This window comes from Astatotilapia calliptera, chromosome 4 (assembly GCF_900246225.1).
Source record: "Astatotilapia calliptera chromosome 4, fAstCal1.2, whole genome shotgun sequence".
Lineage (NCBI taxonomy): Eukaryota > Metazoa > Chordata > Actinopteri > Cichliformes > Cichlidae > Astatotilapia > Astatotilapia calliptera.
Genome location: NC_039305.1, coordinates 355409 through 498575, shown reverse-complemented (window position 1 = coordinate 498575; position 143167 = coordinate 355409). Strand labels below are relative to the sequence as shown.

Below are 143167 nucleotides of genomic sequence, written 5' to 3'. Positions count from 1 at the left end.
ACATCAGCTTGACACGGATACATCAAAGGAAACTCTAAGTGCAAATGTTTCAACCTGAACAACTTAAAACTTCTCTGAGATACAATGTAAACAAAGGCAAGAAGAAGAAGAAAAGAAAAAAATATATTTCCATCAATAGTCACTTCTCCTAACCAGGAGACAAGTGAATATATTGTGTAAAGAGTCCTTTTTCTCAGTCCTGGGGTTGTAACACCACAACCTCCTCAGTCCGTAATCAGAGAGTCTATTTGACAATAACCAAAATGTCTTTGGATAGTCTTTGTGAATGCGAAAAACAATAACAACAATGGTGTTAGCTGGCCAGCACAATAAAGAGAGTGTATGGCACTGAGTGCGGGCGTGTGTGTGAGTACTTCGGTCCAAATAATCGAGGTCCAGATGGATGAATGAATGGCAGCCGCCGGTCCTATAATGGCAGCAGCGAGACAGCACAGCAGCGAGGCGTCTGGCAGGAGAATGAACAATAGCCTTTTTTTAAGGCTACTGCAGAAGGAGATATTCCCCGCTAGCTCACCCAAGCTTGCTCTCTGGCACAGCTACAAGCCATGTGAGCTCGTAGCCCCTCCCACTTGGATGTACTACAAAAGTCGACGTAAAGCAGCTGCAAACCAATAGCAATAAAAAAACCTCAAAATCACTGAAGAACATTTTATACCCAATATAGATATATACATATATACTGAATATCACACAATATCAGATAACCAAATTAACACTGGGTTACACTTGGCTCTCCTACCTTTGCTAACGTGATGCTCATAGTCCAGAAGCCGATGCTGCATTCACTTACACTCGGATATCTGAGCATCACTATGAAAACATAATTGTACATTTGATTTCATTGAATTTTATTGTTTTAGCTTTGGGGTGCCACCTGGCCAGTCTGGTTGTGCCCCCCCCAGGCCACCCTGCTGGACGCGCCACTGCAAACAAGGCAAAGTAAATCGTTTTGGTTTTTTTTATATTTCAAATCTCTTTGAAAACCTCTAAACTGTCCTAGCAGTCCTTCACAAACAGGGAACAGTCTGTCTATTCTCTCCATCTGTCAGCTGCTGCTGGCTCTTCCTCCTCCTCTTCCTCACACACTGCTGAGTTTGTCCTGGTGGATCATCAGGGCTGCAAAGCCTCACAGATGATGTGCAGCAGTGGGTCCCTCAGTCTGTCCTCACTCTGGACACTTGCAGTCGTCACACATGGAAATCAAATGTGTGATAAGCTGCAGGATTCAAACACAAGTGTAACTTATAAACACATGTTCATACTTTTATTCCACAATCAGAGAGAAAGAAACAGAGAGAGAGTGCAGGACAGACAGACAGGTGACAGTCTCAGGTGTACACACTGCTACACAACAGCAGCAGAGAAGCAGGATTTAGTGTTTGTGTTACAGGAAAAATGATTCTATGTTTCTTTACCTTCTTTTAAATGTACAAAGATGCCCTTTTGTCTATGGTTAGATTAGTTTAGAATGATCTTTTTAGACTTTCTCAGCAGAGACATACTGTTTTGGGACATATTGTTTTAGATTGTTTTATCTCTCACAGCTTTCTCCTAGCTCTCTGCTGACGAGACTAGTGCCACATATGGAGTTGTTTATTTTATCTGTTTTGTATTTTCTTATCCTGTTCTCACTGTCTTTCCTATAAAAAGTGCCACCCGTGTGCATGTTAAAGCATAAAAAGTGATCTTGTCTCATTGTGTCTTTATTTCTCCTGGGTGTTTTACAGAGTTTTCCCCCAACATTTCTTGGTCCTTTGGAGCCGGAGCGCCTTCATCGTGTCCCATCTCCGTGACCAGTCCACGTTGTTCGTCTGTCGACAGCTCACACACCAGGTGTGTGATAAAAGACCAAGAGCGTTTAAATTCGAGCCTTGGCCAACGTTCTAGAAAGCGACCCACGGTGGTGGGACCCGATCGAGGTGGACCAGACCCGGCGACACTGACCAGGTAGATACAGACACACTGACACAATCTTGCGTAAAAGCGCATTTTGAATTCAGGGAATTTAAAATAGCGGAAGTAGCTCGTCGACTGGTAGCTCTGGGAGCTCGTCGACTCGTAGCTTTGGAGCTCTGGGTAGCTCCCCCAGCTGGGTCTAGACTGGGTCTAGGGAGTAAGTAGCTCTGGGAGCTCCCCTTATCTTAAGGGTTCCGGTCGCGCGCGCGTCGAAGCTGTGAATGTGTGTGTGTGTGTATTGTTTTAATTAATGGAGCAAGCTGAATTTTCACGGTCCAATAAGAGACTGAGCTGCTCCTACTGTGTTTTTCCTTTTACTGCTATTCACTGACGTGCTGGTGAGTTGAGAGAACGGTCGAGTTCCGTCTCGTAAAGTTCACACCGCTTTCGGAAATAGTCCGAAAGTAGAAGGGCGTGTGAGCAACCACTCTCGTCTCTAATACCAGCGAAGGTGATAGCAGCTGTATCGTGTATATATTACTTAATAAACAAAAATAAGTAAATACATAAATAAGATGGGTAATCAAGCAAGTGAAATTAAAACTCACTCCTGCTGACGAGCAGTGGTGAGAAAAGAAAAGTCCAGACGCCGGACAAAAACAGTGTCTGTAAACTGAGAGATTTAAGAAAACAAAATATAAACAGTCAGAAGAACAGAACTCAACTGCCAGTTTAGTAAAACCAGAAGACGAGACACTGTGCAGTGTCCACAATCCTTTTAGTAAACCATCACTCATTCCTGCAGCCGCATGTGCAGCAACACCCATATCAGGAAGAACATAATAATCCCTTAAGTGAAAATAGAGATCAAAGTAGTTTGAGGCAGTTTAAAAGGGTTGAAAACAGACCCCACTGAGTAGATATAAATATAAAGAGTACGAAATAAAGATAAACAAAGGGAAAATTACAGTAGAAATTATCTTTAGAGTATTTGAAATTAATAATAGCAAGGATAACAACCTGTAAAGTGATATTATCAATGAAACACAGTTGGCATGATGACCATGCCCACAATGTATAAAATGAATATAAAGCAAATAATTCACACGAAAATATTTTAATAACATAAATAAAGTATATTAAGGCTGTGTCATTATTCAGCCAAGGACAGTGTGTGAAAAGGTAACTGTCTCCACCCTGGGAAAAGGATGATTCTGCAGGTCATCTGAAGCCCTTGATGGATACAAAATAAAATATAAATAATATATTATAATAGAACTGCCTGGTCCGCCATGCAACAGAGAGAACAAATGTGACCGCAGATTGGATTAATTCTAAATTATCTGTTTGCTGAATAAGATGATCCTAACTATCAAATTGGCTCAGGAGTAGTATAGTGGTACACACTGATAAAATATTATAATATGCTATTGCTGTTATATAAGACAAAGAGGATAATATTAACAATGACATAATATTAATATGAAGAGGCACCTTAATCGGTTATGATGTGAGGTGGATAATTGTTAAGCAGTAGTCTGCATCAAGCTTAAGGTTTGCTGAAACTCAGTGTAATGACATGTGAGATGAAGACAATACAGAGAATAACTACACTAATGAAGTGCATAGAGGCACTTGACCAGCTTGAAACCTATCATCCTAGAATGACACATTGCTGAGATATAGAGCACACCTATAATAACAACCAATAAGCAAAACCCTGTAGACAACAGCTAAAACTACAGGATTGAGAAGCTGAATTAAATATGTAGACACTGCTAAGCTGATGAGCATGTTCCACATTTTCTTTTCTTTTAGAGCAGAAGCTGCTATTCTGCCCAAAGAAAGACTCTAGGTCTGACCAACCGTCTCAGTCGTGGGCAAAAAGATGACAGTCAATAAAATTCTAAAAGATAATTTATTGACGAAAAATATATCAAGAGATAAAAGATAAAATAGTCCAGTGTCCCACTTATGAATTGTATAAAAACACACAGTCCCAAGGCCAGAGCCAGCTATGCCACACGGCCAAGTTGCACCCCACATGTTGCCTTTAACAGGGTTAGAAGTTGTCCTTGGAGACCCACCACCCTGCAAGCATATAGTCAGTGGTCACTCAAGCCTCTGCAACCCAGCTGCCTTTAGGCTGTGGCATATAATAGGCCCTGGACTGCACAGAGAGACAAAACGACACACTTAATATAAAATTCATAGCGCAAAACCAATCCATCCCAATCATATCTGATTTCATCACATTACATACCTGCACAGAGAGACAAAACAAAACAGCAGTGGTTGTAGTGTGGGCTATAAGTAGACCAGTGTATCAGTGCAATCAAGTACACCTGCCTCTAATTAGTCCAACCTCATTCCAGCCATTGGCTCACCAAAAATGTGACACACACAAAACCACTCCCAACCCAGTGCAACTTCACACAATAATATGGAGCTGAATTAACACAGGCACATTAGTCTACCATGTTACAAGCTGCATGCTATTACAAGCCAACATATGCAGACTTCTGCCTTGTTCGGGTGGCAGCATTTTTTCTTTTTTCTTTTGTGTCCTGACACGTTTATGTTTTTTGTTTTTGTTTGATTATTTTGTTGGTTTTGGAAACGAATTTAAACGAACTTGTGACAATACTTGAGAATCACAGTGACACATAGTGATTAGGCATATGATTGAAAAATGCCTAGGTTTAGAGCTGAGCTATGAGCTGTGAGCAATGCAAAGTTAAATATATATATTTGTATAAAATGGGAAACAACCCTAACTTGAAAGTTTGAAATGTGTGAGATCCATGCATTGTTTGAAGAACTAGAAATTATCTAAAAATGCCTTAAGTGAAAATGTAGAGTTGCATCTATTCTCCCAAACCAAGAAAAAAAAAGAAGAAGCATTCTGTAACTTAGAAATAAGGCTGACTGTTGACAATAGATTAAAACACTAATCCGCAGGTGGCTATCAGGAACAGAGAGGCGAGCAAAGTCACAAACACTAAGGCTGCAGACAGCCACGCAGAAACAGCAGATAACATAGAGACAACGCCTGCTAGAACCGTGGAGAGGAAGGTCACTTCCCATGAGATTGTAGGAGGAGGCCACAGAGAAATAATGCAAAACAGTTTTGAGGCAGCCACTTAAACTTACAGTTTTCAAAGGACAAATTAGTTGTAAAGTCAGCTTCAGGCCACACAACTGTACAACAATTAACTGCCCCTTTAGAACTAGTACATACAGTAAGTGGCCGCAGGTGCTTTATTAAATGCATATGACCCGTCGTGTCCAGTAAATGTGCTAGGTAGAGACGCTCTGACAAAACTTAAGATAGCAGTCATGCCATTCTTTTCTGGTATTACACCTGAGTGCCAGAAACCGACCGAGTATCACAACATTCTGAGATTTAAACAAACCCCAGGCCCAGATCCACCTTATGATCAGCAAGTGTGGAAGCTAGGAGAACAGCATTTGACCTTACAGCACAGGCCGAAATTGTGTAGGTTACGCAGTAACCACAGATAGTAAAATAATAGAAGCAAAACCATTTTCTTCTTCATGTCCTGCACAGAGCGCTGAGCTGATAGCTGTGATACGCGAAAGCTAAATACAAAAAAAAGACAAACTAATAAACATACATACAGACAGCCAGTATGTTTCCTCTGCTGTGCATCATTTTGCAAAAAATTTGGCATAAACGGACTCTTTCATTACTACAGGCAACAATTTTGCAGACAGAGCAGCAAAACAGGCGGCACAAAAGACAAACATCACATTGATGGCAGTAAACACACATCAGATTTCACTGGATGTGTTGCAAAATGAACAAAAAGCAGCAAGCACAGCAGAGCAGGCAAAATGGCTAAAACACGGTGCAGTTCTGACAAACGACTTAATGATGTGTTATGGCAAGCCAGTGTTGCCAAAATTCCTCCACGAAATGGCGGCATTAGTGACTCATGGCTGTACGCATTTGTCAACGGGGGGACTGACCAGTATTGTCAACTCTCATTTCTACACTGTAAATTTTGAAACCTCAGCAAAACAATTTGTCAGAACGTGCATGACGTGTCAAAAATATAATGCTCAGGGAAACCTGAGACCACACAATCCATATGGATTTTATTGAGCCAAAGGAATGCCAAGGGTAAAAATACGCCCTAGTGGTTATAGATGTATTCTCAAAGTGGCCAGAAATCTACCCAGTGAAAAAGGCAGATACAATTTCAGTAGCAAAATGTATGTCTAAGTTGTAGGAAAATAAAGAGATGATTGTAAATGACGAAGAATGTAATGATGTCTATCAAGTGTCTTGCAGATCACAGCCCGGTGACTGGGTTCTGATCAAAGTGCTCCAAAGGAAAAACTGGAGCTTGCAAAATAGCGGAACGACCATCCTGCATCCATCAGAGTCACTGCAGGCGAGTAAGTGAAGCCATCTAAACACAGCTGACAGCAGGCGTGCCCACTTGTTGTGATCTCGCCCGGTGGAGGGGTCAGCTTTCCTGGCCGGGGGGAACTATTCGCGACAGGAGGGTGTGTCCCGTCGTCATGCGGTGGTGGCTTTTGATAACTGCAGCGGCCCTGACCGTGGCCGGGCTCCTCATCTTTGCTTCCGTGAGGGACAATAAGTCACGCTATATGAAGAGAAGGCAGACACTGTATGACAAAGGAAAGTACACCAAGTTTCCCCATGGCTATGCCACTAATTTCTGGTGGCAGTTTATGAACACTACAGCTTACTGGAGTAATAAAACTGACTGCTATGCAAATACATATACACTTTCTGCCCACCGAGGAACGAGAGGAAGTGTATGGACTGTTCACTCAACGAAACCTGTGACAGTAACGCGACACTGATGAGCCTCAACTGTCGCTCCAACTACAGCTACCGAATGATACTACAAACAAAGACTCAGTACCAGACAGGATGTGCACGGACGGCACCCAGCAGTAAAGGAACCAGAGTTTCGCATCTGAGGAGGAGTGAAATTCTTACAGAGCTTGATCCCCGGCATTGGAGTTGCCGAGGTGCGGGATCACGTGGAAATCAACCGATATGCTCTGCTACGACGCATCAACTTTGACAAAGACCCTGGGACCGGCTTTAGCAGGAGAACAGAAGGCCATCAGAACGATGGTACTGCAGAACAGACTGACACTGGACCTGCTGACAGCATCACAAGGAGGAGTTTGCAAGCTCATAGGAGAGACATATTGCACTTGTATCCCTGATGGATACAAAGCTGGAGGAGACATTTATGAAGCTTTGCAGAATTTGTCCATTCTGCAGAAATATGTCACTGACCACACACCTGGAGCAGCTACACCGCCATGTCTAAGACTAATTATTTCAAAGATGATAACAACTACAATGACTGCTTATGTTGCCCTGCCTCAAGAAGACCAACATCCCGTTGCAATTCTGTTAGAGGAGAACTTGTAATAACTGCTAATGAATGACGTGGTTCCTGTTAAAAGGGAGTTTTTCCTTCCCACTGTTGCCAAAGTGCTTTCTTATAGGGGGTCATATGATTGTTGGGCTTTTCTCTGTATCTATGAAGCGCCTTGAGGCGACTTTTGTTGTGATTTGGCGCTATATAAATAAAATTGAATTGAATTGAATAAACTCGGCCGTCTGCTCCTTGCTATCTAAAATATATCAGGACACTGGAGTAAACTCTCGACCGTCTCACACTTCTGCTTAATCAGTTTTTTGTTTGACGTTTATTCAGCTGTGTGAAAACCACCCGGGAGATAAATAAAGTTTTATTTTATCTAATATAATCTAATCTAATAACTTTAATCTCAGCCAAACCAATTTACTCACAAACAAATAAAACACTGAAAAAAGCCAAACAACATCATTTTAATGTTGTCTAAGTGACTTATATATTACGTTTAACCTGAGTAGCGCTGTGAAAGTCCGCGCTGTGCCAATGATGATGTGCCGGGAGTTGTGCCGTTCTCTGCGGCTTCAGTGACCCTCGAGCTGCCGGCTAGCTATCGAGCTGGTGGGTAACAGACGTCTCCGAAAACGTCGGAGCACTTTTGCAAATGTGCGACATCTTGATAAACCGAGCAGATATTTGATGTTTACACAGCTACTTTCTGCCTGAAAATATGTTAAAAGTTTATTTTGTGACCCAGAAAGATTAATAAGAGTAATTTTAAAACTTAGTAGCGGCCGCCATTGCCGGAAACTGGAGTTTTGCTGGGCCGCGCTATGAATTCTGGGATATGGTGGGCCACGAAGGACACACCCGACGCATCCTTCAAATTCGGGGAAAAGGAGGACGCATTTGTTGGCTGCATTCACAGGAGTCTACGAATTTGGACAGCCTTTGGCGCGTCGCTATGACGTAATTGTCTACAAATGCGGCCTCACGAGGATGCAGCCCATGAATTTGGACACGACCACTCACCCACTCACCGCGTCCCTCCTGGCTCACAGCTTCTTCTTCTTCTTGGTTGGCAACCAATGTTAAGGTGCATTACCAACCCCTGGCTTACAGCTCAGTGGACATTTAGATGAGAAAATATATATTTGACACATTTAAGGAAAATACTAATAAAATTAAATAAAAATAAATAAATAAATGTACCCCTTAGAATTTTTTTGCTCTTTTTTTCTCTATAAAATTGTTGTTTTCTTTTAGAATCACTCATCTTAGGAGTAGGATTTACATTAACATTGAAACAAATTAAGTTTGAGTTAAAATGTACATTTTTTGCAATCTCTGGTCAACTGACTCAGTGACTGAAATGACTCAAGAAACCGATTCACTTTGGTGAGTGACATTAAAACTCGATTCAGTAAAAAGAATTGAATTTACCATCACTATTCTGGGCGTTCCTGGAAGCCACTGACTGCCGTGTGGTCCGACTGTGCTGCCCAGTGGCGGAGCTGGGCGGGCTTACTGGGCTTAAGCCCGGGGTCTTTTGGAGTGTAATTTTTTCATAGTTAGATGCCTGGCTGACAACTGTATAAAACAAAAACTACACACAATATTTTAAGCACATAGTGCACACTGTGGGAATTTACGACTGCGTGTAAATCCCCCCCTTATATTGGTATGATCCAGCACTAAGCGACTGAGCGAGGGGGCGGGTCAGCTGCTGCCTGCAAGCGCGCTGTTGGAGAAACGGAGCGAGGCAGACAGAGGAGAGCTTAAGTTTGACCAGTTACCAAAGCAAATCATTCGTGCTGTACAAATAATGTAAATATGACGGTGCATCACGAAAGATTGATGTCAAACTGATCACTTGACCCATATTACGTTACTCGTTCGTCAAGTGAATCAACAAATGGTGAAATGAAAAGCCGAACAACAACAATGCTGTTTCTTTAGAGAGTCTTAGCTTACATGTGTGTTTATTTCATATTTTCAGTTGTTTCCCTCCACGGCTAAATAAATCAGTAATGTACTGATATATAAAAAACACCCAGCACGCCCCTGCGGGCGGTTTATCCTTCAAGCTCGGGTCCTCTACCAGAGGCCTGGGAGCTTGAGGGTCCTGCGCAGTATCTTAGCTGTTCCCAGGACTGCGCTCTTCTGGACAGAGATCTCCAATGTTGTTCCCGGGATCTGCTGGAGCCACTCGCCTAGCTTGGGAGTCACCGCACCTAGTGCTCCGATTACCACGGGGACCACCGTTACCTTCACCCTCCACATCCTCTCGAGCTCTTCTCTGAGCCCTTGGTATTTCTCCAGCTTCTCGTGTTCCTTCTTCCTGATATTGCTGTCATTCGGAACCGCTACATCGATCACTACGGCCGTCTGCTTCTGTTTGTCTACCACCACTATGTCCGGTTGGTTAGCCACCACCATTTTGTCCGTCTGTATCTGGAAGTCCCACAGGATCTTAGCTCGGTCATTCTCCACCACCCTTGGGGGCATCTCCCATTTTGACCTCGGGACTTCCAGGTTATACTCCGCACAGATGTTCCTGTACACTATGCCGGCCACTTGGTTATGGCGTTCCATGTATGCCCTGCCTGCTAGCATCTTGCACCCTGCTGTTATGTGCTGGATTGTCTCTGGGGCATCTTTACACAGCCTGCACCTGGGGTCTTGCCTGGTGTGATAGACCCCAGCCTCTATGGATCTTGTACTCAGAGCTTGTTCTTGTGCTGCCATGATTAGTGCCTCTGTGCTGTCTTTCAGTCCAGCTTTGTCCAGCCACTGGTAGGATTTCTGGATATCAGCCACCTCCTCTATCTGCCGGTGGTACATACCGTGCAGGGGCCTGTCCTTCCATGATGGTTCCTCGTCTCCCTCCTCTTTCTTGGGTTTCTGCTGCCTGAGGTATTCACTGAGCACTCGGTCAGTTGGGGCCATCTTCCCAATGTATTCTTGGATGTTCGTTGTCTCATCCTGGACTGTGGTGCTGACACTCACCAGTCCCCGGCCCCCTTCCTTCCGCTTAGCGTACAGCCTCCGGGTGCTGGACTTGGGGTGAAACCCTCCATGCATGGTAAGGAGCTTTCTTGTCTTTATGTCAGTGGCTTCTATCTCCTCCTTTGGCCAGCCTATTACCCCAGCAGGGTACCTGATCACGGGCAGGGCGTACGTGTTGATGGCCCGGATCTTGTTCTTACCATTCAGCTGACTCCTCAGGACTTGCCTGACCCTCTGCAGGTACTTGGTGGTTGCAGCTTTTCTAGCGGCCTCTTCATGGTTCCCATTCGCCTGCGGGATCCCCAGGTACTTGTAACTGTCCTCTATGTCTGCAATGTTGCCTTCTGGTAGTTCAATCCCCTCAGTTCTGACTACCTTCCCTCTCTTTGTTACCATCCGACTACACTTCTCCAGTCCGAACGACATTCCAATGTCATTGCTGTATAGCCTGGTAGTGTGGATCAGTGAATCGATGTCTCGTTCACTCTTGGCATACAGCTTGATGTCATCCATGTACAGGAGGTGGCTGACAACTGCTCCATTCCATAGGCGGTATCCGTAGCCAGTCTTGTTAATGATCTCACTGAGGGGGTTCAGGCCTATGCAGAACAGCAGTGGGGACAGAGCATCTCCTTGGTAGATCCCGCACTTGATGGTGACTTGTGCTATGGGCTTGGAGTTGGCCTCTAGTGTTGTACGCCACATCCCCATTGAGTTCCTGATGAAGGCTCTTAGGGTCCCATTGATCTTGTACAATTCTAGGCATTCCAGTATCCAGCTGTGGGGCATTGAGTCCATAGGCCTTCTTGTAATCAATCCAGGCAGTGCACAGGTTGGTCAGTCTGGTCTTGCAGTCTCGGCTGATTGTTCTGTCTACCAGTAGCTGGTGTTTTGCGCCTCTGGTATTCTTGCCAATTCCTTTCTGTGTCCCGCTCATGTATTGACCCATGTGCCTGTTCATCTTAGCCGATATGATGCCTGACAGGAGCTTCCATGTAGTACTGAGGCAGGTTATTGGTTGGTAGTTGGAGGGGACCGGTCCCTTCTTGGGGTCCTTGGGGATCAGGACCGTCCGACCTTCGGTTAGCCATTCCGGGTGTCTCTCGTTAACTAGCAGCTGGTTCATTTGTGCTGCCAGACGCTCGTGGAGTGCAGTCAGCTTCTTTAGCCAGTAGGCGTGAACCATGTCGGGCCCTGGTGCTGTCCAACTCTTCATACTGGAGACCCTTTCTTGGATATCTGCCACTGTGATGGTTACTGGACCCTGTTCAGGGAGGTCGCTGTGGTCTGCCCTCAGATCCTCTAGCCACTGAGCATTGCCGTTATGGGTTGCATCCTTCTCCCATATGCTCTTCCAGTATTGCTCCGTCTCCAGCCTTGGTGGTGCTGTTCTCTTATTGTTCCCTTGCCACTGAGAGTACACTTTTGCTGGTTCTGTGGAGAACAGCTGGTTTATTCTCCTGCCTTCTATCTCTCTGGTGTACCTCCTCAAGCGGCTGGCCAAGGCTGTGAGTCTTTGCTTGGCAGTTTCCAAGGCCTCAGGTATGGACAGCTTGCTGTATTTCTTAGGCACCTTATTTGTCGCACCTTTCTGCAACTCCGTTAGTTGGCTAACCTCCCTCCGTGCTACTTTGATCTTGCCCTCTAGCCTCCTTCTCCATGGAGGGTACTGCCCCTTGTCGCTGTTCAACTTGTAGCCAAGCATCTCACTGATCACTGCTGCCATATTGTAGATCAGCTTGTTAGTGTCGGTAATCGTGGTTGTATATATGTATATATATATATATATATATATATATATATATATAAAAAAACACCCAGCACGCCCCTGCGGGCGGTTTATCCTTCAAGCTCGGGTCCTCTACCAGAGGCCTGGGAGCTTGAGGGTCCTGCGCAGTATCTTAGCTGTTCCCAGGACTGCGCTCTTCTGGACAGAGATCTCCGATGTTGTTCCCGGGATCTGCTGGAGCCACTCGCCTAGCTTGGGAGTCACCGCACCTAGTGCTCCGATTACCACGGGGACCACCGTTACCTTCACCCTCCACATCCTCTCGAGCTCTTCTCTGAGCCCTTGGTATTTCTCCAGCTTCTCGTGTTCCTTCTTCCTGATATTGCTGTCATTCGGAACCGCTACATCGATCACTACGGCCGTCTTCTTCTGTTTGTCTACCACCACTATGTCCGGTTGGTTAGCCACCACCATTTTGTCCGTCTGTATCTGGAAGTCCCACAGGATCTTAGCTCGGTCATTCTCCACCACCCTTGGGGGCATCTCCCATTTTGACCTCGGGACTTCCAGGTTATACTCCGCACAGATGTTCCTGTACACTATGCCGGCCACTTGGTTATGGCGTTCCATGTATGCCTTGCCTGCTAGCATCTTGCACCCTGCTGTTATGTGCTGGATTGTCTCTGGGGCATCTTTACACAGCCTGCACCTGGGGTCTTGCCTGGTGTGATAGACCCCAGCCTCTATGGATCTTGTGCTCAGAGCTTGTTCTTGTGCTGCCATGATTAGTGCCTCTGTGCTGTCTTTCAGTCCAGCTTTGTCCAGCCACTGGTAGGATTTCTGGATATCAGCCACCTCCTCTATCTGCCGGTGGTACATACCGTGCAGGGGCCTGTCCTTCCATGATGGTTCCTCGTCTCCCTCCTCTTTCTTGGGTTTCTGCTGCCTGAGGTATTCACTGAGCACTCGGTCAGTTGGGGCCATCTTCCCAATGTATTCTTGGATGTTCGTTGTCTCATCCTGGACTGTGGTGCTGACACTCACCAGTCCCCGGCCCCCTTCCTTCCGCTTAGCGTACAGCCTCAGGGTGCTGGACTTGGGGTGAAACCCTCCATGCATGGTAAGGAGCTTTCTTGTCTTTATGTCAGTGGCTTCTATCTCCTCCTTTGGCCAGCCTATTACCCCAGCAGGGTACCTGATCACGGGCAGGGCGTACGTGTTGATGGCCCGGATCTTGTTCTTACCATTCAGCTGACTCCTCAGGACTTGCCTGACCCTCTGCAGGTACTTGGTGGTTGCAGCTTTTCTAGCGGCCTCTTCATGGTTCCCATTCGCCTGCGGGATCCCCAAGTACTTGTAACTGTCCTCTATGTCTGCAATGTTGCCTTCTGGTAGTTCAATCCCCTCAGTTCTGACTACCTTCCCTCTCTTTGTTACCATCCGACTACACTTCTCCAGTCCGAACGACATTCCAATGTCATTGCTGTATAGCCTGGTAGTGTGGATCAGTGAATCGATGTCTCGTTCACTCTTGGCATACAGCTTGATGTCATCCATGTACAGGAGGTGGCTGACAACTGCTCCGTTCCGTAGTCGGTATCCGTAGCCAGTCTTGTTAATGATCGCACTGAGGGGGTTCAGGCCTATGCAGAACAGCAGTGGGGACAGAGCATCTCCTTGGTAGATCCCGCACTTGATGGTGACTTGTGCTATGGGCTTGGAGTTGGCCTCTAGTGTTGTACGCCACATCCCCATTGAGTTCCTGATGAAGGCTCTTAGGGTCCCATTGATCTTGTACAATTCTAGGCATTCCAGTATCCAGCTGTGGGGCATTGAGTCATAGGCCTTCTTGTAATCAATCCAGGCAGTGCACAGGTTGGTCAGTCTGGTCTTGCAGTCTCGGCTGATTGTTCTGTCTACCAGTAGCTGGTGTTTTGCGCCTCTGGTATTCTTGCCAATTCCTTTCTGTGTCCCGCTCATGTATTGACCCATGTGCCTGTTCATCTTAGCCGATATGATGCCTGACAGGAGCTTCCATGTAGTACTGAGGCAGGTTATTGGTCGGTAGTTGGAGGGGACCGGTCCCTTCTTGGGGTCCTTGGGGATCAGGACCGTCCGGCCTTCAGTTAGCCATTCCGGGTGTCTCTCGTTAACTAGCAGCTGGTTCATTTGTGCTGCCAGACGCTCGTGGAGTGCAGTTAGCTTCTTCAGCCAGTAGGCGTGAACCATGTCGGGCCCTGGTGCTGTCCAACTCTTCATACTGGAGACCCTTTCTTGGGTTTCATATATACATATACATATATATACACATATATACATATATATATATATATATATATATATATATATATATATATATATATATATATATATATATATATATATCATCTAGCAGACCTTCTGAGGGCACTTCACGTAATATGGGTCAATACATGAGCGGGACACAGAAAGGAATTGGCAAGAATACCAGAGGCGCAAAACACCAGCTACTGGTAGACAGAACAGTCAGCCGAGACTGCAAGACCAGACTGACCAACCTGTGCCCTGCCTGGATTGATTACAAGAAGATCGGAGATCTCTGTCCAGAAGAGCGCAGTCCTGGGAACAGCTAAGATACTGCACAGGACCCTCAAGCTCCCAGGCCTCTGGTAGAGGACCTGAGCTTGAAGGATAAACTGCCCGCAGGGGCGTGCTGGGTGTTTTTTATATGCTTTGTATGTTCAGTATATTTCTATGCAAAACAAGAGGAACTTCAACACACAGCAGTATATTCACAGTTTACACCAGATATTTACACTTTATGGAAAACACAAAAACATTTTTTTTACTGTTAAACATCAATTTAGAGTAAACTTGTTTTGTTTTGGATAAATAAATATTGAAATATCTTTTGAATTAGTTAAATGTCAGAATAAAGAGAGACAGAGCTTCTGTTTTTATCACTTTCATCAAATTTAGGAGTACATATGCACTAAGTTTATTGTTAATTAATAAGAAACTGCAGACGATTCCATTCTGAGCTGAAGAAGCTTCTGATTGGTTCGTAGAGTCCATGTGAGTAAACTGGTGGCACACCTGTGGATGCATATAAGGCAAAACACAGAGCCTGTTTCTGTGACATGGGAACATCAAGAGATGTCAACCAAACACCAGGAACAGAACTGTGGAGCTCCATAAGTGTGGCTCAGTTTGAATACAATTTGGTGCCATTTACAATTAAGAAATACAGACAGTTTCTCTCTTTACTCTGAAAGTTAACAAATATGTTTTTATATTTATCTAAAAAAAATAAATAATTTGGTCTGATTTGATGTTACGATTAAAAAAGTGTTTTTATCTGAAGAGTAAATATCTGGTTTCAACTGTATATTTGATGATTGTCAGCACAAAGAGGGAGAGAGAGGAACAGAGATGAACAAGAGCAGGTGAGACACACATGTTAGTCAAATGGTTGTTTACCAGAAGTATCACCGTATCACAGGTCCTCATGTATCTCGTACCTAGTGTTTATTTTTAGGTTTGTTATTTTTCAAATTCTGTATTTATTAAGTTATGCAGCTTGTTTGCACAACGAGGATAAATAATTATATAAACTTTTCTCAATCTAAATATTGGACTTTGGTAGAATTAAAAAATAAGTGTAGTGCAGGTCTATGATGATTTTTAGTGCTGCTATCATCTAGTTCTGATTCTGGTTCTGTCTTGGTTAAGTCCTCAGTAGTCCTGATTTTGAACTGTTGTAGTCCTGATTTATTTCCGGATCAGTTCTGGGTCTGGTTGAATCGGGGTTTAGTCCTCGTGTCTTGATACAGCCAGACTTTGTTCTTTCTTGCTGCTTAATTAAAAAACTAGTTTAAGGTGTCCTGCACATGTGATATATATTTTTCCCTATATGAAGTCATTCTTTTTTGAACAAAACTCAAAACAGAGCCAATTAATCTTTCAGTCATTTCAACCCCCCCCCCCCCAAATCCCACATGCATACTGCCCTTTAGGGCTAAGCCCCAGGTGTATCAAATGTCTGCCTCCACCTCTGGTGCTGCCCCCTGCTGGACGCTGTGATACTTTGTATTCTGGGTTTGTGGTTGTTTTTCACCGACTGAAGGAAAATAAATTTTCTTGCATGCATTTTTCTTATATTCTTATTTGTTTTGATGCTTTAACCCTGCATCGTGGCTCCAGCTGTGAATCTCGTCAGAAAGAAAACAAAGCAACGCTGTAAAAGTTTCACAGATTTATTTATTGAAACAAACATTTTAACAGAGACTGTGAGAGGTCAGAAATATCTCCAGAGGTTAAGAATCTGACTCGACCAGCGTCGGGACGTTTGACCCTCTCTGACACAAACGCTTCCACCTGTGTAAAGCGAAGATTCGACGATGTTTTTTTCTGTCAGAGATTCCAGGTGGAAAACAAGCTGTGAGAGGATTGTGGGAAATATCCAAACACCTGTCAGACCTCACACACCTGAACACAGAACCTTTGAGCTAAAGTCATTACAACAAACAGAGAAACCACAAAAACTGTTCACAGAGCAGCACCGACACGCCGCCTCGGGCTGAGACTCCACGGCCCAGAAACAAAACAGAAAACCTGCTGTGACACTCATTTCAGAGAAAAAGCACACCTTGTATAATGTTTGGCTTGCAGAAGAAGAATCACCAGAGGGAATCAGAGCAGCTGCGTGTAGGAACCTGCTGAGTTAATGATCTGTCAGCGTTCCTGCCAGCCGATCACAGATGATGAGTTTAAACATCAAATGGAGGAAAATAGATGAAAACCACTTTGTGGCAAATGAAACACTGTGCCATCATCGCCTGACATATTTCACGGTCTCATAACAGTAAACTTCAGTTTAACTTTTCCAGGCCTGGAGATGTCTTATGATCATGGAATTGCAGCTTTTCCAGGAATTGTTTGTCATGTCAAACCTTCCCTGCGGCAGAAATCCTGTTCTCTTCATCGCACAGCTCTCCTCTCACTGTCCTCTGCCTCCCTCTGGTGGCGGGGCTCAGTTCCTGCGCTGCTCCTGGTCCTTCCGGCGCTGCTTTTCCTTCTGTTTCTCCAGCTTGTCCAGAGCTTTTTTCTCCTTCTCTGCTGCACTTTGAACATCTTTGATGCGGCGCTTCAGCGCGCTGCGATCAGACGAACTGAGCACGCCCAGACCCTGCAGAGGACGGGAGGACAGCTCCAGTTATGGTCTCCAAACAGTTCAGTATTGTAATTGACTTTACGTGTAACCTTTGCAAGCTGTGTCAGTCAGCCTTATCTAAGACTACGGCTATGACAGAGTCTCTCAGGAAGTCCTGTTCTTCCTCCTCATCCTCACCTTCAGTTTGCTGCCGTCCATCTGCAGCAGCTGCTGCCCGTCGATGTCTCTAGCACTGAATTCCGGAACGTACTGCTCCATGTTGAGTCCTCGGAGCCACTGACACACCTGCTGAGTCGTCCAGGACGAGTGGGGTTCATCGCAGGGCTGAGGAAGAGGAGGAGGGAGCACAGTGAGCCACAGGTGAGTAGATGACAACGTTTTGGTGTTTGAGGTGGCGAGTGTGTTACCTCATCGGAGGACTGGGACAGGGTGTGGTAGGGATGGGAGGACCTGGAGGAAGAGGAGTCAATGGGAGGAGAGGTGGAGGAGGAGGTGTGAGGAGGAGAGAACTCCTCACTGAGAGCCGACTCCTGTGGGGAGAACACAGAGACGTTACTTCAGCATTATTTCACTAAAACTACAACCGCAGCTACGAGCACCAGCAGACAGCTGGTCACGTGGTTGGTTGCCTTGGTAACAGTCCCCCTCAGATATTTGGTGTTCTTCATCGAGTGGTTGTTGCCTCCATCGCTCCCCTCAGTATGACCCACCCTCTTCGCATTGCGAGCGATTATCTCACCTTCTGTCCTGTTTCTCAGCTCTCAGAAACACAGCGCTGTGTCCATCTGCAGTCAGCTATATTTGACCACAGACCTCAGCATGTGTGAAAATGTAAAGGAAGAGCACGCACAGACACCACTCTGACTATCTCAGACATAGCATGGAAGGTGGGTTACAAAGCGGCTTGCAGATTACAGCAGCATGATCAGGCTTAAGAGCAGGAAGTTCAACTCGACGACGACTAAGCTGGCCAAAGGAGCTGATGCAAGAACAGGAAGCTCCTGAGCATGCATGGAGGGTTTCACCCCAAGTCCAGCGCCCTGAGGCTGTATGCAAGGGGAAGGAAGGAGGCGCTGGACTGGTGAGTGTCAGCACCACAGTCCGGGATGAGACAACAAACATCCGCGAATACATCAGGAAGATGGCTCCAACCGACCATAGAAGGACAGGCCCTTGCATGGTATGTACCACCGGCAGATAGAGGAGGTGGCTGACATCCAGAAATCCTACCAGTGGCTGGACTAAGCTGGACTGAAGGACAGCACAGAGGCACTAATCATGGCAGCACAAGAACAAGCTCTGAGCACAAGGGCACAGCTGTTAAACAATGACATATAAACCCTGCATCCAGGTCCTACACGGCACCAATGTGACTGAATGCTTTGGTCTGTTTAATTTGAACAATGTCACGTTGTTGGCCTCTCTGATTTTGTCAGCTCTCTTCATCTGCAGCAGTTTAAAGCTCAGTTTTTAAAACCTTACTATGTGACTGCAGCTCAGATCGGGATGGAAAAGAATCACTCGAATCTAAGAAACATTTGAACGGGTGCATGAAGATAGATATCAGGAATTGTGTACTGTGGATGCATTATTTCAGGTGTTTCCCCAACTGAAATTTACAGCATCCTTTTCCTGCTGTGTAAGTGCACCAGGAACCCTCATGTTAACTTTTATTGTGGGGAAAAAAGTTCATCCTCCAGCTTCACTGTGTGAATCTGTTTATGCTATGCTAACATAGCTGTGTCGCTAGCGATTACGTAGCACATCATTATATAGCAGCTAGCCCAACGTCAGTACCCTACAAACATCACTGCTGTTTACTTTTCTGTCTCCATTTGTGTTGGAAGTGATAGCAGAGCTGTACGCTTGAATTTGTTTCAGAAATGTCTCACTCAGACAAGGGTGTATCATTTTTAGATGGAAACTAGCGAGCTAACTTCCTGCTAACCTAATGCCGTTAAACTTCATTAATCCTGGTTTTCATGGATGCCTGGAAGTTAACTCTCAGTTTTTAACTCCCAGTGATGACGCTGTGTTTGTTTGAGTTTAGGAAATGAAGACGAGTTTGGACCAGAAACGACTAAGTGGTCGGCATAGTGTACAGCAGTGGTTCCCTTTTTTTGCTAGGCCCCCCTTTGTTTTACCCCCCCGGCACAAACACATCCTCCAACCACACACGCCCATATTTTGCCCCATTGTGGTTTATTTCACACCTCAAACATTTAGTAAACAATTAAACAAATACAAGTAAACTGCAATAAATTACAGGCAGTAAGGAAATAAACTACTAACTCTTTTACGCTACGTCCGCACCTACACGCAGCTGTTTCGTCCACGTAAACGGCATTTCGAATCACTGAAAACGGAGATTTTTAAAACTCCTTTATTGCGTTTACGTGTGGTCAAGGAATACAGAGTTTGTCACGCAACGCTGTGGCCACGTTATTGTTTACATGAGATGAATTGCAGAATGGCAGATAGAGACAAAATACTGTTAATCTGACTGTCTGCAGGTTTTACACGCTTACGTACACACAGTTACTGTCCCTCCATTTACAAAGGCAGAGGCGTCACGGTGTCATTATTTTACATGTGGTTGTTTTTTCCTGTGTAATAATATTCAACATTGCTGTCAATACATTTTTCAAAAAATGCCTCTCTGTGCAAAATGGGTTTAAAAACATAAACAGCTGTGAGAGACTGTTTGTCTGTGATTTAAACAGCCCAGCGCTGCTCCCGATGAAGGGGAAACCTGCAGGGAGACCTACCTCGGCACCTGTGCAGGTGAAACCAAAGGACAGATTTGCGTCGCCATATTTTCTTTGGCTTAAAATGAAGTTGGTTTGGAAACATGTTCAGCGATGCTTCATCTCCTGCTTTGCGTTTGTGTGGGAGCCCCATTAAAAACCTGTCCATTATGCTAGCAGTGTCCAAGCATTTATTTATTTATTTTTTCCTTTTCATACCGCGCACCCCCTGCAATGGCTCTGCATCCCCCTAGGGGGCGGGCCCCACACTTTGGGAAGCTCTGGTGTACAGAAACATCTGTGCTGAGTATGGCCTGGAAGTCCGGAGGTCAAAATGGGAGACAAATGGGAGGGTGGTGGAGAATGAGCTAAGATCCTGTGGGACTTCCAGATACAGACGGACAAAGCAGTGATCAAGAATGACTAACGGATTTTTTTATTTATTTTTTTACACAGTGCTGTGGTGCATGTTCTCCCAGTGTTTGCATGGGTTGTCTGCGGGTACTCCGGCCTCCACCCACACTCCAAAGACATGCAGATAGGATGCTTAATCATCCAGGTAAGGAAATCCTCAAAAGTTGATTCTGTTCTTCTGGACGGAGAAACATTTCATCATGTGACTTCTTCAGTCTCAGCTGACTGCAGGTTTCCAACCTTATAAACATCTGCACAATGACTTAAACTAGCACCACTGGTGATTGATCATTGATCAACAGTCTTTGATCATTGGTGATATCAAGTTACACACACACACACACACACACACACACACACACACACACACACACACACACACACACACACACACACACACACACACACACAGCCTATCAGAGCCATTAGCAGCTCCTTCCTCTGAGCTGTGATGGTGAGCAGAGAGAGCCTTAACGAGAAAACAGGGATGGAGAACAACTTCCTCCAGGCTGCAGAACATTTATCATCAACCACAGCTGTGTGATCATGTGACTGTCTGTCAGCCAACACGAGTAAAATCAATACTAACACACACACTCACTCTGTAACCTGACACTGTGTGCACAGCTAACACAGCTACAGTCAGATGGAATATGTCACGCGTGTGCTGCTGTGACGTTTTGTGGGAACGTTGTTCATATCCTCTCTCAGAGACTGCTCACATGTTTCACTCTGAAAGTGTTTTTAATGAATAACCCACTAAAACAGCTGACTGACTCCTGTCCTGCTGCCAGCAGAGAACTGAGCCCCTCGTTGTGTTTCAGGGCGACGCCCAGAGACAACGCTGTTGAGGTCGCTTTATTTTATCTTCAGTCTCATCAAATCAAACAGCGACTGAGTGAAGACGCAGCTGCTCTAACAGACGCTGATAGATTTCTTTGATTGTTGATAGCTTGTCCTCGGCTCAGATAATCCCAACCTGACTGCATGAACAACTTTACAACCCAACAGCACTGCAGACTGACTGCAGCAGGCTGAGCCACGATGCTGTTTTCCACCCGTCAGGTGTGATCGAGGTGTGCAGCTGAGGCAGCTCTCACTCTGGACAAACTAAACAGGACCTCGGTCAGCTTCAGGAGGTTCTTGCTCCTCACTCTTTTTCTGAAACAGTCCTGATTGTGTGGCGTCTCTTTAGGAGAGCCTAAGTTCATGTTTAGAGATGTGCACCGTGTGCACCGCTGCCCTCTGTAGAGCGTGGGAGAAACATGCTCACACATGGACCTTACGGGTTGTATGAACACTGCTTGCTTCATGTATGATGAGACAGCAGCTGTAAGGTTGGTGAAAGTGTGTTTATTAAAGGACAAGCGCTGTTGAATTCCCAGTGAGATTGTGACTGTCCTGCAGACAGTTGCTGCTCCTCTCACAGTTCACAGGCTGGAAAATCCTCCTGTGTCCTTCTGACATCAGGCCCAAAGCTGCTGAGGAAACCACTGGTTTATCTGCAGGTTTGAAATCCTTTGCCTCCTCCTCATCATCTTCATCTGCAGAGTTTATAATCAAAACCCTCTAACATCAAAGAAAAGCTCTAACATAAACCTGTAAGCAGCTTAATTGGACATAAAGTATCTGAATTTCCGGAGCGGGACCAAACAGGCTACAAGCTGTTCGTTCTCATTTTCTTGTCCCACCCTTTTTTACTTCGTCACTTCTCATTACTATACAGGAATCAGCCAGGCCCGGGAGCCGCCCCCAGTCCCCTCTGAGGACTTCCCAAACTGCAGCTCACTTCATGTCTAAGCCATTCACCTTTAAAAACGCTGGCAAACCTAAGATGAGGACGTGGACCCAGCGAGTGAAAAAAGCAGAATTTCAGCCGGCTTCTGTGCATGCATGCTTGCATTGTTCATTGATGATGAGTGAAAACAAATCTGAAAAAGAGAAAGGTCACTTACAGCGGTGGCTCTGAGGAGCCTTTTCATGGATAACAAAGAAATCCTTCGTTTTATGGAAAGGGTTGGAACAACATCTCCTGGTTTTGAGTAAACTGAATCCCAGTCCCTGAAACAGGAAGTCTATAAAGACTTTGATGGTTGCAGCATGAAGAGTTTTCTGTCATGGATGACTGGACCCAATTCTTTCCAACTTCAAGGGTTCAAAATCTTTATTTAATGTGACAATATGTTTGAGAGGCTGCTGAAGAACATCATCTCCTCCTCCATCCCAGACACCACAGATCCGCTGCAGTTCGCCTACAGATCCAACAGATCCACAGAGGATGCCATCGCCCACGTCCTACACACCACTCTCAGCCACGTGGACAAGAAACAGGGTAACTATGTGCGAATGCTGTTTGTTGATTACAGTTCAGCGTTTAACACAATAGTGCCCTGCAGACTGTTCACAAAGCTGAGGGATCTGGGACTTAACAGCCGTCTGTGTGCATGGGTGTTGGACTTCCTCACTGGCAGAACTCAGGTGGTGAGGGTGGGCAGGTGCTTCTCCAACAGCATCACCATCAACACAGGAGCACCTCAGGGATGTGTCCTCTCGCCACTGCTCTACTCCCTCTACACTTCAGACTGTGTGGCCACCCATGGCTCCAACACCATTGTGAAGTTTGCTGACGACACAGTGGTGTTGGGTGCCATCTCCAACAACGATGAGGCGGCCTACATGGATGAAGTGAAGAATCTGGCATCGTGGTGCCAGGACAACCACCTCCAGCTGAACGTCAGCAAGACCAAGGAGCTGGTGGTGGACTTCAGAAGGGGTCAGCACAGAGACTACAAGCCCATTATCATCAATGGAGCTCCAGTGGAGAGGGTGCAGTCCTTCAAGTATCTTGGTGTCCACATCTCCTCAGACCTGACATGGGCTGCCCACATTCAGGTCCAGACCAAAAAGGCTAGGCAGCGCCTGTATCACCTACGACAACTGAGGAAGTTCAGGGTCTCTCCAAAGATCCTCAGGATTTTCTATACAGGCGCTGTGGAGAGCATCCTCACACAGAACATGACATCGTGGTTCGGGAACAGCTGTGTGAAGGACCAAAAAGCTCTCCAGAGAGTGATCCGTTTGCGAGGTGCGCCTGCTGCTTGCGGCGCAGAGAGGAGAGGGCGGGGCGGCGGGGGATTCTCTGGCTGGCTGCAGCAGCATCTAATAACCAACTCGCAAAATAAAACAAAATAAAAACAACAAACAAACCAACAACACGAAAACACCAGACATCCTGATACAGATTTATAATAAAGGGATCAATAACAATTTAAAATCTATATTTTATATTTTGTTGATTTAAAGTCTCACACACAACCTGTTTTTAAAGTTTAAAAACAGAGAAAAGAGGAGGAGTGTAGCGACTTCCACAGTCGCTGGAGGCCGGGGATGGAGCCCGCCTATTTGCCTGACGCGCTGTCAACTTTACGCAATAATGCCAGAGGTGGAATTGCTTGCTTGTTTATTAAAATGCTTGAAAAGTTTACAGAGCATGTGATCGGCTCGCGATTCAAACTCTACATCACAGTCTCTAACGCAACAAGGGGAAACTCATTGTGCTGCGGTCAACAAAAACTACGGCTACCCGCCCTCCTCTCTGTCAAAATCAAACCAGTGAGAGACAGACTGACAACGCCCTCTTAGTGTCACCGCTAGCACCCACGTGACTCCTGTTACACATCACCATAGCAACCAAACAAATGAAAACCCAGTGATCATTAAAATTCAATACATTTAATTATGGCTCCTACAAGGAGAAACGAGAAAAAGATGCAGGTAAGCAGATGTGTGATTGGATAATGGCAGCTCATCCTGAAAGATTAAGAATCAGAATACTTTCTTAATCAATAAGGAAATTATGTGGGTTACAGTTGCTCCAAGAAGAAATGGTAAAAATAGTAACAGACTAAACTCCAAACAATATATACAATAATATAATATTAATTAGTCAGGGTCAATTGTTGATTTGTCCTGTTCTCATTGTATGACGAATTATGATGTCTGTTTAGTAGCCGTTTGCACACTATGCATTTCTCTCTCTCTTCATATGTGTGTGTGTGTGTGGGGGGGGGGGGGGGGGGGGGGGGGGCACCAGAGGGAGTGTTCGCCCAGGGCGCCAAACAGGCTAGGACCGCCACTGCATATGAATTTCCTTTGTTAACACTGATGTTACCAGCCCCTTCTCTGTTTCTGTTTGTTGGTTTGTTTTGCACTTTCGAGCCACTGTACATAACGCTGTGTTTGTCTCATACCTGGGAGTGAGACTTGCGCGGTCTCGGGGAGCTCAGCGGTGGAATTTTGGGGGAGCAGGGCGGAGTACCGGAGGAGGAGATCGACCCCCGTCCTTCGGTGAACCAGGAGAAGGAGATGAAGGATCCGGAGGAACGGGATGGACTCTCAGACGGCTCTCTGAGGACAGAGGACAGCGTCAGGACAGGAAACGCATAAAAACACATGTTCGTCCTCTTAAATGATGTGTGTGGTGGAGCCACCTGCTGCCCACAGAGAGCCTGTTGGATTTATCTTTCCTCACTCTGATGTATGAACGCCTCAGAGTCACCCTGTGAAAGACACGGGGAAAACAGTCAAAGGTGCAGAAACATTTGTGCTGACTGCGGGGACCTTGGATGAAGGATTCAACATAAATGACCTCATCAGTCACGAATATTAAATATAGTTTAAAACACCTGGAAAAGTGAAGTCAGAGCTGATCAGGACTGGGAAAGGCCGCTGTGACTGGATGGTTCAGTAAATGGATCATCTTCTTGTTTTTGATGTTTTTACCTTCAGGTTACTGTAAACTGATTGGGTCCTCACAAATACACTAAGACCAACATGTGTGTGCATCTCACCCCAGGTCCAGGAAGCGTCTTTTGGTTTTCTTGTCGAAGATGACGGTCGGACTGCCGGGATCAGCTGGACTCGTGTCTCGACTTGTATCAGAGACCAACACTGACACACACACACACTCGTTAGCATCTGTGCAACATTATATGTCAATCAGATCTCACAGGAAGCGAGTGTTTGTTATATGTGTGTGTTTTCAGGTGTTTGCAGGTGTGCACCTTCACTGTCGGGCCTTCTGTTCCTCCTCATGTAGACAGGTGAGCAGTCGGAGGAGGGACAGGATTTAGATGGTGAGCTGCTGGGAGTAACCAGGGCCTCTTGAGAAGTTGCGTTGGTCAGCTGATGGTACCGCCCCCGAGGTGGACCAGCCAATGACAAGCCTCCGTCCTCTGGCGAGCGACGGACCTGAAAAACGAAAGGACAATGAAACTTGTTTTCTTTTACTTTTTAAAACCTGATGTGAGCTCGGTGAACTCACCAGCGACGTGTCGAAGGAGAATCCAGGGCTTCTAGCTGACAGCAGCGAATCAGGGGAGGGGGAGGACCCTCGCATCGCCAGGTGGAGAGGCGAGCGGGCAGAGTGCAACGGACTGTCCTGGAATGATAGACACACTAGATTTCATCACACACCAGAAACGGAATAATCTAACAATGAAATGATCTCAGGAATTTAACAAAATACTTTAAAATTAAAAACTAAATTAATAATTTTAAGTTCCTCTTAGTGCTGATGACATCACTGGCAACATCTTTGTCATTTAATTCTCTAAAATATTTAGATGCATCTCACTGACCTCCACCTTTCTGTCGAGGCAGTCGTCGCCCTCCGTTGAGCTAATGCTGTCTCGGTAACGGGACCTGGACGGGCGTTGTCTCCGTGTTTTGACAGACAGCTGGGCGCGGCCTTTCTGGATGCTGTTATCCAGCAGCTCTGTCTCTGGGATCGCCTCGTTCAGGTCTGAAACACCCACACACACACAAGAGTGTAAATGTGAGGCAGGCACTGAATGAACTTTGACCTTGTTATTGATCCAGAATGGTTCCACACACTGGTGACGGCAGCTACATTGTAGCCACAGCTGCCCTGGGGCGCACTGACAGAGGCGAGGCTGCCGGACACTGGCGCCACCGGCCCCTCTGACCACCACCAGTAGGCAACGGGTGAAGTGTCTTGCCCAAAGACACAACAACCGAGACTGTCGAAGCCGGGGCTCGAACCATCAACCTTCCGATTACAAGACGAACTCCCAACTCTTGAGCCACGATCGCCCCAATGATCCGTGCAGGATAAATATTCAGGTTTCCTTCTTAAAAAAAAGGTGTTATGGCTAAAAGACGACCTGTAGAGAGAGGTCGCCCAGTGATTGACTGTTCCAATGACATCATCAGGACCCAGATCAGAGCAACTGAACTTGCTGTGAGGAGCTCCTGTCTGAAGTTTCCCACTCATGTTCAGACAAACCTCTGTGGATCAGAGTGAACCTGAAGGAGCCCTACAAACAGACAGACTCTAAGGCAGCTTCTGACTGTGTTTACACTGGTTTCAAAGTGGATTTCTAGAGCTTTACTCACAGCAGTGGAAGGTGTTCACCATGAAAATGCAGTAATGAATGGTGGATGATGAATAGATGATGGGTGGATGGATGATGGATGGATGTACATGGGTGGGTGATGGACTGATGGTGAGTGAAGATTTCAAGCTGCAGTTTTTGTGATGATGCTGAAGCTTGTTCAACATAATCAGCTCCTCTTCCTCCTCCCACTCACCCCATCAGGAGTCCATCAAATATTCAACACACTGACCATCATGCTGGAGCCTATCCCAGCTGTCGTAGGGAGAGAGGCGGGGCACAGCCTGGACAGGTTGCCAGACTCTCGGAGGGCTAACACAGAGAGACAGCCAATCATTCACACTTATGGGCAATTTAGAATCACCAGTTAACCTAACCTCACTGTATCCCACTGAACTGTGTTAAATACATTTTGTTAAAAATATCACCATGTCAATTAAGCCTATAACACATTCAAACAACAGATGCAAAGTCCCAGGCACATTTACATCCCAGGTCTCCAAACAAACGGTATCAATACATAAGAAAACTTTGTTAACTAATTAGTGTGGATGGTTAAAACACAACACTGTTGTGCTGGGGTTCATAAATCATGACACTCCCCTACATAAGCTCCCTGAATTGGCAAAAAGTATCGGTATCAGTATTGCTATCGCCAATACTGCTCTTAAATTACTTGGCATCAGATCAATACCAAAATTTGCAGTATTGCACAGCACCAGCACCGAGGCAGTTACTGTTGTTTCCCCCGAAACAGTCGCTGTGGCTGAAGGAAAAAAGAGGACATAAAAAGTTTGATATCAAAGACTAACAGAAGAAAAAAGAAGGACAGAGGTCATGTGACCTGACACAACGTAAAAGTCTGAGTGGCGATCTGTGATCTTTGTGTTTCCAGTGTTCGATCTGCTGTTTTTGAAATCTGGTAGATTTTTAAAAAAGGTACGTTTACCTTACATTTGGATTAAAAAGGTTAAAGCCAGCACAATTTCAGTTTTATAATCAGCATGGTTTCTCTGCTTTCTGTCAGTGATGCTGGTGACAGTTATCGCACGTCTTCAGTCCGTCTTAACATGATCATACAGGCTTCCTGCCTCTCCTCCCCCACACTGAACTGACGGCAGTTTATTTCCCAGGGGGGAGAGAGAAGGAGTTAAAGTGATGATGAGGGGAGGGGGAGGAGAGGAAATGGAGGATTTGGTGCAGAAACATTCAATCCAGGTGACAGAGAGGGAGAAAATAAAGATTTAATGGAGCAGAGGATGGAGGAATGGAGGTGGGGGAGGGATCAGGGGAGAGAGTAAATGATATTAGAGGAAGGTGAGGGGGTGAGGAGAGAGTCAGATGATATTAGAAAAAGGGGGAACAAAGAATAAGAAACCTTCAGCCGCTTTCATGTTTGATTCTTTAACTCGGATTTTGATCAAACAGGAAACAGAATTCAGAACCAGGGTCCATCAAACCAGGGTCCATCCAAACAGGGTCCATCCAACCAGGATCCATCCAAACAGGGTCCATCCAAACAGGGTCCATCCAACCAGGATCCATCCAAACAGGGTCCATCCAATCGGGGTCCATCAAACCAGGGTCCATCCAACCAGGATCCATCCAAACAGGGTCCATCCAATCAGGGTCCATCCAATCAGGGTCCATCCAAACAGGGTCCATCCAATCGGGGTCCATCCAAACAGGGTCCATCCAATCGGGGTCCATCAAACCAGGGTCCATCCAACCAGGATCCATCCAAACAGGGTCCATCCAATCAGGGTCCATCCAATCAGGGTCCATCCAATCAGGGTCCATCCAAACAGGGTCCATCCAATCAGGGTCCATCCAAACAGGGTCCATCCAATCGGGGTCCATCCAACCAGGGTCCATCCAAACAGGGTCCATCCAATCAGGGTCCATCCAAACAGGGTCCATCCAATCGGGGTCCATCCAACCAGGGTCCATCCAAACAGGGTCCATCCAACCAGGGTCCATCCAACCAGGGTCCATCCAACCAGGGTCCATCCAAACAGGGTCCATCCAACCAGGGTCCATCCAATCAGGGTCCATCCAACCAGGGTCCATCAGCATGTTTGCTGACAGTCCAACAGATTCATTTCCTGTGACTTTTATTTGTCTGCCTTATGAAACATCTGTGGAGGAGTTTAACCTCCAGGAGGAGGAAAAACTTGCAATGGGAAAAAAGGTCTGTTTAAGGACCACTCCACTCCTGTATGTGTGTGTGTGTGTGTGTGTGTGTGTGTGTGTGTGTGTGTGTGTGTGTGTGTGTGTGTGTGTGTGTGCACACGTGTGTGTGTGTGTGTGTGTACGCATGTGTGTGTGTGTGTGTGTGTGTGTGTGTGTGTGTGCACACGTGTGTGTGTGTGCACACGTGTATGTGTGTGTACACATGTGTGTGTGTGTGTGTGTGCACAGGTGTGTGTGAGAGAGACTCACCGAACACGCTGTCGGTATCGTCGAGTTCAGCAGACATGGCTCCTCAGCAGTATCTGTGCACAAGAAGAGACCAAATCATTTTGGAGATTATGTATCTGAATTTCAGGAGCAGGGCCACGCCTCCAAACACGCTCCTTCCGGTTGCCCTATAGCAGGGGTGTCAAACTCCAGGCCTCAAGGGTCCTGTAGGTTTTAGATATCACCCTGGGTCAACACACCTGAATCAAGTGATCAGTTCATTACCAGGCCTCTGGAGAACTTCAAGACATGTTGAGGAGGTAATTTAGCCATTTAAATCATCTAAAACCTGCAGGACACCGGCCCTGGAGGCCTGGAGTTCGACACCTGTGCCCTATAGGTTCCCTCAGTTCTGCAACTGTTCATTCTTGTTTACGTGCCCCTCCCTCCCTCCTTGTTCTCAATTCTTTAATTTCTTCTTTTCTACAACAACAACAATCTTTATTTATAGAGCACATTTAAAAGCCTTGGGCATACCAAAGTGCTTTACATAAAACAATAAAAAATAAAACAGTTCACACATTAACATCAAATACATAAAGGTAACGGATTATGTTCACAGATAAAAGCCACCAATAAGAGTAAACTGCAGCACATAGGTTATAGCAAGGTAAGACTGTACCACCATGATAAAAGACACCAGTAATGGAAAGATAGCAGAGAATTTAATACAATAGGTCACTGCAAACAAGCCAGCATTTAACTGGTAGAAAAGGCAAGTTTAAAAAGATATGTTTTTAGCCGTGATTTAAAAGAATGAATAGAATCAGACGCCCGGATGCCAATCGGGAGATTGTTCCACAGCTCCGGTGCAACTAGAGCAAACGATCGATCACCTCTAGATTTCAGTCGAGATCTGGGCTGAACCAGCAGTAACTGTGAGGATGACCTTAAAGCCCTAGCAGGAGCATATGGGTTTAAAAGTTCCTTAAGATAGCTGGGTGCAGTGTTGTTAGTAATTTTAAAAGTAAACAACAAAATTTTAAATTGAATACGATATTTGACAGGCAACCAGTGCAGATCAGCAAGGACAGGAGTAATGTGGGCAAACTTCTTGGTTTTAGTTAGAATGCGAGCTGCAGCATTCTGAACTGTCTGTAATCTCTGTAAAAGGGAAGAGTGGAGACCACAATAAAGTGAATTACAATAGTCTAGCCTTGACGTTACAAAGGCGTGGATGAGCTTTTCTAGGTCTTTATACGGGATATAGTGCCTGGCCTTAGAAATAAGGCGAAGCTGGTAAAAACTGGATCTGACAACAGCAGACACTTGTTTATCAAGTTTAAATGAGCTGTCAAATAAGACACACAGATTCCTAACAGTGTCAGAGAAAGAACTAGTGAGAAAACTAAAGGCATCCCGAAGTTTGGCACGAAGGGCATTACTACCAAAAATCATAATTTCAGTTTTCTTATCATTAAGGATAAGAGTATTTGCCAAAATATTTAGTACATGGGGATCTGCCAGCTCGGGAGCCGTCGCCAGTCCCCTTCGAGGCCTTCCCCAAACTGCAGCTCAGTTCATGTCCAAGCATTTACCTACTAAAACGCTGTCAATCCTAAAATGAGGACGTGGGCCCAGCTAGTGAAAAGTTAAATAAAGTTAAAGGAGCAGTCTGTCTGCTGAAGAACACCTGTGATGGGTGCAGGAGGTCAGCTTTATGGTCTGACCGACACATTTATGGGCTTCAACGTGAAAACTAATGTGCTCTACATAAATACAGCTATGAGCTGAGTGTGTCAGTGTGTGCTAAACTAGTGCTGTGCATTAAAAGAAGTGAGACAGGTGAGGTCAGACCAACCCAGGGGGAGACACAGAAACATTGCTGTTATATTAAATATCTTTCTTTACTCTGAATGTTTCAAAGTTTGATGAAGTTCTGGACACGAAGCAAGTGCTCCAACTACCACTGGGACCGCTGTCATCTTCACCCTCCACATCTCCTCCAGCTCTTCTCTGAGCCCTTGGTATTTCTCCTGCTTCTCGTGTTCCTTCTTCCTGTTGCTGTCATTGGGAACCGCTACATCGATCACTACGGCCGGCTTCTTCTGTTTGTCTACCACCACTACGTCCGGTTGGTTAGCCACCACCATTTTGTCCGTCTGTATCTGGAAGTCCCACAGGATCTTAGCTCGGTCATTCTCCATCACCCTGGGGGCATCTCCCATGTCAGCCACCTCCTCTATCTGCCGGTGGTACATACCATGCAGGGGCCTGTCGTCCCATGATGGTTTCTCCTCTTTCTTGGGTTTCTGCTGCCTGAGGTATTCACTGAGCACGCAGTTGGTTGGGGTCATCTTTCTGATCTTCCTTCCGCTTAGCGTACAGCCTCAGGGTGCTGGACTTGGGGTGAAACCCTCCATGCATGGTAAGGAGCTTTCTTGTCTTTATGTCAGTGGCTTCTATCTCCTCCTTTGGCCAGCCTATTACCCCAGCAGGGTACCTGATCACGGGCAGGGCGTACGTGTTGATGGCCCGGATCTTGTTCTTACCATTCAGCTGACTCCTCAGGACCTGCCTGACCCTCTGCAGGTACTTGGTGGTTGCAACTTTCCTAGCAGGGTCTTCATGGTTTCCATTTGCCTGTGGGATCCCCAGGTACTTGTAGCTGTGCTCTGTGTCTGCAATGTTGCCTTCTGGTAGTTCAATCCCATCAGTTCTGACTACATTCCCTCTGTTTGTTACCATCCGACTACACTTCTCCAGTTGACTTTCCGATGTCAGTGGTGTGGATCAGTTCATCCATGTCCTGTTCACATACAGCTTGATGGCATCCATGTACAGGAGGTGACTGACAGCTGCTCCACTCTGTAGTCGGTATCCGTAGCCTGTCTTGTTAATGATCTCACTGAGGGGGTTCAGGCCTATGCAGAACAGCAGTGGGGACAGAGCATCTCCTTGGTAGATCCCACACCTGATGGTAAATTGTGCTGTTGGGTTCCTGATGAAGGCTCTCTTGTATACAGTAGTTCTAGGCATTTCAGGATCCAGGTGTGGGGCATTTGGTACTGAGGCCGGTTATCAGCTTGTTCTGCCAGTAGGTGTGAACCATGAACCATGTCACCTGAACACACACCCCACCTGCTTCTCACCTTTTGCTGTAAACTGCCTCACTGAGAGCTGGAGGACATCACTCGATGAAGCCAGAAGAACCACATCATCTGCAGGAAGCAGAGATCCTAAGACCACTGAAACCAAAGTGGGGCCCTACTGACCAACGTCCACACACACACACACACACACACACACACACACACACACACACACACACACACACACACACACAAAAGAACAGACACACAAGAACAGGCACACACACACACACACACACACACACACACACAAGAACAGACACACAAGAACAGGCACACACACACACACACACACACACACACACACACACACACACACACACACACAAGAACAGGCACACACACACACACACACACACACAAAAGAACAGACACACAAGAACAGGCACACACACACACACACACACACACAAGAACAGACACACAAGAACAGGCACACACACACACACACACACACACACAAGAACAGGCACACACACACACACACACACACACACACACACAAGAACAGGCACACACACACACACACACACACACACAAGAACAGACACACAAGAACAGGCACACAAGAACAGACACACAAGAACAGACACACAAGAACAGGCACGCAGACACACACACACACACACACACACACACACACACACACACAAGAACAGACACACAAGAACAGACACACACACACAAAAGAACAGACACACACACACACGAACAGACACACACACACACACACACACACACACACACACAAGAACAGACACACAAGAACAGACACACACACACACAAGAACAGACACACACACACACACACACACACACACACACACACACACACACACACTGATGTCAAAGCTCTGTTTGGTGTCTGCAGGCTGGAGCTCCGGCAGGAAAATGCACCGTCAGCCCGAGTCAGGAGGAGGTGGAGGGTGGAGGTGTGACAGGAGAGAAGACATGCAGAGATGGAGGCTGAGAAACGGACAGCAGTGATGAAGACAGGAGGAGAGGAGGGGAGAGGAAGAGGAGAGGTAAACAAGAGGAACAAACATGAACTCACCTCTGCGTCTCTCTCCCTCTGACTGTTGTCATGGCACGTCACCCTCTCTCTCTGTCTCTCTCTCTGGACTGCGACTCCCAGGATTCCACGGGGCTTCGCTCCTGCCCAACAACAGTCTGGGCTCAGGCAGAGGATTGTGGGTGCTGTAGTGTCCTGTTTCAGGAAACGTAGGTCTGCTGACGGCTGCAGGCAGAGATGCTGGCTCACCGCTACTCAGCACAACACTGCAGCCTCCATCTGAGAGAGGAGCAAGGACAGCTGAGACACACCGAGGAGGAGGAGGAGAAAAGAGAGAGAGGGATGCGCAAAAGCAGGCAGAGCGGAGAGGCAGAAGAACATGACGTCATGTCTTCAGCTAAAAATCAAAACAGAAATCAGATTCATGAAATCATCAAGGAAGAAAGAAACTCAGGAAAATGACAAATAAAACCTTAAAATCAAGACGATGATGAAAAATCTTTTATTAATCTACAGAAAACCGATCAGAGACTAACAGCATCATTGTTGGGGCAGATATGAAAAATACATTTTCTGATTAAAATGATAAAAATACAAAAACACACCTTAGAGCAGATATGAGCTCAGGTGATAAAGTCCTAACTGTATGACACTACAAAAGAGTTCAGGCTCCAATCAGAAGCATCCGCACAATGAAAAGTGCAGTATTTCAGAGATGGCTTGGTGCAGGAATACGTGTGGTTGGTGATTGGTTTAATGGGAATCTTTGTATGTCTTTTGAGCAGGTCCAAAAGAAATAAGGAATACAACAAATGGATTTTTATGCATTTTTACAGACCCGTCACTTAATTACTTCAAGTTTTGATACTTTGCACAGTACAAAGCAACTAGGACCCATGGCAAATTTCTTTTTACACTTAAACGCAGATAAAAGTACCATAAGACAGTTTTACAATACACTACAAGGCCATAACAAACATGATATTAGGAAACGTGTTGGGAGGGAGGCCTCCAGTGTCACTGTGATGATCATGCCTGCAGTGAGCGCATACAATCTCAGCATTCTTTATTTCTTAATAAAAGATTTAAAGAAACACAATATAAAATTTTACACAGACAGTTTAGACCTTTTCTGAATAAAACTGATCCGAGTAGGTCAGCACAATGTACTAAATGTAAATCTGCGGGGACCTCCTTGCATTCTGGCTCTGTGTAACAGAAGAATTAAAGGATATATTTAAAAGCAGAATACAAAAAGATCCAGCTCAGTATTTATTGGGGCTGCCAACTCTGAACAAATTTCCAGATAAAAACAAATATAAACTACTATGTAAATTATTTTTCTTGGCAAGAAAATGTATTTTTTTCAATTGGATCAATAAAAAACCACCAACAATAACTCAGTGGTACAAAGAAATCTTTACCAATGGAAAGACTGAGTGCAAACCTGAATGGTAATGACAACATCTTTTTGGATATATAGCGCCCTCTAGTGGATTACTTACCTGATGCTCTGAGGGAAACTATAGCGAGAGCAGCAGCCCCACTCCAATGGCAGGTTGGGTTTCTCAGGTCAAATGGGTGAATGGGTGATAGACCAGTTATTTACCATACTGTGTTAGTTTTCCTTTTACATGTCTCAGACTGCTTATTGTGTTGTTTTGTATCAAAAAACCCAAGTAAAGAGATTTTTTTTAAAAAGTGCTGAATTTCTCAAGAATTTGAACATTGTCAGTATGCCATCATGTCATCGTAGTCACATAATAATAAGATTATAATAGTATCATCTGTCACAATAGAAATAGTTTTCATTCAAAGGCTTTATGGCTTTTCCTATAATACCTGGTGGGCGGGTCTCTAGTCAGAATGCGCGGGCCGGTTTTTCATCCCACTCCAGCCTGTGTGGTGATGATGCTGCGTGGCTACATTTCACCTCACAGGTGAAGCAGAAGAACTCCTGCACTGGTTTGTCCTTCAGTCTCAGACTCTCACACATCATCACTGTATTTTCATAAATGTATGTATCGGAACTTTTCTTTTTTCACCCCGGTCACCCCAACGAGGTGACCGGTCCTTCCTCGTCCCTCACTCATCATCATCAGTTTACCTTATAGAGATCAGAGACTTCATCTCAGACTCATCAACCAACAGCTCGTCATCAGATCCATCAGCAGGACAACCTGATAGCCCACCTGCCTCCCAACAGACACGGGCACACCTCAGCTTCAGGTGTGTCTTGGAACCTATTAGACTTTTTACTGCTTCACATTTCACAGAAAATCAACAACTAACCCCGTTTCATTACTCTTCATTATTTTGTTGTATTTATTTTAATTATTTTTGTCATGGTTCTGGGTCCTCCAGCACTTTGTGTTTCCTTCTGATATTTCTGTATTTTGGGTTAAGTCTTTAGTTATATTCCCTGTTTAGGTCCTTGATTATTTAGTATTTTTGCCCGCCCTCTGCGTCTCTGCCTTTGTGTCTCCGCCCTCTGCGTCTCTGCCTTTGTGTCTCCGCCCTCTGCGTCTCTGCCTTTGTGTCTCCGCCCTCTGTGTCTCTGCCTCTGTGTCTCCACCCTTTGTGTCTCCACCCTCTGCGTCTCTGCCTTTGTGTCTCCGCCCTCTGTGTCTCTGCCTCTGTGTCTCCACCCTCTGTGTCTCCACCCTCTGTGTCTCTGCCTTCGTGTCTCCCTGTGTGTCTCAGTTTTATATTGTGGTGTGACTTCTTGTGTCGTGGTTTCCTTCATGTTTTATTGTGATATGTTTCTTCAGCGTGTCATGTCTGTGCTCTCCCTAGTGTGCCTCTCCTCCACACCCACATCATGTTTCCTGTTTTATTCTGAAGGGCCATGTCTTATGTCAGTGCATGTAGTTGGTGTCTCGTCATACTCATTTGGTTCAGCTGTGTGTGTTGTTCCCTCGTTTCCTGCTGTGTATTTATAGAGTGTGCTTTCTCGTTGCTGGTCCGTCTGTGTGTTCTCCGTACGGTTCTCCCTACTTGTCATGTTTCCTCAGTTCTCTGTTCCCTCATGTTTCTAGTTTTAAGGTCGGCTCTTTTTCCCAGTTTAAGTTTGCTTAGTTTTGTTCGTGCCATCACCGTCTATTGTTTGTTCGTCAGCCTCCGTCAGTAAAGCTCACTGACATCACAGAAGTGTCCTTATTGAAATTCCACACGTCTGTCGCTGCAGCCGTGACACTTTTGATGTACAAAAACACTAACACTGGCTCATGTGGAGTGTTTAATGCCCCTCAGTGTCTGTATATATACGAAGTGCTGCTACCACCATTACTAACATAACAGGAAGAAGCTCTGCATTGTCTGTGTCGCATATTTGCTTTGCAAACTCAGCACAACTTTAAATCTGATGACTGATGCGTATAGAAACTGAACCGGCTTGTAAATGTACCACACTCACATGTCACAGTACGAGTGCAACCACAGTGTTTCAGTCCACAGCCATCAGAGAGCTCTCTGGGTCCTTGTTCCTTTCCTTGGTCACTGTCATGCTTCTGCACTGACTGCTCTATCAGACACTTGTGTAGTCGGTGTGTAGCATGCTCGTTTATTTGCTCTGTGTGTTAAAACAATGAGTGCAGCCGTGAATGTCATGGTTGCTGCTAAAGAGGCAGACGATCCCCCTGCTGCTGTCAGGCCTTTGGGGCATGAGTCCTCCAGCCAGCTATGCATTAATGCTCTTAACTGTATTATTTTATTGTTTTTCTGTAAAGCACTTTGGTATGCCTAGGCTTTTAATGTGCTCTATAAATAAAGGTTGTTGTTGTTGTTGTAAAGCAGCTGTAAGATCTTATACCACCTGCTGGACACTTGCGTATATATGACTGCATCATCTGCATACATTTGAGCAAATATATTTGGACAGACTTCAGGTAAGTTATTGATAAAAAGAGAGAACAATAAGGGCCCATGAACAGATCCTTGAGGAACCCCTGTATCACAGTCTAAATATGGAGATTTAACCCCACCCAACACCACATACTGTTTCCTGTGTGAGAGATATGAGGCAAACCACTGAAGAGCCTGACTGGAGATATTAAACTGAGTCCATCTGGACAACAATATCTGATGGTTTACAGAGTCGAAAGCCTTCTTCAGATCTAAAAATACAGCTCCAACACAGGGACTCTTGTCCAGCAGGCTCTTCAAGTTCTCCACTAACATACACAGGGCAGTATCTGTGGAGTGATGTGCCCGAAAGCCAAACTGCAATGGATGTAATGAGGGTTGGGTGTTTTCTAGGTGAGCAGTGAGGAGTTTAACCACCCACTTCTCAGCTATTTTAGATATGACCGGGAGTATGCTTATGGGGCGATAATTAGCCATGTCAGTCTTCACACCTGCTTTGAAAATTGGTGTAACTGCAGCAATTTTGCAATCTGTTGGAACAATGGAGTGTTTGAAAGACATATTCAAAACATGAGCTGTTGGACGTACAAGCAAATCCATATGTTCCTTTAGGAAGTTTTTGTTAATACCATATACATCAAGTGCTTTTGATTGTTTTAAACCTGTAATTAGTTTAGCAACTTGACTGCTGTGATTAAAGCATCTTTCTTTCAGCTTAACGAGTGAACCGTCAGCTCGTTCAAACACACGTTAAAGTGCGTTTGGCTCGACACCACCGAACAGAGGCAGCAATATAACACAGCTAACATTAACAGTGCAGTGAATCCTGCTTGTGCCGTGATGTTCAGGACTGCAAACCGAGCAGCATCACTGACTTTCAGCTTGTTGTGTTTGTGGATATATGACTGACTTTAATTATCCACAAAATCATCAGATTCTCTGTAAGATTAAGGTCGACTATTGTATTATTATATTTTAAAGGCTTTAAAACCAAGTAAACGCTGAAAGTACAAACATCGCTAATGGCAAATAACTTTGCCGACATGTGGCCAACAGTAATGTTTTAATGTTCTTCGTTATTAAACATTTGCACAGAAATAAGTGACATCATATTCAGTACTTACTTTTAGCCTTAGTCGCATCGCTGTGATGTAATCAGCCTTAAAATGCAGCCTTTACGGCTGCAGACCCTGAATTGGGATACGGCCTCTGTCACCTGATAAATGACAGTGAGACATCCCACATACATGGAGTCACACATGTGCTTCAAATAAAGTAATTTGAATTCAATTCAATTCAATTCAATTTTATTTATATAGCGCCAAATCACAACAAAAGTCGCCTCAAGGCGCTTCATAGATACAGAGAAAACCCAACAATCATATGACCCCCTATGAGCAGCATTTTGGCGACAGTGGGAAGGAAAAACTCCCTTTGAACAGGAAGAAACCTCCAGCAGAACCAGGCTCAGGGAGGGGCGGGGCCATCTGCTGTGATTGGTTGGGGTGAGAGAAGGAAGACAGGATAAAGACATGCTGTGGAAGAGAGACAGAGGTTAATAACAGATATGATTCAATGCAGAGAGGTCTGTTAATACATAGTGACTGAAGAAGAAACACCCAGTGCATCATGGGAATCCCCGGCAGCCTACGTCTATTGCAGCATCACTAAGGGAGGATTCAGGGTCACCTGGTCCAGCCCTAACTATATGCTTTAGCAAAAAGGAAAGTTTGAAGCCTAATCTTGAAAGAAGCTGTATTTGAAGCAAATACAGCTTCAAATACAAGTCATCATCCAATTTCACCTGTGATCTTGTGTCACCATTACTCTCTGAGCTCTGTGTTGGTTCTTCTGTCACCTGACAAATAGGACATACATGACAATAAGAATAAAATGTGGAGCTGCTTCAGTGTTTCTGTCACTTTGTGCAGATCTTGACTCGTCAGTAATGTTTATAGGGTGAGTGCATTTTTAAAACAATTTGTGCAGACTGCACTACAAGGTGGAATATTTGCAAAATCAGGACTACCTCATGACATTTTGTCTCAAAAATTAACCCTATGATGGATCCGATATTACATGTCAGTATCGGTCCGATACTGACGTAAATTACTGGATCAGATATCGGAGAGAAATAAAAAATGTAATCGATCCATTAAATATCAAAAAAGCACTTCACAAAACTTGCGACACGGCGTAACTCGGCTCATAACCGTAGCATGTGGCAGCAGTATGGTCACGTGATAGAGCGGCTGTGTGTATTTGTAGCTTCGCTACCAATCCGGCATTTCATCTCTGAGGAAGTGATCCCAGAGAGAAGTGAAGCAAGTGTGTAAGTTCATCTCTGAATGTTTGTAAAGCATTCGCATGTTAAGCTTAACAACCGATATATGGAGCAACTGCCTCTTTCTCTCTCCGGCTGCTACTTCAATCATGAAACTGATCAATGATCAGCTGATCGGCTTTTCTGTCGCGAGTCCGTCTCTCTTGTTTGTTTTTGGCCCACTTTGCACCAGAAAGAGGAAACCAGCGGGTGAACAACAGCAGCACGTTTAAGCTTGATCAGCTGTTGTTAGAATTTATTTATTATTTCTTTCTACACCAGGATCTTTTTCTACGTAGCTGACGCTGGTAACTGTGCAGGGGCGGATCTAGCAAAGTTTAGCCAGGGGGGCCGATAGGGCATGAACAGGGAAAAGGGGGCACAAAGACATACTTTTCTTTCTTATTCTCATTTAAAATGTCTAGCTTTTAATAAATAATTATCTGAATCTTACAACCAAAGTTTTAATCTGATGTAAAATGTATAGAAGTCCATTACTGTATATAGTAACTGTTAAGTCTAATATACCCTAGTAAGCTATACTACTTTTTCCTTTGGGAACCATCTGTGTAGTCTGCAGTTCTGCTGAAGAAAGATGTTGAATCTATTTAATTATTCTTGTAAAATAATTTATTTCTGTGCATTTGTTTTACACTTGCATTGAATTAAAGTAGATTATGTTGATTGAGCATCATGAGGTGGGGGGTGGTTCCCTTTTTTTTTTTTTTTTTTTTTTTTTTGCTGGGAGTTTTAGAGGCCTATTAGTTAGGTTGCTTAATATTTCTACTAAGTACTCTTTAAAATACCAGAATAGGGAGGGTGGAGCAGGTTTAAGTTTATTAGATTGATCAGTTTTGCTGAACTATAAAATATCCGGGATGCGTACAAAGCCCTCCCCCGCGCCCCATTCGGCCAATCAGATCACCGCTCCATCCTGCTCCTGCCCGCCTACAGGCAGAAGCTGAAACAGGAAGCTCCAACCCGGAGGGCGGTGCACTGTTGGACGGACCAATCGGAGTCTGCGCTGCGGGACTGTTTTGATCACGCGGACTGGGAAATGTTTCACGTGGCTGCTAGAGACATTGATGAATACACAGACTCAGTCTGTGGATTTATCAGGAAATGCGTGGAAGATGTCGTCCCATCCAGAACAGTTAAATCCTTCCCAAATCAAAAACCCTGGATTAACGGAGATGTTCGCGCGGCACTGGCGGCACGGAGCACCGCCTTTGCCTCCGCGAACACATCGGACTACAAACACGCACATTACCAACTCCGGAAGACGATCAAAGCAGCCAAACGTGAGTACAGGGACAGGGTGGAGCAACAGTTTGACAACCCTCGGAGTATGTGGCAGGGACTAAACACGATCACAGACTTTAGAGGGAAAACCAGCACACCGCAGACCACGGCCTCTCTGTGTGAGGATCTAAACGTATTCTACGCTAGATTCGACGCAGCGAACACCATGAGACCGGACAGTGTGCGCACCGCGGATGATGTCAGTGCGCACACTGTGTCTGAGGAGGATGTGCGGAGGTGCTTCAGGAAGGTGAACGCACGCAAAGCTACTGGTCCGGACGGGATTCCCGGCCGCGTCCTCAAGTCATGCGCGGCTCAGCTGGCTGGAGTGTTCACGCACATCTTCAACCTTTCCCTCTCTCTGTCTGTAGTCCCAGCCTGCTTCAAAATGGCCACCATCGTCCCTGTACCCAAATCCTCCACCATCTCCTCATTGAACGACTGGCGACCTGTAGCCCTGACCCCCATCGTAAGCAAATGCTTCGAGAAGCTGGTCAGGGACTTCATCTGCTCTCCACTACCCGACTCACTGGACCCTCTACAGTTCGCATACCGCCACAACAGGTCCACTGATGATGCCATAGCCCTGACACTACACACTGCCCTGTCACACCTGGAGAAGAGAGACACGTATGTGAGAATGCTGTTTGTAGATTACAGCTCAGCATTCAATACCATCGTTCCCTCGAAGCTGGACAGGAAACTGCAGGATCTAGGACCGAGCAGCTCCCTCTGCAGCTGGATCCTTAGCTTCCTGTCTGACAGACGCCAGGTGGTCAGACTGGGCAGCATCACCTCATCCCCCATCACACTGAACACTGGTGCTCCACAGGGGTGTGTACTGAGCCCTCTCCTGTACTCACTCTACACCTACGACTGCACAGCCACTAACAGCTCCAACATCATTGTGAAGTTTGCGGACGACACTACAGTGGTGGGTCTTATCACCTACGGTGATGAGACGGCTTACAGGGAGGAGGTCAGCGCCCTGACCCACTGGTGTCAAGACAACCATCTCACCCTCAACGTCGCAAAGACAAAGGAGTTGATAGTGGACTTCCGGAGGTGCAGAGAAGTACGCACCCCCATCACCATCAACGGCGCTGCTGTGGAGAGAGTGAGCAGCTTCCGGTTCCTTGGAGTACATCTGGCTGAGGATCTTACGTGGTCAGTACACACAAACAAAACAGTGAAGAAGGCGCAGCAGCGCCTCTTCTTTCTCAGGAGACTGAAAAGATTCGGCATGAGCCCCCGCATCCTCAGGACCTTCTATCGCTGTGCCATTGAGAGCATCCTCACTGGATGCATCACCACCTGGTATGGCAACAGCACCGCCTACAACTGCAAAGCTCTCCAGCGAGTAGTGCGGTGCTCTGAACGGATAATTGGAGGTGAGCTTCCCTCCCTCCAAGACATCTACAGGAAGCGCTGCCTGAGGAAAGCGGGGAGGATCATCAAGGACTCCAGTCACCCCAGCCATAAACTGTTCAGACTGCTTCCATCAGGAAGGAGGTTCTGCAGCATCCGGTCCCGTACCAGCAGACTGAGAGACAGCTTCTTCCATCAGGCCATCAGACTGCTGAACACGTCATAGACACCTCAGCTTCACTACTGGAACTTCAACATTATGCACTCCATACTGTACAGTAACGCCACTGTTTTGCACATGTCTCACTCTGTATATTTTATTTTATTTATTTTATATATTCTATTCATTGTTTACTCTATTTAATTTGTAAAATATGTGTACACACACACACACACACACACACACACACACACACACACACACACACACACACACACACACACACACACACACACACACACACACACACACACACACACACACGTACACTGAACAAAAATATAAACGCAACACCTTTGTTACTGCTCCCATTCCCCATGGGATGGACGTAGAGACCTAAAATTCATTCCAGATACACAATATAACCATCCCTCCCAAACAGTGGTCACAAATCAGTCCAAATGTGTGGTAGTGGGCACATCTGCTATATTGAGATAATCCATCCCACCTCACAGGTGTGCCACATCAGGATGCTGATCTGGCATCATGAGTAGTGCACAGGTGTACCTCAGACTGCCCACAACAAAAGGCCACCCTGGAATGTGCAGTTTTTTGCGCTATTGGGGGTCTGGGGACCCAGAACCGGTCAGTATCTGGTGTGACCACCATTTGCCTCATGCAGTGCAACACATCGTCGCATGGAGTCTATCAGATTGTCAATTGTGGCCTGTGGAATGTTGGTCCACTCCACTTCAATGGCTGTGCGAGGTTGTTGGATATTCGTGGGAACTGGTACACGCTGTCGTATACGCCGGTCAAGCACATCCCGAACATGCTCAATGGGTGACATGTCCGGTGAGTATGCTGGCCATGCAAGAACTGGGACATTCTCAGCTGCCATCTGCCCTGAACAATGTGAACCATGATTCATCCGTGAAGCGCACACCTCTCCAACGTGCCAGACGCCATCGAATGTGAGCATTTGCCCACACAAGTCTGTTACGGCGACGAGCTGGAGTCAGGTCAAGACCCCGATGAGGACGACGGGCATGCAGTTGAGCGTCCCTGAGACGGTTTCTGACAGTTTGTGCAGAAATTGTTTGGTTGTGCAAACCAATTGTTCCAGCAGCTGTCTGGGTGGCTGGTCTCAGACGATCTTGGAGGTGAACCTGCTGGATGTGGAGGTCCTGGGCTGGTGTGGTTACACGAGGTCTGCGGTTGTGAGGCCGGTTGGATGTGCTGCCATATTCTCTGAAACGCCTGTGGAGACGGCTTATGGTTGAGAAATGAACATTCAATGCACGGGCGACAGATCTGGTTGACATTCCTGCTGTCAGCATGCCAATTGCACGCTCCCTCATTGCTTGTGGCATCTGTGGCATTTTGCTGTGAGACAAAACTGCACATTCCAGGGTGGCCTTTTGTTGTGGGCAGTCTGAGGTACACCTGTGCACTACTCATGATGTCAGATCAGCATCCTGATGTGGCACACCTGTGAGGTGGGATGGATTATCTCAATATAGCAGATGTGCCCACTACCACACATTTGGACTGATTTGTGACCACTGTTTGGGAGGGATGGTTATATTGTGTATCTGGAATGAATTTTAGGTCTCTACGTCCATCCCATGGGAAATGGGAGCAAAAACAAAAGTGTTGCGTTTATATTTTTGTTGAGTGTAGAAAAATATTTAGTATACACATCCAGAAATGCATATACTATTATATATTGTACATATATTTATTAGTTTCAGATGTAGCCATTATTGTATTTGCACAACTCTGTTGCTTGTGAAGCTCGCACACAAGAATTTCACTCACATGTGCTGTACCAATGTACCTGCACATGTGATGTGACAATAAAAGTGATTTGATTTGATTTGATTTTGATTTGATTATTTTGGGTGCAGTGTATTTTTTGCATACATGCAGGTATAACAGAATAGCTTTAGTGTTTGTTTGTTTGTTTGTTTGTTTTAAACCTGAGTATGAACTTATATAATAAGTAGCAAGATATTAAAAAAGCAGTTTTATTCATTAAAAAATACACTATATCGGATTCATATCGGTATCGGCCGACATCCAAATTTATAATATCGGTATCGGACATAAAGAAGTGGCATCGTCCCATCTCTACTATGAATATGTCAGTGCCATTAGGATGAAATTCTTGTGTCACCAACATTTAAGGTTAGACATATAATTCTAACAGCCTCTGTAAACTAATATCTGGGCTGCTCGAGGCTGCCATTTTCTCTGACAGTTTCAATCAAAATTAGAAATGCTGCTCTGAGACTGAGAGAACTAATAGTGCTGCCTGTTTTGCAGTTAGTTTCCAAAACACGTTATTCATGGTTACATACAGTTTCAGACTGATGTGGGCCAAAGCCTAGCATAGCCTGTAACGTTATTATGACGGACACATTTTATGAGTGAACTTGACTGCGACTTACAGGTGTCTTTGAAAAATACTTTCTTATATCCAGGTTCTTCCTTTTTGCTGCCATCCTCCTCTCCTTCTTGCAGGTCCTCACAGCCCAGGCTTGCTGCTGCTAAAACTAAACAGAGCTCCCTGAGAGGCTCAGCCAATCACATTGGCCATTTTTGTCACATGACGTAGGACCAGGGCCGTGCAGAGAGGTTTAAAGGGGCGGGTGCTCAAAGTTAAAAAGGGGCACATTGAACCAGGCTGAATAACAACACACATTCATCAAGAATCTAATATGGGAAGGGCAGGGCTGTGTTGATCTGAGACTGTAGACATTAAAAAGTCCACAGGAGAGATGGTAGCTGATTAAACAAGTGTCATGAGATAATAACAAAATGCAAAGATTGGTGACAGCGCTTGGAACCATAAGGACACAAAAAACTGTGAGAAATAATTTAGGCTCTGCCTGTGAATCACTCTTTGCTTCTCTTCTTCCTTCCATCCCATCATTTCATATATCACTCTCCACTTGCTGTCTATCTGAGAACAAGGCACAACTTGCTATTGCAATAAACTATAATCTAATTATCCACACCTAACAACTCCAGCACTTAATCTAAAATAAAATGATGACAGAAAAATGTTATAGCCCTGCCTTTAGTAGCCTCACACAGCTCTGCTGTTTCCTCCTCATGTCCTTACCAGCCATGTCTGCACAATGTTATATCATGAGTAATAATTTAAAATAATCCATATACATAAAACACACACATGCACGCGCACACAGTGACATGTTAGACCTTCTTCAGAATACTGTATATACTATGGGCATCCTTACATTATTATTTATTACTAGAGCTACAATAATAAAGCAATGAGGAGGGGGGAGTAATAAATATGAAATAATGTCATTATGATGATTGCATTTGTTTCACTATCCACTCTGTGCAGGGCAAAGCTTATTACATGTTTAAACTGTAGAGATACAATCATTTTACTGCTGTAAAATCCACATTTTGTCTTATTTAAAATATAAATCTAATATAATCTGCTTCTTAATGTATGTTCTTTAAAATACAGCTTGTGTTTTTAAATATATTATAATTATAATAATTATTATGTGGACATGCATATTAGATCGTTTTTTAGTGAAATATAATCCCTCCAGAAAGGCAGGAAACTTACTTTAAAACGAAATATGTTCCCTAAAACGGTGACAGAGCTACAGACCCATGACAGCCTTACACAGGTAGCCAGCAGCTGTGACCAGCACTACCTGTGCAGTTAATAAAAGGACAGGTAATGTTTGTCACGCTGTTGCACACACAGCACGCTCGTTTGTTTCAGTTCGTCAGTCCAACGTGTACGTAATAAGCTGATACTCCTGGGTGCTACACACTACAGTGTGCGCTGTGCACCTACTTACTGGTTTTGTCGCATCACTCTGTGTCTCTGAGTTAACTTGTGTTTCTCCTGCAGCTCCGGACCGCTAAAAATGCGCGTGCTCTTTGTGAGCTCGTTCCCGTCTCGTAACCAGCGCGTTCTCAAGGGCGATCATTGGTTAAATGTGATCATGTGACTGATGCAAGCCAGATCCTTTTATTTAGCAAAACTGTGATTAATAGTTAAATATTATTGTTGAGGGGCACAGACAGGACTCCGCACGCACACACACATATAAAAAAAAATAATTTTTTTTAAAAAGTTGCCTCAGCAAAAGGGCACTTTGGGCACCCATCAGGAAAGGGGCGGGTGCTCAAGCCCCTCTAGCCCCCCCCCCTCTGCACGTGCCTGCGTAGGACTCCAGTAGAGGACATAATTTAACTCTTTGTGCACCGCTGGGTGAATGAGACGTTGACTGATCGTTTTTTTCTTTCTATAGGGTTTGATTTTCTTTACTCGGAGAGATCAAATTATTGGTGGGAACAATTCAATAATCGCTGGACATTGGTGGGGACACATCCCTTCTGTCCATGCCAAATCTACGCCCTTGGGGGAGAGTTCCAGGTTCAGGTCTGAAGGGTCACTTCAGTGTGATCGCCTGCAGTTTCACACAGACCTTCCTTCTTTAGGCCTCAATCTTTTATTTAACATCCAGTTCGTGTATTTGGACAGTCTCTCCTAAACCCTAAACATCATTGTAAAAATAACTGTGGTTGACACGCAGTGGCTCTCATACAAAGTACTCAAATTATAAGCATTCCAAAGTAACTGGACTCCGCTGCTGTGGTTGGTGTTTAGAACCAGTGAACATGAAGCAGTCAAGACTTTAAGTTCGATTTCCTGCATCACTATGATTTATCCATAACAGTCTCCAGCTGCCCCACACAAAAAGTCATGTGACTGAAAGGAAGGTGTGGCCTGTTAGCAGCCCATAAAAACAACTGATTCTGCACAGTCAAGCTCAGAACTTTCTTTCTCCAAGACTGCAGCAACCTCACGACTGAACCACTAAGACCTGCGGAGCGAACAGGATCAGCCGGACCTCTCTGCAGGTCTGCTTTCTCACTCTATTGCACGTACGCTAACCTATGACAACACATCATTTAAAGGGTTTTTACATCTGGATTTAAAGCGTTAAAGACAAGAACTGATGAAGCTTAACGAGGCTAACAACTGTGTGTGTGTGCACTTGTGTGTGTGTGTGTGTGCACTTGTGTGTGTGTGTGTGTGCGTGCGTGCGTGTGTGTGTGCGTGCGTGTATGTGTGTGTGTGCGTTTGTGTGTGTGTGTGTGTGTGTGTGTGTGTGTGTGTGTGTGTGTGTGTGTGCGTTCGTGTGTGTGTGTGTGTGTGTAACTTGTCATCACCAATGATCAAAGACTGTTGATCAATGATCAATCACCAGTGGTGCTAGTTTAAGTCATTGTGCAGATGTTTATAAGGTTGGAAACCTGCAGTCAGCTGAGACTGAAGAAGTCACATGATGAAATGTTTCTCCGTCCAGAAGAACAGAATCAACTTTTGAGGATTTCCTTACCTGGATGATTAAGTGTGTGTGTGTGCGTTCGTGTGTGTGTGTGCGTTCGTGTGTGTGTGTGCGTTCGTGTGTGTGTGTGTGCGTTCGTGTGTGTGTGCACTTGTGTGTGTGTGTGTGCGTGCGTGTATGTCAGGGCTCTAGACTAACTTTTTGCCATGGGCGTACCAGTACGCCTAACTTTAAAAAGTTAGGCGTACCGGCACAAAAGTTAGGCGCACACAAATTTTATAATAATTGATATAATATAATGTGTTTTCTGGATACACTGTGCTTTTTCAGCATTCAAAGATTGATGACACCGTGTCAGAGCACTGGCTATGAATTTCAGAAGGATCAGGCCTTAACAGAAAAGTTAGCAATAGTTCTTTTCCTATTACAGCTACATCCACTTCTGTCGTGCCTAGGCTGCTCACTAGGGCTGGGTATCATCACTGATTTCTATAATCCATTCGATTCTGGTTTTCAGAGTCCCGATTCGATTCAACTTAGCCTCAGACAGTCAGAAATATTATAATTCTGATCATTTATCAGCACTGACTTCATCAGAATTGTGAACATCACAGCAGATGCCTTTGTGTGAAAGTAACTGAGAATAAAACACAGAAAAACATGAAGGAGATTTTCCTGGTCTGGCTTTTTATAGCAGATAACCTTAAAAATATTCTACAATGTTCTGCATATAAAGTTTAAATTTCTTCAGTATTGAACAACAGAAAAAAACAGGCTTTCTTGTCCGAGGTCATTTAAGTGAAAAAGAAAAAGACAGCAGCCACAGCGCTGTAAACAACGGTAGACTGGTGGGTAATAAGCCAAAGAATAATACAGAAAACAGAGATTGGAGACGGGAACTGTTCTTGAAGTACAGAGAGAGAGAGAGAGAGAGCTAGCTGTGCATGGAGTGTGATTTTAATAGTCGTGGAAGCAAAACAGCAAAATTCAGCTCAGTGAATTTTGGTTGGAGAGAGACAAAACCTGCAGCTCAGAATCAGCGCAAAAAGACGTAAACACAACGCGGACCGGACGCATCGGATTCGCTGAGCTCCGACAGCGTGTCCGTCTACGGACCGTCGGGTGAGAAAGCCGAGAAAGACAAAGCTGATCCTGATGCGTCGGGTCTGTGTTTACGTCTTTGTGTGGAGTCCGTGTACCTGCTCTCATCTGCTGTTTGGTTGTTGTTGAAATGGTTTTGTGAGCTTTAATCTGAGAATCTGGCGTTTCTGGCAAAACACAGTTATATTTAAAAGTCAGGATTTGATGAATTGATATCCTTTATTCAAGCTACTCACCTCCCACTTCCACCTGCACTTTCAACTGGACCACGGCCAATCAGAGAGGTCCCGCCCCTGACTATCTCTGATTGGTTTAGTCCACGATAGGGGCAAAATGTGTGTCTGTTGTTGACCACAGGGAAGGTTGCAGATTTTGTTTGTTTTTTTTGCTACCCGAACAGTTGGTCGCACAGGTGCAACCAAATATTTTTTTTTAGTCGCACCACTGAAAAATTTGGTCGCATTTGCGACCAAATTGGTCGCACTCTAGAGCCCTGTATGTGTGTGTGCACTTGTGTGTGTGTGTGTGTGTGTGTGTGTGTGTGTGTGTGCGCGCGTGCGTGTGTGTGCACTTGTGTGTGTGTGCACGTGTGTGTGTGTGTGTGCACGTGTGTGTGTGTGTTTGGCAGTCTGATGCGGTTTCAAATAATCAAACAATCAAAGCTTTATTCGCCACATGCAGGTTGCCCTGCAGTGAAATGGGACCCCCCCCCCCCGACCTTACACACACATCACAGACATCACATGGGGATACAGCCGGAGATCGGTAGCGTTACAGAAAAACACTGAAATGTACACTACAATGGGAAAGTACAAGAGGAAAAAAAGAGAGCTCTACTCATGCTGTGCTTCCATGGTAGGACAGCATGAGAACAGGAAACAAAAACACTCCTCTGCACAAAAAGCACATAAATGTCCACAGCACAACTTTGTGAAAGACATGACAAGCCACAGGATTGGGTGGGGGGTGAGGAGTAATCCGAAGCGAACACAGCAGCCGCCCTGCACAGCGCTACCATTCCAGCGCGGCACACAGACCCACCGTGTTCCCCCGCAGGAAACAAGCATCGAAGGCGTTTGGAAAGTGAGGGGGGATGAGTGTGTGCTCATCAGTGTAAGTGTATGTGTGTCCAGAGTTCAGCGGAGACAGTGCCCTTCGCCCTATCAGGCTAAGTAAACAGTCTGCCAGCCAACCCAGGTGGCCATGTATGGGATGGGAAGGAACAGACTAAACACAGTCGTCATGAACAAATGGACAACAACGCTGACCGGGATTCACAAACGACTGAATGACTTCATACCTGGATCAACAGAATCGAACACGTGCCTTAATCACAGGAACAAATAGGAAACTAAATGGATCAAAGTAAATGAATTTGGGAGTTAATAGAAAGGCAAATAAATACAAAATCAAAGCATAAAAGCAGTTAAACTTCCTGATGAAGCTACGAGACTTTTTTCAGAGCGAACAAAGACACGCAGCTCTCGTCTCGTTTGTCCTGTAAGTGTTTGGTGCTGCAGGATTTACACACAGTTATTCTTTATGGATGTGAACCTGAGAGCTGCACGTTCATTTAGAAATGACTTTCATGTTGTGTGTTACAGCCATGGCATCCCGTTGGTGGCCCTCCTCGATGCTCTTGGCTTCACTGCTGTTTCTCTACTGGACGACCTCCTCTGCTCGGCCCCGTGACCCCGTCACAGCTGACCTCTTCGCCCTATCAGGCTAAGTAAACAGTCTGCCAGCCAACCCAGGTGGCCATGTATGGGATGGGAAGGAACAGACTAAACACAGTCGTCATGAACCAATGGACAACAACGCTGACCGGGATTCACAACGACTGATGAACTTTCATTACCTGGATCAACAGAATCGAACACGTTGCCTTAATCACAAGGAACAAATAGGAAAACTAAATGGATCAAAGTAAATGAATTTGGGAGTTAAAATAGAAGGCAAATAAATACAAAATCAAAGCATAAAAGGCAGTTAAACTTCCTGATGAAGCTACGAGACTTTTTCAGAGCGACAAAGAACACGCAAGCTCTCGTCTCGTTTGTCCCTGTAAAGTGTTTGTGCTGAGGATTTACACCAGTTTATTCTTTATGGATGTGAACCTGAGAGCTGCACGTTCATTTAGAAATGACTTTCATGTTGTGTGTTACAGCCATGGCATCCCGTTGGTGGCCCTCCTCGATGCTCTTGGCTTCACTGCTGTTTCTCTACTGGACGACCTCCTCTGCTCGGCCCCGTGACCCCGTCACAGCTGACCTCTCACCACCTTACAGGGCTCGCAGAGACCTGCCTGAAGACAGCAGAGACCAAGCTGATCAAGTTCTGAATGCTGTCAAAGATTCTCTGTCTCTGTTTAAAGACGTGATGGAAAATATTAACCCAGATAAAGTGGTAGGTGTAATCAAAAGCCTTTCAAACTTTGCTAGCCTGGCACCTGGCATCGGAGGTGTGGTCTCCTCTGTCATCAGCATGGTCCTAGTCTTCATCCCACAGGACGACCCAGTGCTGAAGGCAGTGAAGGAAGGCTTCGCTGAAGTAAACAGGAAGATGGATTCACTCTCCATCCAGATCTCTGACCTGGCAACAGACGTAGAGTGGTTCAGCTACATCAGCGTCTACTCTCAAGATGAACTCCGCATCCTCAACGCCTGGAGGAAGTTCAACGAGTTTCGAGAGAGTGGCGAGCTGATGCGAGGTGAGGACAAATGGCGACTGGCACAAATATTCACCAACTACTATGAGAACACGGGAGCTGAGACCGGTATGACCAACCTTTACCATTACCTGACAGTCACCAGCACGTCTCTGAGCGGAAACATCAACGAACTCCTGAAGAGAAAGTTTAAATGTGACACGAGTCAGATCGGAAAATACAACTTGTATTTAAGCAGCCTGCTGTGGAAGGGGATGCTAGTCAACCAGTTCTACTGGAAACTCCTGGGTTTAAACACAGCAGCCAAAGAAGCTGAACACACGCAGATGTTCAAGAAAGTCTCTGAAGCTCAGATTTCAGCTGTACAGTTCTGTCTGACCAACTATGAGCAGTTCATGAAGAACGATGTGATAGAGACCGCCAAAGCTCACACTGCTAATAACAAGCAAGCCATCGCTGTTCAGGTGAAGACGGTTCTGGACCAGAAGTACAACTGGTACAGCTGGGTGGTGGTGGTATATGACACTGATACAGACACGACATATGCATTTCACAATATGACAAAGATCCCTGTGGACAGTGTGACTGTGGCTGTGGGCTACACTCTGAAAGAAGAGCAGGACACTAAAGCAGCAGCAGTGGTAAAGGAGCTGGATTCGTGTAACCTGGAGCCATATTACTTTTACCATAACCTTTTGCCAGAAACACACTGCGATCAAATGGCACAGAATATTTTAAACTGCAACCGCAAGGTCGATGGAGTTTCTGTAGGTCAGTTTTTAAAGGTGATGCACAGCATCAAGTTTAAGTGGGACGACTTAGTGGAAGTCCCAGCAGCCATGAAGTCCTTCAGATGTTGGAGGTATGATTGGCTTCCACCTCAATACAGTGTTCGCTATGACTTACCTCACTACAGCCAAATCTGCATCCATTACTCCCGGTCACTTGCCGTCTGCAATCCTGATACGTGTCTGAACTGGGGACGGTGCAAGAGGCTGCTGGACTCCAACCAACACCTGTGCGACTGCCCCGACAGTTACCTGGGAGACAGGTGTGAACACAAGATGAACACCACTGTGCCGCCCATAGATGTAGGGTTTACTGTGCGGAGAGCTCCGCCGTCACCGCTGAACTAAATCTGGAGGATCGGTGTGCACTCACTAAAAACCACATTACTGTGAAGTTCACAGGAAACTCTGTAGCTCATGAAAAAAGCATCAGTAGAATAAAGCAAAACTGATTTTGTTCAAGAATGAAATGCGCTGACACAGCAGTCCACTGCAAACATGACAACAAACAGTCAGGACCAGCTGAGGTCCTTTCTGTGTAAGGCAGTCATGCTTTAACGATGTATTCGTTGTGTTTTCTTTGTGCTTGCCATGAAAATAATTAACTATGTGACCACAAATAAAGACACCTGGACTGTGTCTGATTCTTAAAATATCTGAAACCATGGCTGTGGTTGGGGATGGGATCCACTGTGAACTGGTGCGTTTCTCCTTCATGTTTGCGTCCGCTGAAGCTTCACGGGTCAGAGTAACGTTGTGAAGTCATTCTGGAAGCTGCAAAAAAACGGCGAAAATCTTTCACTTTGACTTTCTCATCTTCGGTTTGACAGCATTTTAGTAGATAAAGTCAGATGGTTTGAACATGAATTGAGCTGGAGTTTAAGAAGGCCTCTGGGGGGTCGGGCTGACCTCCGTGTCCTAATGACAAGTGAAATAACTGAAAAAGGGGGAGGGAGGGTGAGGCAGGAAAACGAACAGCTTGTAGGGCTGGCGATGTCATCTATAGACAGAGGACACGTTAGGAGGTGCAGTCCTGCTCCTCAAATTCAAATAATTTATCTCAAACTAATGCTGTCAAATAAAAGACATCATGTCCTCTTCATGCAGCTGATAACAGTCAGTGTGAAACAGAAGCTGTGCAGGTCTACGATCAGCTGTAAGGAGGATGCCGAGGAGGAAACATGCAACGACACACGTACAGGTAACACGGTGGCTCAGCCTTTGGACTTTTTCCTCCGTGGGTTTAGATTTGGCTACAGATATACTTAAAGTGTGATCGGCATTAAGTGCAGACATGCATGACTGTTTCATGTCGGGGGTGCTGAGCTGTGAATCTGAGGGCAGCTGGGGACAACACCGGGACAAATGAGTCGTTAGAGCTGCAAACGTGAGAGGACAGCGCAGTCCTGCAGTCCTGCAGTTCTGCTTCAGTCACTCGCAGGAAAACTGTAAAAAAAAAAAGTTAAGTGTTCATTGCATTTCAGTTAATTTCTCTCACTGGGTGTGAGCGGCACAGAGTGTGTCTGTGTGACAGATGTTACTCATTAACACTGATTGAGACTGCTTTGTAACCTCCACATTAACCCTTTCACACACAGTGGTCACTACAGCTATTCAAAGGCTGTTTGCTGGTATTTGTGTGCACTTGTATTGGTGTTGATGGTATACTTGCACATAAACCAGTACATTGGACACTGATGTGTCGCTCCATACCCTGCCACCTGGTGGTTGTTAAATGTTACTGCAGATTTTTGATGTGTTTCATTGTAATCATTGTCATTTAACCCTGTCATGCATGAATTATGACAACCTCAATCAGGATTTTTTTCTTAGGTATTTTTATTTATCTTTTCAGGCCTGATCCTGATTGAGGTTGTCATAATTCATGCATGACAGGGTTAAAAACAAACTCTGCTCCAAAGCTGAATATTTTTTTAAAAGATTTTGTTAAGATCAGCAGCAGTCACCACATAAACCCGATAATATCTCACTGCAGTCAGAGCTGCAGCGCCAGCGTCTGTACTGACATGAACATGGCTGTTCATTCTTTAACTAATGCAGGTGTACTTTAACATTACTTTACTGAGTCTGTCCACTCAGGTCAGGGAAACTTTGCACTTTTGCACAAAGACAAGATTCAGTTTGCTTTCAAATAAAAGTATAAAATTAATCTATGAAAAAACTCAATAAGCATACTTTCCTGTGAGAATAATCGGTGCAGTTTGCATCTTAATTGCCAGCTGGGTCAGTCGTGTCCGAACAGCTGAAACCTCTGCAGAGCTGATCAAGATCAGCACACACAGAACAGGGCAGACTTTGTGCAGCTCTCAGTAAACGAGATCAAACTTCCACTTTACATTTAACAACCATACGACCACGAGTGGCATCGGCATCCAGGGTGGAGGAACCTATATTTTGAGCAGTGTGTCATGGAGGAATCCAACAAACATCCGGACAACCCGTCCAAGCGGACCGACAAAAAGAGGAAGACCTACTCACAACTGACCTGGGGTAAGTGTTTTAGAGCAGCGGTCCCCAACCCCCGGGCCTCGGACTCGTACCGGTCCGTGAGTCGTTTGGTACCGGGCCACGAGAGTTGAGGCTCAGGTGTGAAATGTATAGTTTTCAGGGTTTTTATCGGTTTTCAGCGTTATTTTGTTATCGTTTTTATCTTTTACTCGGTTTTCCTGGGTCTTTTCACTGTGTTATGAATAAATCTTCTTTTTTTCGGTACCGGTACTAGTTTTATTTTGTTGTATTTATCCGCGACACCTTAAAGGCCGGTCCATGAAAATATTGTCGGGCATAAACCGGTCCGTGGCGCAAAAAAGGTTGGAGACCGCTGTGTTAGAGTCCATAAACACAAAGCTGGATATCCTAGGGATGCTCCATCAGGAGATCAGAGAGTTTATCTCCAGAACGGCAACACAGAACTCAGATGTTCTGTCACAACAATAAAAGTGAATAAGTCCCCAGAAAAACTGTCCTTGACATATAAACGAGAAGCATGAGAGACAACATGGTTTTGAGCCTTAAATGTTTGTGATCATGTTTCATAGGTCTCAATGTTAATTTGTTGATGGATTTTGTGTTTGAGCATTTGATTTTGGATAGTTGTTCCTGCCTCATGTTTTGTTATGTTTTGCAAGTAGTGATGTGGAGATGACACCTCACGGAGGGTGTGGCACATTGTGCTTATTGTGTTGATGTGTGTCATTGGTTCAGATATATGGATGACACCTGGGTGAAAATCAAATCTCAGGACGTTTCACATTTCACGGATCACATTAACTCAGTGGACCGACACATCAAATTCACCAGGGAGGATATGAAAAGTGGCAGGTTAGCCTTCCCAGCTGGACTTTTGTCAAAGCTGGGAAGGCACCAAAAGAAAGCTCCAGCTGATCCAGGACAGAAGGACAACCTCTGACTAAGGGAAAACCTGTTGTGATCCCGTACATGTCAGGAGCAGTTGAGACTAGTTTTCTCTGAACACTGCATCTCTGTGGCTTTTAAACCCCAAAACCCGCTGTGCCAAAAATAGGTCCACCCCAAGGATCGGGTCGCCCGACACAAACAGAGTAACATAGTGTACGCTGTTAAGTGCAGGAGGATTGGCAGGATTTATACATCGGGGAAACCAAACAACCTCTGGCTAAGAGGACGGCACAACACAGAAGAGCTACCTGGTCAGGCCAGGAGTCCTGTAGTTCATGGACGTTGATGTTGATGTCATTGATCTGTAGGCCGAGCAGTGTGTTGGTTCTGATTCAATCATTTATTTGTCTATCAGTGGTCACGCTGTACTTCAGTCTGTTTTATCTCCTCGTCTGTCACTTTTGGGAAGTTGGATTTTACCCCTTACCGGAATTATTTGCTTCTCTGGCTGATGTCCAGTTGGATTGAATATTTACATTTTGAACTTTAACCTTGGTCTTCTGTGTCCTATGACTTGGCAGTCTTCCCTCTGTCTCTCATTACAAGGAGCCAGGGATCGAACCACCAAACTTCAAATAAGATCCATGAGACCGAGATCATGCGAAGCGAGGACCCAAATGCAGATGATTATAGGCAGGAAGGAGTTAACTGAAGCTGAGCTATTGATTTATTAATGCTGATTGGCAGAAAACACAGAACTAAAAACCAAAACAGAACAGAGAACTAAAACAGAAAACCTAAGCTGACAAACGCAAGGAACGGAGAACATGGAACACGGAGAACCACAAGGGTAGATTAACAGTCTGACGAAGAGCAGAGGAAACACTGACGGGTGCGTTATGATCCAATTGGCCCCACTCACGCACCACCCAAGAAAGAACACAAACAGTAGTGCCTTTTAAAGTGCTAAGCAGCCATTTATTTGCTTCAGCAGTGAGCAGTGCCAAAAATAACAAACAAAACTCCCTAATGGTCCTTATGCTTTCCTACACAAATGAAAACAAACAAAAAGACAATTCACTTACCTAACTTAGGAAACACAGGAGAAAACTTATTCAACAAAAATGACTTCTCACGCTTAATAGGATGCTGCAGTGAACAATATATACAAGGTGAACAAAATACACAATTCCTACTTTACAAATCTATGTACAGCTATTTACAAGATTAAGGTACTAACACCAGACACACACACACAAGGTCATACTTGCAAAACAATGGGCAAAGACACTCTACGAAACAACGAATCAAAACCACAGGCTCTTTGTTGGATGGTGGAGGCTAGGAGAGAGGGGGGCCAGGTGGCTGTCATCTGGTGGTTAAATACTGGAGGTGATAAACCAATTATCCAATCCGAGGACAGGAAGAGACTCCAGCCAACTACTCAACAGGCACGCCCAAGTGTCCATCTGCTAAGAAAGAAAAGGGGAAAACACCCACAGCCATTGTCTGGTGGGAGGAGTCACACACAAAACAAACACTGATAACATTGGATCATAACATTTCCTCCCACCCAAAAATCAAACATTTAACCCCAAATGAAATGTTTGATTCATGACCTAGAGAGGGCATCAGCCATGACATTCTCTAAGCCCTTTTTGTACCGGATTTCAATGTTGAAGTCCTGGAGGAGTAAGGACCAGCGCATAAGGCGCTGGTTGCTGTTCTGCATCCGAGTTAGGAACTGGAGAGGGTTGTGGTCAGAAAACACAACGATTGGAAGGGGACTGGACCCAAGGTACACTTCAAAGTGTTGCAAGGCTAGCAATAAGGCTAAGGCTTCCTTTTCAATCGTGCTGTAATGTAATTGGTGTTTTAGGAATTTTTTGGAAAAGAAACAGACTGGATGGTCAATGCCATGTTCATCCTCCTGCAAAAGCACTGCACCAGCCCCCAAAGCACTGACATCCACCTCAAGCTTGAACGGACGTGTGAAATCAGGGGCGGCCAGCACAGGAGGACTGCAAAGCAGAGCTTTGACAGCTTCGAAAGCAAACTGACATGTCTCTGACCACACAAATGGTGATTTTGGACTGGCAAGACTGGTTAATGGGGCTACTACCTCGGAGAAGTTTTTGCAGAACCCACGATAATAACCTGCCATGCCTAGAAAACGACGCAGCTCCCGACGTGTCTGCGGAGCTGGGAAGTTTAATATTGCCTGCACTTTCACGGCAACAGGGAGGACTTGACCCTGTCCTACTTGTTTCCCTAGGTAGCTTACAACAGCCTTTCCGAACTCACATTTAGCCAAGTTTAGTGTCAGTGAAGCATCATGCAAGCCGTCAAATATTTCACTGAGGGTTTTGAGGTGTTCAGTCCAGGTGGATGAATAGGCCACTATATCATCCAGATACACTTCGCAGTTTATGACTCCATGTAACACAGTGTTCATCAGTCGTTGGAATGTGGCGGGAGCATTTCTTAACCCGAACGGCATGATGTGTATTGCAAAAAGTGGTCGGGTGTCACAAAGGCACTGATTGGTTAATGGGACTTGCCAGTATCCTTTTAGGAGGTCAAGTTTGGTCACAAAGTTTGCCAAGCCCACACAGCCGAACAAGTCATCCATGCGTGGGAGTGGGAAAGAGTCTGGTTTTGTAGCAGCGTTTACCTTTCGGTAGTCGTTACAGAAACGGGAGGTTTGATCGGGTTTTGGAACGAGCAGTGATGGTGAGTTCCAAGAACTATTACTGGAACGGGCAAAACCATGGTCAAGAACATACTGGACTTCTTGCTGCATTATGGCACACTTAGTGGGATTTACTCTGTAGGCATATTGCTTTATTGGTTTGTGATCACCCACATCAATATCGTGACTTAGCACGTGCGTTTGAGTGGGTATATCACCGAAAAGATTTGGGTAATTGTTAATGAGCTCACAGGCATCAGATTTGGCAGGATCAGACTGATGTGCTAAATAGACATCCAAGTCACCCAAGATTTCAGAGTTCCTGAGTAATTCCCTCGTTTTAAACGATAAGAAGACTGAGACTGTGGTGTTCAACAGTAAAATCCCTCGTGCCCAACTCTGTGCTTCCCTGGGTTCCTTTGCTAGCTCTTCCTGTGACTATGTCAGTAACTTGGGCGCACTGCTGGATAGCTCGCTCAAACTCGATAAGCAAGTGTCTGCTGTAGTGAGATCTAGCTTCCACCAGAATCAGAATCAGAATCAGAAACTTTATTGTCATTGTCATGAGAACAACGAAATTAAGAATGGTCCCCGATCATTGCATCATCCCTAGCAATATCAAAATATAAATAAAACAATAAAATTCAATAAATAAAATAGATAGAATACTTAAAATACTAATAAGATATAACAGTAAAACATTCACATACATTCCCACACACATGCTTCAGACCGTGCATAGATTAACACAAGAGTGGCGTGATGGACATTTTTTTGTAGTATTCAGATGTGTTATTGCAGTTGGATAACAGCTGTGTTTGAGTCTATTAGTCCTTGCTCTGATTGCCCTGTACCGTCTGCCTGAGGGCAACAGTTCGAACAGGGAGTGGCCAGGATGTGAGGTGTCTTTTATGATGTTTTGGGCCTTTTTAAAACAGTGGGCGTTGTGTAGAACTTCCAGTGTGGGGAGAGGGCAGCCAGTGATCTTTTGGGCGGTGTTAATGATCCCTTGGAGTGCTTTCCTCTGAGCCCCTGTGCAGCTAGTGTACCAGATGCATATGCAGTAAGTTAGAACACTCTCAATGGTGGCTCTGTAGAAGGACACCAGCAGTCTCTGTGTGATGTTATTCCTCCTGAGAATTCTCAGGAAGTACAGTCTCTGTTGGGCCTTTTTCAGCAGCTCGGAGGTGTTCACACTCCAGGAAAGGTTCTCCTCTGTATTGACTCCGAGGAAGCGGAAGCTTGCCACCCTTTCTACACAGTCCCCATTTATGAATAGTGGTTGGATCTCTGCCTTTTTCCTTCTGAAGTCTATTATGAGTTCTTTGGTTTTTGAAGTGTTGAGGAGGAGGTTATTGGCCTTACACCATGACGTCAGCTGCTCCACCTCGTCTCTGTACGTAGACTCGTCTCCCTTGGAAATGAGCCCCACCACTGTGGTGTCATCTGCAAATTTCACAAAGATGTTGCTGTGGTGGCGAGGAGTGCAGTCGTGTGTGTAGAGAGAGTAGAGCAGTGGACTGAGCACACAGCCCTGGGGTGAGCCACCAACTGCGCCTTATCTCTAAGGCTAGGCATTATGTTCCGCATGAGGACCTGGAGAAGCTTATTCACGCTTTTGTGACCTCCAGGTTGGATTATTGTAACTCCTTGTACTATGGTCTTCCCTCTTCTCTTCTTCTTAGACTGCAAACAATCCAAAATGCAGCAGCCCGCCTTTTGACTGGTACCAGGAAATTTTGCCCTATTACTCCTGTTCTAGCTAGCCTGCATTGGCTGCCCATAAAGTACCGTATTCACTTTAAAATATTACTCCTTACATTCAAAACTATTAATAAATTAGTGCCAAGTTATCTTAGTGAACTTCTCAAATCACATACTCCTGCTAGAACACTGAGATCTGCCACTCAACTACTTCTGACCCAACCCAGATCTCGGCTGAAGTCCCGGGGTGACCGTGCGTTTGCTCTGGCTGCCCCGGTACTGTGGAACACCCTTCCTCTCGACCTCCGCGCATCTGATTCCATTGCACTGTTCAAATCACGACTAAAAACCCACTTATTCAATCTTGCCTTTCCCTCTAGTTAATATTTCTTTTATGATTTTATATCATGTGAAAAGCTTCCTTAAAATCCACCGTAAAGAACATCGCCTTCGACAGAGTGCATCGCTTGGGGGCCGTGAGGTTGCCACTCACACTAACTTGCATTAACTTAACATTAACATCTGTTTTAACTTACCAGTATCAAATCGCATCTTAAGTGTGATATGACAGCAGAATTAACACCGTCACTCTCCGTCAGTGATTTAATTGGAATGTTTCCGGGGGTTTTTTTCTTCTCTCTTTTCCCCCCTCTTGTTTTTATGCTGCTCACCCTTGTCCTTGGTTTCTTTCTTTATTTCTTTCACTGCTTCGATCACCTGCTTCCACACTCATCCACAAACAGCATCCTTTATTTCTACACATAGGCACAGCACGATCACGCACAGTCATGCGTTCAACGGCAGCGCATTTGCATCAGTCAGACAGCGCACACAGTCGTATATGATACACACACTTAAGCCAAGCCTACTCATATTAGTAACTATGCATACACATAGTCAAACTATGTTTGACTATGTTACATTTTGATTTGTTACATGGAATATAAATGGAGCTGGCTCCAGAGAAAAGAGGTTAAAAATATTTAACCAACTCAAAAAACTACAGGCAGATGTTGTCCTTTTACAAGAGACCCACAGACCTCTTAGAGGTTCGAATGAACTTAAAACACCTGAGTTTCCCAATGTGTTCTCAGCTTGTTATAATTCTAGACAAAGGGGAGTAGCAATTTTAATACATAAAAATATTAATTTCACAGTACTCGATACAGTTATAGATCCAGAGGGCAGATTCTAAATCATTAAAATATCTATACTTGATAAAAAGCTATGTATTGTAAGTGTCATGGTCCTGGGTCGGTGACCCAGCGCTTTAAGTTTATTATTATCATTTTCCAATTTATTATCATGATTATTATTATTGTTTGAGTTCTACGTCTTATATTCGGTCTGCCTCTGAGTCTGCGTCTGTATCTGTCTGTCTATGGCGTCACCCCGTCTGTTTGTGAATCTGTCTGTTTAGTTCAATGTCTTGTCTGGTTCCATGTGTCTGAGTTTCCTGTTTTATTGTGAAGGTCTGTGTTGTATGTGAGTGTGCTCAGTTTACGTTTCCCCTGTCTCGTCAGCTGTGATTTCTCCCAGGTGTGTTCCCCTCCTGTCTCTCATCCCTTGATTACTGCCGTCTGTGTATTTAAGCCCTGTGTTTCTCTGTGTCAGTGTCGCGTCGTACCCTCAGAATTATGCCTGTGTGTTCAGTTCTCGGTGTCATTGGTCTGTTCACGGTTTCGTTTGTCACCAGCAATAAAGCTAAGGTTCTCAGTTTCAATTCAGTCTCAATTCAATTCCAGAGTCTCAGAGTCTCGCATTTGGATCCTCCTCTCCATCCGCCTGCACACAGAGCCCTGACAGTAAGTGTATATGGTCCAAATGTTGATGATCCCTCATTCTTTCACGGGTTTTTCAGTGCACTCTCTGAACACTTAGATGGCACACTTGTTCTTGGAGACGACCTCAACCTTGGACTAAATGAAGACATGGATAGGCTCAATACAGCAGGAACTCAGCGTAACTGGCAGTCCACAAATATAATCAAACAGTATATGAGCGACTTTGGTCTCTGCGATGCATGGCGCTCCCTTCACCCCACCAGTAAGGAATATACTTTTTTCTCACATGTCCATCACTCCTACTCTCGTCTGGATTATTTTCTGGTCAGCAGCTCACTGCTGAGTAACATTTCAGACACTGAGATTCACCCTATAGCTGTCAGCGATCATGGTCCTGTATCTTTAACACTAATGCACAAGAATAATACTACGCCAAGAAAAAACTGGAGATTCACTACACGCCTAGACTAAGAACATAAGAGGTGAATAAACATGGAAACAACACAGAAAGGAAACTCAACAACCTCAAATAACCACCAAACAACATAAGCACAAGAAAACAAAACCAGGAAATGAGATGGAAAAGTCCATAAACACAAAACCCTGGGTCAAAGATCCAGAACCGTGACACAGACTGAGAGTACACCTGTGTTCAGGTAAACCTCTGCAGTTGTTGTGTTCTGGTTTCATTTTATTAACCCCGATTCTTTTGTCCCCATGATAGAACAGAGAAAACCGACTCATAGTGTTAAAACATTTATTTCTTTTTATTCAATCATCTTCCAGAAGACAGAGACCTCTGCACAGCCCAAACGCCAGTTGCAGGATCTCTAACATTAGAATTATAAACTCATATAGGTTTTATTTTGGTACTTTACACATCACAGTTTCAATACAAACATTGCTTATATGGCAAAGTTCCTCTTTTCTGTCTGGCTTCCCGTATTTATTAATATACTGTACAGCTCTACGGCTCTAGGCATACAGGGCAAATTCCCAGGAGTCCTTGCGTGTTGACGTCACAGAGCTAGGAGGAAGGAGGAAGTCTTCTTCAGAGCGAGCGGACACAGCACGATGGAAGAAAATCAGTGAGTGTTTAAAGAACTTTTAATGAGACTTCTGCTTGACTGTCGACCTCCTTCCTTCTTATGGATGTGATTAGGATAAACATGTGCCAGTGAAACTTCCTGTATGAACCCTTAAACTATTCGCACAATCCGTTCACGTTCGTCTTCTTCCTGAAACTCTTTGGCGTTTTTACGAGGAAGAAGTCGTTGGAAAATTGGGTGGGGGAGGGTGTTCGTGGTTATGTTGTTGTGTGCGTGCAACTCAGTTTACATTCATGCTTTCTGAAATCACCCTTATCTCTATAAGACGACCATCCACCTTTGTAGAGTGCTGCAGGCCATTCCTGTTTCACTTCTTGCCGAGCGTTCCTGATCGCTGCTCTGTGATTGGCTGTGAGGAAGTGTCTGTCTTAGAGGAAAGCAGAATTATTTTAATGCTTTTCCAGTTTTCTTCTGCAGGAATCTAAAGTTGTGTGATTTTTAACAGGGCACAGGTCAAGATACTGCTCCTGGAAGAGCTGAATAGACTGACTGAGGAGCAGTTTAAGAGTTTCAAGTGGCAACTGGGACTCAGGATGCAGGATATGCCTGCATACCAGCAGGAGAGGGCAGACCGACATGAAACTGTGGATCTGATGATGCAGCATCGCCCCCATCAGGCCGTGGTCATTACCACTGAGATTTTTAGGGCCATCGCCAGGAACGATCTGGCTGATCATCTGACTGAGCGTCTGGCCGATATCAACATGGGAGGTGATGAACCTGCTCTTTCCAAATGAAGCTGTAGAAATGTCCTCACTTTATTCGCACTGAGACAGCAGCAGAGCACGAGCTGAAGCAAGAAGAATGATTTCGTTATTTTTTTAAGAGAACATTTAAAAAATTACCTTTATTTGGTAAAACTTTTACTTTTTCATGACGATGGTGAGGAGTGGTGTGTGAACTTGTGAAACACGCCAGAACCAGCATGACAGAGTGATCATGTGACTCTGTGATTATTCGACTGTTTCTCTGTTTCAGATCTGAGATGACGGGTCTTCGCCTGAAGCTCCAGAAGCATCACGTTCATCAGCACGAAATACAAATCCATGTTTGTTTATTGATAAATAATCAATAAACTTGTTTTACATGATCTCTGCCTCTGAGACCCAAACTCTGTATTACAGCTCCACCATCAGCTCCACCCTTATGCAACTGGGTCATTAATTACATATGGTTATAATTACACAAAATATGTTCTAAAACCCACATTTGTCCCTGGTATACCCGACCTTAAGGACCTCCAAGTTTGTAGTCATCTTTATTATCAGTTAGAGCGCCTCTGCATCCTTTTCTTCTTCTTTGGTGCAACCCTGTAAATTTGGGCTACCCCTTTGGCCTCTCTCCTTTCCTATAATTTCCTGTGGGGGAATTATTCCAAATTATATCTTTATCCACCTTGATGTTTGTCATTGTGTTTTAGTTCGTTATTGTCGTCATTACGACTGTCTTTACTAAATGCTGTGTGTAATACGTGTGTGTCTCGTGTGTAGAGGTATTGTTAATGCTAGCATGAAAGTGTAGTGAGTCTGGTTCACGCTCGTCCACACTGTTTATATGTTACTTGGAGGTCTTTCTTTCATTGTCAGGTATGTCAGGTGTTTTTTTTCCATGTAAGTTTGTACTTCATGTTTAATGTAAAAATAAATGCAGCCCCTTTTCTACAGTTCCCCTGTGGGAGAGGAGCTGGAAAGTTGTTTACTTGGAGGTGTTTCCTTCTACCCTTCTGTCGGAGACAATGCAGGAACACACCGGTTACACTTACAGGTCCAGCACAGCCTCCATCTGAAGCATGAGTTGTACACAGTGATTTACCAGCGGGCGTAGGTGTGCCCATCAAACCAAATCATTCCCAAATGAATCGTTTACTAATTAATCTCAGAACCTCCACCAGGTCACCAGCTACCTGGCTAACATCAGGGGCAGGGCACACAACAGTCTGTTTGGCACGCCACTAAAAACAAAACCCTGACGGTTCACCCATGTCCTGCTTCTGGGTGTTAACGTGATCTCCTGATCAAGCTTCAGAGAAGCCTGCAGACGGTCGTCACCTACCTGAGCTCACAGTCCGGCGTTTAAGCTCAGTGAGCTCAGTAACACCTGGAGGCTGCAGCAGCCTCTGTAAGCAGGCAGAAATATTTCTTTACTCCAGGTTAATTTGGTAACACTGGAAATTAAACATGACGTCATGTTTTAAATGGAGTAAAAGCACTGAAAGTCCATGTTATTTTACATTTTGAACTTTCGATTAAGTTTAAGAGCGTGCAGTTTGTTTGTGCCCATGTTTTTTTTAAATCACATAATTACATATGTACCCACTGCACGGGTAATAATGAACCACCGGCGAGGGCCACCAGAGGGCGCTGTTGGTCTGCCCAGAGAGGACTGAGGGTCTGACTGTGGCTTCTTTGGCAGACAGGATGTAATCTCAGGAAAGGAGGGGAAAGAAGACAAGCCAGGACTGGCAGGTCAGAGAGGGCGGAGCTAAAGAGAGAGAGAGAGAGAAACCTGTTTGAGTGATCGGGGCTCGCCCCTCCAAGATCAGAAGAGAAAAAAGTGAAGTAGGATGGTTGGATCTGACTTTTACTGCAGGTAAAACACAACAAACCCTCAATTTATCTGTGTGTGTGTGTGTGTGTGTGTGTGTGTGTGTGTGTGTGTGTGTGTGTGTGTGTGAGTGTGTGTGTACCCAGTTGTAGTTGAAGACATTTGCTTTGTTACATTTTTGTGTATTGTTGTGTCTGTCTAGATAAAAGCGTTTCCAGTGGACTTGTAAACCCTATGTCACGGGGTCCTGGTCCCACACCTGCATTATGGGGAATATGAGTCTGTTTTTAGATTCAGTGCATGTGTGTGTGTGTGTGTGTGTGTGTGTGTGTGTGTGTGTGTGTGTGTGTGTGTGTGTGTGTGTGTGTGTGTGTGTGTGTCAGTTGCTGGTATGTGTGACCGGGTGTGACACAGTGTCCTGATTTCAGACTGAGGTTTTTTTTTCGCTCTTCATTAAAAATCTGTAGAAATGACAGAACTGTAGTGAGAGTGTGTCTGAAAACCCGCCGGGCATAAGAACAGGTTTTACTGTAACTGCAAACTCTGTTGTTGGTGGTGGTTACACTTAGAAATGGGACGGTCCAAAAGTTGTCGTTCGACGCACACCTCAAACCTGGAGGTAAACATTCACAGGCCTCGGAAATATTCCCTTTTGACTGTTTTAACGCCACAAATCACAAGTGAAGAGCTAAAGACAGAAAGAGTCAAAAGGAAGAGCTCGGTACAGGAAAGAAGGGCCTTCATCACTGAAATGGAGCCAGGCCTTTTATTCTGAAAACAACCTGCTAAACACATTTTACAAAGTTGTGGTCAAAGTCCTCGACAGGCTGTAAACATGCAGAAGGTTCACCCGGGTTTGGATACGTGCTCTTGCATTCCTCACACACAGACAGAAACACAGCACATGTTTTATATCTGAATCTTATTAGACACGTTTTGTGTTATTACACAGGGACACATCTTACACGAAACATACAGAACCACATGTAACAGTGTTCTGTATGTTTAATAATGCTAAAATATTTAAATCACACATGTTCATCGTGTGTTTTGTGCGACGTCGAGAAGAACTTGAATAAGAGAAAAAAGAATTTGCTTCCACTGAAGTTTTTAGAGGCGGGTCACATGACTCCACGCCGCAGGCTGGAGTTCCTCATCAGGTAAAAACTCTGCACGTTATAATTCTGTATGCTAACAAGGTGCGAACGCATTTCGCTTTTATACAGTTTATTACATTAAGATGTTTCAGAAAACAACAGAAGCTGAACATCTGCATGAACAGATAAGAGCTCAATAATAAGATAAACCTACCACTGTAGTATGTGTTTATAATAATGTTATAATAAGTGATAAATGTGTTTAGTTTGTGTTTGGACACAGGGCTGTGTGCTGTATTCTCCACAAACTGCATAAACCGGGCTCAACCTGAACCCTCACTCACAGTGTTTTAGTGTGTGGGGACTATTTGTTTTCACGGGGCTCACTGAGCATCAGGTTACAGAGGAAGTTTGAAAGGTTTGAAACAGCGTGCGAGGAGAGCGCGGCAGGTGCCAGCCAGCCAGTCAGAGCCGTGTGTTTGTGCTGAGAGTGTGCGATGCTTATGTGTGTGACTCTGTGCATTCCTGTCAGCGTCGGTTTGGTTCCAGCCTTGTGTGGGCGGAGCCAGCAGACAGATTTATGACCTGGACTCGTTTATTTCTGTGTGCTGTGACCACACCCGCTCTCACATGGGGTAAAGGTTGAACGGTCTTTAGATTAAGCGAGCTGGGATTGGCTGCTGGGTGCATGATGTCACTTGACGGATGGCTGACGAGGCCCTCACAGATTCTCCTTTAAATGTTTTATCTTTTCTGATTGGTGGACAGGGTGTGTCCCGCCACAAACCCTCCAGTTTATTTTTTCACATGCTTCGCTCCTGTGGTCACACAGAGCAGTGTGTGTGTGTGTGTGTGTGTGTGTGTGTGTGTGTGTGTGTGTGTGTGTGTGTGTGTGTCACATACCAGCCTGCTGGTGCCGCAGAGACACAATCACAGTGTGCGAGGAGGGGGAGGGGCAGCAGCATTCCAACATACCAGCGTCTCTGAAACTCACCTGTCCCAGGTGTTTAAATAGAAAACAATGGATTTCTAAAATAAAACTTTATTTGTCTTTGCAATGGCAACAAACAAACAGCAGGAGAAAAACCAACAATAATAATTATTAAAAATGACTGAAGTCATAAATAAATGAACAAAATTACAGTAAGATTCTTAAGGTCCTGTTTATGAATGAGTGAATTCCTTCATGGTTTTTGTACAGCAAAAAACCTCAGATCACTGAAAACCAAAAAGACGGACTAACGATTCACGAGGAATAATAATCAGTAATCATGATTTTCTTCTAGAAATCAACACGGTCCACTGAAAACAGCACGACATCAGTCACATACTCCACTGCTGTACAAAGAGTGGGTTAGCAGGAGGGTAAAGAGTGGGGTAGCAGCAGGGTAAAGAGTGGGGTAGCAGGAGGGTAAAGAGTGGGGTAGCAGCAGGGTAAAGAGTGGGGTAGCAGCAGGGTAAAGAGTGGGGTAGCAGGAGGGTAAAGAGTGGGGTAGCAGGAGGGTAAAGAGTGGGGTAGCAGGAGGGAAAAAAGTGGGGTAGCAGCAGGCTAAAGAGTGGGGTAGCAGCAGGCTAAAGAGTGGGGTAGCAGCAGGCTAAAGAGTGGGGTAGCAGGAGGGTAAAGAGTGGGGTAGCAGGAGGGAAAAAAGTGGGGTAGCAGCAGGCTAAAGAGTGGGGTAGCAGGAGGGTAAAGAGTGTGGTAGCAGCAGGCTAAAGAGTGGGGTAGCAGGAGGGTAAAGAGTGGGGTAGCAGCAGGCTAAAGAGTGGGGTAGCAGGAGGGAAAAAAGTGGGGTAGCAGCAGGCTAAAGAGTGGGGTAGCAGGAGGGTAAAGAGTGGGGTAGCAGCAGGCTAAAGAGTGGGGTAGCAGGAGGGAAAAAAGTGGGGTAGCAGCAGGCTAAAGAGTGGGGTAGCAGGAGGGTAAAGAGTGTGGTAGCAGCAGGCTAAAGAGTGGGGTAGCAGCAGGCTAAAGAGTGGGGTAGCAGGAGGGTAAAGAGTGGGGTAGCAGCAAGGTAAAGAGTGGGGTAGCAGCAGGGTAAAGAGTGGGGTAGCAGCAGGCTAAAGAGTGGGGTAGCAGGAGGGAAAAAAGTGGGGTAGCAGCAGCCTAAAGAGTGGGGTAGCAGCAGGGTAAAGAGTGGGGTAGCAGGAGGGTAAAGAGTGGGGTAGCAGCAGGGTAAAGAGTGGGGTAGCAGGAGGGAAAAAAGTGGGGTAGCAGCAGGGTAAAGAGTGGGGTAGCAGGAGGGAAAAAAGTGGGGTAGCAGCAGCCTAAAGAGTGGGGTAGCAGCAGGGTAAAGAGTGGGGTAGCAGCAGGGTAAAGAGTGTGGTAGCAGCAGGCTAAAGAGTGGGGTAGCAGCAGGGTAAAGAGTGGGGTAGCAGGAGGGTAAAGAGTGGGGTAGCAGCAGGGTAAAGAGTGGGGCAGCAGGAGGGAAAAAAGTGGGGTAGCAGCAGGGTAGCAGCAGGGTAAAGAGTGGGGTAGCAGCAGGGTAAAGAGTGGGGTAGCAGGAGGGAAAAAAGTGGGGTAGCAGCAGCCTAAAGAGTGGGGTAGCAGCAGGGTAAAGAGGGGGGTAGCAGCAGGGTAAAGAGTGGGGTAGCAGCAGGCTAAAGAGTGGGGTAGCAGGAGGGTAAAGAGTGGGGTAGCAGCAGGCTAAAGAGTGGGGTAGCAGCAGGCTAAAGAGTGGGGTAGCAGGAGGGTAAAGAGTGTGGTAGCAGCAGGCTAAAGAGTGGGGTAGCAGCAGGCTAAAGAGTGGGGGTAGCAGGAGGCTAAAGAGTGGGGTAGCAGCAGGCTAAAGAGTGGGGTAGCAGGAGGGTAAAGAGTGGGGTAGCAGCAGGCTAAAGAGTGGGGTAGCAGCAGGCTAAAGAGTGGGGTAGCAGGAGGGTAAAGAGTGTGGTAGCAGCAGGCTAAAGAGTGGGGTAGCAGCAGGCTAAAGAGTGGGGTAGCAGGAGGCTAAAGAGTGGGGTAGCAGCAGGCTAAAGAGTGGGGTAGCAGGAGGGTAAAGAGTGGGGTAGCAGCAGGCTAAAGAGTGGGGTAGCAGCAGGCTAAAGAGTGGGGGTAGCAGGAGGCTAAAGAGTGGGGTAGCAGCAGGCTAAAGAGTGGGGTAGCAGGAGGGTAACAGGAGCCCAGAGTTCACAGGTTTGAGGCCAGTCGCTTCCAGGTCCATTGATGAAAGAGCAGCTGATTGGATGTTTGCTGAAAGCTCTGGGCCAGAGAAAATGTTTGGCTGTCCCGCTGCTCTGTGAGCACACACACACTGTTGTTCCTTCACAAAGACAGGAAACACACCGCTATGTGATGTCATTGAGGGGTGAGGTCAATGCCGCTGTGTGGGCGGGGCTTGCAGCAGACAGGAAGTGCAGGCGCTTCCCTGTGTAAACAGAGCTGCCCTGAGATCAGCCTCCTGCTATTGTTCTAAGCGAATGCCTGGCTCAGAGGCTGCTGGGAGGGAAATAGCCCCGTACTGCAGACAGGGTGGCTGTAGCTCAGGAGATCCCTCGCACTCCCTCTGAGTGGCTGAACGAGGCATGTTACATCTCGGACAGGCGTCCAAGTCAACATAACCTCTGCTGCATTGCAGTTCACCTGCTTCTCTCTGTCCAATTAAATCAAAACACAGACTCAGGTGCTGCTCGAGTGCAGAGACCCTTCAAGGAACAGGCAGGGAGCACGTGAACTGCCAAACTTCAAACCAGGGTAGTGATGCAGCGCGTGCTCCTCAGCTCAGACTCAGATTTCAGGACGGACAAAACTACGTCCTGTATGTCCAAATATTCACAGCTCTGTCTGCGTGTGGCGATGTTTGATGCTGAGGATGCAGGTCCAGGTTCATCATTTCAGTCACAATCACCTCAAATGCCTTTGCATGTGCTTCACACCTGAGTTTTGTTCCTCCTATTGGTGCAGTACATTCTAGTCGCACCTACCACCCCCCACCCCAAGGTTGAAAAATGAGCACTGACCAAACCCTGCAGTCCCTCTACTGTCCACCAGAGGCTTCAGCAGAGGGTTCAGCCCGCATAGACTCGAGTTTTCAAGCAGTGTTAATTCTGACAGCAGGTTTCTTGTCGACTAAACATCAGGAGACTGCAGCACACTTAGGCTACATCCGCACTAATACGTTCTCGTTTGAAAACGCATAATTTTCTCTCTGTTTTGCCCTCCCGTCCACACTGAGACGGCCTTTTCATTCAAGAAAAACACACTCGAAAACACATACATTTGAAAACTGTTTGTTCTTTTGTGTCGCAGTGCGGACAGCGCAACCGCAGACTTTTTGAAAACAATGACACATCAGATCACTTTTATTTTCACATCATATGTGCAGGTACACGGGTACAGAACACGCGAGTGAAATTCTTGTGTGCGAGCTTCACAAGCAACGGAGGTGTGGAAAAATACAAAAACATAAGAACAAGCAAATATAAGAATGGCTAAATCTGAGTCTCACATTTTAGTCATGTGATGCAGTCATGTGACCAATTAAACTAAGATAGCGGAGGACATTATACAGCAGTTGTTTTGTTTGACTGCCCTGTTAAAGATTAATATCAGCCTGTACATGCTTCAGAGAGCTTTTCTTCAAATTCTTTAATTCTCACTCGCTTTTGCAACTTTGTACTTTTGTGTTACTCGCAGCAACAACTCCACCTCATTGTGAGTCCATTTAAAAACCTTATTGCCGACGTTTCAAAGAGCCGGAAAAGTAAATAAACCTAATCAGTTAATGTTAGTTAACCTAATTAGTTCTGATTGGATCTCATCTGTCCAGAATGTTTTCGTCTCGTTTTAACTGAAGTGTCGATACATTTCATCACTGTTTTTGTCCTTGTGTGTTAGTTTTATGTAGTTTACACGGATATGAGGAAAAATAAACCTTGAATGTTCAGTGAGGGTTTCACACAAAGGACTGAAAAACTGAAAGCAGACGGGCTTCAGCCTGCAGTCTGCTTCCTCGGACTCTCTGTGTGAAACAGAGCTAACCTATTTTAGCCATTGATTTGTTCCAACTGTTTGTCTTTGGTTAATGAAACACAGCAGCGTTAACTCCTTCACTGCGCTGGGAGATAAATGTGATGTTTGTTAAGTGGACTGAAGTGTTTTTGCTTCGGGGCTGTGGGAGGAGTTCAGACCTCACTTTGACCTGTTCTGACATGAAAGCAGAGGAGCTGATAACTGTCATTCCTCTGCTTTCAGTCCATGAAGACAGTCTGTCCTTTCCTCAGTGTTAGAGACTTTCATTCATTCAGAGACGTTCGTTCTACAGCTGTTAGAAACGTGAGTCAGGGAAACTAGAATCTTACAGACATGGAGGAAAGACAGATAGCCTTGGGCAAGGTACGAACCCAAGTTGCTCTCTGATGCATTTTTCAGTGTGAATGTTGGATGAAAAGCGTGAAATGTGTAAGTGAGCCTCGGGTGCTTAAGAAGACAAAGACTGTGAGCAGCGGCCATGTTCTCGCTGTGCCTGCAGTGAAAAGGCAGGTCTGCTGGGTTAGCTTACGGTTCTATGTTGATATAATGCGGTGGCGCCCAAAACTGTGGTTTGTAGATGTGCTACAGTTGGCTCAGCTCTCACAGCTCATCAGACAGAAAGGCCCACAGACGGGTTATACAGGTGTTTCCACGAGCTCGCCAGCATCTACCTGATGGTATCATCAGACAGAGGCTTTGAGTAGGAACACCAACTGAATCAGCACGCCTCCTGGTTTCTGCACCGCTCTCATCCATTAACACAGTGGTTCCCAAACTTTTTTTGCTTTGTTTTACAAGAAAAATGGTCCGTCCCCCCCCCCCCCGGCGCACGCACAAAACATCCTCCAACCACACACGCCCATATTTTGCTCCATTGCAGTTTATTTCACACCTCAAACATTTAGTAAACAATTAAGCAAATACAAGTAAACTGCAATAAATTACAGGCAGTAATAAAATCAACTAGTAACTCTTTTATGCTACGTCCGCACCTACACATGTATTTTTGAAAACGCAGCTGTTTCTATGCGTTTGGACCTTTCTTCCACGTAAACGGTGTTTCCAATCACCGAAATTTTTTTAAACTCCTTTTTTGCGTTTACGTGTGGACGAGTAATACAGAGTTCATCACGCAACGTCAAAGGTATGCGCCTTTTTTCACGTCACGCTGTGGCCACGTTATTGTTTACATGAGATGAATTGCAGAATGACAGAGAGACAAAATACTGTTAATCTGACTGTCTGCAGGCTTTACACGCAGTTACTGTCCCTCCATTTACAAAGGCAGAGGCGTCACGGTGGGATTATTTTACGTGTGGTTGGTTTTTTCCTGTGTAATAATATTCAACATTGCTGTCAATACATTTTTCAAAAAATGCCTCTCTGTGCAAAATGGGTTTAAAAACATAAACAGCTGTGGGATCCTGTTTGTCTGTGATTTGAACAAATCGTGGCAGGATCAGCCTGATGTTATTTGTATCCCGCTGTCTGTGATATAAGGCAAAGCAAGGCAAGGCAAGTTTATTTGTATAGCACAATTCAACAACAAGGTGATTCAAAGTGCTTTACAGAGACATTAGAAACAAAAACAAATAAAAAGCATGATTTAAAATTGATTAAAACAAGCAAACAAACAAACTAACTAATTAACAAACAAACAAAACAGTATATAAAATCAAAACAGATAAACTCAGAACAGTAGATAAAATCAGTAGTTAAATGTAAGTTTTGAAATTTAAGCTTAAAAGTGTGGATTTGGTGCTTTATTCAAATGCAGCTGAGAACAGGTGAGTCTTCAACCTGGATTTAAATAAACTGAGTGTTTCAGCTGATCTGAGGCTTTCTGGGAGTTTGTTCCAGATATAAGGAGCATAAAAGCTGAATGCAGCTTCTCCGTGTCTGGTTCTGACTCTGGGAACTGATAAAAGACCGGATCCAGATGACCTGAGGGATCTGGAAGGTTCATACTGGGTCAGGAGGTCATTGATGTATTTTGGTCCTAAACCATTCAGAGCTTTATAGACCAGCATCAGAACTTTAAAGTCTATCCTCTGACGGACAGGCAGCCAGTGTAAGGACCTCAGAGCTGGACTGATGTGGTCCACTTTTTTGGTCTTAGTGAGGACTCGAGCAGCAGAGTTCTGAATGAGCTGTAGTTGTCTGACTGATTTTTTAGGTAGACCTGTAAAGATGCTGTTACAGTAATCAAGCCTACTAAAGATGAATGCATGGACTAGTTTTTCCAGGTCCTGTTGAGACATCAGATCTTTTATCCTTGATATATTCTTGAGGTGATAGTAAGCTGACTTTGTTATTGTCTTAATGTGTTTTTCTAAGTTTAGGTCTGCATCCATCACTACACCCAAATTTCTCGCCTGGTTTGTGGTTTTTAGATGTATAGATTGAAGTTCTCTGGTGACCTGTAATCGTTTTTCTTTGGCTCCAAAGACTATTACCTCAGTTTTGTTTTTGTTTAGCTGGAGAAAATTGTGGCACAACCAGTCATTGATTTCCTCAATGCATTTACCAAGAGCCTGTACAGGGCCTCGGTCTCCTGGTGACATTGTGATATATATTTGTGTGTCATCTGCATAGCTGTGATAGTTTATTTTGTTGTTGTTTATAATCTGTGCCAGTGGGAGCATGTAGATGTTAAACAGAAGGGGTCCCAAGATGGAACCTTGGGGAACTCCACATGTGATACTTGTCTGCTCAGATGTGAAGTTACCTATTGATACAAAGTATTTCCTGTTTTCTACGTATGTTTTGAACCAGTTTAGTACAGTTCCTGAAAGACCTGTCCAGTTCTCCAGTCGTTTGAGTAATATGTTGTGGTCAACTGTATCAAATGCTGCACTGAGATCCAGTAAAACTAGGACTGACATTTTTCCACTGTCTGTATTCAGACATATGTCATTGAACACTTTGGTCAGAGCGGTTTCAGTGCTGTGGTTCTGTCTAAAACCTGACTGGAAGGCATCGTAGCAATTATTCTGTTTTAAGAAGTAACTGAGCTGTTGAGAAACTGCTTTTTCAATGATCTTACTTAAAAATGGGAGATTTGAGATCGGCCTGTAGTTGTTCATTTGTGTCTTGTCAAGATTGTCCTTTTTCAGTATAGGTTTGATTACAGCAGTTTTTAGTGATTCTGGAAACACACCTGATAATAAAGAAAAGTTGACGATCTGTAACAGGTCTGACTCTAAAGTCTTTGAGACCTTTTTGAAAAAAAACTGACCACTTACCAGTTTTTACTTTGTGTGACTGTGATTTAAAAAAAATAGATACCAAGATCATGATAGAAAAGCGAACAATAAATGAAGAAGCAATTCATGCCTTCAATTTCGATTTAGCACAACAAGATTGGAGTTCGGTGTATGAAGAGTCAGATGTGGACAAGGCTTATGATAATTTTCTAGATATTTTTACTATGTGGTACAATAAACATTGTCCTGTAAACGAACACATGACAAAGAAAAAAAAGATAAAAAGTCCTTGGCTCACAAAAGGAATTATTAATGCTTGCAAAAAGAAAAACAATCTGTATAAACAGTTTATCAAAGTAAAAACAAAAGAAGTGGAACAAAGATATAAAGCATATAGAAATAAATTGACTGATATTATAAGAACGAGCAAACAACTTTATTATAGAAGAAGATTATATGAAAATAAAAACAACATAAAAGGAACTTGGGATGTGTTAAACAACTTAATTAAACAAGGATCTTCTGGAACATCATATCCTGAATATTTTACTGATGCAAATGGTGAAAATCACAACATGAGTAATATTGTCGATGGGTTCAATAAATTCTTCATAAATGTTGGCCCTGAACTAGCAGCGGACATCCCGTGTCATAAAAATGAAAATATCAGCAATATAAAATCAAATCCCTTTTCACTGTTCCTCTCAGCTACAAATGAGCAAGAAGTAATAAATATCACATTAGAATGTAAAAGTAAGTCTTCAATGGATTATCATGACATAAATATGTCTGTAGTTAAACAGGTTATTCTGAATATTGCTAGTCCCTTAACATATATCTGTAATTTATCATTTCAGTCCGGTTGTTTTCCAAAAAAAATGAAAATTGCGAAAGTAATACCACTATATAAAAGTAATGACAAACACAGTTTTACCAATTATAGGCCTATTTCTCTACTGCCTCAATTCTCAAAAATTCTAGAAAAACTTTTTAATTCAAGATTAGAAAAATTCCTTGAAAAACATCAAATAATAAATGTTGGTCAGTATGGTTTCAGAACACAAAGAACCACTTCAATGGCGATAATTGAGGCAGTAGAAGAAATTACTGATACACTGGATAAAAATAAATATGCAGTTGGTATTTTTGTTGATCGCAAAAAGGCCTTCGACACAATCAATCACTCAATTTTACTGGATAAATTGGAAAGATATGGTATTCGAGGGAAAGCTGGTAACTGGTTAAAAAGTTACCTAACAGGTCGGGAACAATATGTTAGCATAGGGCATTACCATTCAGAGAAACTTGGTATTACATGTGGTGTTCCCCAAGGGTCAGTGTTGGGACCAAAACTTTTCAATGTATACATAAATGATATTTTTGATGTTTCTCAAGTACTTAAACTCATACTGTTCGCAGATGACACCAACATATTTTTCAGTAGCGATGATTATACTGATCTTGTAATGACTGTAAACAGGGAGCTAAAATTAATAAAAAAATGGATGGACATAAATAAATTATCATTAAATATAAATAAAACTAAAGCAATGTTTTTTGGTAATTTAAAATATAATATAGAATTACCAATTATCATTGAAGGTGTACCAATTGATAACGTGAGTGAAAACAAATTTTTGGGAGTCGTAATTGATAATAAAATTTCATGGAAACCCCACGTCAGACACATAAAAACCAAAATTTCCAGAAGCCTCGCAGTTTTGAACAAAGTGAAACAATTCCTTGATAAAGATGCACTTCGTACTCTGTACTGTACCCTGGTTCTTCCATATCTTACATATTGTGTGGAAGTGTGGGGAAATACATATAAAAATACAACTAATCCATTAGTCACAGTACAGAAACGAGCACTGCGTATTATTCACAAGGCTGGTTATCTAGATCATACTCACAAATTCTTTCTTCAGGCAAAGTTACTTAAATTCCAGGATCTGGTTAATTACAATACATCCATAATTTTGTATAAAGCTTTTACTAAACTTTTACCGGCAAATTTACAAACTAGATTTGAAATTCGAGAAAAGGTTTATAATGTGAGAGGCTTTGGAGAATTCAAATTACCCAGAACTCGAACAACCCGTAAAGGCTTTTGTGTGTCTGTATGTGGTGTGAAAATCTGGAACAGTCTGAGTTTACAATTGAAACAATGCAAAAATATTCATAGATTTAAATTCCTCTACAAACAGTTGGTCTGGTCACAGTATACTCAATGATGCTTTTAGTGTGCTCTGTAATGTCTGTCCTCTTACCATTGCTGGTATGGATTCCAAAATAAAAAAAATAAAAAAGTGTGCGTATGTATGTACATATATGTACTTGTGTGTGTAGATATATATGTATGTATATGTATGTGTGTTTGTTACTTGTAGTTATTACTACCTGTTACCTGTGGTAATGCAATTTATAATTTATATATTCTGTATTCAGTTATGAAGGCTCTAATTGTTGGTTGCGAGCTGCCGCTTAGATGCTTGTATCTGCCCGGGGCTGTTGATGGGTCTGTATGCAATGATGGGCGTAGCTGCGGGAAGTTTATTGTTTTTTTTTGTTGATGAGTGAGTATAGGGGTGGGATTTAATAAGTTTTCTTCGTCCCACTCCTTTTTCAGGCAATTTTTGTTTTTTGTTTTGTGTATTTTATGTTCAATATAGGTATTTGTTGTGCCTGAAAATGAACAAATAAATGAAATGAATGAAACTTTACTGTATAAAGAGCAAACATCTCCAAAATGTCAGGAGTAGTTAGTCATTACAACAAGTGTTTGTGAACTAAAAATCAAGAATGTGGGATCCTGTTTGTCCGTGATTTGAACAGCCCAGCGCTGCTCCCAACGCAGGGAAAACCAATCCTGCAGGGAGACCTACCTCGGCACTTGTGCAGGTGAAACCAAAGGGCAGATTTGCTTCACCATATTTTCTAGTCTTCTCTAGGCTTAAAATGAAGTTGGTTTGGAAACATATTCAGCGATGCTTCAGCTCCTGCTTTGCGTTTGTGTGGGAGCCCCGTGCTAGCAGTGTCCAAGCGTTTACTTATTTATTTTTTCCTTTTCATACCCCCCCCCCCCGCAATGGCTCTGCGTCCCCCTAGGCGGCGGGCCCCACACTTTGGGAAGCTCTGGTGATCATAATTAATTCCTGTTAAACGTGTTAATGCAGAGCTTCCCAAAGTGTGGGGCCCGCCCCCTAGGCGCAGAGCCTTTGCAGGGGGGGCGCTGCAGTATGAAAAGGAAAAAAAGGAATAGGGTTAGGGGGAAGGGCACTTACGCACTGCTAGCACGGGCTCCCACACAAACGCAAAGCAGGAGCTGAAGCATCACTGACTAGAGACTAGAAAATATGGTGAAGCAAATCTTCCCTTTGGTTTCACCTGCACAGGTGCTGAGGTATGTCTCCCTGCAGAATCAGAGACAAACAGTGTCATGTTCGGAGGCAATAAGACGCAGGGTTCTCAAGCACGAACCACTTTTTATTGAGTTGTAGCAGCAGTGTCTGTGGCTACATCAATTTCTGGAAAAAACACATATACACCGGTCTTCTAGCGACCTCTAGTGGCTTACCTCATGGTAGCCTTACTAGGACAACATAAACAGATTTCACAACATCTCCCCTTTTAACAAAGGTACTTTAACATAAAACAGTGTTGTCAGAACGCAGGACATCACAGGGGTAGACTACCCTCAGTCCTGATAAGGGATTATTCTGCCCTTAGAACATAGAAAGGAGATAGTCCTCAGTCTCTGAATCTGAGAGGTACTTTAATTTCCCGCCCCCTGGAAGTCACTCTCACAGGTGTGGTAGGGTGGAGAGGAGACCCCGGGACAGGGATTGGCAATGTCTGCCTTACTGGTGGTTCTTGGGAAGCGGCCGCCCCTTTAGTTGGAGTAGTCGGTGTAGCTGGAACAGTGCTCTGCTGCTGCTCCTCAGGATCAGCGGTGCCTGGGACAGGCTGAAGGTGTCGTCTGTTGCGGCGAGTCACGTTCCCATTCGCCATCTCCACCAAGTAGGATCTCGGCTCCTTAGACTTACTGATGACCTTAGCTGGAGTCGTCCACCCCTTTTCCCTGTCAAGCTTCACTACAACATCCTGGCCTGGGAGAAGCTCAGGAAGTGGACGAGCTGAATGTCTGCGGTTGTAGAAGAATCTGTAAGAGTCCTTAGCTGCAGCATCTCTTTGGCACACTGTGTCCCTATTGACTGGACTGGGCAGCAATGTCTTTTCGAGTACTGGGACGGTGGTGCGGATTTGACGTCCTGTCATAAGTTGAGCTGGGCTTGCACCGGTTGCTGCAATTGGTGTAGAGCGGTAACTCATTAAGGCTAAGCAGGGGTCAGGCTGTTTGAGAATGTACTTGGCCGTTTGGACAGCTCTTTCAGCAGCTCCATTTGACTGGGGGTAATGAGGGCTCGACGTAGTGTGGGTGAAGCCATAACTCAGTTTGAAGTCTTGGAACTCTGATGATGTGAACTGCGTCCCATTATCACTGACCAGTTCTAACGGGATGCCCCATCTAACGAACATGTGTTTAAGCTTGTTAATGACCTGTCTGCTGGTTGTTGTAGTGAGGGAAGCAATCTCAATGTCTCTTGAAAAATAGTCAACAACGACAAGAAAGTTCTTACCCTCAAGCTCGCAAAGATCAGCTGCAATCTTTTGCCAGGGGCCATTGGGCAGAGGAGTAGTCACGAGAGGTTCCCGTCGCTGTGTAGGCTTGTGCTCTCTGCAAAAGTTGCATGACCTCACCTTATGTGTTATTTGAAGTCCAATGTTGGGCCACCACACTGTTGATCTTGCGCGCTCTCTACATTTAGTTAGTCCTTGGTGGCCTTCATGTAATTGGTCAAGGACACTGGGTCTAAGTGCTGTGGGAATTACGATGCGATCGTGGTAGAGCACTAGACCATCTGATTCTGAAAGGTGGCTTCTGGCTGCATAAAAGCCTTGCAGTGGTGAGCTCTTTGCCATTCTCCGAGGCCACCCTTGTCTGATGAAGATGATTGCTTTTTGAAGTTCTGGATCCCTCTGTGTAGCTCTACGAATTTCCTCCAACTTATGTGACTTGATAGGTTTGCTTGTCACTACGTTGCTCACATATGCCTTGACCTGGCTGTCTGTCTCGGACGGGTAGCATCCGTGCAGTGGATGTCTGGAGAGTGCTTCCGCCACCACTAACTGTTTACCGGGAACATGCTCAGCAGTGACATTGAATCGCATCAGTCGCATCAGCAATCTCTGACATCTCAGTGGCGTTTTATCAAGGTCGTATGAGTTGATCAAAGGCACCAAGGGCTTATGGTCAGTTTGTAGACGTACATGACCCATGCCTTGGATGTAGCGGGTAAAACGTTCGCAGGCCCAGACAGATGCTAAACACTCTTTTTCGATCTGCGAATATCTTTTCTCTGCGTCTGTGAGCGTGCGAGAACAAAAGGCAACAGGCCGTAACTCCCCGTCATTGTCCTGTAACAGTGCAGCACCCAGGCCATAGCTGCTGGCATCCGCACTGACAACTGTTGGTCGGCCTGCATCATAATAACAAAGTGCTGGTGCAGCCACGAGCATTGCTTTTGCTTTGTTGAATGCTTGCTCCTGAGGCTCGCCCCACACCCATACAGTCTCTTTTTTAAGTAGATTGGAGAGGGGGTGCAGCACCGTGGACAGGCCTGGCAGGAATTTTCCAACATAGTTTATTAATCCGAGTACCTGCCTGAGTTGTTCTACATTGGTGGGGCTGGGCATCCTGGCAATAGCCTCCACCTTGCCATCATCAGGTTTCACACCATCCGCACTGATGATGTGACCGAAGAACTGTAGTTCATTCTTTCCAAAGTGGCACTTGGACCTGTTGAGCTTAAGTCCTGATGCTTTGATTGTCTGTAATACTGCACCTAAGCGTTTGTCGTGTTCCTCTTTGTTAGCCCCGAAAACCAATATGTCGTCCATCACGACGACAGTCCCCTCTAGGCCCTTGAGCAAGGTGCTCATGAGCCGCTGGAAGATCTCGGGTGCTGAAGTTATGCCAAATGGCAGGCGTCTGAAGCAAAACCTGCCCATGGGAGTTATGAACGTGGTTAGTTTTTGGCAGCTGGGATCCAGTGGTATTTGCCAGAACCCACTGGAGGCATCCAAAGTGGAGAAAACTTTAGCCCCTGCTAACTTAGGAGTTATGTCATCCAATGTGGGCAAGATGTACCGTTCACGCTTTACTCCCTTATTCAGACGTTTTAAGTCCACACACACCCTGACCTCATCCTTGTTGCGCTTTGGAGCAGGCACCATTGGTGCACACCAGTCTGTTGGCTCGGTGACTTCCTCAATGATGCCAAGTTTGAGCATGCGCTTTATTTCCTTTTCCACTTTTGGGAGGAGAGGAAAAGGCACCCGGCGTGGGGTGGTTACACTGTACGGCACTGCATCTTCGGTCAGCTCGATTTTTTCAGGTTCACAGTTCAGCAGGCCAATTTCTCCGAACACATCCTCTTTTAAGTCACTACTGATTTTGTTAACTCTAGTGACTAATCCCATGCGCTTTGCTACTGTCTTCCCCAGTAGGTTACTTGCATATTGCCCTTTTATAACTGTAATCCAGTACTGGTACTTTTGGCCTTTGTACTCTGTAGTAGCAAGGAATTTACCCATGCACTTGACTTTTCCACCAGGGCTGTACACAGTTGGCTTACACTGGATAAGTTTGGGTCTCTGCTGTAGCTTATTAAGGGTCGTTTCTGTCATAACAGTGGTGTCTGCGCCTGTATCAATTTTGAAATCAACTGGACTGCCATTTACCAATAGCTCAATGTCCCAGTCGGCATCTGAGCCTGACTCCTCAATGACTGTTGTTTTTGGCTCAATTACTGCTCCTAGGAAAAGCTCCCCTATGAAGAATGAATCCTCATCTGAGTCCTCTACAGCCTCAGCCCTGACCTCTTTTAGCATTTTGGTTTTGCATACAACTTCAAAGTGTCCCAACTTATTGCACTTTCTGCATCTTTTATTGCGGGCTGGGCAGTTTTCTCTTTTGTCATGCACCCTGTTGCATCTTTGGCATTTTGGTTTACTCTCACCATGTTGTTGCTCACGTACCTGATGAGGTTGGTAGTAACTCCTTCTCATGCTGTTATAATGCCTCTGTTTCACCTCATTCACCGTGCTTTCCACTCGGTCTGCACTTTGCTGTTTGACTTGTTCACTCTGGCGTGCTAGTTGAATGGCTTTATCCAAAGTTAAGTCCGCCTCGAGCTGGAGTTTTTGTGAAACATCTTTGTCAATTAATCCAATGACGATACGATCCCGGATCTGCTCGTCTTTACTGCCGCCGAACTCGCAGTGCTGCGCGAGCTCGTACAGGCCCCGCACGAAAGCCTCGACCGTCTCCCCGGCCCTCTGGCTCCGTTTGTGAAAACAGGCGCGGTCATGGATAACGTTTCTCTTTGGGACAAAGTGCTCATCGAACTTTTGTATAACCAGATCATACTCAAACTGCGGACTTGGCCTGGCCTCCGTAGCAGCAGGAAACACAAATGAGCCATATATTGGTTCGGCATCTCTCCCCATGGAGTAAAGAAGCGAGTTCACCTGCACTTCGCCGCTCTCCATCCCTAGCTTGGACATATACACTCTGAAAAAACACATATACACCGGTCTTCTAGCGACCTCTAGTGGCTTACCTCATGGTAGCCTTACTAGGACAACATAAACAGATTTCACAACAAACAGGATCCCACAGCTGTTTATGTTTTTAAACCCATTTTGCACAGAGAGGCATTTTTTGAAAAATGTATGACAGCAATGTTGAATATTATTACACAGGAAAAAAACAACTGCAGGTAAAATAATGACACCATGACGCCTCTGCCTTTGTAAATGGAGGGACAGTAACTGCGTGTAAAACCTGCAGACAGTCAGATTAACAGTATTTTGTCTCTCTGTCATTCTGCAATTCATCTCATGTAAACGTGGCCACAGCGTGACGTGAAAAAAGGCGCATACCTTTGACGTTGCGTGACGAACTCTGTATTCCTCGTCCACATGTAAACGCAAAAAAGGAGTTTTAAAAAAACTCTGTTTTCAGTGATTCGAAACGCCGTTTACGTAGACGAAACAGCTGCGTGTTCAAAAATACTCGTGTAGGTGTGTTTGTATTTTTGTCTGTTTGCTAGGCATTGTTTTTATTTTGTGTGTTTGTTTATTTTTTCCTTTAGGACGGGGGTGTAGGATCAGGAGTGATCTTTGACCAGTTACCTTCAGATTAGATCTTCCCGAGGGGGCGGGGCCTGAAAAGCCCAGGGTTGTCAAAATGGCAGCAACATCCTCCTTGCAGAGCAAAGGTGAGTCACCCTACTGTTGCAGGTGAACTCCAGCTTATTTAGACTCTGATTGGATGAAATCACCACATTAAGACCTGATGAAGCTGTAGAGGAGCGTTCGATGGCGCTGCTCTGGCGCGTCTGCATGTTTACAGTCACAGCTCATGAGCACATGTGCTTCACATTACTGCCATCTCCCTGCTCGTGACCAGCTCGTCTGCCTTCTTTAAAACTACATATAGCTTCAGGAAGTGAACCGGACCTCATTTTGACCTCAAAAACTGAACACAGCAGCTTTGAGAAGGTTGGGTTAAAATCTGTGGCCCGTTGTGTCATCACATTCAGCTTCTTGAAACTTTTCTGTTCCTCTGTCTGATCCTTTCTTTCAGGTCTGGGTCTGGTTCTGGTGGAATTTGGGTACGAGTACGAGGGTCGGGATGGGGCGCTGGTCACAATCAAACCCAATGAGCGCTACATCCTCCTGGCGAAGACCAACAACCACTGGTGGCAGGTCCAGGAGGATCGCAGCTCCAAGCCCTTTTACATTCCGGCCAAGTATGTCAAAGAGCTGCCGTTGGAGTTACCGTCTCCTCTGGACTTTGCTGATCCTCCCAGTCCCGAACTGGTGCTGCCTGTCGTGGCTCCAATCCCTGTGGCGGTGCCTGTCCTCATCCCAAAGCCTCTAGAAGAGTCCAGAACCAAACCAAGTGATGACATGACCATCAGACTCACACCCGATGCGGTCAAAAGGCACCACAAAAATGAAAATCGGATGTCTACATTTGGCGTCCCGCTGGACTTCCAAGATGTGGCACCTCGGCTACCTGGGGCCCCTGCTGGCCCTGCAGAGCCCGGGTCAACAGCAAACAACAGAACTGCAAACTCTGCCGATGGCAAGAAGCCGCCTCACCTGTCAGGCTACGTGGAGGACGCCAGGGACGCCGGGAAACCTCGCGTTCCCAGCTTCAGTCCGGCAGACCCCCTCTCAGTGCCCCGGCCCCAAGCCCAGCCCATCCGGGTGGAGACACCAGTGATCCCACCCCACAGCAGCCTCCACAACATGTCCTCATCCCCAGCAGGACGTCCGGATGGCCACGAGTCTCCAATAGAGCCAGATGAGGAGGAGCTGGCAGAGGAAGAAGCAAACGTGGAGGAGAGCGTGGAGGAGAGCGATGAGGAGGGGCGGGACTCAGGGAAGGGCGAGGATTCACACCACATCTACGAGTCCATCCAGGACCTGAACCTGGACCTGGAGGCTCTGGTCGGAGCGAGAGCGAGCCCTGCAGCACAGGTCGAGCCTGCAACACCTGAGGCTGCACCAGCCCCACCTCCCACACAGGTAAGTCCCCAGACTATGAAAATGACCCTTTGATAAAGTCTCTGATTGTTGACTTTAATGTAATCAAATATCTTTTTACAACACCTGGACTTTACTTTTATTGAAATGATTGGTAAAATGGCACAAAGGCAAAAATAAGTGTTCAGGAATGGTTAAAGAACAATATGTTACAGAGTCCTCCAAAATAAAAGTCCTGTGCAGCGTGTCATTTCCTGCAGTTTCCACACAGGAAACAAGTTTTGGAGGAAAAGAAAAGGCCAGTTCCTCTTTTAATTCTCAGCATACCAGAAACAAACTGCTGACCTTTGACCTCCAGACCCACCGAAGCTTAAGAAAACTTAGTTTAAAGATTTAGTTTAAAACTATTTTTTGTTTACTGCTTTTGTTAGTTGTGATCTTAATGTTTCTTTCTTTTGGTTTTAAATTTAATAATTTACTGTTTTTTAAATATTTGTGTAGTTTAACTTTGTATTATTTGTATAAAATAATTTCATTGAACTCAAGTTGCTTAAAACCTACAGAGAGCAGACATTTGTGCGGGCAGGGTTACTGAGGGGAGCTTTTCCACGGTTCAGGGTCTGTAGTGATGTCACAGCTGGCAGGATGTGTTCAGGGTCGGACAGGAAACTGCGAGAGGATGACGCTGCAGCGACACCTGCAGGTGAAAACAGTCTTCAGTCAAGGTTAAATCACGCTGCATTACAGCAGACAGAGCACCTCCTACCCAGCATGCCGTTCAGCTGCTTTAATCATCCGTCCATGCGTTTTCTTTTGGTTATCCAGTTCAGTGATAGGGGGGTGGAGCCTCTCCCAGCTGTCACAGGGTGAGAGGTACACCTGGACAGGTCTCCAGTCTAACACATAGACACTGACTGCACGTGTTTGGAGGAAACCGCCCAGATACTGGAGTTGAACCCCGGACTTTGGTGCTGTGAGGCGACAGCGCTGAACGCTGCAGCATCGCTCAGCTGCTTTACTTAGTAAAAGTCTGCTTGCTCTGTAATGACAGTGCATATGAATGATAACACAGTGACAGTAAAATAACATTCCTTATCGTGACACTCGCTCCGGCTGTGAGCTCCTCGCTGACGTGTAATTACAACAGTGAGTGTGTGGTGAAGTGGGTGTGTCTGCTCTTCAGTCATGGAGCAGGTAGACCAGCTGCTGTGATCTGAGCACACGAGCTGTGGACACTCAGGGTTTAAATTAGAAAAATTAGATAAATAAATTAGATGCAGAGACGGGTTTAAGGTGGAAATACTGGAATAAAAGAAGTGATTCTGAGGTTTTAACCAGGGCTGAGTATCGTCACTGATTTCTAGAATCGATTCAATTTGAATCGGGGAAATTTTGCCTCAGTCAGAAATATTATAATTCAGATCATGCATCAGTGCATTTCCATTTTTTATATCTATTAAAAGAAAGCTGACACTTGTGAGACTTTATCAACGGTGTGAGCATCACAGCAGAGGCCTTTGTGTCAAAGTACGTGAGGTTAAAACAGAAAAAGATTTTCCTGGCCTGAGATTTTATAAGAATATTCTGCAGTAGATCGTCGGTGAGAAAGTCACATGATCCTGATGCGTCGGCGGGTCGAGCTTTGTGTTCACGTCTCTGTGCAGAAGCCTGTTCCTGCTCTCAGTTACTGTTTTAAATGTTTGCTGGTTGTTGAAATTTTGTGAGGTTTAACCTGAGATTCTGGCGTTTCGGGCAAAATAAAATTATATTTAAAAATCGATTCAGGATTTTAATGAATCGTATCACGTAATCCAAGCTAGAATCGATTTTAATCGATAAATCGATAATCAATACCCACTCCTAGTCATTACCCTCAGGGGAGTTCAAATCATGTTCAACGTCACGTTAGCGCCGTCAGTTTCTGTGTTTGATGAGCAGCAGCTGCTTCTTACCTCTGTGACCATCCGACTCCTCGCATTGCTTTCTGATGTCAGCAGGTAACGATGAAGTGTGGGCGTCGCCTTTAAAGCAAACGTTTTGAGTTTTCAGAGTTTGAACTTTTTTCTGCTGCTTGGGTTTAAAGATGAGCTGGCGGCTCAACTATTACAGTTTTTGCCCTTTGCTTGAACACATTTTGCAAAACTTCGCTCATTGTGCCAAAACTCTAAACACAAGTAAACATGACACAACACTGGGAAATATACCATTCACATCTGTGCCAAATGGAAACTCTGCTCTCAAAACCTGACATTCCTCTGTCAAAATGTAACTCTGTTGACAAAATGACACATACCTGCATCACATGCAAACACTTACAGATCAGGGGACACACTAGTCTACTTCATATAAAACACTGCAGTCTTTGATTTTCATTGTTTATGCAGAAGGCATATTTTCAGGAGACACAAACAACCAAAAAAGCAAATAGGCCTACTCAGTATTGTCCACTGCAGCACCATGAATTCAGATCATGCAAAAAAACCAAAAAACTATACTGTAAACACAAAACATCATGACAATTGTGCATACGTGGGCTCATGGATCCCGCCGTCTGTTGGGGTCTGGCCACAGGACCTCATCGACATCGCAAGCAGTGTCCTCTCCCGCTGGGCACTGGGGAAAATATCCTCTTGCATGTTGAAACCATCCATGGATTGCTGTCACCTGAATGTCGCCGCTGGCCTGTTCCATTGCCTGCAGAAGAGGCATGCAGGCATGTAGTTGGCGGTCATATACACGCCATCTCCAAGCCGAAAAAAATTCCTCTATAGGGTTTAAAAATGGTGAGTAAGGGGGCAAGCATACCACTTCAAGTTGGCTGTGGTTGGAGAACCAGGCCTGGACCAGAGCAGCCTGATGGAAACTGACATGATCCCATATCACCACAAACCTGGGCTGATCTGGTCTGTTCTGTACAACTATATCATGGAGAGCATCTAGAAATGTGAGTATGTGTTGGCTATTGTATGGACCTAGTATTGCATGATGATGCAGAAGCCCTCGAAGGCTTATGGCGGCACATAATGTGATATTTCCCCCGCGCTGCCCTGGGACGTGCACAATTGCCCTTTGGCCAATTACATTACGACCCCGTCGTCTTGTTTTGCTCAGGTCGAATCCAGCTTCATCAATGAAAATGTATTCATGAGGCTGTGCAGCTCCATCCATGGCTGAGATTCTCTGTAAAACAAAGAGAACATATTACTGCACTACAGTGCTACACATACAGCACCCTCACCCATCACACAGCTACATGTGTAGCTCTCAGGATGGATCCATGTGGTACTGATATGGTACATATTCAGCTGCTGCTGGATTTCACCAATACTGTATTGTCATGTAAAGGACAGTTACACGTACCCGTACATATTCAGCTCGAAGTCCTTTGACCCTGTCACTGTTCCTCTCGAATGGGACTCTGTAGAGCTGCTTCATGGTGATGATGAGTTTACCCAAGATGCGTCTGATGGTGGTGATGCTCACATGGTTTATGTTGCTGAACACTCGCCTGTCTGCAAGTATTTGCTTTCGTAGCTGGTGGAGACGGATGGCATTGTCTGCCCTCACTAGGTCCACAACGGCAAGTTCCTGCTGTTGTGTGAACAGGCGTTGGCGTCCTGCCTCAGAAGGTCTTCGAGTCATTCTAGAGAAATACAACCACATACTGTCATCGCTTTGCTTATTTTCTTACAGTACTTTACTGTATATACTGTATCATCCACTGTACAACACTGTACTTCAATATAAGTAATCATGGTACGTTTCACAGAAACCACCACTTTGGCTGCAAAAGCAGCATTAGCACCCTGCAGTACCCTGCACACTTGATATGATGATATACTGTAGAACAGTGCTATGAAACCATCTGAGTAGAGCAGAAGGCAGAGAGGTGAAGACAGACCTGCTTTCTAGTCTGAATGTTCTTATTACAGATGCCACTGTGAAGCGGCTTAGATGTGGGTGGACTCTCTGCCCAGCTTCCCTCATAGTCAGGCCGTGGTTGATGACATGGTCCACCAAAGTTGCTCTTATATCATCAGAAATATGGGTCCGTGCATGGCCTCTTCGACCTCCTCCTCCTCTTCCTCTTGCTCTCCCTCCATCCATGCTTGCAAAGTTCTTGAATTGGCTAAACTGAGGGATTTTTGTAGTTGGCTAACAGATTACAGTAACGCGTTACTTGTAACGCGTTACTGTAATCTGATTACTTTTAATCTGTAATCTGATTACTTTTTTCAAGTAACGAGTAAAGTAAGGGATTACTATTGCAAAATCGGTAATTAGATTACCGTTACTTTCCCGTAGGAACGCTGCGTTACTGCGTTACTAAAACCGTGATTTTTTTTGCGAGAATGTCTCATGACAGTGACGTAAGCAAGTGCGACGTTGGTGACAGCAGCTGTGTGTAGATCAACAATGGATAATATATCGAGTGCGGGAGAGAGTATGAGCGTGCAGCGTTTAAAGGGTGGAAGTACTGACCTTACTTTGAGTTTGATTCCATAAAAAGTGATAAAAACATTAGTGTCCGCTGTGCGTGGGAAGAAAACTTATTTTTACAGCGAAAAAACCCCTAAACTTCCAACAAGCACCGAGTAGCTACGACGTGATGGGAAACTCACAGAGAAACTCGCGGATTCTTCAACTGACCGCAGCACACCTACACCAGGGTAAACCTCCGCCTACCCCACTCCTGCTTTACAGGTGAAAATAGAGCAAAAGGACCGCTGAGTCTTTGACTTTATTTATTTTCTGCTGTGTTTTACTTGCATCTGTTTGAAAGACTGAGTGTAAACACACAAAATATTTTATTTTATGAGCTGGAATGTGTAGAAAATAGGTTTAAATGTTAAACTAATTTCTTCCAGTCAGAGAATGTTGCAGATAATTAAATGTTTTGCTTGATGCATAAAGTTAAAAGATTAAAACTAATAAAACAAGTTAAAAAAAGAGACTTTTCCATTTGATTACATTTTGTATGATGGATTATGTAGAAAAAGTAGAATTGGGCTGAAAGATCTATCACTTTATCACCTCTTCAGGTTGTAAATCGTGTTTTTAAAAGTAACTAAGTAACTAAGTAACTAAGTAATTAATTACTTTTGAAAATAAGTAATCAGTAAAGTAACGGGATTACTTTTTGGAGGGAGTAATCAGTAATTAGTTACTGATTACTTTTTTCAAGTAACTTGACCAACACTGTTGGCTAATTGGTGTTCAGTTTTGCAGGTAAGTGCCTTCAGGTGTGTATTGAGTGGTTGCAATTACCCGATGTGTTTTGTATTTTGGATACATGTGTTTTCCAAATGGCACCCTGAAATTTCATTTTGTGAACGAAGTGTCTTATGTATGAAATAGAGTGTAGTATGCAGGACCATGTGTGTTGCATAATTGCAACTAGGGTGCAAAGCAGTGCTTTTGTTTAAGGTAGGGGTACAAGTGTTTGAGGTCTGGTGACACAAGCTTCAAGTTGTGTTACTTTAGTCTAAGCATGGCTTTATAGTGTTCAAGCAACGGGCAACAACTGTAATCTTTAACAGGGCTGTCAAAACTGCAAACAAAACAACTGCTGTACTGCCCTCCGCTATCTTGGTTTAATTGGTCACATGACTGCATCATATGACTGAAATGTGTCATCGTTTTCGAAAAGTCTCCGGGTTCGCTGTCCACACTGCGAAAACGGCGTTTTCAAATGTTTCTGCTTTCAGGAGCGTTTTCACCACGCTGCGTTTTCCTTGACCCAAAATGCCGTCTCAGTGTGGGCGGGAGGACGTAGCCTCAGTAAAGGTGGGTGGCAGCAGGCCGTAAATCAGCTGTTGGTGCGTGGAGATGGAACGGGTTCAGCCAGAGTGTTTCTGACCTTCAGCTCCTTTCAGAACTCAAAGGTTTTCAGCGTCTTCGGTCTGACGACTCTCAGTGAAACTCAGCGTCCACATGATCAGCTCTCTGGGACTTCCTTATCTGACTGGTGGAGCATCGAGAATGCAGCTCTGCTCTTTTCTGGGTGACCTTTGACCTTTAGCAGTTGATGTCTTGCTTTCATGTTGTTCAGCAGGTGGTTTGTTTACCCAGAGGGTGGAACAGATTGAGTCATCTCGTGTTTGAAGCTGTTTCCTCCTCATAGGCTGTCCTGAAGCCAGGTGTGTCCCAGGTGAGGTGGCCGGCTGAGCGCGCTGCTGTGTTTGCACTAAATGAGCTGCAGCCGGATGTTTTGCTGTGACACTGCACCGTTAGGACTTTACCGGCTCTGGGGTCATCAGTCAGCCAGCTTCCTGTCAGTCGCAGAAATAAAAGCTCTGCATCCTGGTTAACGGGCAGTCATAAAGTCATCCTCTCCTGATTGGCTGCTTTTACTCTGTGTGTGTGCATGTGTGTGTGTGTGTAGTGTGTCTGCTTACAGCTGCTGCTGGACTGCAACACTCTGAGTTGCATGTTTCCTGCAGTTTGAGACAGCTGCAGGCTGCTTCCTGCAGGCAGCAAATGCCCATTTGCAGCTGCCTGTGGACCTGCAGTGTTACAGCGCTCCCAGGACAAACGGGGAGTCCAAGCAGAGGCTCCAGCTGTTCGAGTCCCGGAGAACGTTTAACGTTGCTGGTTTGGACGTTTGAGCTGTGTTTTTGGAGTGTTTGCTGAATCCTTTTAGAAGATTTGGCCGTTGGATTTATTGAAGCTTTAGAAAAACTCCAAGACTTATTTATGAAGTGTGATAAGAGTCCAGGGACTTGAGGGAAATGTCCATTAGAAGATTCCAGGAAACTTGAGGAAGTTTGATGAATTCCAGGTGATTCCAGGACTCAGAAAGAAAATTAGGTGGTCGTCAAAGTTGATCTATGGAGGCATAAAATGTTTCATGACGTCGGTGAACAGTGATCTGGCTCAGCAGCGTTGACTCCTGATCACACTGCCCTTCACAGGGGGCGGGGCTACTGAATCAGAGGGGGTGGGGCTACAGCCTGTGCAGTCTAAACACAAACGGAGTCTAGAAGACTTTCTGAGTTGTTCCTGGTGAGGTTTGATGCAGGACACACTTTGGTGATACTGAAACAACCACAGATGCATTATGGGTAAGTCCAGACATGCTGCATTAAACTTTGATGCTGGATAGAGATGTTGTCATTGTTTCCCTGCGTGCAGCTGCAGGTTCAGAGCAGACGGAGCGTGTCGCAGTAAAGCAGGAGAGCAGATTTGTTCAGGTTAACGTGACGCTGCAGTCGATAAACACTGCAGGGCTGCAGGGCTGCCCCAGTCACCGGTGGTGATGACTAAATGTGCAGGTTACTCCCGTGGAGTAATCCTCCTGTGGAGTATTCCTGCTCCACCTGTGCCGTGCTGTGCCAGTGCCAGTGCCAGGTTGTAACTGTGAGTCTATGCATCAGTAATAATGAGTCAGTGTTTAACATCGAAGCCCAGCACACTGACCAGTCGGTCTGCAAGCATTAATGATGAGTAAAGTTTAGTTAATGATAACGAGAATGCCTGCTGAGCAGTGGAGCCTCACCGGAGTCGTACCCGGCGGCTTTAATGGAAGTGACCTGAAGTGGAATGTAACACTTTCTTTGTTTCCCTGTGGCCACACTCGCCTCCTCAGTGTGACAGGAAGCTGTCTGCTCCCTGCTCAGAGGAGGAAATCTTGGCAAAGGTGAATCACCTCCAACATCTTCAGGATGATGATGAGTTTTATCAGAACTCGGTGTATCTGTGGTGTTGTGGAGATGTGAAACGTCTTCATCACCACGAGGACTCGACTCCCTGAAGACTGAAAACATCCAGATCTTCTTCCTCAATCAGACGTGAGGCTTAGTGAAAGTCTGCAGGAAATGACTGCAAGTCACTGTGTGTGTGTTTGTTTATAAACCCTGGGGGGAGCTCTTCCTGTACAGCAGCAGATGATTGCCGTAAATGAGGCCGACGCTCCAGCAGGTTCCTGCTTGTTTAGCGGGGACTTTGTCCTCGGTGGGTCGCCGTGCTCTGAGCGTCTCTGCTCGTCCTGTTGGTTTTTGTCTTTTGCCCTTCTCCCCCGTCCCTCTTCTCAGCTGTTTCTCTTTCCCTCTTTCTTTCTCCCCTTCTTTCCCCCAGTCAAGTCTGTCCCGTATTCAGTAAGTGAAAATAAAATAAACAATAAAAGGTGAATCAAATGGACCATTACGGCAAGGCTGGGATGGTCAGTTTGGTAAAGTAAATCCGTTGGGCATCTTTCTTTGCCTTTAGACAACAATTCTGATGCAAAAGAGCCAAACGGGAAAGGCCAAAAAAAAAAAAAAAAAAAGAGTTGTGGGAACCCCGTAAACTTTATTAAAAACAGATTTTCGGCTTTCTGCAATGATTCTTTTCACTCTGAGGAGAAAGTTAGGCGGATGAAGCTGGATCTCCATCAGGATGATAACATCACCGCCATGCTGCCGTGTGTGGGTGATGGTTGGGGGTGGGCTTTAAATGGGCTCATAGTTGTCTGTGTTCTGTAGTTTTATGACTTGAGGCTCTGAGGCGTGCAGCACAGAGCGCTCTGTCGTCCAGATGAAGAAGGAAGGACACGGCCGGTCGTCGGGTTATGTCACATGCAGGAGGTCTAAACACTGTGACGAATCCACGCCGTGAACATGTCACAGCTTCGACTCAGAGTGTGTTGTTTTGTGTCTGACGGTGTGGTTGAAGAAATCCTCTCTCTCTCTGTAGGACCAAAGCTTGCCCGACCCTCTGTCGCCCATCTACGCCAACGTCCCATCTCTGAAGAAATTGGCTCCGCCTCAGGGCCCTTCTGGCTCCTCCCTCTCCTCTCCACCTCCCACAGACCACTCCCTCTCAACATCAGACCACAGCCCATCATCTTCTACCTCCTTGGGCATGACCAGCCCCAACTGCCCAGTCAGCGCACAGGACCGATTGCAGGTAAGGCGACCTTTGACCTTTCCAGGTGTGTTTTGAGTTCATCTTTGTGTTCGGGTCACTTAAACACCAAACGGAGATGAAGCAGCAGCGCCAAAAGACTCTGCATGAAAGGAATGTGAATGTAGACGAGAGCTAAACTATCAGGACAGATGAAAGAAGCTGACGTGCAGCTGAGGAAAAGAAGTGCAAGAACAGAGATGATGAGTGCGGTTCACATGGTGAACCCATACGCTTACAGGTTCAAATCGATATTTAGAAAAATGCAGGAATTCCTTCTAAAAGGAGTAAAATGGGTTTAAAATATTGAAAAGAGTGTTTGCATGATATATGGTTCATTTTCACAGGTTTCCTGTTTTATTGTGAAGAGCTTTGTAGGAGGAAGTGAATGTGGTTGTGATCGTTAGCCTGCTCTGAGAGAAGTTTGTGCCAGTGTTCATGGATGGACTATCTGCTCCACGGTCTACGTGCACATTTCTGTGACATTTCTGCCCCACATCCACGAGCAGCTGCTCACTTCTGTTTCAGACGCCTCGCTCTGCACACGCGACTGTTTCTGTACAGACAACATGCCTCAGCTGTATCATGAGCCTGGCATCACAAAATAATGTTTACCTTCTGTGCAGTTTCCAACATCTTGTGATAAAAGTGAAAGTTCTCCGAGCTTTTCAGGAGCCGGACAAACAACACAAACTGAACGCTACACTTAAAGTCTTACTGAACACGAGGACACATCTGCAGTAGGCGTTTGGACTTGTGGATAAAAAAGTTATTTCAATCCAGGCACAGACTGAGAGTTGCCCATCCTCAGCCTTACTCTCTCCTTCCAACACTTTGCTCGTGTCCTGCATGAGACGTCCTTTCAGGTGACGCTGATAGTCCAGCAGCTGCAGGACGGGCAGCTGAGGCTGCAGGAACAACATCTGGTTCTTTTCTTAACAGTGCATCAGGATTACAAAAAGAAAAGAAAGTAATTGCATTTACTGAGTTAAAGCTGCCATCGGGCAGCAGCCCTGGAGTTACTAAAACACTGGATTCAAAGCAGTGTGACAGCACAGGAAGTGACTGAAATCTAAATGAACTCGAAGGTAAACGACAGGTCAGACACCACGGCGGCATTAAAAGAGCAGCACTGGATAACACATAAAAGCTCAGCTAAGCTAGCATTAAACACACTAAGGAAGAGCAGAAATCTAAGATTTCAGAATCGGACGAAATCAGAAAAATCCATTTTGAGCGAGACGTAGATGATGTGTACGCTCGTTTCCGAAAACGATGATTGCTGGGAGTGACGTGACAGGAGACGACGGTCCAGACAGAAGAAGGGCTGAAGGCTGATGATGCACAGCTGAGGTAGTGCGCTTCATCATGCTGTAGCGACAGATTACACACCAATGTAAGTGGTCAACAAAGTTTAGTGATGGCAGCGTTACAAACAAAGCGTATCTGGAGAACATTTGTACGAATGGCTCGTTGGATTTCTCTGCCATCGTCACTCTGACCTTCCATTGTGTTCCACTCCAAACTCACCGCTGTGTGCAGCTCAGAGGTACTTAAAGTTTTATCAGCTGTAATATGAGCATGTGGCGTCTGTTCCACAGGGATCCGGTGACCAGTTACTGGACACCAGTTTGTCTTACTGGTTGAGCAGGCATCCATGAGCCCTGTGCCCCTTTCTCTCATGTCTGTAGCCAACTATCACTGTAGCCTGATGAGATTGTTTCAGGTGTCACATATGAGTCTAAGAGGTTTTATATATTTTATGTCGTCAGTATTTTTCTGTGAATTAGTGCAGCGGTCCCGACCCCCGGGCCACGGCCCGCTACCGGACCATGAGAGCGTAGACTCGGGTGTGAAATTTATGGTTTTCAGTGTGTGAATGTATGAATGTGTGTGTGGATGTGTGGATGTGTGTGTGAATGTGTGAATGTGTGTGTGGATGTGTGTGTGGATGTGTGTGTGGATGTGTGTGTGAATGTGTGTGTGGATGTGTGTGTGGATGTGTGGATGACTGGATGTGTAAAGCGCTTTGGGGTCCTTAGGGACTAGTAAAGCGCTATACAAAAACAGGCCATTTACCATATTTTATCGTTAACTCGGTTTGCCTGGGTCTTCCCAGAAAAAAAATATTTACACGTTACCATAGTGACCAGAGCATTAAGGGGCAGAGAGGATGTTACTCTGTTGTTGGTGCATTTCAGGAGGACGCTGCTAATAAAGTTACACAATCACACAGTGAATTCACGTTTATTATTATATTTACAAAATACCAGTTTTTGTCTTGGTCGTATTCTTTTATTTTGTTGTATTTATCCGCAACACCTTAAAGGCCGGTCCATGAAAATATTGTCTGACATTAAACTGTCCGTGGGGCAAAACACGGTTGGGGACCGCTGGATTAGTGAATTTGGTCCACAGCCACAGACAAGTTTTAACTTCTAGTGTGCAAACAGCAGAAGACAGGCCTGATCATCATTGTACAGAGCACGAACTACTTAAAGTTTGTATAAGTAATATTAAACAGTGGAATAAATAAACCAAAGGGTAGGAATTACACCCAAAGAACTGTATATAAAATTAAATCTATAAACAAATGGACTGATAAACACACACACACAAACATTATCACTCAGCTTAACTCAACTACCTCAAAACATTGAGACTGGACTGACTAATCAACACAAGCGCAAACACACTGACCTACACCACCAAACCATCGTACACACCAACCTGTAAATGCTCTTTTGCACAATATTATTACTGGACTTTCTGCACTAACTTCTTTACTTCCTAATTTTTGCTGCTACACTAAGGAATGTTTACCGTTCCTCCACTGCCTCAACTCATCATCACAAAACCTTTTTATTATGTTACGTTGTGTTTTTTTGTCACACTGTCACTTTGCTGCTCATGTTTGCACATTTGCACGTGCACTTTGTTGTCTGCTGTCTGTTAACAAAAAAAAAAAAAGGCTTCCTTAGATAGTTAGTTTTTGTTCATTTATGTTGTAATTTATGTTAGGTCAGGCTGTCTTGTCTCTGCTAGCAGCTAACTAGGCCTCTTAGTTAGCTAGTTTAGTGTTTTCTGTTAATTTATGTTGTAAATTTATGTTGCATGTAGCACCTTGGTCCTGGAGGAATGTTGTTTCGCCTCACTGTGTACTGACTGTATATGGTTGAAGTGACTATAAAGCCAACTTGACTTGACTTGACTTGAAATGAAGGATTTGTAAGTTTAGCAGAGGAATAAAGTAAAGCAGGAAAAATGTACAATTTCATTAAAAATACAAAAATGTGATTACAATGAAGATCAGAGTACAACACAGAACATGTAAGAGTGTGAAGGAGGAAAGCAGGAAGTATAAATGCAGTGACAACAACAAATCTGATGACAGAACCAAAGCAGACAGTCCTGCTGTGCTGACCTCTGTGCAGGGCCACACTGAGCAGGACAGCGGGAGGCAGCCTGGAACCAACCACATGAACAACTCTCGCAATCCTCCACCCGTGCCGGTTAGAGACCTGGACCGGTCCAAGGGAAAAGAAGGGGGTCAGCTGACCTCCATCTCCCCCGCCTCCACTCAGGTTTGAATCACTGCCTTCATAACCCCCCAGTCCATTATCAGGTCCTCAAAGTGATGTCGTCGTGCTTCCCGTCAGGGCTCTGGTGGCTGGGAGAAGGTGTTTGATGAAGTCTCAGGGAGACCTTACTACTTCAACCGCAGCACACGAACCACATCCTGGAATTTACCTGAGCCATCCTCCCCGTCACCCCCACCTGGATCTGCAACCCACAGGAAGCACGAGGGCGGCCCGGTACGACCCAGTTTAAAACGATGACCAGGTTCAAAGTCAGAACAGAAACTAGAACAACAAACTTAGTCATTTTTTAAATTGTGAAATATGTCAAAATGTCACTTCAACAGCTGAAAAACTGAAATCCATCTGATATTTTATCAGCTGTATCAGGTGATGCTTAGTGAACAGGTGGTCTTTGTGTTAATGAGGATTCAGGGTTGTTTGATTAAAATGGTGAACTTCCTCCAATGACTCCTCTTACTCTGATTACTGAAAGCCTCCCCTGCCAGAGGAAGACTATCCTGTAGGCGACCATAAAGACAACAACGCCAACTTTAGAACGGTACCACACACACAGACTGAGCACACGGTTCATTGCCACCCATCAATGACAGTCCTTGGATTGTTCCGAATATTCTCCCACATTTGTGCCTTTTTCTCTCCACAGCATCCTCAGCAGAGCTTGGGCCTGATACCCAGAGCTCACCTGGACCTGAAGGATCCTCAGGTAATCAGTTGGTCAGCGCCATCTGTGTGTCTGCTTTTTATTTGCATTAATCCATTGGTTTGCTGACTGTTACAGATTGCCTCAGTGCCCCAAAGTCTGATGGGAAATGGAGTTTGTGAGGACGGAGCATCGCTGCAGGCCAGGAAGCTGAGAGTCAGCATGGGAGAAGACGTGAGTGAAAACTTTACGGTACAGCAACAACCTTTTTAGGCCTGCGTCACACAGACTTTAACTGGTTTCTGGGTTTCAGACGTGTTCCCATGGCCACCGGAGGAACTTCTCCGATCACACTGACATGATAAGCAGACACGCCTCCCCCGACAGTCCACAGGTAGACACTTACCTGTGTCACTATCACGGCTCCATTCATTCGCATTGACTCGCTCGTTCCCGCTCATCCATTCGTTCATTTGTCGATCTGATGTCATCCTGTTCTCTCCCATCAAGCTCTCTAATAGGTGCAGACTGAAGAGGAATCTGTCCAATCAGAGCACAGGGTCCAGCTCACAGCATGTAGGTCTTGGCACCTGATTGGCTGTTGGGAAGATTAGTGAAGGTTTCCAGTAGATGTGGTTCCACTAACTCATCACATTAACATCTTACTAACCACTGCCTGACGGGAACTTTTTGGGCAGTTCAGACTGACAGCGCCACCTGCTGTGCTTCCTCAGTATTACGTGTTAAACATTTAGAAAGATTTTTCCTGACACCATGAAGTTCAAGTGTGTTTATCGGTGTTTAGATTTTTACTGTAAGGCTGAATTTGCCCAGAAAGTTGCTCAGTGTTTCTCCACTAACCCTTAAATCGCTCAATAACACCGATCCATCACACATTAACGGGTCTGAGGGTCTGATTGGTCTCTTTCTATGGCCCTGCTGTTAGTTCTGGTAACTCCAGCATCTCTGACTGTGTCCACACTGGAGGCTGGTGTGCACACGGAATCAGACTTTGTCCACAGGTTCACACCACACTTTGGTGGTCCTCCTACTTCTCCTGTAGCCTCAGCAGACATTCCTGGCCTGATTCTATACACGAACGTAGCTGGTCTTTGACCTGCTGCTTCACTCACTCTGTGCAATGTTCAAAGGAGCACCAACAAATAAAACAGGAAACCACCTGCAAAGGAAACATGTGCACATTGTCCAGAGTTCATGAGGAAAATGGTTTAAGACATAAAAACTGAGAGCAGATGAAAAGAAGATGCTGCTGTGTGCATCCCAGTGTCCGTGAACACCCCATGTGCAGATGTGCAGATCGTCTCTGATGACGAGCCAAGGACCAAAACCAAACACTCCCAGAAATCTTGGACCCAATGCTAAAATCAACAAACGCTAAGTTTAATAGTTGCAGACTTCAAAGCAAGCTGGCCATTAACTATGACTCAAGCGGTAAGCTTACCAAAGGAGTTTACCCTCCCAGACACCACTCCATGTGTTACTGCCTCAAGCTAAACAACAAGAAGTGTGTGCATGACAACATTACATGAAGTAGAATTTATTAAAAACAAACTCACAGTAAGTTCTGCTGAATGAATAAAAGTCACCACACCTGGGCCAGCTTTTATCAAGTTGAAGGTACAGGTGTGCTGCATCAGCTGACCGCCTCGCAGAGAGGAGAGCATCAGCAGCACGAGGGCAGTGGGAGTTTCAAGGCTCAACCTTGATTAATGCATGAGTAACACAGTGGATTGTGAAAATGGCTGCTGTGGAGAAGCTTTGGTTCACGTGGTAGTAAAGTCCCTCCTGTGTTTCCTGAAAGCAAACTCCTCCTTTGTCAGATGAAAAGTTCAGTCATGTTTTAATTAGGGATGCAAAGAGGTCTCTCGAGGCCTTGTTTGTGTCCGTGAGGAGGTCCTCTGTCCGCCGAGAATGTTTTAGGTGTCCTTGAATAATCACATAAATCCTTGAGTTTGGTTCCTGGAAAGATTTTCAGGTATTTAAAAATGTTTCCAGCACTGATCAGACTGATGGATGAAATGAGACAGGCTGATAAAAGGCCTTTCATTTCACCCTCACCACTCCCGTGTTTGCAGAGGAGTCACATTTCAAAGCAGGTAACCTGAGGACTCAGCTGTGTGTCTGCATTCCTACAGGGACACCTGCTGGAGAAAGCAGGGATTCTCAACAAGACTAAAGTGGCTGAAAATGGAAAAAAGATCAGGTGAGAGCACAACAATTGTAAAGGTAAGGTGTGTGCTCGTATCTGTTCTGTGGGTTTTGTCGGAGGTAACTGTGTCTGCTGATTTTTGGACAGGAAGAACTGGAGCCAGTCGTGGACTGTCCTGCATGGAGGGATCCTCACATTCCATAAAGACCCCCGACCAGCCGGGAATGCAGTAAGAATCAGTTTACAGAGTCCAACAGGAGCTCAATCAGAATCAGAATCAGAATCAGAATCAGAATACTTTATTGATCCCTGGGGGAAATTATTTTTTGTTACAGTGCTCCATTTTAAACCAACATTAAGACAAAACAGACAATACACTAACTAAGAATAGTACAATATATACATATATATACATACATACATACATAAGTCACTTATAAATAAATATTTGGAAAAGAAACATGTGTAGTTGTAGCAGCAAACAGTGTGTTAAGTGGATGCGTTGTACAGGGAGATGGCCACAGGCAGGAATGATTTCCTGTGTCGTTCAGTGGTGCATCATGGGTAATCTCAGTCTCTCACTGAACGAGCTCCTGTGACTGACCAGCATGTCATGGAGTGGGTGGGAGGTGTTATCCAACATTGTCTTTATCTTGGACAGCATCCGCCTCTCCGACACCACCTTGAGGGTGTCCAGCTCCATCCCCACAACATTGCTGGCCTTACGGATCAGTTTATTAAGTCTGTTGGCATCTGCGACCCTCAGCCTGCTCCCCCAGCATGCAACAGCATAGAGGATCGCACTGGCCACAACAGACTCATAGAAAATCCTCAGCATTTTCTGGCAGATGTTGAAGGACCTCAGTCGCCTCAAAAAATAGAGACGACTCTGGCCCTTCCTGTAAAGTGCTGTGGTGTTTTTAGCCCAGTCCAGTTTATTGTCAATGTGTACTCCAAGGTATTTATAGTCCTCCACAATGTCAACACTGACCCCCTGGATTGAAACAGGGGTCAAGTGTTTCCTGGTCTTCCTGAAGTCCACGATCAGTTCCTTGGTCTTTGCCACGTTGAGCTGCAGATGATTCTGCTCACACCACGTGACAAAGGACAAACACCCTAATGCACCTTCTGCCTCGAACCATTACTTGTGTTTTCTACTCTCTGTAGTAATAACATTTCTCAGGACTAAATACCTGAGAAATGTTTGGATTTCATATGTGGAAGACTTAGATTGATCTAATAAATGAACAAGGCAAACAGAGAAAAACTAACTTGTGAGAAGGAATTCAATGAGTTATTAAACACAAACAATACCGCCAGCATTAATAAATGGCTACGATATAGAAACTTTAGATTTCCATCCATGAATCATTGATCCTATTGTGCTATTAAACTATGGTGATGATGAGGAGGAGGAGGAAGGTAATAAAAAATAAAAAATCAACTTTATTTCTATTGCAAATAAAAATACAACAAAGTTGACCAAAGTGCTTCAGAGTCGGTCAGAGCAAAAGCACAAGACAGAATGAAAAGAAAGAGTTAAAAGGAAACAATATACAACTGTTTGAAACAAAAACTAGCCACAAAGTAACAAAGTAGTTTGAATCAAAAGCCAGACTAAAGTTTTAAGACGCAATTTAAAAGACTGGGTGGACTCGGAGGAACGAACATTAGGAGGGAGGTTATGATGAAGATGATGATTATGACGGCAATGAGGAGGAGGAGAATGAGGATGATGATGATGAGAAGGATGAGGATGATGATTACTTTTATTATTAGTCCTTATCCAGGTGAAAAAAATCTCATTGAGATTAAAAATCTCATTTCCAAGAGAGACCTGGCATCATGGCAACAAAAGTCAAAATACACGAACCACATGACTATATAACTTATTATAACTTATAATTATGACGGCCATGAGGAGGATGATGATGATGACTTGTTTTCCCTCAGAGCAAAGCGTCACAGATTGTTCCAGAATACACCGTTGAACTCAGAGGAGCTTCGGTGAGCTGGGCCTGCAAAGACAAGTCATCCAAGAAGAACGTTCTGGAGGTACTTTTTACCCCAGTTACATCAGCTTCCCTTCTTACCTGCTTGATGAAGACCACTGTGGTGTTTGTGTGCAGCTGAAGACACGTCAGGGCTGCGAGTATCTGATGCAGTACGACAAGGAGAGCATCATCAGCGACTGGCTCAAAGTGATCCAGGACACCATCGGACAGCTGGTGCCAGACGGAGCACACAGACCGGTAATCCTTCGAAGCCTCGTGCCTCGTTCAGGCTCTTTGTTTCAGAGCGAACTGGCTTACAGTGAAGTCTGCTTTCAGGACCAGGAGCACCTATCAGACAGTGAAGACGATGGTTCTTCAGACAAAGAGGACAAAGACAGGAGATCGATATGTGAGTCTTTGAACTTTAACCATCTCCAACATCTGTGCAGACTCGGCCTGATGAAGGTCTGAAGCATTAAAAGCTCAGGAAAGGAGCACAGGATGGCCCTGAGCAGAAACATGTTACCAGCTGGTGTTTCTGATGTCTTTTCAAAATGACCCACAGAGTGATGGAATAAGTTTATTAATAAGAACGTTTTATTGGCAGGTATTGCACAGTGGTTGTCATAGTAACACTGAACACTTTCTTCTTCTGCTGCATCTTCAGCGAGCAGGATCCCATCAGGAGCTGACACGGAGCAGACGCGAGTTCGGTCCAAACTGCGACGCTTCCTGCAGCGAAGGCCGACTCTGCAGAGCGTCAAAGAGCGAGGATACATCAGAGGTAAAAAGGCCTCCCGATCACATGCACCGACCTTTAAATGCTACAAACTGTGAATATCATTGACTTTTCTATCAGATGCAGATGTTTACCTGCATGAACCCACTCAGTGATCCAAAGCTAACTCGCTACAACAACAGACTCACCTGTATATTCATTTGGTAGTTTAATGAGTGAAATTAGCAGCTGAGTTAACCCATTTACATCAACATGTGCACAGCGCACAGGTAAATACAAGATCCAGAGATGAACAGAAAAACATAGTAAAACAGTAATGCATCCGAATATGAGTTTATCAAGAGTGAATCACGATGTAGACGATATGAAAACTGTAAAATGATGCTAAGCCTGATGACACAGAAACATGCAGCTCGTTGATCAGACTGGAAATGTCTTCCAGACAACGTCTTTGGCTGCCACCTGGACACTCTGTGCCACCGAGAACACAGCACCATCCCCAAGTTTGTGGAGAAGTGCATCAGGACAGTGGAGCGCAGAGGTGACGGAGGCACACATGTTACCCACGCGCTACAGGAAACGCACAACAAAACATCCCAAAAGGTTAACTGTTCATCTGGACGTAACGTTTTCAGTGTGAGAAACATTCAGATGAACAATCAACCTTTTGGGATTAGGTGCCATCATGGCACCGGATACCGGTACCCATCCCTATTTGGGATTGACTTACCTGGATGATTGAGCATGCATCAAGGCACATCAAAACGTGTGTTTACAGTGGGGCAAAAAAGTATTTAGTCAGCCACCGATTGTGCAAGTTCCCCCACCTAAAATGATGACAGAGGTCAGTAATTTGCACCAGAGGTACACTTCAACTGTGAGAGACAGAATGTGAAAAAAAAATCCATGAATCCACATGGTAGGATTTGTAAAGAATTTATTGGTAAATCAGGGTGGAAAATAAGTATTTGGTCACCTCAAACAAGGAAAATCTCTGGCTCTCACAGACCTGTAACGTCTTCTGTAAGAAGCTTTTCTGTCCCCCACTCGTTACCTGTATGAATGGCACCTGTTTGAACTCATCATCTGTATAAAAGACACCTGTCCACAGCCTCAAACAGTCAGACTCCAAACTCCGCCATGGCCAAGACCAAAGAGCTTTCGAAGGACACCAGGAAAAGTATTGTAGACCTGGGGCCTGTTCTTCGTACCTCGCTAAGTAAGTCGGCTGGATTTGATTGTTGACGATTTTGCGTGATCTTGGATCGTTCGGTTCCCCGAAGCTCATCCGGGACTTGCTGTCATAGCAACAGAGCCGTAAGCGTAAACCTGCTGGGGAGCAGGTTTACTTTATGTAAACAGGATTAGATCGCGGCCACGCAGGTATGTCCGCTTCATTCATACGAAAGCAACAGCGATATTCCACCACTGTTTCACCATAAATACATATTATCAATGTAACTGAAGATAATGCAGTATTTGATTCTTTTATTGATTTCACACAGATACATACAGGTCATTTCCTAAAAAAAGGGAAATGTACTATTAATCATTCTATTCCATGTATTTGATTATTTCAGATGTAATTCATATTTTAGAGTAGTAATAGTAAATTACTTTGTGTAATCAAGATGAGAGACCACGGCTATAAAAGCGAAGGTGGATTTGGGAAGCCTGTCGCAGCCATGTCCTGTCCGTTTACGCGAGCCACCCATTGTGGAAGGTGCAAGATTGATAAGGAGAGTTTTCAGAATCCAGCGTATATTGCGGGATAGACAGGATCCTTTAGCTCAGCGCGACAGTGTGCTCATAGAGAGATATCGATTTTCCCGTGAGGGTATTATTTACTTAACCAACTTGTTGACGAGGGGGTGCAGGACCACCACCTGTCTTTGTTTGCTCTGCCCTTTTCTTGGTTGCTGTTATGAACAAACAAACAGATTATTTCAGGGTCTCTTTCCAAGAGACTAAAAGCAATATAAGTGATAAATATTACCATTCTGTAGAATATTCTTATATTTCACTTTTACTTGTTCCCATGTTCTAGTGGGTCCTGTTGTGGCTCTAATGTGAAAGAGGATATAATGTAATATAATATAATATAATATAATATAATATAATATAATGTAATATAATATAATAGATTTACCCTACCGCCTACTGGTGTTGGCCAGAGGGGCCGATGGCGCGATATGGCAGCCTGGCTTCTGTCAGTCTGCCCCAGGGCAGCTGTGGCTACAACCGTAGCTGCCTCCACCAGTGTGTGAATGTGAGAGTGAATGAATAATAATAATAATAATGGAGTGGATTTATATAGCGCTTTTCAAGGCACCCAAAGCGCTTTACAATGCCACTATTCATTCACTCTCACATTCACACACTGGTGGAGGCATTGTGGCATTGTAAAGCGCTATATAAATCCACTCCATTATTATTGTTATTATTAAATCACTTACGAGTTTAATTTGTCAGCAACTTCCTGCCAGCCCTCTCTCCTTGCTTTTGCAGCCTTTGCAGTGTTCCCTTGCGTTCTGATGAAACTCCTGAAATCCCTCACTCAAGGGTTCTTCCTCTGCTGCTGAAAAATACCGAGCGCGCTCCTTCAACATTTTCGCCGACCACTCAGAGGGTTGCCGATCAATGTTTCTACTATCGATGCGTAGCCCCTGTTAAGCCACCCAGTGATCTCACATTACTTCATCCAGCTGTACTAATCGCCAACAGCAGGTGTGTTCGGAGAACCGGATTAGCGAGCTCAAAGTTAGCGCGATGATTTGATCTTGGATGTAGTAAGCGAGGCACGAAGAACGGGCCCCTGCACCAGACTGGGAAGAGTGAATCTACAATAGGCAAGCAGCTTGGTGTGAAAAAATCAACTGTGGGAGCAATCATCAGAAAATGGAAGACATACAAGACCACTGATAATCTCCCTCGATCTGGGGCTCCACGCAAGATCTCATCCCGTGGGGTCAAAATGATCATGAGAACGGTGAGCAAAGATCCCAGAACCACACGGGGGGACCTGGTGAATGACCTGCAGAGAGCTGGGACCAAAGTAACAAAGGTCACCATCAGTAACACACTACAACGGCAGGGAATCAAATCCCGCAGTGCCAGACGTGTTCCGCTGCTGAAGCCAGTGCATGTCCAGGCCCGTCTGAAGTTTGCCAGAGAGCACATGGATGATACAGCAGAGGATTGGGAGAATGTCATGTGGTCAGATGAAACCAAAGTAGAACTTTTTGGTATAAACTCAACTCGTCGTGTTTGGAGGAAGAAGAATACTGAGTTGCATCCCAAGAACACCATACCTACTGTGAAGCATGGGGGTGGAAACATCATGCTATGGGGCTGTTTTTCTGCCAAGGGGACAGGACGACTGATCCGTGTTAAGGACAGAATGAATGGGGCCATGTATCGTGAGATTTTGAGCCAAAACCTCCTTCCATCAGTGAGAACTTTGAAGATGAAACGAGGCTGGGTCTTCCAACATGACAATGATCCAAAACACACCGCCCGGGCAACAAAGGAGTGGCTCCGTAAGAAGCATTTGAAAGTCCTGGAGTGGCCTAGCCAGTCTCCAGACCTCAACCCCATAGAAAATCTGTGGCGGGAGTTGAAAGTCCGTGTTGCTCGGCGACAGCCCCAAAACATCACTGCTCTCGAGAAGATCTGCATGGAGGAATGGGCCAAAATACCAGCTACTGTGTGTGCAAACCTGGTAAAGACCTATAGTAAACGTTTGACCTCTGTTATTGCCAACAAAGGTTATGTTACAAAGTATTGAGTTGTATTTTTGTTATTGACCAAATACTTATTTTCCACCCTGATTTACCAATAAATTCTTTACAAATCCTACCATGTGGATTCATGGATTTTTTTTTCACATTCTGTCTCTCACAGTTGAAGTGTACCTCTGGTGCAAATTACTGACCTCTGTCATCATTTTAGGTGGGGGAACTTGCACAATCGGTGGCTGACTAAATACTTTTTTGCCCCACTGTATGTGTGTGTGTGTGTGTGTGTGTGTGTGTGTGTGTGTGTGTGTGTGTGTGTGTGTGTGTGTGTGTGTGTGTGTGTGTGTGTGTGTGTGTTAAGGCTCACATCGTGTTGTGATTTAATGGTTGAAGGTGGGTCAATTTCGCTCATTAGCTTGGATTTGTAGTCGTACTGAATCTAACATGATGTTGCAGCCATACAGCACTGAAACAGGGATTTATGGTGAAGTGTTGTGCAACAGAATTCAGATGTTGTTTTTGTCTAAGGTGGAAATGAAACAATTCTTAAAGGTGTAACCCAGCGACTGATGAACTGGACAGAGGTGTTTGTCTACTAACTGGCTTCACTCGCTGTGTTCAGGTCTGGACGTGGACGGGATCTACAGAGTGAGCGGAAACCTAGCCGTGATCCAGAAACTACGACACAAAGCCGACCACGGTAATGCGTCGCTGACTCAGTTCATGTTCGGTAACGGTCACGTGATTTCTCCCTGGATTCAAACGGTCTGATGGATCGTTCAGACCTGCGGCGGCAACACGAAGCTGTTCGCGTCTAACAGATGGATCTGAACCCAAAGTCTGTTTGATCTAAAGTTTGGTTTCAGAAGACTGAAGCTGTCCTCTGTTTCTGCAGAGGAGCACTTGGACCTGGAGGACGGACAGTGGGAGGAGATTCACGTGATCACCGGCGCTCTCAAGCTTTTCCTGCGGGAGCTTCCAGAGCCGCTGTTTCCCTTCAGCGTCTTCGAAAAGTTCATCGCCGCCATCCGTCAGTACACACGCTGTTTGACACATACATGTTAATACACAGCAAAGGAAATGTCACACACTGTACCAGACCTGCAGTAGCCCTGGTCTACTCGTGTTTTTATCTTATGTCTTTAACCCAGCTCTTACCTGAAGGAGGGTAAAGCTGGGCATACACTTTTTTTTTCAGTCGCGTTATTCAGCTCCTGCTCAAACTGCACGATTGACTCGCAGGGGTGAGAAGTTCGTAGGTCACGATGCAGGTCTCACACTATACGGCCCGATGCTGTGATGCGACCTGAGTGCTCACACTGTGCGTCCATAACATGAAGCTTATAACACAAAATCTGTCGCTCGCTCTGTCTTTCACTCACACAGACTCACATCGATCATCGAACATCAAACATCAGGCAGCTGTGATTGAGCAACAATGTAAATCCAACTGTTTTCACTCTTTCTAGACTCATTGGAACGGCGCATACATTTGCACACACACAGTTCCTCAGTGAAGCAGGAAAACCTGGGACATTACTTGCAGATCTCCATCTCTACATGCATCCTGACAATCCTGCAGTTTTTACATTATGATTTTACTCTAACGACACCACAAGCGTAGCCGGACGTACAGCAGGCTGGAAAAAGGGCCACTTTAACATCATCTGAACACAAGTCAAAGTTAAGAACCGACACAACTTACAGCACTGCGCATCACATCATCATCATCATCATCATCATCATCATCATCGCCAAGATCACTTTTCTAGATATGACCCAAGGATCTCACCACTCCAGGTCTGCTAAATAAAAAGATCCTCTGTAGTTAAAGCAATCGCAATAACTCTTTTTAGGGTTAAACAAAATATCACACTGGGCTCCATAACAGCACAAACTCTAAGTAATGATTAAGAACATCACCCACACAGTCATTTAACATGACATCAGGACACAAACTGAAGAGAACTGGAGACAATGTTCTGACTCCAGTTAGTAAACTTTTCTTACTCTTACAGCTCGTTGTGCTGAAGCTCATATTCCTTTGAATGAAGCAGACAGCATTCTTAGATTATCATTAACAATTTTCTCATGTTCACTTACGTTTTTGTGCAAACTCTTGGCTTTCCAGCACTAATAACATTAGCCTGCATTAAATATTTGCAAACTCGAACAGCTGAACACATCTGGAGATTTAATACATCACTGCTTAAAGATGAAGACTTTATTAAATATTTTTAAAAAGAGTGGACTCTATATTTAGACTATAATGACACTCCCAGAACATCAGCTCGTGTGGGACTAATAAAGGTTATCTTATCTTATCTTATGATGTGTTACTTTTTCTCCAAAACTCACAATCCGATCTCTCTGGGGTCATTGCATTGATAAACTCTTTTGCAAGAATATCAGATTACTCAATTTACTGGTCAAAATCTACAGTCCTTCCGATGAATTGCTCCTTCCATAATTCTTCTGCACGACTACATCTGATAAGTTGTAAATGTGCAGAGGTTGACCGAGCAGTCGACTCTTCCAGTCAGGTCTCCTGGTGTCACGGTGACCACAGAGAAACACAAAGTAACGAGATCGCAATAATCCCAGCACACGTTTGTGATGAGCGATACACCGAAAAGTGCCGTCATGCCTCTAAACTGTTGTAGTACAGAACCTTAGCTGTGTGTGTGTTTGCAGAAGTCCCAGACTACAGCCTGAGGGTGTCCTACATGAAGGATCTGGTGCAGACTCTTCCTCTACCGAACCACAACACCATGGAGCTGCTGTTCAGACACCTGCGAAAGTGAGTTTGCTCCGAGGCTTTATGAACCAGTGCAGACAGACAGCGGAGTGAGCAGTGCCCAAAACACTGCTAACTCGGCCAGCCTGCTCTCTGCCAGATAACCCCTAACAGTCCCAGTTACACACTGGGTAAGGGTGTAGAATGCACTGGATCATGGCAATGGTGAAATAGATCTGTAACTCCCAAATAATCAGTCAGCTAAAATAAAATTAGTCTGCAAGTAAAAACGAAGCGGCAGAGCATGAAGGTGATTAGGTCTGCTTTGGAAACAACGTGTATCTGTCTGTGCCTCTCCAGGGTGATCGAACACAAGGACTCTAACAGGATGTCGGTTCAGAGTATCGCCATCGTGTTCGGACCCACACTGCTTCGCCCCGAGACTGAGTCGGCAAATATGACGATTCATATGGTGTTCCAGAGCCAGATTGTGGAGCTCTTGCTCAACGAGTTCCCGACTGTTTTCTCAGAGAGCTAAAAGGAAACTCCTGGAATTTACTCTGCGTCCTGCGAGAACCCTCAGAGGACGCGAGTCTTCCAACACCCTCGAGGACATTGGACCTACACACCCCCTCCTCTCTGACCCAGGAGCCAAATGTGGGAATCTGAGAGGACCACCTGATACCGAGGGTTGGCTCTGAAACCTCTTCACTCCTCTTTAAAAGGAGCAGACCCAACCTGACGTTTTATTGGCACCTTAAAACCATCAAACATGTGACAACGACATCTTTTGCCAGACTTGTAGCTCTCTGGACCGAAACACAGGAACTGATCCTGGGTAAACCTCCAGGACAGGTTTGAAACCAGCATGTTTGTTTCTCCTTCAAGACAAAATACCAAAGTGGTGAATGTCCTGTTAAACCTCTGAATGCCTCACAGTAAACCAGACTGGTTCAGGACCCTTTGAGAAACTCGTGGAACTCTGAACTCATCTTCTGTTGCCTTTTTGTTTTGTTTTTTCACTCTGTGGATGTTAAACTTTGACCCGGGACCTGCTGGCTGTGTTGCCTAGACCCAAAAACCCTTTTTATAAATTTCATATATATAAAATGTAAATGCTGAGTATATCATGTCGGCATCTCAGCATCACGCCTTAAATGAACACAGCAGAACAAACAGTATCCTGATTGAATGGCACCGTCTCAGGATCCTGTGCTTCTTCACTGTACAGACACGATCCTTCGAAGTATTTTTAAATTTTCAGACCCTCCTCTGCAGATGACTGGAAATTTACCTTCAAGCTATGACTTGGTGTGACTTTCTGGTTCACAGAAAGTCACACCAACCCAAAGAGGGTGTACAGAGTCTCCCTGGCAGACTGTGGAGAGCAGCTGCACATGTGATCCTGAGAATCTCCATCCACCTGTTCAGGTATATCTACCAGAGCAGCCACCACTGCGCTGCATTCACTGATGCTGGGAAACAGATTCACACGGCAAAATAATTTTCTACATCAGTGTTGATACCATGAGTATGTTTAAGTTAAATAAAACATGCAACGTATTAAACACTGGATCAAACTCTAGACTTTATGATGTGATGATCATAAATATGGAGCTTCATCAGCAGATGGAACATTATAGAAAACGCATGTAAAACGCTCGACTCCGAACGAGAGGCAGAAGCTTTATCGACTGTTAAACTGTAGATCTGAGTGAAGGGAGGCTCCACTGAACACAGAACAAAGGATTTAAAACTACATGACGGCCAGGGGTGGATTTTACAGGACAGTTCTTACTGTTGTAAATAGTTATGTATGTTTTTATAGCAGTGAGTTTCTATGCACTACAGATGCAGAACTAAGTTACTTTGTTAGGGAAGATATTCCTTTCATATTCCTTTCTGTACAAGAGGGCATTTTCCTGACTTTAGTTTGAAATAAACTGTCGTGTATGACGGTGTCCTGCTGGGTCTGCTTCTCTTCAACACACCCAGAAATCAAACACATCAAACTCTTTATTTAACACAAATTCACCAAAGGACTAAAACCACAACCCCAGACAGAAATATAACCTGCAAAGATGGCTGCTAAAGCCTCGACAAGCCAAAGTGTGAATCATCAAAGGTCAACAAAGAGCTGAAGCTTCGGTGGGAGGACTCACAGATGTGCTGCTCCACGCTTGGTTACTGGCGTTCCTGGCATCATAACAAAAATGACCAATCACAGTGCAAGCTAGCAAAGCTTCCATCAGCAAGTTGCATTAGCCCAGCTAGCTGCCTGTTAGTAACTTTGTTCGCATTGTGTTGTCCGTAGTCAGTAGCCGCTGTCCCAGTTTATTTGCATAATGTGATTTCATTGGCTAACAGCCGCTGAATAAACACGAATAAAAGACAAGAGCAGTTAGAAATCTCAGGTTTTCAGATCCTTTGTTGTGAAACTGTGTGTCATACATGATGTATCGCCTCTTTGTGTTATTTGGGAGATGTGATCATGGTAAACTGTTACCATGGTACCAGCTGCTCGTCGGACGATGCTCATCTTCTGCGGTTTCAGCTGAGACGGTGATGTGGATTGTCGAGCTGCATTGGACCTGAGGGTGTAAAATAAGACTCGTCAGAAGCTTTCACATCATGATCAGCAGCTGCTTCATTCTTGTGCTTCAGAAATATGTGAACAGGTTCTTCTTCTTCTCTGAGCGCTTACAAAAACGACACAAAACACCTGAGCTGTGAATCCTGATCAGTCTGCAGCAGATTTTACTTTTCAGGAAAATATTCACTAAAAAACTCTTGAGTACAAATGTTTGTTCATGTTAGTGCATCAACAACAAAGGTGGATATCAAATCTTTGACCTGTTTTACTTCATAGGAACAATTTAAGGAAGGAGTCATCTCATTCAGATCTCAGTCTTCGTTAAGAAGGCATCAGCTTAAAGTGCTGACCCGATAACATCCCACCCAGGATATAAAAGACTTCCTGCTTCCTGCAGTGGAAAACTCTCTGAAAACAAAGAAACTTTCAGATTTAAATTATCAGATTAAATCAGGCCAGGAAGAGCTGAGCTGCTCCTGTGCTGTGGGTTCACCTGTGTTGTTGCTCATGCATTCCAGACTCTCAACTAGGTCGTGCCTCCCCACCTTCTCCAGCACAGACTTGTCCACCTGCAGAGCATCAGAGCTGTTACTGTCCACCTCTGCTCAGGACAGCGTTAGGACGACTCTAGTTAGTAAAAAGGTTCTTTGTGCCAACATCAGTCAGTGTGCTGAATAACGAGATGCTGGGATGTGTATTGTTGCGCTGAAGTTTTGTATATGTACATATGTACATACATGTGTAAATATGGGTTGATATGAAGTGACTCGATTGATCCGTTGATGAACTGGAAACAAATTTCCATCGATATGGAAAAGAAAGTTATTCTATGCTATCGTTCTGATCCAGGTGCAGTGGATTTATCTGGGCTGCAGGGGGCGCCAAACTTCACACACAATAAAAGATTCTTAATGAAATATTTCAGGTGTGATGTTAACTGTGATTAATGGAATACTTCATCAGCTCCTTCCTCATAACATACTGCCTGAAATAAAAACTGCACCACCACAAAAACCAGAGACGAGAGAAGCTGCAGAATAAGCAAACACCAGCATTTCTCTTCCTGTTCACGGCACTGAGCTCGACCTGCAACGCGAACACCTTCATCTTGTCTAATGTGATCGCCTTTAACATTCTTAGTTCGTAACTTCTTACAATGAATTGTGCCACAAGGCTCAGTTGACTGCATGTTTCATTTCTTTACGATTGTGTGCTACATATACACTATATATGACATATAAAATACATAAACCTATGAGATGTTGTATAGAAATATTACCTTATCAGCTAATATTACTGAAGTAGAAAGTGTGGAAACAGTGGAGGCTTCGTTATGGCTTCCTGTTTGGTTTATAAGTCACTGTGTGATCACGGTGATCCTGATCCTGTCCAGATTCGTCCGGATCACAATCATCATGTCTTTCTCTTATTTATTTTTTTAAATATTTCTCCTGTTTAATATTTATATTTTATTCCAGCACAGATGGTGTGGCGCGCTATTCTGTTCTGTTTTGTACAGGCGGATCCCAGCCCTGCAGTTCCGCCAGCGGCCACAGGCGGCAGCAGCGAGCTGACATCGCTCAGAGAAGAGGAGAAGAAGACACGAGCGGCGCGTCGTCATGGAAACGGTTTGTTTTCGATCAGAGACGAGAGAGTTCACGGAGGGAGTGAGAGCGCCTGAGTTTAGGTGAACACAGAGAGGATTCAGGCTGTTACAGGTGAGCACTGACGACAGACTCGAGCTGCGTTCAGGACCCGGTCGTGTTTTCAACTTCGCTGGATCAAAGCTGCTTTAGTTAGCAGCTGTGAGGTCACGTGACCAATAACCGTGTACACTATTAGATCGGTGTAGCTGATGTGATGCCACGTTGTGATGTCACCGCTGTTTGCACCGTGGTGTGAGCTGCAGCAGAGGGAGGAGGGCTTTATGTGACCTATCTGCTTTCTTATTAGAATTCCATCAGAAGTGATCTTAGGCTCACTTTTATTTTTCTGCATTTCTGATGATCTCAGTACTTAAACAGGAAGTTCAGTCCGTGACTTACAGGAAGTCAAGAAGCTGTGAGACATCATCAGGAGATGGCAATGTCACAGTGTGACGTCATCGACTTCTCTGCATTGGAGAGAGAGCTGCAGGTGGCAGTCGAGTCTGAGCGGCGACATCAGCGTGAGAACGACGCCAAGCTGAGAGCCGTCTGCCAAAGAGCGTCCTACGACCAGTTCAGGTAGGCGGCTCCTGGAGAGGCCTGGACCTCTTTCAAAGCATTTCCAGGGTCTTTGGATGAGTTCCAGGAGATTTTGAGCTTTGGTTGGCGAGGCCTGCTGAGTCCAGCAGGGCCCTGGTCAGTGATGCTTTAAAGGTTTTTCTCACAGCTGGGTGTGGTTTATATGCCCCTCAGAGACCTGGTCCTGGCCTGCCACATGAAGCCTCTGGAGAAGAAAGATAAAGACGGCGCACTGCGGAAACAGCCCTGGAACCCCGTCGCCCCGAGCAACAAGTGATGTCCACTCACCTGGACCAGCGTGGACTGACACGCTGTAGCCCACAGAGTCTTTTATAGTCCTGCTGTGATGTCAGAACATGTGACACATGATGAAAGCTGTAAACAGGAAAAGAGATCAGATGTAACAATTCATCATTTCTAATAAACCTGAAGAACGTGAACCATTCTCCCAGCATCACTGACTCCTACACCTGTCCACTCACCTGTGAGCTGTGGACGTCTTTCACTGTACTGACCCAACAGCCCGGTGGCGCCTGTGTCCGGCAGCCTCGCCTCTGTCAGTGCGCCCCAGGGTGGCTGTGGCTACAATGTAGCTGCCATCACCAGTGTGTGGATGTGTGGATGAATGGGTGGATGATTGGATGTGTAAAGCGCTTTGGGGTCCTTAGGACTAGTAAAGCACTATAGAAATACAGGCCATTTATCATTTACTGACCCAACACTGAGGTCAGAGGTCATCAGGTAGTCGTGCAGGTAGCCCCACCCTGAGAGCGTAACAGTAGCAGATCAGGTGTGGACAGGTGTGCAGTTCTGTGTTTCTTCTGTCCTCACTCCTCTGATTTCAGATTCTCACACTGAGCAGCAGGGGGCGCTCCAGACCCACCGCTCAGCTTCATCTCTGGATGAAGGCTGAGCACTAACAAGCGTGACAGAGCGAAACCGCTCACATGTGACCAACTGTGAAAGACACTGAGATGAGTTTTTATTACAGGAAGTGAAAAATGAAAAGTAAGTCACTATAAATACAACAGACTCTGTGATATCAGCTCATGTTCTGTCTGTGAAGGCTCTCAGTCATCCAGGTCGCGGTGATCTAAGGCAGCGGTCCCCAACCCCCAGGCCTCGGACCGGTACCGGTCCGTGAGTCGTTTGGTACCGGGCCGCGAGAGTTGAAGCTCAGATGTGAAATGTATAGTTTTCAGGGGTTTTATCGGTTTTCAGCGTTATTTTGTTATCGTTTTTATCGTTATACTCGTTTGTCCTGGGTCTTTTCACGTGTGTTATGAATAAATTTTCTTTCTTTTTTTTGTGCGGGTACCAGTTTTATTTTGTGGTATTTATCCACGACACCTTAAAGGCCGGTCCATGAAAATATTGTCGGGCATAAACCGGTCCGTGGCGCAAAAAAGGTTGGAGACCGCTGATCTAAGGAGCTTGGAAGAAACGCGACTGGACATCTTTAAGCTTGTGCAGACATTTCTTCACAATCAGGACACTTTGATAATTCCAAAGGAAATTATGTATCCGACAAGCTTCTTCAGTACCAAAAGCAAATGATCAACAGTGGGTCATGACTCACTGACCTCAGTAGAGGTCAGTAGAAGATGTGAGTGGGTGTTAAGGTGTCTGTGAAGGGTCTCAAACTGGATTATAGATGGCAGACATTTGGTGTCCAAAGATGGTCGCTCACAGTAGACATTAGGGATGACCGATACCACTTTTTTGGAAACGAGTACGAGTACTTCAGAAAATGTGGTATCGAGGCCAATACCAGATACCGGCATTGGTATCGGTGCATCCCTACACAGCAAAATCTCCAGTGTTAAATTAACACTGGAGAGTGTCTATATGGGTCCACACCTCTGAGTGTTAAATACAACACTGTTGAGTGTTAAATTAACACTTTTGACAGTGTTATATGTTTAAAAGTAACCTAGTCAGTTTTGAAGATTAACAATGGCTAACACTGAGCAGTGCTGATTTTCTAACACTGGAAAATAACTCAAAATGTTAGAAATATTCCAGTGTTAATTTAACACTGGAGATTTTGCTGTGTAGTAGACATCAGTGTTGGTCAAGTTACTTGAAAAAAGTAATCAGTAACTAATTACTGATTACTTCCCCCAAAAAGTAATCCCGTTACTTTACTGATTACTTATTTTCAAAAGTAATTAATTACTTAGTTACTTAGTTACTTAGTTACTTTTTAAAAACACGATTTACAACCTGAAGAGGTGATAAAGTGATAGATCTTTCAGCCCAATTCTACTTTTTCTACATAATCCATCATATAAAATGTAATCAAATGGAAAAGTCTCTTTTTAAAACTTGTTTTATTAGTTTTAATCTTTTAACTTTATGCATCAAGCAAACATTTAATTATCTGCAACATTCTCTGACTGGAAGAAATTAGTTTAACATTTAAACCTATTTTCTGCACATTCCAGCTCATAAAATAAAATATTTTTTGTGTTTACACTCAGTCTTTCAAATAGATGCAAGTAAAACACAGCAGAAAATAAATAAAGTCAAAGACTCAGCGGTCCTGTTGCTCTATTTTCACCTGTAAAGCAGGAGTGGGGCAGGCGGAGGGTTACCCTGGTGCAGGTGTGCAGCGGTCAGTGGAAGAATCCGCGAGTTTCTCTGTGAGTTTCCCATTACGTCGTAGCTACTCGGTGCTTGTTGGAAGTTTAGGGGTTTTTTCGCTGTAAAAAGAAGTTTTCTTCCCACGCACAGCGGACACTAATGTTTTTGTCACTTTTTATGGAATCAAACTCAAAGTAAGGTCAGTACTTCCACGCTTTAAACGCTGCACGCTCATACTCTCTCTGCACTCGATATGTGATCCATTGTTGATCTGCACACAGCTGTTGTCACAAACGTCACACTCGCTTACGTCACTGTCATGAGACATTCTCGCAAAAAATATCACGGTTTTAGTAACGCAGTAACGCAGCGTTCCTACGGGAAAGTAACGGTAATCTAATGACCGTTTTTGCAATAGTAATCCCTTACTTTACTCGGTACTTGAAAAAAGTAATCAGATTACAGTAACGCGTTACTTGCATTACTGCCCATCTCTGGTAGACATAGATGCTTCCTTCACTCCTCTTTCAGACCATCTGTCCTCTCTGTCCAACAGGTGAACATTGGCATCCTCAAAGAGTGACCTTTGACCTTTAGATGCAGATGGACTGCTGAGTCTTGTCCCGTGGAGGTGGCTCTTCTATGTTGTGGCTGTTTGGTGTCTCCAGTGTAGTCTGAGCGCTCCTCGCTGCTCTGCACAGCTACGTTGTTGAGTTTGTCTTTGTGATGAACCAGTTTATGTCTTTGTGTGTTGCTGGGTCTGAAGTACACTGGCATGTCGTGCTTGGAGAAGACTCCCCTGAGTGTCTCTGATAAACCTCAGTCAGTGATCACGATGATGTTTTGTTTCTCCATAGTTGGTGTCTGATCTTTTTTACTGTGGATCGTTTTTTCTAATGCACTCTGATAACCCTGCTACAGTCTGTTACTGTTATTAATACTTTCACTTTGTTTCATAGCTTTTGAAACATCTTGCCCAGCTTAGTTTTTCCTAAATTGTAACTTATGTCCTCACGCTGATGTGAAACGGGAAGTGGTTTATACTGAGCAGGTCTGCACACAGAGGTGCAGATGGGCGCAGGAGTGCTGCCTCTCACCCATATGTGGAAACTGAAGTGGGGCCGGTCTGGGTGACGGCTGTTGTTGGTGGCCCGGTACAGCAGAGGAGTGAGCCCTCGCGCTGTCACACAGGATCTCTGTGTGCTCAGCGCTGCAGCAAACATGAAAGTTGGAGCTGCACGGTGAAGTTTCACAGAATCACATGGGAGGAGGCTTCATCACAGCTCCGGCTCATCAGACGGCTGCTGGTGACTTTCTGCACTTTTCTTCAGGTACGGTTCTTCCTCTATGGTTGTGAGATATAAATCTGCTGCTTTCTGTGTGTTATTCAGATCAATATTCTAATATATTGATCAGCGTGCCTTCATCAGACTCAAACTGATTTATGTTTTAGAGTGACTGTCCCTCACACCTACAGTCACAGCACGTCAAAGGAAAGACGTTTTTCCACTGCACTCTGATTAACAGCACGCTGTTTGGCTCAGATGGTCGAGCAGAGCAGCTACTGATCGAACGTTGGTGGTTCAATCCTTGGCTTTCCCAGTCTGCATGCTAAATATCCTTGGGCTAGATAGTAACCCCAAGTTGGCCCACGGTGCGTGACTGTAAATGTTGGTGAGATTGCACTTGAGGTTAGAAGTGCTTATATGAATGGGTGAATGAGGCATGTTGTATACAACGCTTTCAGTACTCCAGGAGAGCAGAAAAGCGCTATATAAGAATCAGTCCATTTACTCTTGCTTACAGCATGTTTCTATTGCACTCTACTCTGATTAACAGCACTTTTCTATTGGACTCTAACAGCAATTTTCTGACTATCTCTCACTGAAATGGCCCAGTTTAGTCACTTTGTTTGATCCCTGGTTCTGGTTGGTTCTTATTGCTCTCTGGTTTCTTCTGCATGTTTGTGCTGCTCTTAAGGATTAGTTTGTAGAAGCTGAGCTTGGAATCATGAAGGATCAGAACTTAAACGAGGATGTGATGAAGATCCTGGAAGAAGCTCCTAATGCCAGAAAAGCTCTGAGGGAAAACTACGACAATCTGCTCAATGTGGCCGACTACTGCTACAACAACTACATACAGGTACTAATCAGGAGCTAGTCTTTGTTCTAAGCTAAGCTAACAGTTTCCATTTGCCTCCAGCCCTTTTGCCAAGTTAGGCTAACCATGATGTGTCTCTATCAGGCTGGTGAGGGCAGTGTGAAGGCATTGGAAGAAACAAAAAAGTTCACCACCCAATCACTGGCCAGCGTCGCTTACCAGATAAGCACCCTGGCCAGTGGCGTCCTGAGTCTACTCGATGCCCAGACCAATCAGCTTCGCCACATGGAGTCGTCTATCAACCTGATTGGTCAGGTAGGCCCCACCCAGTCCATGGTGCTGATTGATGGTTAAAATAAGACAGGGGTCTTGGACTCCAGGCCTTGAGGGCCGGTGTCCTGCAGGTTTTAGATGTGTCCTTGATCCATCACAGCTGATTTAAATGGCTAAATGACCTCACATGTATAAAGCTCTGCAGAGGCCTGGTAATGAACCAATCATTTGATTCAGGTGTGTTGACCCAGGGTGAGATGTAAAACCTGCAGGACACCGGCCCTCCAGGCCTGGAGTTCAAGACCCCTGAAATGAGAGATCCTGTTTTCCTTTCAGGATAAGAGTGTAAGCATGATGTAAAGGTCCCGATTAGAGTCTGAAGCTCCTGACCTTTGACCCTCGCAGTGCTGTGGTTTTCACCTTAGGCAGAAAACACAAAGTCTACTCCGCAGGGGGCGCTGCAGGGAGGAGGGGCTGTTTTTTTTTTTTTCAAACAGAGAGTTTGGTTTTCTATTTTGGAACAAAGGCTACGTTCACTCTGCAGGTCTTGATGCTCAATTACGATTTTTTGATCAAATCTGATTTTTTTGTCTGCTTGTTCACACTACAAATAAAATGTGACAGCAAACGCGCTCTAGTGTGAACGCTCAAAGCGGCCGCATGCGCAAAAGAAGACGTCACACACAACGCGCTCTGTTTAGACCAAGACCAACAGTATTGTTTGACTGATGGCCTTAATATAAAGACTTTACGTTTCCCAATTTTTGCTTTAAGTTATTTTGTTATTTACATAGCACCGGAGACCTCTATCCATCCTGCCTCTCACCCTGGGATGGGTAGAGGCTAATAGTATCCGGTTGTTAAGTGATGACGTGACGAATCCTACTTCCGGGTCTAAAGTAGTCTGCGTTTAATATGGCTTTTGTGTTGTTAACATGTTTAATGTTTTGTATTTTCTTCTATTTAATCTCAAAAACCTCCTAAAACAGTCAGTGATCCCTGTTGACCTCCCTCGGCTTTTATTACCACTAATCATTTATTTAAGCTCGGTTTTTAAAACCTTAGGATGTAGCTACAGCCCAGCCCATGCAGCAGTATATGAATGACTAACCTCGTATTGTGGATGGATTATCTCAGTTGTTCTCCTGGCTGAAGTTTAGTCCTTTTACAGCATCCTGCCATGCGATTACATTTGTTCCTGACCACCGAGAACACTCACGTTAACTTTTATCGAGTGGAAAAAAAGTTCGCTTGTTTATATTATGCTAACATAGCTGTGTCGCTAGCGGTCACGTAGCACATCATTATATACCAGCTAGCCCAACTTCAGTAACCCTACAAACGTCACTGCTGTTTAGTTTTCTGTCTTCATTTATGCTGGAAGTGATAGCAGAGCTGTACGTTTGAATTTGTTTCCAAAACCCCGCAGTCAGGACATGCTATATTGTATTTAGGTAGAAGCTAGCGAGCTAACTCCCTGCTAACTTCTAACTCCGTTAAATGTCATAAATTCCGTTTTCATGGATGCCTGGATGTTAAACTCAATTGTTACACCTGGTAGAGCAGAACGCTGATCATTTTATTAAAGATGAAAGACTTTAGACAGTTTTTCAACTCTCAGTAATGCCATAGTGATCGTTTGATATATGGACCTGCAGCGGAGTTTAGGCCCAGACACGACTAGTGACGTCAGACTGAACGACCGGATAGCATTAATTATATACCACAGTAGGCTGAATTATTCACATTTAGAAACGATGGGTGGACGGGCGGGTGTCACCCATGAAATGTTAGAAGCTTTGAATTTGAAAAAGAAGTAGGAAATGTCGAGTGCATATAAACAGTGTAATGCAGTAAGTGTAACAGAGTGGGAGGTTCTAACAGACTGAAGGTGATTGGTCGCTGTCCTCCAGCAGCACTACACCTGATTTAAGATAAGATAAGATAAGATAAGATAACCTTTATTAGTCCCACACGTGGGAAATTTGTTTTGTCACAGCAGGAAGTGGACAGTGCAAAAGTTATGAGGCAAAAATTAGAATACAATAAGAATAAATACAGTACACAACTGTACAGAATAGAATAAAATAAAATACTATATACAGTAGAATAAAATAAAATAAATATACAATAAGATAAAAATAGAATACAAATACAAATACTATATACAACTGAGTAAAAATACAACGATGACAGAAAGGATTATTGCACTTGGTATTATTGCATATGTATGGATGTGTGTGCTTGATCAGTTAAAGTCTTTATTATGGAGTCTGACAGCAGTGGGGAGGAAAGACCTGCGAAATCTCTCCGTCCCACACCGTGGGTGCCGCAGTCTCCCACTGAAGGAGCTGCTCAGTGCTGTCACACATTTAAGCTAGCATCAACACAAAGCTGTGTTTCACATTACAGACTCAGTGCATCAGAGATGTATGAGCAGTATGACGTATGATTACAACCTCTTCAAAGGTCAGAGGTCACCTGTTTCTCCCTGTGTTTGTCTATGATGCCGTCACATTCACTGAAGCTCATGGTTTCTGCAGCGCAATAAATTTAAATGGAGCCACCATGTTGGACTTGCGCACACTGACCTGGTCCAGACGCGGGTCCATTAACCTCTGACCTTTGTCGTCAGACCGTGGACATGCACAAGGAGAAGGTTTTCAGGAGGGAGATTGGCGTGTTCACGGTGGTGAGACGAGTCCCACGCAGCCACAAGATCCTCCCTCCCACCAGCATGCAGCCACGCCCATCATACAGCCGCAAGCCAATCAACTACCAGCAGCTGGACAGTCTGGGCCACGGCATGAAGGTAACACACACAAACACAACCTGTGACATCAGCAGATGACTTCCAGGCTTTGCTCTGTTTTATCCACATGCTAAAATCCAGCAGAGCTGCTCTTTGGTCAGGTGATGTGAGCTTGTGCACAGTGACAGGTGTGGCCGGTGTGGGAGGCGGAGCTCTCGGTACAGTGTTTCAGTATTTCAGGCCTTTGTGGCCTTTGAAGCTCTGAAGACATGAGAGGGAGGCTCTGCAGCAGCTGGTGTGAAATCAGACACGGGAAAGCAGAAGTGACGCTCTGCTCTATGTGCTGCTTTCGCGATGCTAGCAGGAAGTGTCTGAACCACAGAAGCAGAAATGACTGTGCAGTGAGACTTCCTCCTTCAGATGTTGGGTCACCTCTGTAGGCTGCAGCGTTCTCGTGCAGGTTTAGTTTCATCTGTAACATCCTCTGTTTCTGTTCGGGAAAAGATGAGACTCGTAGCACAAATCCATAACAGTCGAGATGTCTGTGAAGGTTCTCAGTCATCCAGGTCATCGTAGTCTAAGGAGCTTGCAAAGAAAAGCGTCTGGACTTCTTTAAGTTGCTTGAAGACGTTTCACCTCTCATCCGAGAAGCTTCTTCAGTTCTAAGGTCAAATGGTGGAGAGTCCCAGATATAAACCTAGTGGGAGTTTCCCCCCACAGAGGGACAAAAGGACCCCTGATGATCCTCTAATCACATGAGCCAAGGTGTGAAACTGGGTGTGGGTCCCAATCAGCCAGAGTTTCGGGTGTGTTCATTGTGAAACCTGGCCCCACCTTATCATGTGATTTCCTGAGGTCAGATGGCCCAGGATGTGAGTGGGCGTTAAGGCGTCTGGGAAGGATCTCAAAACTGGAATATAGATGGCAGAGAGTTGGTGTGGTAAGCCCCGCCTCTGTTCAAAGATGGTCGCTCACAGGGGACGTAGATGCTTCTTTCACTCTTTCAAACCATCTGTCCTCTCTGTCCAAAATGTGAACATTGACATCCCTGAAAGAGTGACCTTTGACCTTTAGATGCAGATGGACTGCTGAGTCTTGTCCTGTGGAGGTGGCTCTTCTATGTTGTGCCATGCGCTTGTGAAGAGGCTGTTTGGTCTCTCCGATGTAGAGGTCTGGGCATTCCTCGCTGCACTGTACAGCAAACACCACGTGTAAGCTGTTCAGCTTTATAACTTTATAAAGTCAGCAAAGAGGCAGAGAAAAGAAGACCAGACACCAGCGAGGGAGGATAAGAAGGACAGACGCAACAACACTGTCATCCCCTATGTAGCCGGTGTATCAGAGAAACTCAGGAGAGTTTTCTCCAAGCATGACATCCCGGTGTATTTCAGACCCAGCAACACGCTCAGACACAAACTGGTTCACCCGAAAGACAAAACGCCAAAACACAAACTTAACAATGTGGTGTATGCTGTACAGTGCAGCGAGGAATGCTCAGACCTCTACATTGGAGAGACCAAACAGCCACTTCACAAGCGCATGGCACAACACAGAAGAGCCACCTCCACAGGACAAGACTCAGCAGTCCATCTGCATCTTAAGGTCAAAGGTCACTCTTTGAGGATGCCAATGTTCACCTGTTGGACAGAGAGGACAGATGGTTTGAAAGAGTGAAAGAAGCATCTATGTCCACTGTGAGCGACCATCTTTGAACAGAGGCGGGGCTTACGACACCAACTGTCACATTTGTGGAGATTTTTAATGTTGCTGTGCTGCACACACATAAACAAGGATGACCGTATTAACACAAAGCACTGCAACAGCCCGACTCTCAGCTTTTTGTCAAACACATTTTTATCTTGAGAGTAAAAAAAGACAGAAAGAGGGTGAGAGTTTCTCACATCAGCTGCAGCAAGCGCCGCACACTTCCTGTCTGCTGTCGCCTTCTCTGTGCAACATGAAGCTCTGCTCAGGTCACAAAACAGCAGCAACAGCAGAAGAAGAAGAAGAAGAAGAAGAAGTGCTTCTAAAATAACTTTAACACATTAACCACACACACTCACACACACATTTGCTGTTCTGTCTTTGTGAGGACCCACATGCACACAGCACCTTCTCAGGCCCCTGACCATGAATCCACAAATGTTTCATTCACCCAGACAAAACAACTCCCCCCCCCCCCCCCCCCCCCATTCCAAACTGTCCTCACAGTGCGGTGATGCCCCTCCACCCCGGTCCCCACTCACGTGTGCACGCACACACACACACACACGCACACACGCACGCACGCACACACGCACGCACGCACACACACACACACACGCACGCACGCACGCACGCACACACACACACACACACACACACGCACACACACACACACACACACACACACACACACACACACACACACACACACACACACACACACTCTGGGAGCCTGGCATCTTTGTTGAGCGTGGGAAAATGTTCAGAGAGACTAATTAGTGCTGCAGCAGCCTGAGAGGCTCCATTGATGCTCACATTGGTTTCTGTGTGTCCCCCCCTCCCTGCAGGTCTCTGGGAAACAGTCGGACAAAACCGGAACGATCCGCAAACACGGCGCCTCCATCAGGTTTACTTTAGTTCTACTGTGTTTCTATTCAGAGCTCCTTCTGCTTTCACATCAGCATGCTCAACAGGAAGCTGAGCTTTCGTGTGTCTGTGTGTTTCAGGCCCAACAAAGCTCCAGAGGCAGTCCAGTGCCCTGTGGTGCCCCCTGCTGGCGGGTAATAACCAGACACCTTCAATCCTCCGCAGCTTTAGGTCTGGTTTTAGGGTCAAGACCTCAGTTTAGCCCTGAGCTCTGACTGCCGCATCACAGAGCCTTCAGTTCAAGCTCAGGGCTGAAACCAGACTGCTGCTGCCCGAGGTTAAAGGAAGTCAAACCCACTGATGGGACAAACACAGTATCAAACAGCAACTCCAATTTGAACTTCATTTATCAGCTTTAATGTTGAAAAGTTTGTTTTTCAGCTCCAGCTTTGGGAAACCTGTAGCTCCACCCACCATTCCCACCACCTGGCAGGCACCGCCTGAGGCTGACATCATCACCACGCTGCTGGACGATGCCCCACCTCCTCCTCCTGCTCTCATTGAGATGCCAGTTCCAGATGGCGCCTTGGCCTTGCCTCCCCCACCTCCTCTTCCTGGTTCATCGGGAGATATATTAGCCCCCCCCCCCCCTCCTCCTCCCCCTCCTCCACCCTTTTCAGGTGCTAGTGCTCCACCACCAGCTCCACCCCTCAGCCTTGAGACAGGTGAAGACAAAACAGAAAAATGTTTTTTGATGATGCCATAGCAACTACAAATCAGTTAGAAATGCACAATTAGTTAATCCTGGTTTAGTTAATCTCTGATAAGCAGGTTCATTCATAGCTATGTCTGGATTAGTTAAGCCTGGACTACTTTACCCTGTATCAGTGTGGTTGGTTTAGTTAAACCAGGGGTCGCCAACCTTTCTGATGGCGAGTGCCATTTAAAATTTCCTGAGAAGTCAGTGTGCCATATGATTCCATAACAATAAATTTAATAACGCTCTTTGAACAGTCACACACTATATAGAACCACTTTATAGAATTATGTTTGTTTGCAGATGTTGGCAGCTGTCAGCGAATAGTTATCAGCTATTTGGAAACAAAAAAAGACTTTTTATCCATAACAGCAAATGAACTGTACAACAGAAAATACAAATGTTATTTATGGTCTCCTCACAACAATGATAAGAAAAATAAACTGGGCCAATATGGCATGTTTGTTAATACAGAGACACACATGTTAATGTGATCTCTGGTCTCCCACTCAGAGACACAGGTCTCCCAGTGTCCAGCATTCAGACGGATACCTGAGGACTCATGTGAGAGAAAATCTGCTACACAGACATGTAGAGCCAAATACTGTCAATAAGGCCTCTGCAATGTTCTGAAGACAGTTAAACTTGTCAGGTAGTTCAATTCACTTCAATTCAATTTTATTTATATAGCGCCAAATCACAACAAAAGTCGCCTCAAGGCGCTTCATAGATACAGAGAAAAACCCAACAATCATATGACCCCCTATGAGCAGCACTTTGGCGACAGTGGGAAGGAAAAACTCCCTTTTAACAGGAAGAAACCTCCGGCAGAACCAGGCTCAGGGAGGGGCGGGGCCATCTGCTGTGATTGGTTGGGGTGAGAGAAGGAAGACAGGATAAAGACATGCTGTGGAAGAGAGACAGAGGTTAATAACAGATATGATTCAATGCAGAGAGGTCTGTGAACACATAGTGAGTGAGAAAGGTGACTGGAAAGGAAAAACTCAATGCATCATGGGAATCCCCGGCAGCCTACGTCTATTGCAGCATAACTAAGGGAGGATTCAGGGTCACCTGGTCCAGCCCTAACTATATGCTTTAGCAAAAAGGAAAGTTTGAAGTCTAAAACTGAGTAGGTGATGTCCAGCAGGTGAACATGCAGCTCCATGAACACGCACAGCTGTGGATTCCAGCTGCTTCGATGTTGCATTAACTGGCATTAACTCAGCCAGTTAATGCGAGACAAATCCAGCTGCTCATTAAAGATTTCTGGTTTGATCAGAAAAGAAAACATTGGTCCAAACACCTGAAAGTCCCAAAAATGCATTGTGTCTACGGATGTATCCGTGTATCTCCGTGGTGCTGATGCTGTGCTGAGCCGACAGCTCCTGAAGCTTTTGAAGTGTCAGAATGTGGAAAGCCAATAACGTCCCTCTCACCAGTAGGCTAAGTTATTTTTAACCAGTTAACCAGTTACGAATCTGGTACTTGGGGTTGCTAAGATACCGTCATTAAGAAGTGGCACAACTAATGTGTCTATGCGAGCTGATTTGCAATGTTCATCGCTGGCGCGGCCATTTATTTTTTGATGCACCTTCTTAGATTAATTCACTGCGTGTCGTGCCCAGGGCTGGACTGGGACAAAAAATTGGCATTTTGACTAGAGACCGCCCCCCAGGTATTAAAACCATAAAGCCTTTGAATGAAAACAAACGCTGTTGTGACAGTGATGTACAGTCTTGTTGGTATATGTATGATTTCTATACATTTTACATCAGATAGAAACCTTGGTTTTAAGCTTCAGATAATTATTTAATAACAGCAAGACATTTTATTTCAACTTTGTTTTATTAATTTCAACAATGACATACAAAGTTAGCAACAGCTAAGTCCATCTTGATTTCAGAACAGTGGTATGTCCATTATACCCTCTAACCCCCCAACCCAAATTCTCCCCCTACCAGGTCTACAATAGACAAAACACTGCAGAAAACCAGTTTCTGCCCACACACACACACACACACACACACACACACACACACACACACACACACACACACACACAAAAACCCAAAAAATAAATTTAGAAAAGAAAAAGAGAAAAAAAAAACAAAAAACAAAAAACAAAAAACAAAAAAACCAACACCTCAGGACCCATATACATAACAAGCATAACCCCCCAAAAAACAACAACAACCACAACTCCTCCCCCCTCCCCCCGCCCCGTAACCAAACAGACAAACAAAAACAAACAAAACAAAAACAGAGAAAACAAATAACAGAGAAAGGACCAAGCAAAACAAAAGGAAAAACAAATAGATAAGGTATAAAAAAACAAAAAAAAACAAAAACATTATAATGTAGCTTCGCTCAGTTCACTGCAGACTCAGGAAGTAAAGTAATAGTGTCGACCAGCAAGAGAAATGATTTCCAGATTTTATTAAATTCCCTAATAGAACCTTTTAGAGAGAATCTAAGTTTTTCCAGCTTTAAGTTAAAGAGTACATCTCTCACCCAATGGTCATGAGTTGGGGGGTGGGGAAGCTTCCACTTCAACAGAATAAGCCTCCGGGCCAGTAAAGTGGTAAAGGCTAGGGCCTGTTTGAGGGGACCAGATAAGTTCAAGTCAGGAGGAATGCCAAAAATTGCAGAGAGTGGGTTAGGAAGGACAGTCTGGCCATATGCTTGGCTAAGTGTGTCGAATATATTCCTCCAAAATGCACTTAGTTTCGAACATGACCAAAACATGTGGACATGGTTGGCAGGCGATAGTCCACATCTGCTACAGGCATCACTGATGGTTGGATAGATTTTAGATAATTTTGCGTTTGTATAGTGTACTTTATAGACCACCTTACACTGAATCAAAGCATGACGAGCACAAATTGAAGACGAGTGAATCAATTTCAAAGCACGATCCCACTGCTGTTCTGGCAGGGTTGTCTGAAGCTCCTCCTCCCATCTCAACTTAATATGAGAAATGGATTTGGGGACCAAAGCATCTAGTATTTTATACAAGGCTGATATCAGTCTGTTTTGATGAGGGTTCGTCTGCAGGATGATATCCAGATTTGTTTCTGGAGGCCGATTGGGAAAGTGAGGAAACTGCGTTTTTACAAAATTTCTAGCCTGAAGATAGCGAAAAAAGTTGGAGTTAGGCAGGTCGTATTTGGACGATAGGTCAGCAAAAGATAGAAAGGTGTCCTGACTATACAAGTCCTTAACAGTCCTAAGTCCGTTATCTTTCCAACTACTAAAGGCCGCATCAGTGTTTGAAGGTGCAAAATTAAAATTTTTTGATAAAGGTGTTAGCAAAGACGGTCCAAGTAGCCCGAAGTATTTTCTGAACTGTCGCCAAATAGTTACTGTTTCCTTAGCTATTAGATTATCCCCAACAAGGGTTGGAGAAAAAGGGAGTGGTGAGCTGAGTATTGATGATAATGAGTAACAGCTAGATGCAGTTTCCATTTGTACCCAGGCTGTTACAGGGGGGTCGTTATGAACCCATTGTAAAAGTTTTTGTATGTTAGCTGCCCAATAGTAGTGTCTAAAATTGGGCAAACCAAGACCACCATCACTTTTAGAGGACTGAAGAATAGACTTGCAAATTCTAGCTTGTTTCCCTCCCCATATGAAATGTAACAGAATCTTTTCTAACTTGTCAAAAAATGCCTTGGTAAGAAAAATCGGGACATGTTGAAAAAGATACAAGAATTTTGGGAGGACACTCATCCTTATCAGGTTAACTCTCCCTGCCACTGACAATGGTAGAGAAGTCCAACGGTCACAATCTTTCCCAACATTTTCTAGTAGGGATAGAAAATTCTCCCTCATCATTTTATGTATAGAAGAGGAAATAAAAACCCCCAAATATCTAAATCCGGTTTCTGTCCACTTGAAAGGCACTATTGAGTGGGGAAGAGCTCTGGCCAGGGAATTAAGGGGTTGCAACTCACTTTTTTGATAATTGACCTTATATCCTGACAGTGTACCATATTGGTCCAGTATGTCAAAAAGCACCGGGAATGAGTTTAGAGGGTCAGAAATGTACAGGAGCAAGTCATCTGCATAAAGGGAGAGTTTGTGAGTCACACCGAACCTTGTAATGCCTTTAAATCTATCCTCTGAACGCAGCCATATTGCAAGAGGCTCGATAGCAATGGCGAATAGGAGGGGTGAGAGAGGGCACCCTTGCCTAGTGCCCCTCTCAAGTGGAAAAGGCAAAGACAAGTTGTTGTTAGTACGAATACAGGCGGATGGCGAGGAATATAGTAGCTTAACCCAGAGAATAAAGTCAGCCCCCAAGCCAAACCTATCCATCACCTCATAGAGGAAGCTCCACTCGACGCGGTCGAAAGCTTTCTCCGCGTCAAGAGATGCCACAACCTCTGGAATTGAGTTGCACGATGTATGGATAATATTCAAGAGGCGTCTTGAATTGTCATATGAGTGCCTGCCGGCCATAAACCCCGTCTGGTCAAAGGCGATAATTTGTGACAGAGCACGTTGTAGCCTAAGTGCGAGGATTTTAGATAGTATTTTAAAATCAATATTTAAAAGAGAAATTGGTCTGTAACTACTGCACAACAAAGGATCCTTATCCTTTTTCAAAATTAAACAAATAGTAGCTTCGGACAAAGTCTTGGGTAATTGACATTTTGAAAAGGCTTCATTATACATATCTTTCAACAACGGTGCCATAAGATCAGAATTGACTTTATAGTATTCTGCAGAGTAACCGTCAGGGCCCGGCGATTTACCTGTGTTTAAGGATTTAATGGCGTCTTGTACCTCTACTACAGTGATAGGTCCCCCTAATCCTTTCGTCAGATCTCTATCTATTCTTGGAAACTGTATATTTTGGAGAGTTTCTTCTGATAGAGGGGGAGAACTTGAGGTGTACAGATTGGAATAGAAACTTACAAATACTTCATTAATTCCCTCTGGGTCCGATATTATGTCACCAGCAGCAGACTTGACCTTTGGGATTAGCTTAGAGGTTGCTTCGGCACGGGCTTGATAAGCCAGAAGTTTCCCTGCCTTGTCGCCAGATTCAAAAAAGCGTTGCTTAGTCTTAATTAATTGAACCATAGCTGTTGCGGTGGTGGTTAAATTGAGACTGGCTTGAACTTTCACACGTTCTGTATAGAGGTTAGGATCTGGGTTTGATGCATATCTGCCATCTAGATCTTTGATCTTATTCAATAAACTGGACGTGTAAGTTAACTCTTTCTTCTTTAAATTTGACACAAATCCTATAAGCTGGCCTCTCATGTAGGCTTTCGACGTTTCCCATAATACACCTCTTGACACTTCAGTAGAATCGTTCAACTCAAGGAAAAGTGAGAACTGTGATCTCAAAAAATGTGTGTAGTCATCCCTTATCAACAGGCTAGAGTTAAATCTCCAATGTTTAATGGGTCGAGACGGGGTCGCTAATACCACATCAAAAGAAACTGGTGAATGATCTGAAATGGCGATAGCATGATACTGACAATGGCTAATTTTACAGAGAAACCTAATATCAACAAGAAAAAAGTCTATACGTGTATATGTACGGTGGGGATGAGAGAAAAAGGAAAATGCCTTAGTAGTGGGATTCGCATGTCGCCATGGATCCACAATCCCCAGCTGAGTTTTGAAAAATTCTAGGGTTTTAGCAGATTTATTCAGGGAACAGGCCTTAGTTGACGATCTATCCAGCAGAGTGTCCTGAACCAAGTTAAAATCACCTCCAATAATAAGATGATAGTTTTCCAGATTTGGAAGTGAAGAGAAAAGTTTAGCTATAAAAGAGTCGTCATCCCAGTTTGGCCCGTACACGCTAGCCAGTATCACAAGTGAGCCCTGCAAGTTTCCTGACACAAATGTGAAACGGCCATCTGGATCAGCAATAACTTTATGTTGCTCAAACAGAATATTATTACGAATAAGTATGGCTGTCCCTCTGGCCTTGGCGTTAAATTTGGAATGATATATATTGCCGATCCAGTTTCTCTTGAGTCGCCTCACTTCTCTGTTGCAGAGATGTGTCTCTTGAAGAAAAAACACATCTCCTTTAAGCTGCTGTAAATGCGCCATAACTTTGTTAACTTTGGTTGCATTCCCCACCCCTCTCACATTCCAGGAGACAATTCTAAGACCATTGATTGTGCTCGACATACCTTACTATATTCAGACAGGTCTTTGGTTTGACAAGTTGACCGTGGCCAGGGGAAAGCTGGTGTCTGTATTTGAGGTAGTGGACTGTGAAGAGAACAGGGGAAAAAAAAAAAAAAAAAAACAAAAAAAAACAAAAACAAAAAGAAAAATAAGTAAATAAAATAAAATAAAATAAATAAGACACAACAACAACAACAACAACAGAAAAAAAAACAAAAAAAAAAAAACAAGGCAATACATACATGCAGATCGAACAACATAAATTGGACCTGGATACCCCCAAAAACAAAACTTGCAAGTGTCCATTGCACAGCAGGGTGTAAACATTCCCATGTGAAGACTTCGCCATCACAACTCTTATCAAATGGCTTGCTTCCCTGTGGCGGCAAGGTCTCACTATGAAAATATGCCTTGTCAATATTCTGCTAGAAAAAATTGAGGAACTAGGATGTATCTTACTATACAAAAACGGACAGAAGAAAAGCACAAAAAAGGCAGGCTGGGGTATTGTTGTCCCCCATTTGTACATGGCAGGAATCAGACTGTAGGAGAGGCAATAATAATGAAAAAATGTGTGTTTATATAAAGTAAAACAGTATATACATATATGTATACGTAGCAGACTAGCGTGCCAACAGTGATATTAGAACAAAATATAAACAGGGGTATTATAAAGGAAAATAAGAGAAAAACAGAAAAAACAATGAGGTTAGAATTACTCAAACCATGCTGTCCTCTAGGTACCAAACATCAAACTAAAATGTCATAAGCCCTTCTATGGAAGTGGCAGGATCCAACCATGACCCTCAGATCAGGTTTCCAGAATGTTAGAACTCAGGGGACGGTGTAAGGCGATATAGCTCCGAGCGTCGCCTGGTGACGCCAGTCGCTTCCGGTTCCCTTCGTCAGTCATAACGAACAGTTTGGCCGGGTAGCGAAGCTGAGGCTTGAGTCCAAGATCGTACAACTCCTTCATAACTCCGCGGTAAGCGGACCGTTGTTCCAGCACCTCAGGGCAATAGTCCTCGACAATATGGATGGGGGTGTCCTTATATTTCAGTTTACCCCGCATTTCCCGAGCTTTGCGCACAACGAGCTCACGGGTCTGGTAGCTATGGAAACAGACAACAACCGCTCGGGGTTTCGCGTTGGGGCCTGGTCTTGCCACCAGTGCCCGGTGGGCTCGATCCAACTCCGGGGCCGTTTTCAAAACGTCCACTCCAAATATGTCCACAAGCACCTGAGAAAAGAACACAGTCGGCCTGGGCCATTCAATGTTTTCAGGGACCCCCAAGAGGCGAATATTGTTGCGGCGGCTCCTGCTTTCAACGTCGATTAGCCTAGCTCTCAGCTTCTCGTAACAGCAAGACATTTTAAATGAGAATAAGAAAGTATTTCTTTGTGCCCCCCTCTCCCTGTTAATGCCCCACCTGGCTGTAAAAAGTCAGCACAACGAAAATAAACTCCAGCTAAACTTGGTTTATATCTGACCCAGATAGACTGCAGGTCATAACTTCTTACCTGATGTTCAGTTCACCTGACACTCGGACCGGCGGCCGCCTCAGGTCTCTCCTCCTGCCTCCCCTCTTGCCTCCCCTTTCTCTCATCCACCTGCTGGCCTCCACCACTTGCTAATGTTACTGAATCTGTGGAAGCACCGCCATAGCCACCACCAAACAACGGAGTCATTTTTACACACAGACCAGCATCTGGCCAATCCACCACCTTTCATTGTTTATACCGTTACAAAAAAAAAAAAATCATCGGCCCACCGAGCAAATGCCCGATTGCCAGTCCAGCTATGGTCATGCCATCAGTTAACCCTTCGTGTGCCAACTGTGGCACGTGCCCAGGATTGCCGACCCCTGAGTTAAACCATTCTTATTCACATCGCACTGTAACCCTGATCAAACTGTGTGACATCATGATGACATCTCGTTTCCTCCCTGTCCTCAGTGGTGGAAGAAAACAGTTTTCCTTGTGCCTCTCTGCCTCCTCCTCTTCCTCTTTCTGAAGACGACGGCTTCCCCCCGTTGCCCGGTGACACCGCAGACCTGCTGGCCCCACCCCCTCCACCCCCACCTGACCAGGAGATAGACGGTAGCATTTTTAATATTGAACTGTGTGTGCGTTTCCTGTATAAAGAGACTGAAACATTTAACAATTGTGCAGTTTAACCCAGTTTGGAGCCTTTGAAAGTCTGATATTATGCATATGCAACAACTTTTACTGTGAAGATGAATGAACCACTGGTGCATGTGCAGTTTGATTTTCTAAAATCAGCTTTCCTCGACTCACCGATAAGTCTCAAGATTCTCTGAGAAGGTTCAGGTGAAGAATAAATCAGTGAACACACTTCCTGTGTGATACATGGACAGTCCGAATCATTCACAAATCTGGTATTTTAAAAGACGCCAGAAAGCTTCCATTCCAAAAATGTGCAGTTTAAGTAGCCCTTTCTTCTTCTGTGGTGCTTTTTGTCAGCCTTCCTTTGCTTTGTTTTTCTCCAGTCTTTTCTTTTTCTGTGGTTCTTTTGCAGTGACCCTCCCATCCAGGAGGAGTCACCGCCGTCACTCACCCCCAGCCACTCGCTCTCTCTCTCTGAGGGTCCGCTCAGGCCCCGCCTCTCGCTGCCGCTATACCCGCTCTCTGTTCCTGCCTACTGTCCAATCACGTAAGCACAAAGTCGGGGAGCTACAGGTCTGAGAAGTCATGAGGTCCTTGAAAGGGTTCTTGAATATCTTTCAGGGCCATAAATGTTCCTTAATAATGTTCCAGGAGTTCCAGGCCTTTATTTGCCCACTATTCATTTCAATCCAAACTTTATTAGGAATCTGTCGTGGTCCTGATCAGCGACAGTGTGAAAGATGGACGTAGCTAAAGCGCCTTATAGCTGCATTGTTTTTAATGGCCATCAGGGGGCGACACCGTTTCTTTAGTATTTAGTATTTAGTATTTATTTATTTATTGTCATTGTCAAGAACAATGAAATTGCGTTTGGGGCTTCCATACAACCCAAAAAAAAAAGAAGAAAATAATAAATACCCCTTAAAACCCAAGTGTACATATTTAACCCAGTGTGACTCCAATGCAATAAGACAATCCTTAGCAATAATGTTCGTAGAAATTTACTTCTGTCATCGACTGTTCGGGCACTGAACTGGCTAACAAATTACAGTTTACATATCATTAACCAATGAGGCTGCAGTTTCACACTCAGACCCGCCCTTTGAGGCTTCAGAGCAGGACTTGACTAACTGATGGCTGATGTCATTGTAACGGCGTCCATCTTTGGTACTGCCTGTGGTCTCAGACGATCACGCCTTCATCATACTTTTTTCTGTCTGTCAGTCATGATTCCCCCACCTCCCCCCTATCCTCCCCCCTGTGCTCCGCCTCGTCTTTCCTCCTCTTCATCTCGGCTCTGCTTACCTGCTCGTCTCGAACACCTGGGTAAGACGAGAACTCTGCTGCCAGCATGCCGTACTCTTAGAGGTAGTGCTTTTGTAGAATTAGAACATTAATACGCACCTGCCTCCTCACCCTCGTAGATCTGGAGATCCCAGCCCCACCTCCTCCGCTCTCATTGGATGATATGGCGAGGTTTGATGACATACCGCCCCTCCCACCTCCGGTGGATTACGACACCAACGCCCCTCCAGATTACATTGAGAAAGGTACTGAGGTGACATCACAGTTTGCTGTGATGACATCATTCCTACAGTCTGTGGCTTGTCTAACTGCAATTCCTTTTTGTGTCCAGTGAGGGCGCTGTACAGCTATGAGGCTGTGAAGCCCGATGAGCTGTCCTTCACTGAGGGCGACATCATCTACCTGACTCAGCGCCATGAGGACGGCTGGTATCAGGGCGTCCTGAACGGCAGACAGGGCTACTTCCCTGAAAACTACGTCGAATCATGTGGCTAAATGAAGCCCCGCCCCCTCATGTTTAACAGCCCCACTGTAGCATCCACTGAATGATTGTTAATGTAGGGTAACTTGTTGCACACCTCGGATCAGGTAGACTTCTCTGTTCTTAGCTTCTGGTTGGTGTCCCCACACCTGAGTGATTAACGCTTTGAGCGCTCGTACAAATCCTGTGATTAATGAAATAAAGTTTTTTCTTCTCAAAGCAGCAGCCGTGTCCCTCCCTGCAGTGTGTCGTCTGTCCTTCAGAGGGCGCTGCTACTGTTCGGTCTCTCTGTCTTCCTGTTTGTTTCTCAGGGGCTTCAGCGTTCAGACTTGTTTTGTCTGATTTGTCTCGTCTTTCAGATAGAATAGAATAGAATAACTCTTTATTGTCATTGTTACAAAAACGATGAAAGGCAGTTTGGCATCTCTCCACGTGTTTGAAGTACACAATAGTGTGAGTATTTACACAATACCACAGATAAATTTACACTTACACAAGAAACATATGTACAAGTTATAGATACACTTGCATACATACAACTTTTGCACAAGTTTTGCAAACAACAAACAAACAAAGTTATTTGCATCCATTTACCTTTTACCTTGATTTTTTTAAATAACCATTTCAAACTATTTACAGAATAATCAGCTGTTCTTCAATAAGATGCCAAACAAATTATTTGTGCCACTCCAAAAATGTAATTTCTGTCCACTATAAAGGAGAACATCACAGCCTGATACCTGCAGGTCTGACAGCAGCAGGCTTATCACTCCTGTTTCTACCTGGAGACAGCAGTCGCCTCATTGTTCTGACCAGTGTTGGGGAAGTTACTTTAAATTAGTAACTTAGTTACATTACTAGTTACTTCTATCAAAAGTAACTCAGTTACTTCAAGTTACTCGTTACTTTCAAAGTAACTAGTTACTAGGGAAAGTAACTTTGGTTTTACTCAGAATTCTCTTGTTAATGTGTTGCTTCCGTAACTGGATACCGAGCAACACTGCCAGTCTTCTAGCTTGCTTACATGTTAGCACTATCCTGCCACATAAAAAAAGGATCCTGGTGTTATTTGTCTCTCAGAAACAGTTCATAACTTCAACTCATTCATGTCACCTAAAAGGTAAACCTGTTTCTCCATCACAGCTCTGATGATTCAGTAAGGACATCTCCTGGTTTCATCTTCATGTTTCCCTCTCACCACATATCCAAACCGACATCATGACCAGCAGCTTTACAGCTGTGGCTCCAGCAAACATCAGCTGATACTAGAAAGTAATATTAAATAAATTCTAACAACAGCTGATCAAACGTGCTGCTGTTGTTTAGCGCGACATCCGCTGGTTTCCTCTTTATGGCGCAAAGTGGGCGATAAACAAACAAGAGAGAAAAGCCGATCAGCTGATCATTGTTCAGTTTAATGATTGAAGTAGAAACAGGAGAGGGAGGGGGGAGGATGAGAGAAGAAGAGGCAGCTGTGCAGCAAAGACACAGAATAAATCCAGCTTTGTGTCTTTTTCCATCCTAGCTGAAGTCCGGGACAAACTGTTCCTTTTCACCTCAATACGAAATGCGTAATATTAACTCTGAATACCAGAGGATTCCGTTTTTTTACAGGATGGTTGGCAACTCTACTAAGTTCAACATCAGTAACATCATAACACCCACCCAGCTGTGCAGAAACTCCGTCATGCTAGCTAGGATGCAGTACGAAAAAGTCAGCACAACGAAAATAATGCGGATGATGTGTTGCTTTTTCTGCAAAACAAACAAACCAACCTCTCTGAGGTAATTACTCTAATAAACTGGTTTTCAAGAGTTTCAGATTATTCAATTAACTGGCCAAAATCTACAGTTCTCCCCATTAACTGCTCCTTCCATAATTCTTCCTCTGCCCCACTGCAATCCGGAAATATTAAATATTTAGGTATTAATGTTTCTCCTAAGCTTTCAGACCTAACTAAATTAAACCACATCCCACTTCTAAAGAAAGTAGAAGGCAATCTGACTAGATGGAAATCTTTACCCATATCACTCATGGGAAGGGTCGCCACTATAAAAATGATGATCTTGCCAAAAATAAATTACTTATTGATAGGTTTGTAGCTTGAACCCATCCGCTGGAACGTTGAAGACAATATAATTACACTGCAAAGCAAGACACAAGTAGGCAAAGTTCTTCATGTTACTCGTGCACGGGAGAAAACCGAAGAGGCGCGTTCCCTCGCCTGACCCCAGTTGCTCTCGTCCGTTCTCCCGTACCACTGCTCTTTTATTGAGGTTACATGAATATGCATAGGTTCATTAACATATGACGTCTACATACACACAAAGAGTACCTTTGCCTGTGTGTGTGTGTGTGTGTGTGTGTGTGTGTGTGTGTGTGTGTGTGTGTGTGTGTGTGTGTGTGTGTGTGAGGTCAAGATGTGACCCTGTGAAGACTCCCCAAAGCTGGTGCCAGGACGTCTGAACAAAAGGCTCTTATACTCAAACAGATATACGTGTGTTTGCTATACCATAAATCAATAAGGAGAAGATAAACTCTCCTAGGGAGTGTGATCCATGCCAGGACACTCTGAGTAGAGGAATGTATGCACCCCCCTCTACACAGAGTTAATAGGATGAGACATCCTTTCAATCTACAATTGATTATACACTTCTAAGCATATGTAGTTAAATATTTCTAAGCATAAATGACAATCAACAATACAAAATCTATCACTTATTTTTGATGATCCCTAACAAACCATCACAAGATTGGTTCAGATCTCTGGATTCATATATTTCCAAATTCCTTTGGAAAGATAAACCCCCGCGTATCAGCTTAAAAACGCTACAAAGAACCAAGGATAGAGGAGGATTAGATCTGCCTAATTTTCACCAATACTTCTTAGCCAACAGGCTTCAGTTCATCTCAGAATGGTTAAAACATACCTTCTTAGTTGAGCCCTGGCTAGATGTTGAACAGGCACTATGCAAGGATCTAGAGATTTCAGACCTACCATTTATGAATGCTTTAAAAGTATCAACATCAGCTTCTCTCTGACAGCATGGTGGGAGTTTCTAAAAATAACGGAGTCTTCATTAGTCTTCATTAATCCCATGCAAACGTACACCTATCTGGAATAACCCTGACATGTTACAAAACAATAATATGATTAATTTCCCAGAATGGAGTTGTAAAGGAATTAAATACTTACAACATATATTAGAGGGAACAGAATTTATTCCATTTGACAGACTAGTTGCACAATATGGGATCAACAAGACAAGATTTTTAGAATATCAACAAATTAAATCCATAGTAAAAAAGAAATGTAACCTCAGTCAAGTTGAATTACAAACACCACCAAGTGCGGCACATTTCCTTTTCTTTTTTTTTTTTTTTTTTGTGTCCCGTTTGGATCTTTAGCATCAGAATTGTTGTCTTAAGGCCAAGAAAGATGCCAAGCGGATTTATTTTACCAAGTGGATCATCATGGCCTTGCCATATTGGTCCATTTGTTTGACCTTTATTATAATTATGAATTTATTTTATTTTCAGTTGCTACAAACGGGACAGACATGACTGGGGGACAGGACAGGGAGAAAGAATGAAAGAAAGAGAGGGAGAGAAAGAAAACCAAAGGGGAGAAGAGACGGTGAGAAGAGGGGGAAGAAAGAAAGAAAAACAAACAAACAAACAACAAACAAAACACCTGGGTCACCTGTATGGAGAAAAAAAACAGAAGAGAAAGCAAACAACAAAGAGCAACATAATAAAAAAAACGGCACCATCACAATAAACTAGCTAGCAGTAGATAACAGTAGATTCTAAATAATAAACGATATTGTGCAGCACGCAAGATAGACAGCGCACAATGTGCTTTGAGGCAGCAGCCAAGAAAGCTGTAGTCCGCGTCTGTGAATACCCGTGTGTACACCTGTGTGCACACCTGTGTGGATCAGCATGCTTGTATTCCAAAGGTTTCTCCATGTAACGATCTGCTAGGGAGTGTGGGGGGGCCACAGCCCCGTCCTCCAGGGTATGAAGCAGGTATGGAGGAGATCAAAACTCCAGACATCCAGAGGCCCCAGAACACAAGAGACCAAGGAAGACCAACAGAGGGGCAGCCGCGCCACTGTCCCAGAAAGAGCTGAGGAGAGTCCCAGATGAGGGCTCACTCAGCAGCCGCGGAGCAGAAGCCAGGGGGAGTTGCAGTGACGCGCCCGTGAGCTCCGCCGGCAGCCAGCTGTGCCTGGCACATTTCCTTACTCTTAAATCCCTCAAATTATTATCTAAAATATACAGAACACTTTCTAAATTAGATGAATCAATATCCCTTCCTATTGCAAAGTGGGAAGCAGATCTATCAGTCAGCTTAGACCAAAACTTCTGGTCTCAGATTTGCTTAAAAACCTTTAAATTGATTAAAAATCCCAGTCTGCAATTAATACAATACAAAATACTACATAGAGTGCACTATACAGGTCATCGGATGTTCAAGATGGGCTTTACATCTTCCAACAACTGCTCACACTGTCAAGGCAATACACCAGACAATTGCATTCACGCTCTTTGGTTCTGTCCACCAGTGCAGAAGTTTTGGCGCGAGATATGTGAAGACTTATCGAAGTGTCTGAAATGTAACATTCCAACTTCTCCTTTAGTGTGTTTGTTGGGCAGCTTAGATAATGTCACTTCAGAAAAGAATATCGCCCATATGGTTTTCACTGCCCTATGCATAGCCAAGAAAACAGTCCTCATGAACTGGAAAAATAAAAATAATCTTAATTCTAACCAATATAGAAATTATCTATTAGATTACATTAGTTTTGATACAGCCTCTACCACCACATCAGATCAATTGCTCTGGGCTCCTTTGATCAGCTCCATCACCTAGTGGGGGTGGGGGGGGTCATAGTTTGGTCCCGCCTTCCCTGCTGTGATTGGTGTGGGGGTAGGGACAGGCTTAGGGCGTCGGGGGGTTCCCCGGAGGCATCTTCCTTGGGGGGCTCAACCCGGGGTAGCGGTCATGTCCGGTTAGGGGCTCTGTTGGCTCTCCGGTGACTGTTTCCTCGTGGCTGCGTGCAGCGGGGCTAGGGGAGGGTCTGTGCTGACGGACGTGGGTTACTGACCTGGTAGCCTGTCTGCCCCTGGGTGGGTCCGGGATGGGCGTGAGGTTCTGGGGGCGCTCCGTCTCTGGGCTGGGGCCCTGGCCGGGCCTCGGGGCCTTGGGTCCTGGTTGGTGTGTTGCCGGGGTTGTGGGCGGGTGGGTGCATGGGGCCCATCCCTGGCGCAGGGTGCCGCCGGTGCGTCGAGCCACCTGGGGGGCTCTTCAACTAGTGGGGAAGATTGTCACACGTTGCAGGAGCTTTCCTCTCCTCAGGAACTCTCTGCAGGAGGGGGAGATACAGGAGAGGTGGAGGAAGATCTCAGCCTGGGCGTCTATTGTCTCATGTAGTCTGGAAGATGAGTGGATGGTGGGGTGGGTGCAGTTTTCTCTGTGGTGGGGTTGGGTGGACTGTCCCGGGCTCTGTGGGGCCGGGGGGCGCTGCTGCGCTGGGCCCCGGTCTGGATGGGCCTGGGCCCCCTTTCCCTGGCGGGTCGCGGAGTATGGGGGTGCCTACTGGGGTCAGCGGGGGAGCTGGCCCCAGGGAGGGGTTACCTGCCCCTCCCTTCCTTCCCTCCCCATCTAAAGCTGCCTCCCTCTCCCCGCTCCACCACAACCACCCACACATGCAGGGCCTTGGAGTAGGGGTATGTCACCAGGGTGCAGAGGAGGCTACCCCCCCCCCCCCGCCCCCCCCCCCCGTCCCCCCGTCCCCTTCTGGCTGCCTCTGCCTCAATTTTATCCCACAACTTAGACATTCACATTATTCACACTCTCATTACACATACATATAGGATCTTGGGGGTGGGCACGATACACGGAGTCCAAATTACCATCAGGGTGTACACCTCACCCCTGGCGTCGTTGCCCACCTCTCAATGTTAAATACATGTAGTCATTGAGGGCCAGCAGGAGGGACCATGCGCTTACCTGCTGCTCTCTGGCAGGTAGCTCCATGCCCTCCTGGGTTTTAATTGCACCTTAGAACACACATGCATCAACACTACAATGAGCGGGTGGAGGGAGGTTTGGAGTCTTCTCTCACCCCCATTCTCTGCGGCCTGCTGGAGCGGGGGGGCTAGGAGGAGTTGGCCGTCCGACTGCGGTCTGGGGTGTGGGGCCTCCCTGCTGCTGCGGAGTCGGGGCGGTCTGCTTCTCCCCAACGCAGGGAAAAGGGTAACACCACCTGGGTCTGGGTGCAGTTCCCCCCTCCAGGGGCAAGGGCACCTAGACCCGGTTTGTAGAGTACGCTTGGGGAGTGTGATCGTGTGTACAGCGTCTCTTTATGTCTGTCTCCACGTTGGTTGAGTGTGGAGTAAGTGCATATGAGAGCATGAGGGTGGGAATGGATGGTTGTGTCTGTGTGTGCCTGTATGTCTGTGTCTATATGTCAGGTTGGGTATCAGACGCCACCTCTCTGGGGACATCTCAGGCCCTCCAAGGTTTGGAGGCCTATCTCCACCCACCACCACTTCCCCTGCCAGTGGCGGATTCCCTCAGGTGTCGGTGCGTTGGTGGTTCTTTGTGTCTGGGGATGGGCGTCCGGGTACACACCGGCTCACTCCTTGGCGGCCGCTTATCGGGGCCTGGAGCCTGGGGCTCGCTCGGGCCACTTCGGAGGTGGGGTGCCCCCGGCCTCTCGGCCTGGGGCTCGGTCACTCAGGCACGGCTGGCTGCCGGCGGAGCTCACGGGCGCGTCACTGCAACCCCCCCGGCTTCTGCTCCGCGGCTGCTGAGTGAGCCCTCATCTGGGACTCTCCTCAGCTCTTTCTGGGACAGTGGCGCGGCTGCCCCTCTGTTGGTCTTCCTTGGTCTCTTGTGTTCTGGGGGCCTCTGGATGTCTGGAGTTTTGATCTCCTCCATACCTGCTTCATGCCCTGGAGGACGGGGCTGTGGCCCCCCCACACTCCCTAGCAGATCATTACATGGAGAAACCTTTGGAATACAAGCATGCTGATCCACACAGGTATGCACACACGGGTATTCACAGACGCGGACTACAGCTTTCTTGGCTGCTGCCTCAAAGCACATTGTGCGCTGTCTATCTTGCGTGCTGCACAATATCGTTTATTATTTAGAATCTACTGATATCTACTGCTAGCTAGTTTATTGTGATGGTGCTGTTTTTTTTATTATGTTGCTCTTTGTTGTTTGCTTTCTCTTCTGTTTTTTTTCTCCATACAGGTGACCCAGGTGTTTTGTTTTTTGTTTGTTTGTTTGTTTTTTTCTTTCTTCCCCCCCTTCTCACCGTCTCTTCTCCCCTTTGGTTTTCTTTCTCTCCCTCTCTTTCTTTCATTCTTTCTCCCTGTCCTGTCCCCCAGTCATGTCTGTCCCGTTTGTAGCAACTGAAAATAAAATAAATTCATAATTATAATAAAGGTCAATCAAATGGACCAATATGGCAAGGCCATGATGATCCACTTGGTAAAATAAATCCGCTTGGCATCTTTCTTGGCCTTAAGACAACAGTTCTGATGCTAAAGATCCAAACGGCACACAAAAGAAAAAAAAAAGAAAAAAAAAAAAAGAAAAACGGATGGCTGACCTCCAGTGGAGGATTATACATGGAGCAATAGCCACGAACAGACACAGAGCCCACCTGGACCCAAGCACTGGGGAGGGTTGTCCTTTTTGTTCAGAAAGGGAGACGCTGGAGTATTTAGTGGTCTGTAGTCAGGTTTCAGAGCTCATCACAGCACAGAAACAGCTTTAGTGAAGGTTACAAATGATCTTCTTATGGCCTCTGACAGTGGACTCATCTCTGTGCTTGTCCTGCTAGACCTCAGTGCAGCGTTCGATACTGTCGACCATAATATCCTATTAGAGCGATTAGAACATGCTGTAGGTATTACAAGTACTGCACTGCAGTGGTTTGTATCATATCTATCTAATAGACTCCAGTTTGTGCATGTAAATGGAGAGTCCTCTTCACACACTGAGGTTAATTATGGAGTTCCACAGGGTTCAGTGCTACAGTGCTAGGACCAATTCTGTTCACATTATAGTCCATCCGGGTTTTTTTTTGTTTTTTTTTTGCTTTTTCCTTGATGAATATTTTTTCATATTTCTCTATATGATGTATTTGACTTGTATTTTGTGTGTTCTAAAAACTCAATAAACATTGTTGCAAAAAAAAAGAATAGAATAGAATAGAAAGCATTTTACAGCCCTTTAAAAAACAGTGAATCTCTGTTTTACAATCTGCTGCTCATCAAATCTTCTTTAAGCCACAAACAGAGTCAGGAGTACCTGAGAGATGACCTCATCAGACAGATG

At 44.9% G+C, this 143167-nt stretch overlaps 6 protein-coding genes and 1 long non-coding RNA gene across 17 annotated transcripts; 4 read left to right on the top strand and 3 right to left on the bottom strand.

The window, feature by feature from the left end:
* Positions 1 to 16267: 16267 nt before the first annotated feature.
* Positions 16268 to 33949, bottom strand: samd14 (sterile alpha motif domain containing 14). 4 transcript variants are annotated; one of them, XM_026163804.1, is made up of 12 exons: positions 33384 to 33404; positions 32330 to 32398; positions 29220 to 29272; positions 26001 to 26164; positions 25685 to 25801; positions 25425 to 25611; positions 25212 to 25311; positions 24852 to 24920; positions 24612 to 24768; positions 17608 to 17730; positions 17378 to 17524; positions 16268 to 17215 (listed from the first exon to the last, which is right to left on the bottom strand). In XM_026163804.1, exons 3-12 carry the CDS (start codon positions 29254 to 29256, stop codon positions 17060 to 17062), a joined length of 1257 nt encoding a protein of 418 aa, XP_026019589.1. In that variant the 5' UTR covers positions 29257 to 29272; positions 32330 to 32398; positions 33384 to 33404; the 3' UTR covers positions 16268 to 17059. The 4 variants fall into 4 exon arrangements, with proteins under 4 accessions (XP_026019589.1, XP_026019588.1, XP_026019587.1 ...); XM_026163803.1 differs by lacking the exon at positions 32330 to 32398 and having other exon boundaries at positions 33384 to 33949; XM_026163802.1 differs by lacking the exon at positions 33384 to 33404 and having other exon boundaries at positions 32330 to 32444.
* A 16999-nt stretch (positions 33950 to 50948) lies between these two features.
* Positions 50949 to 52908, top strand: LOC113019962 (cephalotoxin-like protein). Its single transcript, XM_026163625.1, has one exon. The coding sequence runs from the start codon at positions 50956 to 50958 to the stop codon at positions 52615 to 52617; it is 1662 nt and encodes a 553-aa protein (XP_026019410.1). The 5' UTR covers positions 50949 to 50955; the 3' UTR covers positions 52618 to 52908.
* A 12534-nt stretch (positions 52909 to 65442) lies between these two features.
* On the top strand, positions 65443 to 110830 carry arhgap27l (Rho GTPase activating protein 27, like). Of its 6 annotated transcripts, XM_026163795.1 has the most exons (22): positions 65444 to 65525; positions 82966 to 83091; positions 83460 to 84409; positions 93041 to 93253; positions 96685 to 96834; positions 96910 to 97065; positions 97325 to 97390; positions 97496 to 97555; positions 97631 to 97726; positions 97806 to 97886; positions 98003 to 98068; positions 99649 to 99716; positions 99810 to 99891; positions 101616 to 101717; positions 101792 to 101914; positions 101993 to 102065; positions 102324 to 102440; positions 102838 to 102936; positions 106755 to 106832; positions 107028 to 107162; positions 108827 to 108932; positions 109230 to 110830. In XM_026163795.1, exons 2-22 carry the CDS (start codon positions 83061 to 83063, stop codon positions 109405 to 109407), a joined length of 3030 nt encoding a protein of 1009 aa, XP_026019580.1. In that variant the 5' UTR covers positions 65444 to 65525; positions 82966 to 83060; the 3' UTR covers positions 109408 to 110830. The 6 variants fall into 6 exon arrangements, with proteins under 6 accessions (XP_026019581.1, XP_026019580.1, XP_026019582.1 ...); XM_026163797.1 differs by lacking the exon at positions 98003 to 98068; XM_026163792.1 differs by having other exon boundaries at positions 97325 to 97555.
* On the bottom strand, positions 78497 to 82399 carry LOC113021332 (uncharacterized protein K02A2.6-like). The gene is made up of 2 exons (XM_026165942.1): positions 80439 to 82399; positions 78497 to 80141 (listed from the first exon to the last, which is right to left on the bottom strand). The coding sequence occupies exons 1-2, from the start codon at positions 82394 to 82396 to the stop codon at positions 78497 to 78499; spliced, it is 3603 nt and encodes a 1200-aa protein (XP_026021727.1). The 5' UTR covers positions 82397 to 82399.
* Positions 110831 to 110867: 37 nt separating the features above from the next.
* Positions 110868 to 112992, bottom strand: LOC113020109 (uncharacterized). The gene is made up of 2 exons (XR_003272156.1): positions 112742 to 112992; positions 110868 to 111460 (listed from the first exon to the last, which is right to left on the bottom strand). It is a non-coding gene; the product is annotated as an uncharacterized LOC113020109 (long non-coding RNA).
* Positions 112993 to 113090: 98 nt separating this feature from the next.
* On the top strand, positions 113091 to 114127 carry dnaaf19 (dynein axonemal assembly factor 19). Of its 2 annotated transcripts, none has more exons than XM_026163799.1 (3): positions 113091 to 113180; positions 113487 to 113687; positions 113862 to 114127. In XM_026163799.1, exons 2-3 carry the CDS (start codon positions 113542 to 113544, stop codon positions 113962 to 113964), a joined length of 249 nt encoding a protein of 82 aa, XP_026019584.1. In that variant the 5' UTR covers positions 113091 to 113180; positions 113487 to 113541; the 3' UTR covers positions 113965 to 114127. The 2 variants fall into 2 exon arrangements, with proteins under 2 accessions (XP_026019584.1, XP_026019583.1); XM_026163798.1 differs by having other exon boundaries at positions 113476 to 113687.
* A 2806-nt stretch (positions 114128 to 116933) lies between these two features.
* abi3a (ABI family, member 3a) lies at positions 116934 to 135020 on the top strand. Of its 2 annotated transcripts, XM_026163791.1 has the most exons (12): positions 116934 to 117604; positions 118254 to 118415; positions 118518 to 118688; positions 121282 to 121458; positions 123951 to 124009; positions 124110 to 124163; positions 124411 to 124694; positions 132845 to 132988; positions 133428 to 133562; positions 134240 to 134341; positions 134440 to 134565; positions 134652 to 135020. In XM_026163791.1, exons 2-12 carry the CDS (start codon positions 118284 to 118286, stop codon positions 134813 to 134815), a joined length of 1548 nt encoding a protein of 515 aa, XP_026019576.1. In that variant the 5' UTR covers positions 116934 to 117604; positions 118254 to 118283; the 3' UTR covers positions 134816 to 135020. The 2 variants fall into 2 exon arrangements, with proteins under 2 accessions (XP_026019576.1, XP_026019575.1); XM_026163790.1 differs by lacking the exons at positions 132845 to 132988; positions 133428 to 133562 and having other exon boundaries at positions 117038 to 117604.
* The last annotated feature ends 8147 nt before the right edge of the window (positions 135021 to 143167 follow it).

Excerpts from the sequence above, each read along its gene's own strand:
- samd14 (XM_026163803.1), bottom strand. The coding sequence starts at position 29,256 with ATGTCTGCTGAACTCGACGATACCGACAGCGTGTTCG. Across the intron at positions 25,802-26,000 it reads GCCTCGACAGAAAGGTGGAG|GACAGTCCGTTGCACTCTGC; the intron begins GTCAGTGAGATG and ends CTATCATTCCAG. Across the intron at positions 17,525-17,607 it reads TGTCCCAGTCCTCCGATGAG|CCCTGCGATGAACCCCACTC; the intron begins GTAACACACTCG and ends CCTCTTCCTCAG.
- LOC113019962 (XM_026163625.1), top strand. The coding sequence starts at position 50,956 with ATGACTTTCATGTTGTGTGTTACAGCCATGGCATCCCGTTGGTGGCCC.
- LOC113021332 (XM_026165942.1), bottom strand. The coding sequence starts at position 82,396 with ATGTGTTTTTTCAGAGTGTATATGTCCAAGCTAGGGATGGAGAGCGGC. Across the intron at positions 80,142-80,438 it reads TTAATAAACTATGTTGGAAA|AGAGTGTTTAGCATCTGTCT; the intron begins ATTCCTGCCAGG and ends GCAGATCGAAAA.
- arhgap27l (XM_026163792.1), top strand. The coding sequence starts at position 83,061 with ATGGCAGCAACATCCTCCTTGCAGAGCAAAG. Across the intron at positions 98,069-99,648 it reads CAGGGTCCAGCTCACAGCAT|GGACACCTGCTGGAGAAAGC; the intron begins GTAGGTCTTGGC and ends GCATTCCTACAG. Across the intron at positions 101,718-101,791 it reads CCAAGAAGAACGTTCTGGAG|CTGAAGACACGTCAGGGCTG; the intron begins GTACTTTTTACC and ends GTTTGTGTGCAG.
- dnaaf19 (XM_026163799.1), top strand. The coding sequence starts at position 113,542 with ATGGCAATGTCACAGTGTGACGTCATCGACTTCTCTGCATTGGAGAGA. Across the intron at positions 113,688-113,861 it reads GCGTCCTACGACCAGTTCAG|AGACCTGGTCCTGGCCTGCC; the intron begins GTAGGCGGCTCC and ends TATGCCCCTCAG.
- abi3a (XM_026163791.1), top strand. The coding sequence starts at position 118,284 with ATGAAGGATCAGAACTTAAACGAGGATGTGATGAAGATCCTGGAAGAA. Across the intron at positions 118,416-118,517 it reads GCTACAACAACTACATACAG|GCTGGTGAGGGCAGTGTGAA; the intron begins GTACTAATCAGG and ends TGTCTCTATCAG. Across the intron at positions 132,989-133,427 it reads ACCTGACCAGGAGATAGACG|TGACCCTCCCATCCAGGAGG; the intron begins GTAGCATTTTTA and ends GTTCTTTTGCAG.